Below are 101,354 nucleotides of genomic sequence, written 5' to 3' on the forward strand. Positions count from 1 at the left end.
GACCAAAAACACTAATACTCTTAAAAGGAGCAAGCTCGTGTAAAAGAAAAACAAAAGAAGGAAATTCTAGCCAAAAAAAAAAAGAGAGAGAGAAGTAGCTAAATTGTTTTTTCATGTCTGCATTCAGTACAAACTGCAGAACAGCTGGGGCACAAGAGTAAGTCGAGGAAGACCGTTAACATGAGAACAAGGCACAAATCCAGTAATTATGTTCATGCTGGAAACCACTTTCTACACATGCAGGTTTGTTTTTGGCATTTAATCTGTTAGATTAGCCAAACTGTCTCAGCCAAACAGTGAAACAGTGAAACCAGGCTGCATTCCTAGACCCAAAAACACTACAAAGTGACTAATAGGAAGGAGTGCAAAGGTCAAAGCAACAGGAACAAGTCACTGGACGTGACATGAATTTGTATAAAGGCGGTTCAGATTTTCACGTACATAGAGTCCAGCGTACCATTTAAAAGGGAAACAGGAAAAAATAATTGACCTTAATGTTCCCAAAAAGTGATTTCCTCATTACTGAGGAATCCTGAAAGATGCCAGGAACATGTCAGAAATATAAAGGAGGTTTTGAATAACCCTGCCTGACTTAAGGTCTGGCAGAAAGTATGCGCTAATGTGTTTACAGTGTTGCTGTACTACTAATGTATCAATCATCGCTGACAATCATGAGTATAAGCTAGGATACGTCTAACTGATTTTAAGCGTTCTCCTGGTTCTTAGTACGACATGAAGCTTGTATCGGTTTAAATCTCTCGGTTCAGGACCCAAGCTGACCCTCAGAGTTAGTCTTTGTTTGGCAGACGCCTTGGCCTCCTTTAATCTCGTGAAGAGATAAATCCTTTGATGGACCTGGCCTGACTCGGTTGAAAGTGCTGCCCAGCCATCTCCATAGATCAACGTAATACGGCATGTTTGATGTTGGGGGTGGGGGTTGTGTCACATGGGTGGGCCTTCTATGACAGAGACATCAATCCTGGGACACCACTGCACATCCAACTACCTCGTCACACCTTCTGCCAAATATATCCACCACCCCCCTTCCTAAACCCACCTTCTCCTCATTTGGTGTATCCAACCACAACCGACCCTGCCCTCTTGACCACAGAGCATTAACACTCAACCAGGATAAGCATATCTGCCTGTGTCAGGCACAGCTGTGCAGGCTGGGAGGCTGTAAGCTTTTGACACACAGACACACATTCCTAAATCAAAATGCACAGTGGCAACAAGATTTCAGGAAGTCACTGTCGGTGGAATTTCAAATAAGTAGTGTGGCACACAGCCCTCCTGATGAAACACAAGTTTCTGAGTGTTAGGTGTGTTGGTAAGAGAGAGGCACGCTAGCAGTTTACTCTTGTTTTCTAAGCTGACAGCTGGTTTCATATTTTCTATATGAGGTGTTGTATCTGTTCTAAGTGTTGGCAAAAACTTCCCAAAAGTCCAATATTCCTAATATTTATTTTCTTATAATCTTCAGTTTCTAGTCACTGAATCCTCAGGGATTTAATGAATATTAATTTAATGTTTTCCCCCCTTCTCTGTGTCACAAACTTATTTCCCATGATGCTCACTCTGGTGAAAGTGAATGGTCCCCGTGCCAGAGTACATCACTGAGCCGTATAAGTGTCATTCAAAAGCACGTGGTTAAACAGAGGTGAACTTCAGGGAGCTCTTTAGATTCCTCTGATAAGACCCCAGCCCATTAAGACCGGCCATCCCCGTTTGAGAGCTCTGTGCTGGCCTCACACACTTGCTCTTATCTAAATCCTTCATCAGCACACACCTAATCTGATCACAGTTGTTAATGTTGATAGATTTCTCTCTCGGGAATAACTCAGTGTCAGAAAAATCAAAACCTTTTTTTTGTAAATCCCTGAATAAAGACTTAATGCTCTGCTTTTTTTTCTTCTTTCTGTCATGCATTCCTCTGTGTGTGTGTGTGTGTGTGTGTGTGTGTGTGTGTGTGTCTGTGTGTGTGTGTGTTTGAATGAGTGTTTGTGTGATGTATCAATGTCAAATGTGTGTTCCAGCAAGGCCAGCTAAGGCAAGCAGTGACATTAGCACCCCTGAAATAGCTTGACAGGCATTTTAATTGCTTTACCCTGCAATGGCTCAATATTTTGCTGGCATAGAAATAAAACAAAAACCAAAAAGGCTAACCTTTCCCTGGTGTAAATTACCAGGAACTCAAGTGCACGTCATGGCAACAACTTTCTCCCACTGAGAGCGAAATTCCATGATTTTAATAGTACAGTAAATTTATGGACGATTCAACTTTATTTTCCCATTGTTGTGGCTGATCTTTACCCATTTCCTTCCACATTCTGCCCTCTCACCTTCATCTCATTTTTCTTTCAGACCTCTCCTTTCTCCTAATTATTGCTGTGCTGCACAGTAATATATCCATTACGAGTTGACTGTATTGTGTTTATACCTCTTTGGGCAAGGAAAATGTATGATGCATGCTTGCATGTTTTTCTTTAATCATTGTGCAAGTAATAGCAGAGTCATGTGCGCAAAGCCTCACAATGAGGTGCTGAAGTACTTCATGGGTAGGAAATTTCACACAAACACAGGAAGCTCACTGTTTCTCACCAAGGGCAGGAGTCTTTGCTGTGGCGCTGCAGGGACTGATGGACTGCTCAGATTAACAGGGGGCCAAAGAACCTGCAGTTCCTACTCTTCATTGTTGCCAGACTGTCTACAGAAAGACATCGCTGCATAGATCTATAGGGTATAGTGTTCTAAAAAAAGAGCTTAATGTTAAATTTAGATAGTATGTATACATATATATGGATCTCAATGTTGGGAACCCGGTCAAAAAGTAAAATTAGTAATATCTATATAACTATAATATATTATGGCCCTCTCTGAGCCTGGTTCTACCAGAGGTTTCATCCTGTTAAAAGGGAGTTTTTCCTTCCCACCATCACCAAGTGCTTGCTAACAGGAAGCTGTCTGATTGTTGGGTTTCACTGTATTACTGGGTCTTTACCTTACAGTATGAAGGATCTTAATGCAGCTGTTCTTGTGGTTTGGTGCTGTATAAATAAAATGAAACTTAACTGAATTGAATCAGTCTTTAAATCTGTATAGTTTTAAATATCATTAACATAACCTTAAGGATAAGTTCAAAATCGTCACTGCCATTATTATATTAACCTAGTTATGATATATCTAAAATAAAAAAAAAACACTGCCAGGATTTTATTACTAATGTCATTATATACATGTGGCGACAAGTGTCATAAACATCAGTTAGTACAAGTTAATATAAACTCTTGGCATTGCAGAGCATTCAGTCGAAAACATGCAACACAGTGCAACAGAGACCTCTAGTGGTAACAAAACGTTATGCTACTTGCAATCTTTTAAAAGCAGAACGACCAGTAGGCCCATTTTGTCTTTTTTATAACATCTGCTCTAAGTTGATTTAACAGGTTTTCTTCTGTAGGACAGACAGTATTATTTTCTTGTTTTCTTTTCATTACCATAATGATAATTTAACATTTTGGCTTCAAGTGTGCATTTTCTCACAAGTTGCACACATTGTTAAACAGACGTCACAGAGGTCACAGTGTAGGAACAGGTGCAAATATACGAGTAAATAAAGGGATTGATGGCTAAACGAAAGTCGGTTGTTTTGGCTTTAGTGAGATGATATGGCTTGTTGTCACACTGTCAAGCCTTTCAGAGGTTCTTGAGTCTTTGTTAAAGTTATCGGTTACACCTATGTTTACCTACTGTGTAAAAAAAAAAAAATCATGTTAATTGCTTCTTTGACATCAGGTAGTCAAGTATGGTTTAAACTCCTGAACTGACCTAAATGAAAGCTTTCATTCGCCAAGAATGACAATTATAAAACTAGATAGATGCAGATATAATTTATTATACTGTTTTTCAAATTCTTTTGAATACGTTTACCAAAATAAACTAAACTATGGTTACTTTCTTTTGTTCTGTTTCCTGTTAAGATGATCCTCAGTAATGTTGATATCCAGGCTGTGGGGAGCCCAGTCCATGATTGATAGTGTTGCACTGCATGGTCTTCTATCCAGGTATGCATTTACCACACTGGCTGTGTGTTTGGGATTATTGCCATGTTAGAAGAAAATTAACCATTTGCCTTCCAGATGATATTGCAAGGTGGTTCAAAATCTGATGGCACTTTTCTGTGTTCATGATTTTATCAATTTTGGCAAGATCCCCAACAGCGCTGCCTGAATCATGGCAGAGCCTCCACATTGATTTACAGCTGGCAGTAGACACTCACCTCTGCACCTCTCTGCCGACGTCCTCCATACACACTGATGACAATTTGGGTTTAAATTGAATTCATGACTCTATAAGACCAGTTGCCAATGATTTTCACTCCAGCTATTGTGTAATCTGACATAGTTCAGCTTTTTTCCCTGTTCCCCTTAAGAATGGCTTCTTGACAGCAATCCTTCCTTTGAGACCATTTCTGATGAGGCTTCAGCAAACAGCTGAAGGGTAAGATATATTTATCCGGTCCTGTGTCAGGACTTTACAAATTTTTTCCTGTTTCTTAAGAACATGATGTTCAGGTACTGTTCATTTGTTTCTGTCCTCACTTGTCCAGTTTCCTCAGTTTTTAAGGACACAGTGAGCACTATGATGAGATATGCAAAGTTTTTGCCAATAGTTCTTTGTGAGTACTGTTTTTTTTTTCCTGTCAAGTTGTGCTACCTTTGTCCAGTCAATAACATTCATTTTGGATCCTTGAGGTAGTTCTTCATCAGGAATGATGTATCTTTTGAGTCACTGTCGCATTGAAAGACAAAGCGATTGTCTTTCAAGCCAGTCTTACTGCTGACTGCTCAAGGTTTTCTTTCAAAATCTTCACTTCCCTCTTTCTTCATGACTCCTTCTGCCTTGACAAGATTTTGGTGCATACTCTGTTCATCGTTTTCAGTGGGAGAAACGTTTCATCACTCATCCAAGTGAATTCTTCAGTCTCAGCTGACTGCAGGTTTCCCCAATCGTATAAACAGTACATTTGCATAATGACTGAAACTAGCACCACTGAAGGAACAATGGGCTGGAAGGTCAGTTCCTTGATCATTAATATGCAGATTTTCATGACCATGGATCAACAACCACTGATCAATGGCCATGGGTACCATTCACAGAGAGTTGGGGAAAGCCTGCAATCACAGCATTGTAAAATGGCAAAAGATGTACCCTTAGGCTCCCTCCTCAATTCAGAGATGATCTTTCCCTTTTCATGTAAATGTCCTCCTTGACTCCGCGCTCAAACCAGCTTTTCTCCCTGTTTATAAGATTGGGGAAACCTGCAGTCAGCTGAGACTGAAGAAGTCACTTGGATGAGTGACAAAACGTTTCTCCCACTGACAACGCTACGTCCACATGAACAGAATCAACTTGATTGACAATATTCCCAGTTCCAGACACACTGAAGCATTCCCACAGCATAATGGTGTTGTTTGGGTTGTGCTCCTCTCCCTTCTTTCTCTAAACATAGGTAGCACACTCAAAAAAATAACTACTTGAATGAACATAAAAAAAATAATGGAAAGGATTTCCACGTGATTAAATTCCTTTATCTTAGTATTATTCAATTCTCTTCCAATTTATTTACCGCAGTTGAGTCCAACTTAATTTAAGTGAGTTGACCCAACCCATGCAAATTACATCCAACAAAAATGCATAATGTTAATAATAAGACATTTATTAATGCAGAAATCCTTTCCATGATTATTTTAAGTTCCTTTAAAGACAGTTTTTTTGGGGGGGGGCAGCGTTCAACAAAGTCTAGAGTCTGGTTAACATAAAGCTTGAATGGATTTATAACAACGTTCACATAGTTGTCACTCTATCCATCTTCATCACGGTTGCGAGGGGGGGGGGGGCTGGACTCTCTCCCAGATGTCATAGGGTGAGAGGTGTGAACACCCTGGACAGGTTCCCAGTCTATTGCAGGGCTAGCACAGAGAGACAGACAACCATTTGCACTCATATTTACACTTATGGGTAATTTAGAGTTACCAATTAACCTAACCTCACTAACTGCATGTCTCTGGACTGTGGGAGGAAGCCGTAGTACCAGGAGAGAACCCAGGCAGACATGCAGAGAACATGCAAACTCCACACAGAAAGTGCACCACCAAGCTGTCAATCCATACTTTAAAAAAAGTAGGAAAGCTATGATGACAAAGCTTGTTACAGAATTTTCTTTATATTTTTGTCTTTGACAGGTTAAACCACAATAAATACTAATAGCATACATGTGTGCGTGTGCTTTTCTGCCTCTTATAACCCCATTGATTTTCCTGTGGTTTGAAATCTCATCTTGTGAAGGCAACTAACCACTATTGCATCATGTCATTTCCACAAGAATAAATTAAGTTGTTAAATTTCATGCAGATCATAAAAGATTTAATTACGTTCACCATAGAAACATTAAAATATTTTGTTCAAATTACAAGTTAGAGTCTTGTAAATGTAACAACCACTCAATGTCTTTTTTTCTCAGTGCATCTCTGTGGCCAGAGACAACCAAAGCGCTGACCAAAGAACGAGCTTCCAGTGTGAGTAATCTTTCCTCAGGTTGTTTTTAGCGTACCTCAGTTTTCTTTCCAGAGTCTTTGAAATCTTTCGCTTCCTGCCTCTGACAGGCTCGTTCTGCACTGTGTTGCTCTCTTTGAATTTCTTGATGATGCTTCTCACTCCAGTTCATGACACAGGAAATGCTGTGATAACTTTGTATATCAATTACTCTACTCAAGTCTAAACTAATTTCTTTTGTTTTTGGCATGATACTTTCTCAAGCTCAAATCCTTCTATATTATGTGCAAACTTTTAACTGGATTTTACAAGCTTTGACCATTACAGTCTTAAAGCACACCGTTTCACAACAGTGGTTTATGCTATGGCTCCATAAAGAGGTCAGTTTTTTAGGTGGCTAATGACCCTGGTAATTTTTCATTGTTCTGAAATAATTCTGTTATTGTGTGCAAATACAAAGAATTTACACTTTCTAATGAAAACTAATATGTTTAGAAATGCTTTGTTGATAGGGGAACATATTTTCACTACTTCTAGGAGTGTAAATTGATTTCCAGGTTCTGAACATTTATTTCTAAGGAATTTAATTGAGTACAAATAATAATAAAAAAAAAAAAAAAGATCTTGGTGTTTTACTCTTAGGCCTGCCCTCTAGAGAGTTGCATCTACCCACAGCACATTACAGACATCCGGAGAAGCTTCTTTTAATTGGCAGAAAGTTGGTTTTACACAACTGAATCAAAGCTTCTCTGCCAAGTGCTAGCATTTGGTACCGGGGAATTTTTAATTTATCCACATGAAAAACTACATGCAACTATAAAAGGAAATGATGAGCTGTTTTTCAGGGTCTAGTCACTTTTTATAGTATCTACCTTCAGGCCTGAGAAATTGCTTCTAGAAGAGAAGAACTATGGTGAATAATACCAGAGGTATTTTCTCGTCTGCCTTCACAAACATATGAACTTAACTGATATCCCATTCCTTATCCATAGAGTTTAATATGATGCCAGCCCACTCTGAAGCTGTAACAGCTTCTAGGACATCTTTCCGAAAGCTTTACGAGTGTGTTTAAGCGAGTTTTGGACCATTCTTTCAGAAGCACATTTGTAAGGTGAGACACTGATGTTGGATGGGAAGGCCTGGCTTGCAGTGTCCGCTCTAATTTATCCCAAAGGTGTTCTGATGGGTGGAGGTCAGGACTCTGTGCAGGCCAGTTAAGTTCTGGCCACATCTTTATGGACCTTGCTTTGTGCACTGGTGTGTGGTCATGCTGGAACAGGAAGGGGTCATCCCCAAACTGTTTCCTACAATGTTGGGATCATGAAATTATCCAAAATGTGAAAAGTTCCCTTCACTGGAACTAAGGGGCAGAGACCAGCTACTGAAAAACATAGAAATTTCACAAATGTTTGTAGAAGCAGTCTGCACACCTAGGTGCTTGGTTTTATGACTGAACATGCTCCAAATTTCCCTTTTTAGCTCTAGACTAAAATATGCTGGTTGCTGCGAGCACCCGTCAAAAAACTCCACTAGATGGCATATTTAATTGGGTTATGGCCAAAAAAAGCATACCCAGTACATGACAAGCGGACAGATGGCGCTATCGCTTCAGATATGCTGACTCATACGGTGCACGAAACCGATGGATTTTATCAAAACAAACAGAGCCAGGCCCCCACTCTATCAGCGCACACCGATCCCCGCACATAACACATATCTGCACTAAATGTGCAGACATTTAGAAAGCCCAAACAGGGCTTTCTAAATGTCTGCGTAAAATTACAAATGCACAAAGAAGGATAAAAAAAAAAAAGGTTTTCACCCTGCAGGAGTGTGAAGGCTGCAAAAACAAAACAGCAGGAAGAAAAAGTTTATTGAAGATGTTACGAACATCTCGGAGTTTATGTAATTTTGGCACGCACTATCAGAGAAGTGGAGGCTTCAGCAGTCAGGAAAAAGAAAAAAAAACACACATGTATTCCCGACAGCTCATTGGTCCAAATTTTCCCTGTGCTGCCACAATACTGCGCACACGTGACCTCGCTGTTTTCACCCAGTTTAACGCGTGTACTTAAAAAGACGGGCACCACCGTTCACCAACACAAGCACGACCATCCCTTCAGCACTCATGCCCGCGAGGTGAGACCGCTGCTGAGGGTGGGACTCGGACACCTGGAAGTGGACCATGGCGGCTGCCACGAGCAGCAACACATCCACAGCCACGCTTCAGATAAAGCACTCCAGTCTCGAGCATACGCGGAAACGCATCGACCCGAGGAGGAGGCAAGCGGCGCTGTCCTTTCTCAGCAACATTTCTCTGGATGGACGGCCCGTGCAGGACGATGCGGGCAGTCAGAGCGAAGGGGAAACCCCGCTGGAAGCTCGGACTAGACAGAGCCTGGTTTCTACGGAGCCCTCGGCGTACGGAGCCGCTGCTGCTGCGGCGGCCGCGGCGGCTGCAGCGGCGGCGGCCACCACCACAGCCACCCAGGCGCTCGCTTTAGCAAACCAGGCTCTCCACGCCAGCAGCAGGGCCAGTTTTGGGACGGGTCCCACTGCTCCCCCCGCCGGTACAGACGCGGAGGGCGACGCTTTTGTGCCCTCGACGTTCAGCTCGCCTTTCTCCGCGGTCCCAGCCTCGACTAGAGGGAGGCTGCAGACGTACACTCAGGGAATCCTACCTGCGACCTACTCCAGGCAAGTCTCCCAGAACTACTGCCCGGAGGGCGGACAGATAGAGCAGCAGAGGTCAAGGTAACTGTGTACACAACGGTTTTACTTCACTGTCTGAGCGCACAACGACCAAAGTTCACTTCTGCACTGCAGGATCTCCATAGTCCTCTCATTAAACTGCACACGAAGGGCATCTTGCAGGCAAACCTTTCTTTTTCACTTCTCTCACCAGCAGAATAGAATAGCCCTTTATTGGCATTGTACATGTACAATGTGGGTGCTCCACAGCAACTGTGCAGGAATGAAATATTAATAGTAGACAGCAGGAATATATACACAATCAAGAGACATATATACAAAAATAGGAGAAAGGCACACATTAGAGAACGAGTTGCAAAGTGCTTGCACACTCACTGTGTGTTGCATATCTGTTAGTATTTCTACAGCACCATGGCACTTTCCAAAATCAGTTTTATTGGATATGTTGTTCCAGCAAGTTCTTAAGGAAATGTTAAGGATGATTAGCTTTCCAGACTTCAGACTTTCCTACATCAGTTGTTATTTATTATGTTATGATTTAGAAATGGGGTGTCAAACATAAGGCCCCAGGGGCCATATTCAGCCAGGCAAGGACTCCAATTCGGTGTTGTAAATGACTTGTTGGCCCATGATCTTTGAAACATTTGTCAAACTTATCTCTCGTCAATGATATTGAGCAATTTTAGGCCAGAAAGAACATTTCTGTTAGGGGGTTGAAGCTGCAGTCACTTTCTTGCGAAGTTACTTTTATACATCCTTTTATTTATGAATGGAAAACAATCAGCGACACTAAGAATGTCTTTTTCAAAAGAGATGCAGTAGAAGTTGCAACAAATATCATGTAACAGTTATATAAAGATATTTTAAGTCACCAAAAAAGGACTGGATTCATCATAAGGTACAACACAGGTTATGTTCAATAACGCAGAGTCATAAAGATGCTTGCAAAACAGGTCAGTTCTTTATCTCATATATAACCCCTTCAGAAATCCTGTTGACTGCAGACTGATTATCAATATAAACAGAGGTGTTAGACATGAGAACACATAGAAACATTGGAAATCACTTTTTGGGGCACCGGCCCCACTGCATGGGTCTTGAAAATATGAAGGAGGTTTTTTCTTAAGTTAAGCATCCCTGATTTAGTAGTTTCTCATTGTTGTGTGACAAAAACGGGGGGGGGGCATCCAAATAAATCAACTCTTGGCAATTTTCTTGCAGGTTTCTTATCATCAGCTGTTTTCAAAAGATACTTGCAGGTCTGAGAAATCAGTCTTTCTTGGCCGTAACACCAACACAGCGTGAGGAAAAAGTTCAGCTGTATGCTTTACTCCATGCAGGTGCCTGCAGGCTTATGACTCACTGATATGCACAGGGGATGGGGGTGGGGGGCAGATAGTTTTGATCACAAGTCCAACAAACCGTGGAGCTGTGCACCCTTGTTTTCCCCCCGAGGAGAAAATCCAGCATCGCATCTTATTCAGTCTGTTTGTCTTTCTTATATAAATGTTCTCCGGCTCTTTGTCAAATTGTCCTCAGCTTATTTTTAGTGAGTGTCTTGACAAAACTTGGCACACACCTGCTGACTACTTCATTTCTGTGTGACGTAAACATCCTGTAACTCTACACCGCTGTCCAGCTCCGCATGCAACAGGGGCTTGTTGTTTCACATGAGTGTCTTTTTATTTGCCTTCTTTGTCTACTTTATTTTCACACAAGGGGGAGAGTTTGGAGGTCTCCACCTCGAAGAGGGACGACTGTCGGTGCGGGTCATCTTGTGGTTCTCTCACTGTCAGAACCTGCCATCGGATCTTCTCCGTTCAGAGCCCCCTCGTCTTTTATCCAAATCCTCGCCTCCTTCTGAAGGCCGTGCCAGACTTCTCAGGAAGTTCTGCTTCACAGTGAAACGCTCATGAGCCTAGTTCCCTTTCTTGACCTCACTGAAATTGATTTGTCAAATCAGGTTGTTTGGAATGTCCTAATCTGTACTAATCTTTTTTTCTTTTTTTTTTGCTATATATTTACATAGAGGGGGAAAAAATGCACGACTGACATCATTACATCACTAACACGTTTTAACTGGCTTACAAGAGGCAGCATTATTGAACCAAACAAAATATCTACTAATCAGAGTTGCTGTAATAAAAAATGAAGTGATATTGGTTCATATGTTGTGCAGTATTCACTAGTACGAAAACTTCATTTACCTATAGAACATGCAGATCTCGGTTAAGTTGATCAGGGTGTCATCACATAGTTTGTCCAGCAGAGGGCTTCAGCTCCTGTTTACTCTATGCTGTCTGTAGCACAGGTAGCAGAGTAGCATTAGAGCTCATCAATCAGTAGAAAGGGGAATCATCCCCCATGCCACGATATGATATTATCACAGTATTTCACTCTCAATACGATATTATTGCGATTTTTAACTTTTTCCAATAAGCTAGCCGATTTAATGTATTGCAGGAGATTAGCCTTCTTCTTAAAGTATAGTAGCATCACCAGAGTATTTACACACACAATATCGCTATGCAAAATAGCGCCATACTATGCTGTATTGTTGCCCCATCCCAGTAGAGAAGCAGCGTCTTCACAGTAAGCTGCAGATTAATTTGTGAAATTCATTGCTGATATCATATTTTTATTTTTTCACCTTTAAAACATTGGTATCCAGTATTGGTCGGGCTCCAGATCATTAGAAGCCAAACTTTTCAAATGTTAATCATTACACATCTCAAAGATTACGATAAGCTTTTGCTTTTAAATGCTGGTTTTAAATACTTGGAAGTCAGCTTGTACAAACCTGCCAGCTTTTCATATTTTGTGCTAATAAGCTCAGTACCAGAGAAATACTGAGTTTCAGCCACAGTGTTGCACATGTTGGATCCAGTTTGTGCTTTGCCATGTGATGTACCAGCGACCAGTCTGTGTTTTTTACCCCGCCTCTGCTGGGAGAGACTCCATCCCCCAAAGATCCTCAGCTGAATAAGCGGTTAAGAAAATGGATTTGATGCTTCTTATTCTGCTTAGCAAATACAGTCAGAATTTGTAAAGCCTGACTTTACCCCCTGTTTTTGATATCCGCTCGAAGGACGCCCACATAAAATGAATTCTGATGTCGAGATATATGCAACCTGCTGATTGAGCACGGCCATATTCCACCAGCGTGCGGACAGACGAGCACTCTGCACAGTGCCTGGTCTGTTTTCTGAGGGCAGCTGGTGGAAACGTGTACAGAGGTCCCTCGCCGGGAGAGGCAGGATGCCCAAGCTTTCTGAGAAGCAGCTCTGGCTCTCAGCTCTGTATTTTCTGTCCTCCACTTCCTCTCCCAGGGGAATCGGAGACACACTCTCCCCTCAGACTTTTTGGCCTTCAATCCTGCTTTCGTTGAGGAAGCCGAAGAGTCTCTGATGTGCCGCCAAAATAGACTTTCTGAGCCCAAAGCTGCTTTAGACAATATCATCATCAGAATCTAATGCGTGGAAACGATAGCTAATTTCATATTCCACTCCTCAGCGTTCATCCATCAAGAATCAGCCAAGAGCTGTGCTTTAAATATATAATAGCGAGTACCATCTGGTGCTGTCGGCCTGAGGTGTAGAGCAATGTTCATTATATTGTTTCCCCTGTAAAACACGGGCAGGTTGAGTCTTATCACGTCCTGCGTGGGTTATATTCCCATCACTATTAGATTACCCAGAAACATGTACTTTAAAGTATTTTAACAGGACCTTTTTTTTTTTTTTTTTTTTTTTGCATGTGGAAACAAAACTGTGGCTGGAAAACAAGCAGCACAAGCCACCGTAATGGCTCTCTGGAGTCTTGTGTGTTCGGGTCACATACTTCTGGTTATGGGGCTGATTGTTGTTCGCTGAGGTCATGGTTGGCATAATCTCAGGATTATATAAGAATGCCTCATTTTCCTTCCCTGAATCTTTCGGCGTCTGAGTCGTGGATAAAAGGAAAGCTAATAAAAGCCCCCAAAATTAACCAGGATCAGCCTGTGTGTGAAACGTGTTTTGAAAGTTATTTTGATGTAATTATTGTATTATTATTATAATTTTTTTTTCTTATTTCCTTTTTGCCTGTTCATTCCTCGCGTTTGTTGGTACATCCCGTTTGTACTCATTGTACTTTTGAACCTTTCCGGACCAGACAGGCTGAACTCCCCAGACTGCTATTTTTTTTTTTTATCACCGTAATCACATTTCCCCTTTTCCTGACTATATTTGTGTGAATAAGCCCACAACATTACATGTATTTTTCACTCAACGACTCAGCAGGAAAATGGAAGACTGTGTCCTATGGCAAGCTGCCAACAGGTCGTACGTGTGAAACCGTTTAATCTCCACATCTAAACAGTCCACTTGAGTTTTATGGCTTCATTGCTTAGCAGGATTATCAATAGCATTCAAAAACATTTTTTTTATTATATTGCAGCAGCATGGTGTGCATTTGTAGTGAAAATAATTTAACAGTGTGCCTGACTTCATTCATGAAAAGGTGCTTAAATAAAATCACTTCCCAGGCAACAGTGGCAGGAGTTGTTTTCAGGGACTCTGCTGTTGATTTACACAGACGCTTGTCTGAACCTTCTCACTGGGCCTAGTTAATGCCAGACTGGATGGAAACGGATTGCTCTAACCCTCCTTGGCAGGGTCTGAAGTGAATGAGCGGCCTGTCCCGTGTTATTGTTTCCAGGATTTGCACCAGCCTGGAAAACATCTTTTGCATTAAAAGCACGTCCTGCTGCTGATGTTCATGGAGAGCGGCTCAGTCGAAGTTCAGTTCAGTCGTGAAGTTATGAACTGGCAATGTGCCCTTCAGCTAACAAAATTACTTCTTTTTTTCCTGGTATCAATTCAGAGATTTAGACCGGAAAATGATAAAATTCCATGAAGAATGGAGCAAAAAGACTGCAGTAGACATTATTTTTCATTTAGCACACTCTTTGCAGAGTTTTAAGGGGGGAGGGGGGGTTCTTCCTGTTATAGTCCTACATGCATATGGAGCAGTTGGTAACTTGATTGATAAAATTTGGAAAGAAATGTAGCTCAGAAACTTTCAAGATAATGAAATGAAGCCGGTAACTTGCAGAGTTGTAGGCTTCTAATGCAATTCATTCACTGCAGCACCACATGGTCATAAAGAGAGACTACCAAGACTGTGAGTTTGAAAGCTTGCCTGATTTATCTAACAAAGAAACAAACTCTATCCGTCCCAGTATTATATTAGCTTCAGCTCAAATTTACATTGTCTTGGTGGAATGTGGATTCTATCTTCTCTCTTTTCATGCACGTGGAAGAACAGTTACAGTAAAGAATAACTTTTTCAGTGGATACATTAGCAATACATGAGGTTAAATTTGAAAAGTGAGTAAAACCTGTTTAAATATTCATTTTGTGACCTTTTTTAAATTTTTTCCTTCATGCGGGCTGTTCTGCAGGCGTTAAAAACAACATGGAAATACCCTTAACACGGGTCTTATTGCTGGAAAACACTGGTTTATTTACACAACCAGGATACACTAGTAGTAGTGGAGGGCTTTTGGAGTCTGGTGTGCGGTTTCTGAGTTGCTAAAATGCTGCAGCTGCAAACAAAGCGGATAAAAGTGGTGAGCAAACCAAAATGGTAATTTGCCGGCCATAATGTCAAAACAAGGAGCTGGAAAAGCCTAAAGTGCTCTGCAACGCTGAAGAGGACTGTACTGTTAATTGATAATTCTCCATTAAAACTATCAACCTGTTTTGAATCGCTAAGAGCTTCATGCAGCATAAAGTAGTTTAATGAATGAAGCGATGCTCAGTAGAGAAGCCTTTACTTTCCTGGGCATCTGCACTCATAGATCCCAAATCACCAAGCCAGTCCATCCCTCAGGGTTATCACTGAAGGAGGATGATGTAAGACTGGCCATAAATCACATGTCACCACTCGTTTGACCCTCACGAAGAGGTCAGGCCAGACCCTTTTATTATGGCCCTTTCAACTCACGCAAACAGGAGACAGAGTTTGTGTCAGCTGCCCACAGGTCTGATCGTTCTTATCATTTAGACTCCGATTTTACTGCTCATGCCTTGTATGAAGGCTTGATGTTTTCCCCTTCAGTTTATGATCATTAGGCCCATTATATTGCGTGCAGAAGGTTAGTCAGTACAAAGGCCTTAAGCTTTTTTTGTCTGCTCCAGTGGCCTGGCTTCTCATGTAAACACTCAGCTCACCCAATCTCCTCTAGTATACACTGTTCACTCAGCCCGTGTTGGATCCTCGAGGACGGAGTCATTTTTTGTTCATTTGTCTGCACGCTCTGTCACTTATTAACCAGCCGCTTTACTTTACACTCTACCGTCTCTCCCTTTGGCCAGCTGAAACGCTCGGTGAGGGGCAAGTGTGTCCGGTTGGACGTATTCGGTTTGTCTTGATGCTGCAGCGCCTTGCAGCACTACAGCACGTCTTGATTTATGAGGAGAATTGGATGCTGCACGATTACAGGCTTTTTCCTGGCTCAGAATGGGCATTTGGGGGGGCCGTGCCTATGCACATAACCATTATCTGTCCTTGTACAGTAAAGTCAAAGTGTGTGCAAGCTCTGTTTGACAGAAATGTTTGCATTTTTATGCTAATTAAGACAGTTTGCTCAAGCGATCCAAACCCCAATTAGACGGACAGCTTGCAAATTTCTCTCTGCAGGAAAAAGCCTGCGTTGTATACAGTAGTATGTATATTTACCCTCTTTCTTGATAATGCGAAAGCGGCACTGTTACAGATTTGTCTCCTACGTCATGACAGATAACTCGCTGGGAAAATATGAGCTTTTTCTTATCTGACCTCTAATACGTTAATTTCCACTACTTTAAATGTAGACACTTTTTTTTTTTTGTTTTTTTTTTGAAGGACGACTAATTGGAGCCGGATCGTGTTGTTATTGTGGTGCTAAACGTGCAATTATAACCTAATTTTGGCACGGCTCAGACCTTCTTAGCTGTCACATGTGGGTTTGTTCTGAAACTGGCAGTTGATCATATAAAAGCGGTCCAGCAGAATTAGACTGTTGAGTCGAGCAACTTAAGTGTGAAATAAAGGCCATCTGTGACAAAATGTGTTACACAAAGTGCTCGCAGAGCCAGCTCGTTATCCTCTTAGCAGCTCTGATCCTGGAAAATTCGCTGTGATCCACGCAAGCCTGAGTGGGGGGCGATCGTTGACCACACAGGGGGCACAGTGGCGTTCGCTGACGACAGTTATAAGTCAGCCGTCCAAAACCGGTGTTTGCAAATTAATCTCAGAATTTATAGAAAGGGGTTATAATTGGAAACCACAGTTTAACCTTTGTTCCAGGCCACTGCTGACCACACATATTGTTTTTAAACCTGGGTGTTAAACATTCAACCTTTTTGAGTACAGACTAAAAATATAACATTGACACAGTGGAAAGAGTTATTCAAAGCAAAAGGTAGTTCCTCTTAAAGCTGACTGTTGAACTTGTAAAGTGTTGGTGTGATGTTGATATTTCTTCATATCCCGTAACATGTAACTTCCCCTCTATGTTCCCCCCCAGACGAAGGCTCATCTCTCAGCGCTCGTCGCTTGAAACTCTAGAGGACATTGAAGAAAATGCTCCTCTACGCAGGTAAACGCTTTACATGTTCACACTGCTACTACAGTCATGTGGAAAGGGGGGAAAAAAACACCTTCTTTCATTAAGGTTTTACATATCTGAACCTGTTTAAAAACAAAATCGTCACACATTCATTTAATGAAAACAAATTCAAAATACAGAAGCATAGTGTGAAAAACTACGTGCACGGCAGCTTCAGGTAGAAACTTTAGCAGCAATATCTTGATGTAATATTTTTCTGTATGACTTTATCAGTCTCTACAAAATTGTAGAGGAAGTTTAGTCGATTTCAACGCTGACTCAGTTCATTGTTGTTTGCAGGCATTCATTTATGCGCAGGTCCCTCCACCGCATTTTAATCAGGTTGAGGTCTGGTCTTTGACTGGGCCATTGCAACGTCTTTATTCTTTTCTTTTTTTTACCTCAGTGGTTGCAAGTTATCCAGATCCTCTAATTGCAAAAACCACTCAAATCATCACCCCTCTGCCAAACAGCTCAGCTTTGGTCTCGTCTGTCCAAAGGACATTGTTCCAGAAGTCTTCAGCTTTGCAAGAAGGCATTGAGTTAACACACACCCGAGTGCCCCAGACATGCAAATTGCCAAAATGCCTGCTTTTATAGAGGTCCTCACATTTACTCATGATTAATAAAACAAGTATATTTGATTATAACACAACCTGGATGCTGCTTTCCCTCTTAATTCTTATGGCACTTAGGTTTTCCCACACTGCTTCTGCATATTGGTTAGATTTCCTTAACTAAACAAGGACATGATGTGTTTCTGAGGCTGTGTGTAGCCATTTTTAAGGCCTGGTATGTAGAGGTAGGCAGATCAATCTAAATATCGATTGGTATCAGTATCAATGCTGGTATTGGCTTGATGCTAGCACGATAAGATTGATACTTTGTTTCTATCCTCTAAGTTTAGTATGTAGCTCACTGAATTTTGTTCAATAATTTGCTTTTTTGGAAATGGAAAAAATGCAGAAACTTCTGAACTTTTTGTGTTGATCAGATTGTTTGGAGACACACTTTTACATCCCTGGTCTCCAAAAACCTCGCTTCAAATACATGAAAAACTGAAGTTAATAAAAAGTAAAAATCACAGAGATTTAGGCATCCATTAAAATATGTTCAGAATTTGCAAATTGATGGTGATCATCTCAGAAATCATGACACGCTGCTATCGCCTACATAAGGTACTTTTGTAGGTAAAAAGTATCTATATCGGTGTTGGTATCGGCAGTACTGGCTCTGTATTTACCTGGTATGAGTTCGATACCAACATTTATGCGGTAGTATTACTGGTAAGGATTATATGATTTCTTTTTAAAAAATATGTAAAACCTTAAAACTAAGGTTTGAAAGGTTTGCTTTCTTTTTACCATTCCTGTGTATTTCTGTCTCAACGCGAGTTGCTTAGCACAGTGTAGTGCGCCCCACTTTGGGAACTGTCTGTTTCTAAGTTTTTTGTTTGTTTTGCATTTCAGATGTCGAACCCTATCGGGTTCACCCCGACCAAAGAGCTTCAAGAAGGTCCACTTCGTAAAGAACATGAGGCAACACGATATGCGCAATGGAAGGTATGAAGCCAAACATCGCCTCCCCGCAGTCGATACAAGTCCTCACTGAATAATGGAGGCTGCCCCAGTCAATGAACTGCAGTTTGGATGTTTCTCACATTACAAGCCACATCGCAGACGAGCAGGCCAGGCCCCGGCCACAGTTTCAGCTTATAGATGGATGCAACTGCCAATCCTGCATGTGCAGAAGAATCTGATGAATTTTGATGTCAATCTTTATTTGATCACTGTCACAAATTCTGTAATCGCGCCACAGATCACTCGCTACTAAATTGTAAGATGCTGTAGCATGAATGCAGCACGCAAATCTTTAAATGCAAACAAATTTTGGCAGAAATGTTCTGATGTTGAAGTCGAGGTCAACGTATCTAGGGAGCGTTTCTGTGTAACACTGACGGGGTGACTCTTATTATCACTGCCACTTCGTTTGGATTTAGACGATAGTTCAGTTAGCTTTTATTTATCGGTGATTTGTGTGGCACAATCGTGCTCTGGTGATTTTCAATTGTCTCAAAGTGCAGCTCTATGAGTTAGTCTTCACTTCTTTTATCCAACATTTGGTTGATATGGAGATGGTAGTACAGCATCTTATGTTTAGGCATCAGTGTACCATCTCTGAAATGATTATCCAGTTTTCAGCTGATGTTTAAAGACCCAGCTTTTTGAGACCCTCGTGTGGAGTTTGTTTCCTGATGCTGATTTTTAGTAGTAAGGTTCACCACGTGTCTGCGAGCCCGAGTTAGGAAGCTGGAATTATGAGGTTGTTGTAGTTAATGTCAGATCCGTTCTGCCCACTGTGCTGTTGACCTCAGGTCATCAGGAAGTGGACTCTGATTGGATGCCTTAGTCATTAAAAATAAGGTCTTGTAACAAATGCATCACTGTTACACACAAACTTAGTGTATGTGCCAAACTGCAAGAAAGACAAAATAACACATAAGAATGTTCAGTTCATCCTGTTACTGCAAACCCTTACCAAGTGTAACCTGTGGATCTTGTCCGATAGATGTTGATTAGCTTGTTTGCCATTTTTGTTTTCGTAGGATAGTCCTTATCAGTGGCAGAAGATCCTTCTATAGTGTATTTTCTGTCCTGCCCTATCGAGATTGTAGCCAAGCGGGGTATGTATCCTACGGCATGCCGAACGTCGTAACGTCCTCCAACCTGTGCTTCCTCTTTCCCTTTGTTTTCCTCATCCCTCTTGTTTTGGTGGATGCATTTTTATCTTAACATGTTAATAAAAATGTACAAAAAAAGTAGCCTAACCAAGGACTTTAAGGCTTAGATTGTCGCCTAATGCTTGTTGCTTGTGATACTTTTCCCGTGGTGGCTCTTGGCACTCATCCTTTGTTCAAGTCGACCCATTCTTGTCTGTTGCAGCTGTTGCTGGCTTCGCTATTCAGCATTTAATATTAACCTCTCCTGGTTATTAGAAATAGACGTTTTCGGTGTGTAGTCAACTGATTTTAATTATCCACTGTGCTGACAGACTAGGATTTCTATTGTCTGCACACTCACAGCATGTTATTAACCACTTCTTTTTTAACTGCCAGGGTTTACATGTCTTAGCACCATATATCTTATGTATAGATAATTTTTCCTGCTTTTCTTTTAAAGCAACATAAGCTCTGTGTTGGGGGGTTTAGCTGTTGTATGGCCTTGCTTCTGACGTGCCCCCCCCCCCCAAAAAAACGGTGTTTTATAGAGGAAGTGAAAGCGAAAGGGCGACAGATAAACACCAGAGAAAACAATGCACAGAAAGAAAAGCAACACACCACTGCTTAGTGAAGAGCGGGGAATTTCCTAAGCCAGCCAATCAGTGCAAGGTCAAGGGTTAATAAACCTCCCGGGGCTCTCTGATAAGCACGTTTCACTGCTTCTTCACGCTAATTGCCCGTTTCCAGCTCGACTTTGGCTGGGTCAGCCAAAACTGAAAAATATTTTATTAGACAACTTGTTACTTAAATTATTTATTTATTTTTAGAGTACATTCAGCAGACTGGTATGCCTTGCATCTTGAGTAATTTTGCAAATGTTAAATACATGGTTAAATCTGCAGCTCAAAGTCCAGCTCAGACTTTTGTAAACTAAGAAGGTGGAGTGCAGTAGGCTTCAGGTGGTTAAACCTCTGGCTGTGGGTCGTCACTGTCTTTTCATGGTCTAATTCTTTGAGTTCAAACACTTCCGTGCAGACTTTGCATGTTTCCTCTTTAGCAGCGCTGGATTCCGATGTTTCTCTGGCACGTTAAGGAACACTTCTGGCATCGGAGTGGAAAAAATTACATGGATCGAATGCGGGATGAATTTCCTCACAGGGATATTTGAAGTTTAAAAAAAAAAAAAGACTTTGGAATATAATTGGAAGCAGTCACCCTCAACTGTTCCTGTGAACTATAAAGTATTTGTAATGGGGTCAAAGTTGTTTAAGCTGTGGCTATTTTTACTTTCTTGACGCTGAATTTCGAAGCATGGGTGACAAGCACTTTGCAAGAATTTCACCAATACTAACATACAGATGTTTGGAGCCAGTGGTTCCTATTCGTGCATGCTACTGAGCAGCTTTTCCTATTGTTTCCTTTCATTTCTCTGTATTCTCAACCAAATGAAGCAAAACCTTTTTATTTTGTGGATGGCTTCATAGAAAAGCTCTCTCCCTAGAAAGCTTTCCATCTCTTCTTTTTTCCTCTTTCTTCTTTGATTTTCACTGTTCTGTAAGAGGTCCACTGCCTGGGGATCTCCGTGTCTACGATGCATCTGTCATCATCGTGTCCTGCCGTGCCTGTCTGCCAGATAACGCTGTTTTCATTAAAACAGATTGGCCCCACATGTCAACAAAACACTGGCATAGTCATGTGAGGACCCGCCGTGTGTTAATGCTTTGTGTATGAACGACATTTTAAAGAGAACGCAAGACAAAGCAAAGGAAAGATAAGGCAGCCGCAGAAAAACAAGACGGTGTTCAACCTCTACTTTCTGCCGCCGCTGTGAAATGTTGCAACAGTACAAATATTGAGATAAGGCTGAAGTTAATGTAACACAAATACAGGTGGAAATTTATCTGTCAGCAAACAGGCCACATTTTAATAGCTGTGGACTTTATTTCAACCCAAGGAAAAATGGGAAAACATGAATATCAGCTCCTGCTTAGAGCTTTTTAATTTTCTACCAATCTTTTAATCACAAATCACTGGGAAGAGTTAGCCTTCAGCTTACCGTCAGTGTTATCAGTTATTCTTTGTGGCAGACTGTAAATGAAGTGGACTGCAGGCATGTAATCTTCTCTGCCACTGTACACAATCTAAATTAGCTTTTACTGACAGCGACCTAAAAATATCGCATCAAGTTAAATCTTAGCAGTAAACAGTGTTTACTTTAATTATTGTATATTTGATTTGGGCCATGTGTCGGTCAAGCTCCACCGACACACTTCCCTCTTTGGCCATCTGTTTTCTGCTTCAGGAGAGCTTTTGACCTCCTACAAATCTCCCACAGCAGTATGGCATTTCAGGCAGCAGCTGAGTTTGAAGAGGCTTGCCTGCTAGAACGAAACCGTACTCTCCTCCGTCCTGCCTCCCAAGGGCGCACTTTATTACTGATTGCCCCGAGATGCACCCAAAGACACGAACGGTTACAGAAACTAGGCCAGCTGATGAGCTCAGATCGATGCAGGACCCAAATCTGTGAAATGGAGAGTGTGTAAGTGAAGAGGTGAGCTAGAACAGGCCTCTGAAAGATTGCTAAGGAAAAGGCGTTTAAAGAAGCTGCAGGAAAACTTTGTATCGTGAAAGATCTGTTTTAAAAAAAAAAGTCTTGTGCTCGTTAGGGATGCAAAGCTGGAAGGAGGGCGTCAGCGGCATCCTTCGGGAGGCGCCAGGGAGATGGTGATTGGGCTGGAGGGAGTGGAGTTGGGAGCAGATGGAAAGGTGAGAAACCAGCAAATATGTATATGTGTGGTGGATCAATATAGTTTACTGGGATAATTCACTGGATACAAAAAATATCTTTTAACAGGAAAGTAGATATCAAAACACATATCTATTTACTTTAGGAAATTAGACCCATCCACTGTGTTGCAAAACAATTTACTGCATACGACTGTTCAGAAGTCTTAAACCACCACTCATTTCTTTGTATCTTGTTTCCAAAAGTCAGACTTTGGTATAACTTTTAAAGCGGTCTTCATCAAAAGTTGGACAGGCTTCTGAAGGTCTTTTAAAGTTTGTCTTTAAAAGGTGGCTGTAGCTCAGGAGGTAGAGCTGGTCACCTACTGATTGGAAGGTCGGTGGTTCGATCCCTGGCTCCTCCAGTCTGCATGTCAAGTATCCTTGGGCAAGATACTAACCCCAACTTGCTCTCCGATGCATCCATCGGAGTATGAATGTGTATGAATGTCGTTAGAAAGCACTAAGTGTAGATAAAGTGCTTGTGAGAATGGGTGTGATTGGGTGAATGAGGCATGTTGTATAGAGCGCTTTGAGTACTCCGTGAGAGTAGAAAAGCGCTATATAAGAATCAGTCCATTTACCATTTACCATAAAAAGGCACCTAACTCGAGGGTGTCGTCGACAAATACCCAACAACTTTGCAAAGTCTCTTTAGGAACTTTGTTATGAGCGCCTTACTTTTTACAAAACATATAAATTGTTCTCATTTCTTTATTTGGATCTACAAGAAAGCCAAAGATAACACAGCTTGAAAGGTATAAAATAGTATTTTTACACCAACAAGGGGATTTCAAAAGAGCTACTAGCCAGAAACTCAAAGACAAGGCCTGAAGAAATGAGTAAAAATGCAATCTAGAGCTGCATCGGTCCCTTCAGTTGATCCATATACTATTTGCTAAAATTGTGTCAGTGAAAGTCTTTGCATCAAGCCATTTTTAGGGAAAGGAAACTGGGAGAAAGGGCCAAAATACACAGGAACAGGACTGAAGTCATCTGCAACAGGTCTTATGGTAATTAATCCATTTTTTGTTTGGTTGTTTGTTCAAATCATCGTCTTTATGTACAAAGGTCAGGACAGAGGTATAACAGTGAGTGTCTACAGCTGTCTGTAAAACATGGTGGAGGCTCTGTCATGGTTTGAGTCTGCATTTCAGCCAGTGGTGTTGGAGATCTTATCAAAACTGATGGAATTATGAATGCATGAAGTGCAGTCAGATGTTGATCCTGGCCTTCACAGAGTCAGAACCTCAACATTTTTGAAGCGGTGTGTGATCGTCTCAACAGAGATTGGTAGCCAACATCCAAAGAAGAGCTTTGAATGTCCTTCAAGAGGCCTGGAGAACTGTATATATGTTTTAGCAAACATTTCTCATTTTTCCAGCAAAATGTAAAGAAATGAGGGGTGGATCGAGACTTGTGCACATCATTGTACATACAGAAAGGCCAAAAATGGTTAAGGTTGGCTAAAAATGGCACATTAGCATCGTAATAGTTCAGAAGTGTTGTACTGTTGGTGGAACATTAGCTAGCAAACTAGCTTGTTAGTTGCTACAGAAGCTAGAATTTTATAAAGGTTTCTCCTCACACAAATTACTTCCATTTAAATATTAATGTTGGTTATAAACATTGTTTAGTTTTCATAAATGAGGAAAATGAAGTGAAAGGCTTTTATTTTTTGATGCTTAGCGAGCTGATTTTTTTGTAGAACCCTGTGCAATGAGCCTTTTTCTGGGCACTATTTTGCTGTCAGGGGAGTCCAAACGCCCCATGTGCAATTAAGCACATTAATAACAACTGCATTCCTTTTAGCCAAGTCAGTTCCAGTCTCTTGTTATTGTGTGTGATGTCTCATGGGTACGTTATACTGGGACACTGTTACTGCTAATAGTTATTTGTGGTCCTCTTGTGCTGGAAAACGGATCTGATAACATTAATAGGTCGAACGGGTTTAACATCAGAGCGAGCAAGTCTTTTTTTGGCTCTACTGAATAGACATAATAATTTGTATCTGTGTTTGCAGACTGTGTCGTACACCCAGTTCCTGTATCCTACTTATGTGCTGGGTGGCCGAAGAAACACAATCGACTCCACATCGTCCTTCTCTCAGTCTCGCAACGCAAGCCACCGCAGCCTCAGCTTGGCCCGAGCCAACAGCAACCAGAGCAGCTTAGACACAGGTTGGTTCATCCTGAATGTTTGCAGGCCTCACCTTTTCATCATTTACTACAGTTGGGTCCACATGTTTGGACAATGAGGGCTTGTTTTTTTGGGGGAGCAATTTTGTCTCTGTACACCACATCAGTTTATTTTAAATCAAGATGTGATTGAAGTACAAACATTAAGCTTTAATTCAAAGGGTTTAACAAAAGCCTTGCACATCTTTCAGAGGCACAAAATTAATTGGACAGCTCACTGACGAGCATTTCTTGGCCAGGTGAGACCCTGTTATTCACGACAAACTGATTAGATAAAACGTTTGGAGCTGAATCAAAGTACTGAACTTGCATTTGGTAGCTGTTCACTTTCAATATGCAACTCTCAATATAAGGTCCAAAGATATGTCAGTCAAAGAGAGAGAGAGGCCATAATTAGGCTAAAAAGAGAGAGAGAGCAAAAATCTGGCTCATTGTTAAAAAGAAGCGTTTCACCGGCCAGATCAGCAACAGCTACACATAAAAACAGGAAGCATCTAAACAAACCTAAAAGAGCTTGCACAGTTCAAAAGAAAAATCTTGAACGCAAGATTTCCTCATATCAGAATAATGTACAGAATAATAATAATATTTGAATAAAGTGAAAAGAAACGGTCTGTGATTCAACGCATAACACATTACCTGCTAAATGTGCTACAGGAGGTGTTGTGTTGTGGGCTTGTATGGTTGCCAGTGCAACTGGACCACTAGTGTTTGTTTATGATGTGAGCGCTGATAGCAGCAGCAGCAGCAGCAGCAGCAGGCTGGATTGTGACGTGGCCTGGGCTATACTCTCTGCTCAGATTCAGCCAAACGCTGCAGAACTGATGAGACGACGCTTCTCACTACAAGTGGATAAGGATCAGTCAGCCACCTGATTGTTTGAGCCTCTGAAAGTGGAGGACTACGAATAAAAATGGCTGTTAATTCCTAAACAGTTATAACTTTATTTTATTTGCTTTGTTTATATGTAGAAAAACAATCAGTTGGAGCAAATTTGCCTCTTTTAATAATTTAAGTTACTTTAATTCAAGTCATTTCTTCACTTTGTATGGCAACTATTTCTCCCAGTCTTGTATTCTTCTTCCATTTTCAGTCTGTATGTGAGTTTTTCAACCATAATCACCCGCTGTCTATAGCTCAGTGTAATTCCTAAACATTTAAAGCCAATTTTTTTGGTAAACTCCTTGAATTAAAGTCCACATTTCAGTCACATCATGATTATTTGATCTTAAAATGCTCTGTGTTGGTGTACAAATACAAAAATAGTCTCACCGTCCGAGCACTTTTGGCCCTAACTGTATATTTTTATTGAAAAAAGAAATGCATGAAATTCTAAATCTGGCTCAACCTTCATTGTTGTCTGTGTGGAAATTGCAGGGAATGATTTCGGGGACTTTCGCGAGTACGACCCTAATCTGCTGGACGACCCACAGTGGCCTTGTGGTAAACACAAGAGAGTCCTCATCTTCCCCTCCTACATGGTGAGAAAATACTAATCTAATACATCACAATCACAACAGCAGCAGAAACTGCTGCCTCATAGCCTCTTGAGAGCAGAAAGGAATGGTTGTTTTTATCCGCAGCTTCATTTGCTTTGAGATGTTTTGTTAAAATGTTCAGAAATATCTCACTGGTATTTTTTATTTAATTTTTTTTTATCATTCTGGGCTTCTGTGCTCAGTTTTCCCACCACAACAGAGAACAATAAAACCGGAAATATTTGTCTAAGGGTTCCTTCACCAAAAATAAAAATAAAAAAATCCTCAGTTTTATCTGCTTATTAAGTCTTTATCAGCAAGGTCACTGGATGAGACGCTCTCCCAGTATTTTGGGCCTGAAAGGATGCAGATACTTTATCTCTGTGTAGTTGGCAGTAGCTATTAAAGAGCTACTGTGGCTCTCCCTCAACACTAATCATTCTTTTTACTTTTCCGGAAAAGCGCGGATGTTTTATTGTGGTTTGAAAAGGGGGGAAAAAAACAAAACAGCCGGATTCCCTCCTCATTCTTTCCGGGGTTCAGTTTTCTCTGTGGAGACTGGCAGAATGCACAACGAGTACTGACATAGTTGAAATGTTAGTCAAGGCCAGGCTTTTTTTTGTCCTCTCTTCCTCCAATTACTCTTGACAACAATAGCTATTGTGTTTACTACCGCAATGGAAGCAGTGAATTCTCAGCACTTCAGGAATTGGACACAGGCTGCTTGGGAGACCTGACTCTCTAGCTTTCAGGTTCAAACAGGGGATAAAATTATCTGTTGAAAGTCTTCTTTGTATTTCTGGCGACGTTGCATAGTAAATGGGTTACACCCAAGGAAGGTTCCCTTTTGTTACACTTAACATTGCTTCAATCAGCTCTAAAACCACAAATTCACCATCCCAGAGCAACAAAAAACAATTTTTTTTATGGACCTTTAATCCTGGGATTAATAGACAGGCCTCGACAGGGATCGAACTCCTAGCCCAAACTCGCACCCACACATTAAGCTCTCCCAGTGTGACTCAGTGCTTGTTATGGCATGCTTTGAGTATGATCTGCTTAAGGATTGTTTAACAGACATTAGAAAGACAATAGAAAGGCAAATAAGAAAATCTATAAACTATATAAAACTGAAAACTAAGATTTAATGCTAAAATAAAGATGCAGAGAAACTGAAAATCCTGCTTTTAGCAGCAGAACCATCTGTGTGGGATTGACTGCTAAATAGTTTGTGGTCGTCATGATGAATTAAGATTTGGCCAAAGACATCAGTTTATCTTGTTACTGTCTTTTAATGCTACTTTTTGTGACACGGAGCAATTTTTAAAAAAAATTTACAGTCTTGGTTTTTTAAAAAAACAAAAAAAAAACAACCCAAACAAACCACACGCTCTTTCACGGTTTCTATGGTTTTATGTGTCAGGACGTAATAAAATAATTAATCTGGTCTCTACTAGATTCTAAAATCATTTCATATGCAACCTCAGACGAACAACATATTATATAATGTCATTATTTATTTAACGAAGGCAAAGTCAAAATGCAGAAGCAGTGTGTGAAAAATTAAATACACCCTCACTGCTTCCATAGGAATTAAGAGGGAAAGCAGCAGCCAGGTGCTGCTACTCTAATGCACTTGACGGCTGATTCTCAGCAGGTGTAAACACCTACAAAAGCTAAAGTTTTGGCAGTTTGCTGGCCTGGAGCATTTAGGTGTGTGCTAACACAATGCTGATGAGGAAAGTCGCCAGCAATGGTCTTAGAGAAGCCTTTCCAAATAATTTGAAGTGCTACAGTGAGAAAGATTACTCATTAAGTGTAAAACGTTCAGGACAGCTGCCAATCTTCCAGCGAGTGGATGTCCCAGCAAATTCACCCCAAGGTCAGAGCGTGCGTTGCTCAGAAAAACTGCAAAAAATCCAAAAGCTACAGCTCAGACTCTACAGGCGTTGGTTAAGGTGTTAAATGTTAAAGTTACTGACAGTACAATTAGAAAAAGATTGAACAAGTTTAGCTTGTTTAGAAGACTTACCAGTCATGCCAGGAGAGGACGGACGAGACATCATTGGAAATTCTTGTGGTTGTTGTTTTCTTTATTTGTTATACTGTGGTGCTGTGCATTGTGGCCATACTGCCAACTGTCTGGCACAGTGGTGGCGGGGTGATGATTTGGGCTGTAGGACAAATTGGGTCATGCAACAGGACAGTGATGCCAAGCACAGCAGCAAATCTACAACAGCATGAGTAAAACTGAAAACAAAGTATTGCAACCACTCAAAGTCCAGACCTCAATCCAACCGAAATACTGCCGCAGGACCTTGAGAGAGCTGCGCATAAACGAAAGGCCACAATCCTCAATGAACTGCAGCAACACCATAAAGACGAGTGGGCCAAAGGTCCTTCACAACTTTCCAGAGAGACTGAAAGCAGTTACTTCAAGTTATTGCTGCTCTGCAACTACACCTTTTCTTCAAATAAATATTGACACAGTATAATGTATCATGTGTGGTTGTTTTTCTGAGGTTGTATTTATCTAATTGTAAGGATGGAATTATTTTTTTTATTATGTCCTGATACATGAAACGTTGGAATTGAAAGAATGTGGACTGTAGACTGAAATACAGTCAGACTTCATCTTTCAAAGGAATTTGTTCACATTAGAAAAGATAAAATATCACCAGTGATAGAGGTGACAGCAGTGATGTGTTAGAAATAGTTACTCGATTGAAAGTGTGGTCATTTTGACACCACCTCTGGTTTTCCTCTCCAGACTACGGTCATTGAATACGTGAAACCCTCTGACCTCAAAAAGGACATGAATGAAACCTTCAAGGAAAAATTCCCACACATAAAGCTGACACTCAGCAAAATAAGGAGGTAAAAAAAAACACGACACAAAATATATTCACCTTAACAGAAGCTCTTTTGTTTTCTTTACCAACTTCTTTCTCTTCATTTTTCCTTCCTTGTTCTTTTTTTTAACTCTCTGCAGCTTGAAAAGGGAGATAAGAAAACTGGCTCAGGATGAGTGTGGCTTTGAGGAACCGACGGTGGCCATGGCTTTCGTCTACTTTGAAAAACTCGTTCTTCAAGGCAAACTAAACAAGCAGAACCGTAAACTCTGCGCTGGAGCTTGTGTCCTGCTGGCAGCCAAGATCGGGGGTGATCTGAAGAAACAGGAGGTCAAACTTCTTATAGATGTAAGCTTCCTCATGCACACGTCCAACCCCAATGTTTAATTACAGTACAAGAGATTAAAGGGTCAGTTCACTCAAATCAAAAGCTGAGGGATTTCTTTCCGAACATTTGAGCATCATTTTTCACTGCTCTCAGTGACAGAGTCCACTGGGCTGGGTGTGGGTAGCAGATGAGGCAAAATCGATCCCTCAGGGTTCAAGTATAACTTTAAACAGGCTACACAACATAACATAATGAAATAAAATCATCTGTAATAAGCGGTCTACAAGAAAGTGTTTCCAAAACTTACTAATGTTTAATTGACCTGAAAAAAATAGTGAGAACAGGGCCTGAAGCTCGAATCTCATAAATAGGAGAGCTTTTTGTTTTTCCCCCCCTACAGAGTAACACATTGCTAGTCTCAATGCTTTAACAACTGCTTTGTTTAACTGGGAATCCAAGGGAATTAGTGTTGAACCCTTAACCTCTGGTTGGGTGTGGTAAGATATGTGCTGAGTTGCACCTGGCAACCTGGTACCTGGATGCACACCCCACCCAGTTTCCCAGGGTCCTAAAGTCCACCTCACATTACCACATCGGCATAGTAAAAACAAACCTTTTAAATGTTTTTAGTTTTCAATGTGTTTAAGCTCAAAAAAAGTGCAGTTTCAGGTTTTCAATTTCAAGTGAATAAAAGAAGTGGATCGTATGATTATGAGTGAAGGAAATATTTAATATATAAAGTAGAGATGGACCGATCCGATATTACGTATCGGTATCGGTCCGATACTGACCTAAATTACTGGATCGGATATCGGCGAGAAATAAAAAAATGTAATCCGATCCATTAAATATCAAAAAAACACCTCACAAAACTTGCGACATGGTGTAACTCGGCTCATAACCGTAGCACTTCGGAGCAGTATGTGTCACGTGATAGAGCGGCTGTGTGTATTTGTAGCCTCCCTACCAAACCAGCATTTCATCTCGAGGAAGTTATCCCAGAGAGAAGTAAAGCAAGTGTGTAAGTTCATCTCTGAATGTTTGTAAAGCGTTCCCATGTTAAGCTTAACAACCGATATATGGAGCGACTGACTCTCTCTCTCCCTCACCTTCCTGCTGCTACTTCAATCGTGAAACTGCTTAATGATCAGCTGATCGGCTTTTCTGTCGCGAGTCTGTCTCTCTTCTTTGTTTTTGGTCCACTTTGCACCAGAAAGAGGAAACCAGCGGCGGAACAACAGCAGCACGTTTAAGCTTGATAAGCTGTTGTTAGAATTTATTTAATATTACTTTCTACACCAGGGCGTTTTCACGCAGCTGACGGCTGGTAACTGTGCAGGGGCGGATCTAGCAAAGTTTAGCCAGGGGGCTGATAGGGCATTAACAGGAAAAAGGGGCACAAAGACATACTTTTCTTTCTTATTCTCATTTAAAATGCCTAGCTTTTAATAAATAATTATCTGAATCTTACACCCAAAGTTTTAATCTGATGTAAAATGTATAGAAGTCCATTACTGTATATAGTAACTGTTAAGTCTAATATACCCTAGTAAGCTATAGTACTTTTTTCTTTGAGAAGGTACCATCTGTGAATTCTGCAATTCTGTTGAAGAAAGATGTTGAATCTATTTAATTATTCTTGAAAAATAATTTATTTCTGTGCATTTTTTTTTCGCCCTGCATCAAATTAAAGTTGATTACATCGATTAAGCATCATGACGTGGAGGGTGGTTCCCTATTTTTTTTTTGCTGGGAGTTTGCAACCCTATTAGTTAGGTTGCTTAATATTTCTGCTAAGTACTCTTTAAAATACCAGAATAGGGAGGATTAAGTTTATTAGATTGATCAGTGTTCCTGAACTATGAAATATTTTGGGTGCAGTGTATTTTTTACATACAGGTATAACAGAATAGCTTTAGTGTTATTGTTTATTTAAACTTGAGTATGAACTTATACAAAATGCAGCAAGATATTAAAAAAACAGTTTTATTGATTAAAAAACACACTATATCGGATTCATATCGGTATCGGCAGATATCCAAATTTATGATATCGGTATCGGTATCGGACATAAAAAAGTGGTATCGTGCCATCTCTAATATAAAGCCCTGTTAGAGTAGCAAATGCTCCTCTTTTGTGACCATTTGTTGGCTTCTTGCACACGGTGACTAAATATAAAGCCGTCACTTTCACACTTCTGAGCCAAGTGTGCTGTGAGCAGTGCAGGGCCAGGTGTTACGACATCCAGGGTTAAAAATAAATAAATAAAAATGAGAAGGTGCAGATTATGAGTCGAGAAACTTTTCTTTTTTTTTTCCTTTCACACTGACTTGCTTTATTTTTCTGCCAGAAACTGGAGGAAAGGTTCCGGGTGAACCGCAGAGAGCTGATAGCCTTCGAGTTCCCCGTGTTGGTGGCGCTGGAGTTTAATCTGCACCTGCCAGAGCACGAGATCATGCCCCACTACAGACGCCTCCTGCAGACCTCCTAGCATTGGTGATCCATCAGGAGGACGACCGCCAGGTTCTCCTTCTGATCTCCCGGCTCTCCACAGTTACCACAGTATCCATCCTCTATCTTCTCTCCTCGTCTTTGTTTGATCACTTCAAGGTACCTCTGGCTGTTGGCGAGCCGCAGCCACTGATCACTACAGACAGTCCGCTTCTTCCCCTCGTTGGACCAACATCAGCCAAAGGGACACGTGTTTTTAAGCAAACTTTCCTCCACTGTTTGACTTCTGCATTCGGCATCACTACATGGACTGAAAGAAAGGGGTTCAACCGTCTGCAAGCAAGCTGGTTTTTCTAGTTTGCATCTCTCACATCGCATCCTTCATCATTTTGTATTCTTAGTCCTCATGTTGACACGAGGCTCTTTTTAAAAAAACAACTGAATCTGATAGTGATCTTTGTCAGTTAAAACAATCAGTGATTGTAACAATTTGATCCTTTCTTTAATCTTTTTGTAACCTTTTTATGATTGGTTGCCTCATGAGCTGCATACAGTTTAAACAGAAGCCTTTTTAAGAGGCTGGTTTTGTGGCTGGACTGTTATTCCTCAGCGTGAATCATCTTTTCATTAAAAGTGCACTTTTTTTTAAAAAAAGACACTGGGCTTGAGAACTAACCCTGAAGTTGCCCCTGCTGAAAAGTATGCGGTCTTCGTAAGCACCGTACAGAAGCTGGAACGGACCGTTCAATTTTTATTTTCTCTCTTATGGTTTATTCACAATTTTCCAACCACAGTCTGCATGAAAAGTAGTGATTCTTTGTACGCAGGTACCTGCAGAGAAGTTTTGACTTCCTATTTTTCACTGAAGTGTTCCATTCATTTTTCTACCAGTCAGACGCTTGCTACAGACCGTCTTTTATCAGAGTTGAATTTTCTGTGCTCTATGTTAGAGTGTATCGCTAGCACGTTTACAGTGCTTTAACAGATGCTTGTTCCGAGGACACGCCATTGACCAGTGATCAGGATCAGCAGGATGCTCGGGTGCCGAGAGGACATGCCAGTAACTATAAGTGTGTTTGAGCCCGTACAGGCTGCAGAGATGCATCTCTTTAGCTGACCCTGACCTCTGACCTCTCTCTGATCTCTGCAGAGGGGGAAAAAAAATCCAGGCAAAATCTCACGTGGGATCTAGTCATAGATCAAACATTTAACTTGAATCATCATTTGATTTGAAATCTACGATGTTTTTTATTAAAAAACAAAAAAGTACTGAACATCTCGACCGGTGCGACCACTTAAAGGTGATTCATTCCATTTTTCTGGCATGTCACTTTCACACCTTAATCTTTTTGTTTCCTACCTTGCACTTGTCTCGCACACTACCACAGAGTGTTCCACTGAATCAGAAGCTGAGGCGACAGAGAAAGATAGTATTTGATGCTGCTCAGAGCATTATGAGCTGAAATGATCACGAGACTAAACCAAACCACATTTGATTGTCTTGATTCAAAGTTGGGTGAAAATGCTGAGCTTATTTTTGTTTGCAAGCCCAAAGACGTTGCTGTAAGATGCACACTAAATGCTCCGCGAGGAAAGGCTCACGGGTGACTCGTGTTACCTGTGTGTGTTTGTAAATAAATTGCTTTGCTTGTCAATCAAAGATTTAGTTAGTGGTGTGTCTCTCTTTGTTTTCCAGTAAGATTAAAATTCTTTAGTCATCAAACCTAAGATTGTTCAGACATCTGATAACAGGTCTTTTTTTTAATTATAGAAAATTAATGCTTTATGAACAAATAACCTTATGAATGTTTCCAGCTAGAAATATTACATTCAACCATGCTAATAATTACACCTACTTAGCATGTTAGCATAGTGACCATAGTTGCAGCACCCCATTAGACCCCATTCATGTCTCGCCCTCTCTTTCCATTTGCCCCGTTTCGTAACTACTGCTTTAATTTAAAAATAAATAAATAAATCAAACAAAAACAAAACATCTAGCCACCTTATTGTAAATTTTTTTTACCATCATATAAACCTGATAAACCAGGTCCTCCCATGGTTTTCAGGCTCAGTGTACAATAATTTCATGCTTAACCAGTGCAAACCGTCCATTTGAAACCGACCTGAAAGCTTTCCCTTAGTGTTGCACTGATGCAGGATATAGTCTACAATAGGCCTGCATGCCAAGATACATTAATCATGTTGTGATGCAAGCTACACTTATTGCATACTTGACCTGAGCTCATGTCATAATACAGAAAGGGAAGAAAGTCGAACTGTAAGTATTGTTTTTATAACTGTACAGCACAATTGAGCTGGCAGGTAGCTCATCTTTTAGACTATGCATATTATTTTATTGATAAATAGTCTTGCTGCATACTTAAAGTTGGGTAATGTCAGTTTGACGTTCCGATATTATGGATTTATTTTGGCCACGTGTAATATTGCACAAAATCCAAAATAGCTCTGGAACAATCTGAGCTACTTGCACAGTGCCTGAACCAGTATCTCTCTTAAGTGCATGAAACCATGCTTCCCTTCAGTTGCTTTCACTGAAAATCTCTGCACTTGCTGCTCTGATGCAATCTGAGAGGTCGGTTTCTTATCAAGTGGGAACTGTCCTCTTCCTGACACGTCCAACGTAAACAAGGCCTGCAGTCACGCCAGTCTCGTGCTGCCATCAAAACAAACAGGTCAGGCCTGAGTGTGGGCACATGTCCTACATGGCTTAGTCCCCTCCATTGAGGGCCTAATTCCCCCCTCACCACCTCATAAAGGGATCTATTGACAGCCCTTCCTGAGCCCTGCTCACACATAAGTGACCCTCATTGTGAAAATATGTGTACCATCGTTTGGGGCAAGCTGCAGCCTATTGCCCTTCCCTTTAAAATAACAACATTTGGCTGAAACGGCATTTTGCCCCCTTTCCTGTCATGATACAGTGACTCAGGGCTTTTCCATCATGTACAGTTTGTAAACAAGGAAACGGTGGAAGCTAAGGATTGAGGCAAATTACTGTTGAGCAGCGGGTTCGGTGCTCTCTTTGTTCACATCTGCTTCATCTTTCAGTAACCACTGTGCTAGTTTTCTGAAGCTGCTGCATGGTCAGGAGGGGAAAACTCTGCAGGCAGACCTAAAAATCTGATCCTCTCCTCATGTTTGACGAGGCTACCTAATCTCTTTTGTTCCACCCCAAGAGTCTATTTCAGGGACAACTGAGCCCACTGTAACAAAAAACCAGTGACGCAAAGCAGGTCATTAAACGCTTCTTCCACTTATTTATTGATGGATCTTTAAGAGGACACACAGATCAACTTTTTAAGTAGGTTGAGTGGACGCTCCAGTGCGAGTTCAAGGACGAGGCTTTACGTTTGATCTTTGAAAGCAGATGCGATGGTGATAGATGACATTTCAGAATTTAAAATCTACCAGGATACACTGCAACTGACTTGTGTTAAAAACAGTCAGTATTAGCTAACAGATTATTTTCTAGAATAGTCCTGTTACCTAAGAAAAAAATAATATAGTTTCCAGCTGTTGATAATCCAGAGTCACCTTCATCCAGACAGCAGTCAGTGTCACAGTACAAATTATACAATGAGATTTTTTTTTTAATAATAAAATCATCCCCAGTGACTTTGTATGTGGGGGATTTACACAACATACTGTAACCTTTTCACAGAAATGAAATCTACCTCGACTGGATTTGCGATTAGGTGAGCCGGCACACGATGCACAACTCCAAGTCTACACTTTGCACAAAAAGTAGACTGTATTGTAAAGATGAAATATAACTGGTTATTAGAAAATATACACAACTAGAGCCATTTTTTTAAACCAACAATCATTGTTTAGCATGTTAAAAAGCTGACTGACTCGAAGAAACATCTTAAGATGCGACAAATTTCGATGTCCAAAATCTATCCAGGAAAAACAAAAAAAATGAACAAACAAAAAGACAAAAACAGAAGAAATTTCTTCAGAAACATGTTTATTGTAAGAGATGAAGAGAATTTCATGAGAACGGCTAAAAACACTTGAGACCTTTGAGGAAACAGTGCACACTGGCTCCAGACAGAGCAGAGCAGTCAAAGAACTCCTTTTGTTCAGATGTTTATCAGGATCCCCGACTCTCTAGTCTGACAAACAGACACCTCAAGGGTTAACTTAATGAAAAGTTATCAGAGCCAAGCTGTGCTGGTTTGTGCAGGGAATAGTAAATATGGAAGCTTTGGCTTTTATTGACAGTTTCCTGCATGCAACCTTCATCTGTTAGAAGCTTAAAAATGCTGATGAGTTGCAGAAAAACACCACCCTTTTTTATTGCTTCTTTAATCAGTAAAACAGCTTTAGTTGTGCCAACACAATAAGCTTACATTACAAATTATAAACAATGTGTCATGAATGACACTGTTAATCAATGATCAATTTAATGTAGCTAGATAAAAACAAATGTGCTTCTCTTTTTGAAAAAAAAACAACACAAAAACATGGGTAACCCAAACTTTTCAGCAGTAATAATAACTAGAATTTTATTGGGCTGCCGGTAAATTATGGATTACAATCACACTAGTAAATCAACTAATCTTTAGTTTCAATTCCAGACCACAATTTTCGATTTTCACTTTAGTTTCAGGTTTCGGGTTTCAGGAATAATCATGAGTCATCATCTATTTTGGGCGTTACTACCAAGCAAAATTTGTCTGTCTAGTATTTAAGAGATATTCTTGTATAGGAGTGCAGAGGAAATAATTTCACACCAACTGATTTTAGCCACACACAAAGGGTTGCAGCGAAATGTTTGCCATGCTTCCCGTTTTCTAAAATATCCTTACTGTGCACATCTGTCTCTGTCATAATGAAAGATGAGGACAGGTCAGAGTCCAGTGAGAGGCAAGCCTTGCACATCTTACATAATAGTACTCCGACAACCTGTCTGCCTGATTCAAAGAACACTCCCTGCTCTCACGGGGCAGTGGATAAATAAGTCATGAGCTGGAGGATTGTGTGACAACAGCGCTCGACAGACAGTCACAACAACACATGCTGGCAGGAAGAAGACAGCTCTAGGTTTGGCAACTGCTTTCAAATGGGATGCGACTGTGACTGATGGCCCCAAAGTGTTTGTGTTGATTTCCAAAAAGCTGCAAAACTTAGATGCCAAACAACCAGCTCCATTAAGACGTCTGTGTAGCTGTGAAATAGTGACATGCTGCAGAAAACTAATTCACTGACTAATTAAAAGCACTGCAGGACCGCTTCTCTGCAAACCATAAAAATTAGGTCACTTCCACTACATTACTGAGAGCGTGATGCAGACAGAGCTCAGTGCATGGATTCAGGCGCCACACAGTGGTCAGTCTGAGCAGCCTCGGCTACATTTACTGAGTGGGTTATGCTACATTAGTGTCTGCTACAGTTACAGTTCACAGCACTGAAAATAATGAAAAACAACAACAACAACAACAACAAAAAGCTACATCAGCAAGATTTATAGCATATACTTGGAAAACAACATGAAGTAGGCTCTGCAGTATTTTTAAAAGTACTATTTATTTTATTTTTAAAATATTTCAAAACTTAAAATTCCCAAAGGTTTGTTAAATTCAGTTTTCACAACAAAATTCATCATTATTAGATGCGATTAACTCTGTGTTAAAGCACAGCTCTATTAAAAGAAAACAAAAACACCATAAATTCATTATTAATGATTACATCAGCTGTGCAAAAGCATTCTTCACATCCAGTTTAAATTCCAAACAATATCACTGCATCACTAAAAAACAAACACAGAACAATAAATGGAAAGCAATGGGAGGTATCAATGTGTCAGCAGAGTATACCGTGGGTAAAAAAAAAAAAAAAAAAAGTTCACCTCCTCTGATGGAGAGACGCCGTCACCCGTATCAGACGTGCTGTGACCTGGGTGAAGCGAGCGAACAAGGTCCTGGAATGTAGTTATGATTTCAGAGTGCCCACAAATTAGTTGTTTTTGTTTTTAAAAGGACACCAGAAGGAATTCTAAGACAGTAATGCATAGTAACAAAACATTAATAGTTAAAATCAACTAAATAATAAAAGTAAAAGGTGAAGGGATGACTCTAGATGAGCACGAATAATAACTGTATTCTAATTCAGTCCCGCTTTTTCATGGCTGAATGTGAAGCCGCATCTCACCACCTTCTTGATGCAACACGTTGCACTGTAACTGTAAAATGTATCTAAACACTTCAATATAAAACCGTTCTAAGCACCATGGCTCCCTTTGCACCTGGCATCAACATGCATTCTGGCTGCATTTAAGTCCAACAATCCACATCTGCAGTCGCTTGAGGCACTAAAGATAAATAAGCAGGTTTGAAAGTAAAAAGCGATAACTACCAATGTGGAAGCAAACAATGCGGAATGCACATATATGGAATGTTTTGGTTGGGCTTTGTGTCACAGTGTTTCAACACTGATGGCGTTTACATCCACCAGATGCAGAAAATGTCATCTTTTTTTAACGCTGCTGCTAAGCATAGTGTGAGCTGCAGTTTCTGTATTGCTCTGTTAAACCCGATTAACCTTAGATAATGTTTACACGTAGCCCACTGGGGTTAAATCGCTGGATTTGGAAAATGTGATGGATCATTATTTGCTTGATGTGTTGTTTTGTGTGATGTGAAGCTGAAGTTATGATTCATGCTAATGCCAGATATCATAAGAGCCTGTGATGCCATTATCATCATTAGCTCTAATGTTGTATAATATCAAATAGTTATATAAAAGTCCTGCTTTCACAAAATCCATTTACATGTTTTCCTGCTATATACATTTATAATAAAAGTAACCAGTATCACCCTTTTTAGTTTTCTCAAATCAGAACCACACGCACCATTTGGAACTGACTGAGGGTTTGTCTGTAAAATGATGCCGGGGGCGGTGAATCTCCCACATTCAGACTGGCAAAGTGTCTGTTCTGTGGTATGTTGCTCAAGCTTCAAACTCTGAAGTCATACTTATCCTGTAGTGTGAGTAGGCGGAAGAGGAAGGAGCAGGATTGGTGGGATCCAAAGTCTTCTGAGGAAGTTCGGTAAGTATGTATTCGGGCAAGGCCTCTGGCGCTCCCATTCCCAAAGTGTATTCCTGAGTTAAATCCATGCATAGTAGTGGCAATGACGATGAGTGCGTCAGTGATCACAGAAATTGCTCGCGCTCACACCCACACACGTCGCTCACAGACAAATAGTTAGTTCATTGTTCAGTGGCTCAAGCAAGCTGCTAGTAGTTGAGTAGGCACTCCCTTTCTGTGCCAGACCAGCGCTTCTTAGCGGCAAACACCTTTGCTTTGTTCACTGATGGACCTGTGAAGAGTCAAACATGTCAGTATAAACAGTCTCTATATTGGTGCATTTGTTTCTTATATTTACCGCATTACTGACCTATATAGCTGAGCAGTACAGGGAGGAAGATGAGGCCGTGCGCCGCTCCCAGCAGCACTATGGCCAAGTACATCCTAAAATAGAAGACCTGGAAGATCTGCGACTTGGAAAGTGCCAGAATTAAGATGCCTCCAAATTTTGTTAATGTGATCCCACTGAAAACCTGCAGAAAGAGGAAAAAGTTACATGAGGCAGTGATAATTAAAAGTACACGTGACCCTTTCATCTAGCAGTTTTTATGCACTGCATTACCAAAGTGCCAAAATTATTCTTTAAACCAGGGGTAGGGAACTCCAGGCCTCGAGAGCCGGTGTTCGGCAGGTTTTAGACGTGTCCTTGAGCCAACACAGCTGATTTAAATGGCTAAATTAGCTCCTCAACATGTCTTAAAGTTCTCCAGAGGCCTTGTAATGAACTAATCATTTGATTCAGGTGTGGTGACCCAGGGTGAGATCTAAAACCTGCAGGACACCGGCTCTCGAGGACTAATGTTCCCTACCCCTGCTTTAAACCAAAAGAGATCATAATATGACGCCCTCTTGTGGATTTAATGAGAGGTGAAAAACTTACTGAGCTGCCCATGTGAGCTAGGGCCTCCTCAGCACGCTCCACTCTGTTGTTCTTCACGCTGATGGTGAAGGCTCGCACGATGTGACTGCAGAACTCCACCGAGATCCCACAGCTCTGCAACAGAGGACAGGAAACACCTCAGCACCACCAACATGAAAATTCTGTGTGAGGTTTTTATGTTGTTTATTTATTTATTTTTTTTAAACATATGAATACAACATATTAATTTGTGCAAACTTTAAGGGACACTGTTACATTGCAAAGACAAAATCCCTGACTGGAGGGCTGAATAATGTAAACACAGGCACAGTTCAAAGGGTACAGCGTGTGACCCAGATGCAAACAGGAACAGAACTTGACTACACCTAAATTTTGTTCTGTTATGAATCATATCAAGATTTCACCTATTCTACAGTAACAATTGGGGAAACAGTGGCTGGACGCAGCAGCACAATCAAGCAATAGGACAAAGTCAGTCTGCTATAAGTTTTTGATCGAGCGGGGTCAAGTTGGCAATTACATGCCAGCTCTGATAAATCAACAGAAATCTGTCAGATGCTGCAAATCTTTTGTCATGCACATACAGCACATTCCAGTCCAGCCAGAACATAATTCAGAAATTCCTCCACAAATCGTGATGGCAGTTCAACTGGAAAATGACATCACCCTTGGCTACCTTGCTTTTATATACACAACTATAACCAGAACACAGTCAAGCTGGCAGCCACCGGGATCACTGATTGCAAAAGATGTGTTGCCAATCTGTAGGCGTTTAACAATGAGAGAATTCTTTGCAAATCTGTCTCAGTGATTGCAGTCAGACTGCGATTGTTTGAAGACAGGTTGCCTCCCACCAGGCAATCTGTGCAAGTGACTCGAGTAGCTGCTGGAACTGCTTACAATGAGTTGCTGGATGTTAAAGATAAATAATAATAATAATAAAAACAGTGCAATCACTGGGCAACCACAGATTTTACTCCTATTTGAAAAGAAATTGGCATTTTTCTCCTACTGTGACTGAGCAATTAAAGGTTATCTTTAATAATATCACCAAAAAATGACACTTATATAAAACACTTAGCGCTCAATGAACCAGTATATTAGGATTACTTGTTACTGTAGTGTGAAAAGCATGCAATAGAAAAGAAAATCAACAAAATACAAAGCTTTTTGGTTTTCCACTGTATTAAAGGATATTTTGGTTAAATGATAGACTTTCACATGATTACAGTGTAAAACAGGCTCACTCTATCAAACCTAACCTGCGAGTCCAGTGAATTCAAGGTGCTCTTACCATAACCAGGTTCACAAGTGACACTGCATTGAGGCTGATGCCCCACAGCCACATGACACCGAACATGTTGACCAGAATCATCGCGATGGTAATGCTGACCAGGACGCCTGCCCACAGCTCGAAGCCCAGCAGCACTGTTGTCACCACAAATATGGCTGCCAGCGAGACGCACAGGTTCAGAATAGTGTCATTCATGATGGTGAGGTACTGCTCGTAAAACACGTAGAAGACGCTGCAAAGGAGGACAATACACATTAGTTAGCAATAAACTGTTATCTCAATAGATAAAGCAGTATCTGTTTAAAATCAACAAGGAACTGTCGCTTTATTACATTGCATTTTTAAACTAGTTACCAATCATCCTGTTCTGACAAACAGCAAATGTAATTTCATAATCATGAACAATTTTTCTGTTGATGCTTTTAAAAAAATAAAGTGAAATTGGCAGAGAACAGGAAACACTTCAACGTCAAACATCATCTGCATTTCCATGAATGTTAACCTTTTACTGCATTATTCCTGATTCTCCTAGATAATATTTTTATATTTTGAATTGACCCACTCTCTGAACTGAGGTGCGGTATCAGTTTTATTTAGCCCCCACTCCTGGTTTAATTAGTGCTTCCCATCTGTTAGTATTAGTACTGGTGCTGGTTTTTGTACTTTGTTAATGATATATACAATGACTTATTGCATTATTGTGAAGCACTTTGGTCTACCTTTGGTTTTAAATGTGCTATATAAATAAAATTGTATTGTATTGTAATGTTGTTTTCTTTGCCATGTGCTTATCTATGACCTACTTCCCCACCTCTGATAACCCTAAAGTTTCAGTTCAAAAAATTCAGCATACACCACCATAAACCATAAAACAGTGGCTGAAACTGAAAACTTCATTTGGAACAAACTTTAATATAGAACTATAAAATGATTTATATATGCGCAGCAAGTTGATACAATAGGTCTTACCTGTAGGCGAAAACTTTGTGGTCCACGGACTGACTGATATTTTTGGCCAGGATTCGAGCCATTTTCAGAGCCTCTGTATAATCTGAGGACTCCTTTAGGATGGTGTGGTAAGTCATGAAGTACGTGGCTCCTACCCCTGTGTTGTTGGGATACAGGTCAACTGCTGTGGCATAGGCTGCATGGCCACTAGAGGAATATGGGAAGAAGTGAAACATCATAATCCACAACAAAAGTGGTACACAGTGCTTTCAATAGAAGGAGGAGATGTTGACAGAGCTTTAAAATTACCCTTTTCCGCATTTGGGGTTGGGGTTGTCAGACAGAAACATGGGTAAAAAGTGCATGAAGTCTTCTCCTTCAGGCCTCTGTTTTCCACTGGGAGTCATCGGCCGACAGGATACACAGGACGAGTTTACCACTGGAAAAATACATTAATCAGTACATATACTTCTGCACATTTATTCTGACAAAAAACACAAGAACTGAAAACTACTAAAATAACAAGTGAATGTTTTGGAAAGTCTGATATACAACATAGAGGTGATTAACATACAATATATACAGATCACACTATCAGCATTATTACTAAGATTACCATTATCATCACCATGGATACAGATTCCTGCACCTGTTTTTTTTTTTTTTTTTGTTCTGAAAAATGTAATGCACCTTACTTTAACCGTTTGAGTTCCTATATTGCCTTGTTGCTTTGGCATGAATTTTATGTTTTAAAGCCATTGTTTCGTATGAAGAACTAAAAATAAAAACCTTTGGCCAGATTGGCCCATTGTAACAGCAGGGTTATGGGGTTATGAAACAAGAGTTCAAAGCACTGAATAAAACTTTACCGGAGGCATTGCAGAAGGCCCCGGTGGTGTTGTAGTACCGACAGCAGGTGGACTGAGGCTTCACCCAATCAAAGTAGTCATCGAGCCAGGAGGATGGTGTGCTGGCAATGCTTGTGCTACAAGCAGAGGAAAAAAATAAATAAATAGCTCTGGCATCACAACATCAGAGCAGACAGGTTTCATAACCTTTGCAGGATCTAGAGTTTTTAGCTATTGATATATTACTTTACACAATCACTTAAACAGTTTGATCAGGAGCTCATGTCAGCCTCATAGCTCAGACTTACTAGTTGCTAAGAAGTGAAGCTGTGTAGACCTGCTGCACCAGGGAGTTGTTGTTACACCCCACCCCTCCACAAACAGCATTCTGACCCTCTGGGCTACTGTAGTTGAGACCTTCCTCTACCACAAAGTAAACAGGTGCTCCGGTGTGGAGATACTCGCTCATGTTCTTGAAGTAGTCCAACACATACGAGTCCTAGAGAGAAAGAAACTGTCAGAGCTGCCCGCAGGAAAAAGGATGTGAGAGAAGATATCGTGCTTGTTCCATTACCACACACACACACACACACAAATAGCTGTGAGAAATTATGGCACATTACATGCATGATTTCCTGAATGACTAAGCAGCAAACTAACCCGAATACAAATTTCAACGTCACTGCTGAGTGTTGCTACAATCAACCTGTAGACAAACTTTTCCAAAAGTATCAAAATGGCTTAAATGGTGTACATAAAACTTACATCTGGCATGGATAATTTCTGGTCCAGTCCGATCTCAACTTTATTCACCACAGCAATACTGAAGGAGAGCATTCCCACAAACACTGCCACCTATAAATAACAATATGATCATGAATGCATGCTCATGACAAACAATTCTTCAAATCAAACCCAAAAACCTGTTTTTTAGCTTATTATCAAAAGGCAGGCGTGCATGACTGCATTGAGGTACTCACTATGACTGGTCGCACCCACTCCGTGAGGATGAATGGGGCGAAGACTTTCTTGAAAAACCGGAACAGGAAGCCATCTGTTTTGATTTCCTGGCCTTCTGGCAGCGTCATGCAGCAGAAGACATCAAGTCGATTCCTCTATTAGACACAGGCAACAAAGCATTTGATAAGTGCACGTTACCACTACTGACCTAGTCTGAAACTATGAAGAATATGCACTCAAACATTTGTTATTGAGATTCAAATACACTCCAAACTCCACTAGGAAATTTGAATAATAAGAAGAGACATCACTGCACCAAATTCATTTTAAATCTCCTCAAAATTAGATTAGAGTTTGCTGGGACTGAAACTTCCAGCTTAAATATTTGGCAAAACATCTCCATAAACCCTCAGTCTGTAAATCTGTAACTCTGTTCATATGATCGTCTCACCTCTTGCCTTTTAGCGTCCAGACCGAGCAAGCTGACAAAGCAACTGATCTGCAAAAGGAAATCAATAAAAACAGCCAAGCCAGCAAACATGGAGAACGTCCTGACTGCTGGCATGCTGGACAGCGCTCCTGGAAAAGAAAAAGAACAAGATTATTTTATCAGTATGTGACTCACCAGGGCACTATGACACATTTTGTGGCCATGGCAACAATTTGGACCAAAAAAAGCAAAACAAAAAAAAAAAAAAAATTATTCTAGCTTTTAATGGCTTTAATAAGTGTAATGGAAACAAGCACTATTAGAATCAAGATTCAGACAATCAGCATTACACAGCCTTGGCATACAGTCAGAAGAGAGAAATAAATAACACAGTTACTGCCAAGTGACTCAGTTGTTAGAGATCTGAAATAGTCCCATCAGTACAAACAGTGTTACAGAGCATTTATCATAAAATCACTGTTGTATGAACACTCAATGTCAGGGTAGTTATTAATGATAAAAAGAGCAGTTTGATCTGAGAGCCGTCTGTGTACTTGATGTGGTAATAAAGGAAAATTTAATAACCGATCTATTTTACCCAGGAAGAAGGCGACGGTCTCAGAGAAGGAGGACAGAAACAAGCTCGGGGCGATGTCTCCAAGAATACGACCGATCTGCTGGTGGAGTTCTTCCTGTGGCATCCGCTCATCCCTCTGTTCGAAAATACAAATGAAGAACCAATTTAGCACATGGAGCTGGTTTTATTTACAGCTCCATATTTCTATTCTTGGACTCACTAGAGTAGCTTAACATGACTCACCGTCTGAAATAATCCTTATTAATCTTACACTGGGCTTGAGCGCAGGCCCTCAGATCATCATCTGTCTAAAACATACCACCTTAGCTCCCCTTGTATTCAGACCACCCCATCTTTATTCTGATTGGTTGTCAGCCTGACTTTATGCATTTAAAAAAAAAAAAAAAAAAAAAATCTGTATAAACTATCTTAGTTTCAAAGCCTAGAAAGAAAATAAACAAAACCATAATAGAGAGACAGAAAAACTGGACAATAAAGCATAATTAATATTAATAAAAGGTCTAGATTAGCAACCACATTATATGGCGAACCACTTGTTAATTATGTGTCAGTTTAATCGACTGGATTGGAAGAGCTTACCTGGTATGTCTGTACTATGATAAAGATGTTGTCCACTCCAACAGCCAGCACAAGGAAGGGAATGACCTCAATCACAATGAGCGTGAGCGGGACACCACAGTAGCTGAAGATCCCCAGTGAGCAGGCCACAGAGCTCAGCACAATCAGGATACCTGCTATACCCAGGGAAATCTTAGAGTCCACCTGTAGGGGCAAAAATATAAAAGGCCCATCATGTGCACGCTTTATGCACGACTAGAAAGAAAGTTGCCAATCACGTTGATCCAGTTTAGCTAAATTAAAGTCATGTGTTAAATTCTAAGGTCACAAACAGGAAGGAGGAGTTACAAAGCATAATGTGTCAAACTACATCAGGCATGGATTATGTTCACTGATCATTAAAAGCACATGCACAGTGAAGAAAAAGAATTTAATTTTTACCAGCACTCTTCTAAAGCTGTGGATGTGACCCAGGGCCAGGGAGATGTAGATGAACATAATGCCATAGCTGAGGACCACAGTGCTGATGTCGCTGTTGCTCTCTCTGTTGATTTCATCTTCAATGCTCCTCTCTGCACTGAAAGCGATGGTCAGGTTGGGGTTGCTGAAGTTCTTCATAAATTTGATGAACCTGAAATGGAAGCGAAAAACCCAGATGTTAACGTACGAGCAGCATCTTGAGCTATTGTGAGCTTATTGATCATTTGTTGTCTCACTCGTTTTCCCAGGCCAGAGCTTTCTCCAATCTGACGGTGTCATTCAAATAGTTGTTGATGGGAAAGGTGATCACGAGCGCAGTGGCATTGTTGTAGTTTGTGTCTGTAGTGGGGAAAGAAGGAAAACAAAAAACAAGATGCATGAGCCACTTAAAATGCCTCTCATTTATCAATCAATCATAAGAATTACAATTATTGAACTGACAGTTATTGCTTAATGTTCCTTTTGCTGGGGGAAAAAAATGGCTTCTAAATTAGATCGTCACAGTTGGCTGAAGACAAAAATGGGAAGTTGTTCTTACTTTTGGTTTAGGCTTTATTTGGATGCAACATTTCAGATCTAGTAATGCGCCATATTCTTGCTACAAGTACTTAGTCATTTGTTTTTCAATTCCTAATTGTAGTGCAAGGTCAGTTCTAATCATGTTGCATTACATTATAATAAATGCCAGGGTTTATTCTGAATCAACACTACTGCAACTGCAACACAGCCCAACACGCCAAAATAAAACACAGACATCAATGCATATCTAATACGCCACTGATACAATCTTCTTCTTCGGCTTGCCACAGTGAATCATTTGCCTTCATCTCATCCTTTCTACCATCCTGCATACATGAATTTGTGTTCCTCCTCTTTTCCTCCTGCCTGGTAACTTCATCTCCACCATCTCTGCACATTTCAAAATCATCTAAACCTCGCCCTGATAACTTTGTCTCCAACCTGAGCTGTCCCTCTGAAGTTATTACAAATCCTATCCTTCCCTGGCAACTCCAACAAAATATTACAACATAAAATGAATAAAATTAAATAAACATAGGTATTAATGAATTATATAATCAATTGGAAGAGCAGACATACGTTCCTATTTTTGTCTTCATTTTCTTCGACAACAATCATGCACTCTAGTATTATTATTATGATTATTTTTTAATTTACCTATTTATAGAAATAACTTAATAACACTGAAATTTAGACACGTGTTATTTCCCCTGTTGAATTTTTCCTGCTTTTAACTTGCACAGAATTATTTTTCTTCTTTTTTCATTGTTTTTGATTTGTATGCATTTAATGGCACAAAAAAAAAAAAAAAAAAAAAAATCTATTCCATTATTTTTATTTCTAATTAAATTTTTGGCACTTTAGGCCCTCCATACACTGCTACAAATGGAAAGTTTATATGCAGAGTACAGCGAGTGATCAAAGACCAAAGTGTTTCTTTCAGTGTAGTAAAACTCAATAAAGGAATAATACGAGAAGCTGTAAACCAATTAACTACTGTAGGGAAGAAAAAACAACAATTCCCACAGTTCTGGGACAAACAGCAAGTGATTTGCACTTGAAATTGCTTTTCTATGAAACGTGTTGCATGCAAGTTAAATGTATAATTTCATTAAAAGAAAATTCAGAATTGGTGAATATGCAAGTTTTTTTTCCCCCAATGCAAGAGTTTAACTGCCAGCATGGCATTCAAACAACTTTTAACATACAAAGCTGTGTCAGTATAACCCCCATTTTCTGATTGAAGTTGTAAATGCTCCCAACTCACCAAATTAATTTAAAAAAAAAAAAAAAAAAAAAAAAAAAAAAGGGTTGTCTAGTGTCAAACCGAAGTCATGTGAATATACTTCACAACTCACCATCGTATCCCCCCAGTGCAAGCCAAGGGAAGACAGGGCCACCAAAGGTGCCTAAACAAGGGTCATGTAGCATAGTGGTGTCGTTGAGGGAAGCTGGGGCACTGCACAAGCAAAAAGTAAACAATTAGGTTAAAGACAACCGTCAGTAAGGGATTGCAGAAATCTGCATCAGATAAACATCGATTGCACATGACAGCGAATGAGGAAGTTGAGTGTACTATTTTAAGAAGACACTTTTTTCAGTGACCTCAGCTGCACAAAGGAGATTCTTGTTAACAGCAGGTGTCATTTTTAAACCATTTGTTTGCTTTTTTTAACTTTTAAAAACATTTCTTAGACATTTGACACAAATGTGACAGCAATTAAAACAAGCTGATAAGAGAAGTAAAGGCTAAATCTATCAATAAAACAGATACAAATACTTTTACCTGACACAGTAGAGGAAGTGGTCATGATAGTCAGCCCAGATATAAAATTCATCTCCCATATAGTGATCCAGTGCAGCGTGGCTGTTCTGGAAGTAGTTTAGGACACTAAGGATTGTACAGTTGTCATTGTACGGGGCCAGAGGAGCCAAGCAGATGTCCTTCAGGGTAACGGATTCTTGATTATATGAGGCTACGAGGCCTTCAATTTCAAGCTGCAGATCCAGGACCTGGTAAGTTGAAAGAAAATGGAAAAAGAAAGGAGAACCTTTTAACCACCGTATGAAAAATTTGCTTGCTTTTCACATGCAAAGCTTCTATTTTATCTAACAAAGGAAACAGTGACGTTGTTACAGAATTTACACACTGACAGCATTGTGACTCGGTGGTTAGCAATGTTGCTCAACAGCACAACAGTCTCTGGTTGAAAACCTGCGTGAGTCTGGATGTTCCGCCTGTGCCATTAATGTGGAATATGTTAGCCAAGGATACGCTCAAAACAGAGACACCATGGTGCTGTATTTATTTATTTCTTGATGATAAGAAAGTGACTTGTGTACATTGGGAGAGCATTAAATCATATTTAACCTCATTGAAATATCTGGATGGTTCGTTAATACCTTTTGTTTAAACTTCTATGTAGTTTATGTGTCAAAAATAGTCAAAGTAGACTGAACAGGCTTCCGAAATAAACCAGTCTGACTTCAACTCACCTGATGCAGGAGCTCTTTGTTCAGAACCGAACCGAATGGGATAGATGCTCCTCCTATATACGGATCGTAGGTCTCATTGAGCTTGAGTGGAGTAGTTATGATGAGCTGCACAGTTCTAAAGAAAGGTCCAAAGTGTTTGTCAAAGTAATCCTTCTCTTGACGAGCTTGGCTCTTGGGAGATGACCAGAGCTCAACAGGGTCAGTGGTGATGTGCATGTAAGCCAGGCCCCCAGCTGAGGCTCCCACCAGTACCAGGCAGCAGAAGAGAATGAGAAATGGATGCCTCACGCAGAAGGAACCCCAGGAGCTGAAGAGCATCCGCAGGCCATTCTCAAAACGCTCACCCAGCGTTTCACAGCATGATGCATTTACTGAAAGGTAGGAAATACCTAGAACTTAGTTTGGGCTGTGTGGTAATTACATCAAGACACATTTAGAGAAATAATGCAGTCTCAATGACATTTCATGGCTGTACCTTGATCAGGATCATCACCGTTAAGCGACAGTGGGTTATTACTGTCCAAAATGGGGCCATACTCAGATGTGATAGCTCTTTTCCTGCAAAGAAGGACAAACATACGATATCATCCAAATCTGTTTTCCACTCTGAAATATATTCAGCTACAGTATGTACTGTTTGACACAGGACCCAAAAGTATACAGTCAGAAAGATTTGTTATTTTAACTATTCAGTGAATTATAAGTTGCAGTTACAATTTCAATGTAAAGCACAGACTTATTAAATGCATTAATTTAAGGATATTCCAACCCTTTTTCCCAGGAGATCATGGGTTTGGTGCAAGCCCCCCCCCCTTTTTCTTTTTAAATTCGCTTGAACAATTAGTTTATGACCTTTTACCTGCTGAACTTCAGAGAGTGGCATTTGCATTTGGAAGTTCCGACTAAATGAATAAATAAATATGTAAATAAATATGAGAGAGAATATCAGGAGTGGGCTGAACGGTCTGGTAAACTTGTGGGAAAAATAAAAAAATGAATCACAAAACTTGGCAACATGAAAAGGCTCGAGTTCCAACACAAGGCAAAAGTGGTAGATGGTTGCAAGATCCTTTGAACAGTACTGATAATTTAAAAGAATCACGTCAACTCTTTAGACAGACAAACCCCAAATCAGCATGAGTGATGATGCATTTTCCCAGATGAAAACCAAACCACAAGCAGAAAAAACCAAAACAAAACAAAACTGACAACTGAAATCAGCTGGCAAAGCATCACAAACCTCTTCACACAGTCATCGCCTTTACCCATCATGCGTGTGCAGTCAACCCTCAAGGCCTATCTAGTACCAGAAAAACCCTGCTTAACCTCGAAGTGTGTCATCATACAAATCTCTCCACATCCAACTATACAGTGTGTGTTAGAAGCTAAAAAAGTCCATTACCTGTAACACCAAACTCCCAGAAGAACTCCAAAAAAGATGAGCAGGAAGGCCATGTAGGAGAGCCACATGATGACGGCCATGGCATCAATACCAAGGATGGTCCATGGAGGCGGGAGCGGTGGAGGTACGGGTTTCGGGCCGCAGGACTTGGTGCAGTCCTGACAGGAGCACGGACCTGAACCATCGTCCAGGCTTTCGTTACAGGCGTATGTATTGTTGTTCATGGGAGTGTAACCAGCCAACGGGACATCTAGAGTAAAGACATTGCACATCACAGGACAAAGAGGGACCAGACACTTAAAAATACTCAAGCTCAGAAAACTACTGCTTTAAAAACAAATTTTTAAAAAAAAGTACTTGAAAAATACTGACCTGTGAATACTGGCTCGATGGGAAAAGGGGCCTGTCCATTCTTGGTACTGAACATGTACTGGATCCAGTTAGTAGCATTACATTCTTTTGCAGTCTTGCCACACAGAAGAGATAAGGCCTTCACATTGCTAGATGGTGCCTGGACATCCTTGCATGCGTTGTACATGGCTGGCAGAAGTCAAATGACAGAATTTTAAAAACAAGGCAAAAAACCCAAAAAGGTGGCATATAAATAATTAAGTCAACTCCAAATTTAAATGTTATAATTATCAGTCACCAAAAATTAAACAATTACACAAGACTTTATATAGAACTGATAAAGCTCCCTACTGTTACAATACTGGGAATTCTGGCTAAAAACTCACCGTTAGAAAATGTTTGTCCAATATAGTATTGCACTGCCCTTACGTCTACGCCAGTAATATTGGTGACATTCATAAACTGACTCTGGTGGGGACTGCAAGTCAGCTCACAGAAGAGGTTCATGAGATTGTAGAAACACGCCGGGCACCTGCAGGCAGACGCACAGTCAGACAGAAACAAGGAAACAGATTTGCTGCTATAACTCAAAATAATAAAACAAGTTAAAGTGTAAAAGTCTGTAAAAGTTTCTTGGAGAAAACAAAAGTGTGCTGACATAAAATGAAATTCCTTTGGCCTTTGAGCGAGTCCACATCTAAACCAATTAACTGGAAAATGCAATGTTGACACTTGCAACATGTAAGACTGTCAGTATGCTGTGTGTGCCACTGCAGAGTTTATCATCAGAAATTCAAAAAGAAAAAGGGAACAACGATGCCAAGCAGGTCATGTGTTCTGGCAGTTTATTATATAACATCTCTGCATACCGAGACAGGAACTGAAGTGGCAGCTGGAGACTGCCTTTGAGGGTTCGCAACTGGTCAACGTTGCAGCAGAGACTTTTGTTTCCATAGTCGTACCCAGGACAGAGCTCCTTCATATACAAACACAAAGAGAATGATGACACTTTATAAGAGTATTTCTGTAAGAGGAAACCTGTGGGATGCTTTAGGTGTCAACAATTTGAGCAATAAGAGAAAACAAAACAAAACAAAACATTGAAGGGCTGTACGTACGGTGAGAAGCTGATAACCATCAGGTTGTAGTGGCATAGGTGGACCAGTGTAGTTGCAGTTGTACTTTTTTCCACCCACCGTCGACTCACCGCACTCACCGTACCACACACAGTGATGGGCCACAACATGATACTTGTAAAACAAGAAAATCAGAGGTCATTTATTTAGTGATTGTAGAGAAAGCAGCAGTGCAAGTTTATGGTCGTTTCAGCTGCACAGTCCAGTAAACAACATGTTTTTTGTTTTTTTTGTTTTTTGTTTTTTTAACTCATGTGACTCAGCTTCAATTTTCACCAAGTGAGGATATGGTCAAAACCAAGAGGGCAAAGAGAAAGCCCAGACACATTTAGTTTCTCTAAAGGCTGCAGCAGACCATATGACTTTGTAGACCGATGACCTGACTTCCTTTAGATACATTTCCGTCTCAAAGACTTTCAGAGTGAGTCTGCTTTGAGGGCTGCAGAGATTTATGAAAAGAAAAAAAGCGTGATTAAATGTAATTGCGAAAAGTTTTCAAGATTAAATATCAGCTCAGGATGTTGGAATGAGACTTAAAACAGTGCCAGCAGTTAGAAATGCTAGCACTTACACAGTGATTTTTTTATGATGCGTCTCACTCACTCTCAATCTCTTTTTTCTATAATGTCTAATATTCGCACACACTAACTTAAACTTGGGTTCAGCATTGTGCCCAGGCTGGGGCTAACTGGGGAATCGATCTACCTCCTGAGCCACAGCAGAAGTGGGTGGCCCTTACGAGCATTCAAATATGTGTGAAAAGAGACCACCGCTTAACAGAGTCACATTTATGTATTCTTGTATTTGTGTTTGAGAGTAATAAGAGTTCATCGGTACGTCACTGCAGATTCTCACTTCCCTTGCACAAACGCAAAGAGTGGCCACATTTCTCTCTCTCCGTTCCTCTCCTGTCATCCCTCCAAGAGGGTGAAGAACTGAAGTGAATAGAGGGAGGTTCCCTTGCTTTCACTCCTCCAACTTTTCCTCCAACAGACTGTGTGACTTTGATTGAAACTGCTTAAGGGGATTTAACAAATTTGGATGCAGACGACATTTAACAGAGTTAAATATCAGACCCGTCTCATTTCCTGTGTTTCTAGTATCTTGTGCTTTGTATGTCTGAAAATAGTCCCCTCACTTCTGCAAACATGTTTCCTTTTCATCTGGTATTTTAAAGAATACCCTTTGAAAAGCAGACAGACACATTTCTCAGTTTTTGTTTTCCAATCAGTCAACCATGGAGAGATACTCTTACATAAAGATTTAAAACTAAACATTTTTTTTCTGTTTATTCAGCATCAGTGCGCTCTCACATGCTTTTTTCGTTCCGATGAGTAACTTAGGGAAGTTGATTCACTTACTCCACAAACTTTTATGGGAAAGCCTGTCACACTTTGTCCTACTCGTGTCTTGTGGTGCAAAGATGACACTTGGCATTAGATTATCACTAAAAATTGAAAGTGCAGCCAGGGCTAGTGACCAAACTCTGCATCTATCGAAATTAAGTCTTGTTAATTCAGGGTAAAAAGCAAAACTCCGACTGGGAATATTCAGAGAAATTCACCTCAACTCAGGAGCCATGCACACTCAGAGGCTTTGCTAAAATACTTTCAGCTTCATCCACAGCAGCCACAAATCAATACTCTTTTACTGATTTTGACATTCCTGCTGCTTCTGTCAGGACATCTTATCCTAAAGAGGTAATGATTAATCATTCTGGTGTTTTAGCAGGATTTCAAAAAAAGTGCAGACAGTGGACTGACCCAATTACATCACGAGGAGGAGAGCAAACAATGCAGTGATAAGCATTATCTACATCTGATTAAATCACAGACAAGATTTTTTTTGTCTGCTTTGATCAAAAATCTCCTAAACTGATCTTAAATAATTTTATGGGTATTTCTTAAGGAGATGTAGTAATTTAAAAGTTTATCAATACATGCTGAAGTTGAAGCTGGCACACAAAACTGTGCTTTTTTTTATGTGAATTGATGTTAATCTCAAAATTAACCCCAGTAGTTTCAAGTCTCATGAGCTTCTGTATTCTCTCTTTGCACCATTTTCTTTTAACCAGCTCCGCGGTTACTACATCAGCTACATTACGTGTAGTTCAAATACCTGATACATCCAAATAGAAAGTGAATTTTTCACCACAGCTATTCTTTCCTACTACCTAGCTTTTAACTCGCAGGTTTTGATCACCGTTGACAGGCTTGAGATTTTAGCGACATTTATCATAGCTATGATGACACTTCGGGAGACATTAGTCAGCACACGAATCTGGTTTCGACATTCGCTGAACCTAGAACCTAGAACCTGTACACGCACCGCCAGTCTCATGTTTCTCCGCCACAAAGCAGCAGTATCAACCCCAGCTATATGCTCAAACCGACATTAAGCCAATTATCGGCTAATGCTGTCTTCAATATATACAAAATAGGGTGAGCACTTTTAATAGCTCGACTCAGCCTAAACCTGAGTTTCCCTCGACAACTGATAAACAAACACTAGCTACGCCTGAGCTGAGTCATTAAACAGTCACGAGAGCAGTGACGTTAAATCAAACTTACCGATCTAAAATAACCCTCGGCCAGGAATATAACGAGGAAGAGCAGACTTAAGAAGCTTCTCCCTGCCATGAGCCCCATCTCGGTGCCTGAAACGATCAAATTGAACTGAACGCTCAGGTAAACTTTGACATATCCTCACAACCGTCTTCTTCGTCTTCTTCCTCCCACTATTTATTTGGGGCGGAGATAAATATTTATCCGAGCGCTGCCCCCTAGCGACGAAGATGGCCCACTGCACCACGAAAAGGAACTTCCCCATTTAATTTAATAATCCCCATTACCTTTTTTTTTTATTGTCTTCACGTGAATTCACATGATTAAACTAGGGATTAGAGTGTGCTTGAGTCAGATAAATTTGGGTTGCAGTGATAGACATCTGCTTGCTACAGCTTACACCATAAAATATTTACCTTGTTTTAAGACAATAGAGAAATTTACCTTATTTAAATTATTTAACCTTAGCTTATAAGGGGAAACCATAAATACCATATAATATAATATAACATTTTTTTTTACATCTATGGAACATATCATACAGTAGTCAATCATCCGTATCAGTTTACCACTCACAGCCCTACCCTGACCTATGTCATAAATACAACCATTAAAAAAGTGACTGTACTTTATGTGAATATGTGTGCCAAGAGTTTGTTTGTTCCAAGATTTGTCCCAGGGTTGATGTGGCATTCCTTGGCCTTCCTTTTCCCAACTATTTTTAAACACTGCCAACCAGGAAGTGAGCATTTCTAGTATATTCTGATACCACAAACCACACGTGTTTTCAGCATTCCTTTGAAACACACAAGTTTGAATATTTTACCAAAACAGGGCAGAGTTCTGGCTCATGTGTCACCTGAACAGCTTTACTGTTATAATTATACATTCTGGAAATGTCCAAAGACAGGACAGAAACTTCAAGAAAGCAGAGGACATTTCCGCATTTCTCCTGAAGCCAAACGATTTAATTTACCTTTGATCCTGCTGTGATGTTACTGGCTCTCTGCAGTCACAAATCTAATTTAAATAATTCTTTCCTGCAGGCCGACATTTTAATTTCAAGTTTTTCTGCCCACAACCCAGCAGCCATTACCTTATCTCATGTCCTGGTACTGCAAGAAACCTTTTGTGTTTTTTGTAATGACTCTGTTTCCCTTCACATTCCTAGTTTTTGAGGTCCACCAAAAGTCGTCTGCTAGGACAGAAAAAAGTGCATAAGCGACATATAAACCTGTCATTTGTTCTGCCGAATAAATTGAATGTTTTAGTCTATGCACACAGCTAAAATTCAATCAAGAGCATATCTTGACATCCAGATCTCTTTAAAGCTGTGAGTGGAACACCTTAATGCATCGTTGTTTCACTAAAACAGAAACAGGAAAGCATTCAGGCTGTGCTGAAATAACAACAAACAGGAGACATGTCCATAGAAAATAAGATTTACTCATTTACACTTTTGAATGAAATAATCACAATTCAGGAATAAGTGCATATTCACATATGATATGACAAAACTGTGTACTGAGTATAAATTATAGGCGACTATGCCGGGTTATATTACAGCATACACACTGTTACCTGTACATGTACCTGTGTAAAATCTGCAAAGGTAGGTTTACAGGCTGCTACAAAACTATATTCCCTTAAAACTAGGAACAGATATTTGCAAGGTTTAATGCTGCTGCAGGACTAAAAAAGGCTTTAAAGCTAGGAACAGATTCATAGATGCATTGTCAACACTTTGTGCGAAACAACAAGGAACCAGCCAAAGGGGTTCTGGTGATAATAACAGACCACGGGCGTCAGAAACATTCATTTCTAAAATATGTCCCAGGGAAGTGCAACTACTGCTACAGTTCAAACAATTTACTCAAACGGCCTAAGACAGGTCAACCAGCATTTTAAACATGGTACAAACAAGACAAAAGTACTATATATCTAGATCACAACTGGTGCTGCTGAGTTTTTTCCCCAACTTGTCTATCTATGACGCCGTTTTTGCTTGTCAAAAAAAAACAAAAAAAACAGCTCTTGCTGAAAAGTACTCAGTCATGAGGGCTACAAATGACTTCCTTAATACTCAGACTTTAGTATGACACACTGATAAAAAACCTCAGACTATCTCGCTTTGTGGGTCTCCACAAATATGCTTCATGTTACAAGAACGCTGCCGATTCTGAGCTACAAAACACAGCAGGACGAATGGGAACATTTGCTGTATTTACCATCACAATCTCCACATAGTTATGACAGGGAAAAACAAGAAGCTCAGCTCTCTTGTTCTATGCCAGGTGATGCAACAGTCTTTTTTAATACATACAGAATTAATTTAGAACATAAAGATCACACATTAAAATGACAATTCACCAGAATTCCCCTTTATGCCGACTGTACATCCCCTACATTCCAAGGTATCTGACTCATCCTCCAGGAGGGGTGCCAAAGGAATTCAGGGGAATCTTTAAAAGAAACTCCCTTTAATCTTTTTGACTTCACCACAGAGACATGGCCTCTAACTAGCGAGTCTACAACGTATGTACCTCAAGTTGTGTTTTTGGGTTGACCTGCCCGCTTCGGCGTTCTTGAAATGTTACCGGAGGTGTTTACACGCTTTTAATAGCATTCCTCCACCAACACATTTGGATCACAAAATCTTTTGTGCATAGTATCTACACATTTCTACTTCTCACATTTTCAGAAGAGAGTTTCCCTTCCTGTCAGGAGGTACGTCACAAAGGTGGAGTCTATCTGTTCTCTTAAGGTCAGCTGAGACATGCGAAACAACTTTTGTCATTCTCATTGGTAGTTTGGAGGTGGTGTGAAAAATAAAAGTCTTTGGAATGAGACTGGTTTAACTTGAAGGCATGCCAACAATGCTGCTCAAACTGTCAGCTGACTCCATACGATAGGACAGAGTAGGGTGGTACCACTCAGCAATCCAGCCAAGATACTGAAGATAACGCCTTTCATTAAAGGAACAGAAAGTAGTCTCTTATTTCTTGTCACATTCCACCAAGTCAGTCCGGGCCCAGGTACTCTGCATTCTCCGCTGCCGGTATGTGTCCATTGGTGTGGGTCTTGAAGGTGGGAGTGAAATCCTGTTGGTAGTCGGGGTTGTCTATGCTTTGCTGAGGCAGGTATTTCTCAGTGCTGTGGACCGTGCCGTTTGACGTGAGCGGGAGGACGGCCGGGGACAGAATCTCATTGAGATATTCTGGTCCGGCGGCCCCGTTCTTAAAGTAGTTCAGGTACTCTGTCTCCGTATGGTCCGAGGAGATGGTGGGAAGAAGGGTGCGAGGTGGACCGGGATGCTGGTAGATAGGATTCACCACATCTGAGATGGGAGTCTGGTTTATGTAGCCTGCAAGAAAGACATTTACATTAACGAGGGCACCAGACAATTTCTCTTTCCATAGGAAAAAAGTAATGATCATAACAGGAGAGCCGCATGTTTTAGGGTATTTATTTATTTAGACCAACTGACTATTTAGACATGGCATGAGTGAAGGCTAAAAGATGAGTCATGACATGCAGTAGAGAGACCCCCGGTTTGATGCGCCATGAGCTGAAACCATCAGTGCAGATCTTTTCCCAAAGCTCCCAAATAATGCTGTAATCTTGACGTTGAGCTATTTGCATATATTAGAGCTATTTCTTATATTTTGTAACTTTATTGTATTATTTAATTTAGTTCAGTCTGTTACTGTCCTTATTATCTTGGAGCCACTGTAACCACATAATTTTCTTAGGGATTAATAAAGTATTCTGATTCTGAAGATGAAATGGTACAAATCTACAAATCTATGCAGAAAGGCTTTAATAAGACGCATTCTATCCAACAAAGAAAGTCTTCTTTTTCTTGTTTTTCTTCTTCTGCCTCTATCTCACCTTGTCACTATCATCCTCATCATCACTAACCCTCTCTCATTACATCCATGGCAGCTCCATCGCTCACATCCTTTGTCCAGTATATCCACTATCCCTCCTCTGCACATGTCCAAACCATCTCAGCCCTGCCTCTCTAGCTTTGTCTCCAACCCTGAGCCGTCCCCCTGATGCATTCGTTTCTAATCCTGTCCATTCTTTTCACTCCTGATGAAAACTCTGCATCAACTCTGCCACCTCCAGCACCAACTCCCTTTTTTTTTTTTGTCAGTGCCACCGTCTTAAGACCGTACATCATAGCAGGTCTCACCACCATCCTGTAAACCTTCTCTTTCACACTTCTATCCTTATCTCACAAATCACCCCTGACACTTGTCTCCACCCACTCCACCCTGCCAGTACTCTCTTGTGCACTGTCTGATCTGTGGATGGTCGACCCCAGGTATTTCAGCCCCCTTCGCTACTCTTCTTCTCACATCATCCCTGCTTCACCTGCCTCCCTCTCATCTCCAAAGAAACTGGTTTGGATAATCCGATTTGCTTTCATATTTTCAGGTGTTTCCTTAAATTTGATTATTTTACTGCATCTCTTTGAGTATTTTACACTCTTATTGCATCATTATATGCTAGATGGTTTTACAGGCTGAAGGATAATGAAAGTCACAAGTAGCCAAAAAGACAAGGGGACATGAAGAGGTGTGGCACGTCAAGGTTGATTAGCATTAAAGACACATATGAAAAAGCCTTACAACGTCTGACAAAAAGAAGGGGTCAAATCACAGTGCAGATGGTAATAATAGTTGCTCATAAATTCTAATGCCTGATTGCTAAGCATTTCTCATTTTAAGTCCCCCACTAGAGGTTCTTAGGCTAAAGATCTGAGTGGTAACGCTAATGTAACTAGTAAACAATAGATGGGTTACTGCATGTTCTGCTAACAGCATTACAAGAAGAGGGGAGCAGTACACTTGTTGGCCACTAGATGTCCCCGTTCCTCACTTAATCACACAAAGGACGCAGAGGCAAGCCATGCTGAGATTTCTCTTGAACTAAATTAAAAAGTAATGGCATTAAGTCGAAGGTGACTAACCTGGAGCGGGCTGGAAGGCCTCATCGAGAAATTTGTCTGTGGGGTCTGGAATATATCGCAGGGCCATGCTTCCATCTCTGCTCGGAAATCCGTTCTGTAACAAAGAGCGGAGGTTTTCAGGGTTGTGACACTCCCTGTGAAAATATTACAAAGAGGCCAGCACAAAGAGAAAAATCCTTTTCTTTACAGGTATAATAAGGGTTTAATGCATTCTCACCAGTAAGCCAGTTCTGCTGTGGCACGTCCCGATGCTGCTGTTGAGGCTCTGAAAAATAGGTACGGCAAACGTTTTGTTAATCATCAAATGATGATGCCACATCAAATGCGACACAGGAAATTGTGTTTTATGAAGCCATAACATAATTAGATAATCCTCTATAAACCATAAAGCATCCACTGAGTGAAGAGGAAGGTTTAACATTTTATTAAGCAGGCATAATGCACCGTACAAAGACAGCCTGCTTTGTTTAGTTTCTGGAAAATCATTTTTTTAATCTCTTGGTTTGGTTTATTTTAATTTTATTCTTATTTTTTTTTACTGCATGTTTCTTTTGGACACAGGGATGGCAAGTTCTCTCTGAACTGTGACATGAAAGTGTTTTTATGGTCCCCGAGAAGTTATAGCTGCCATTCTTAGTACAAGCTGATAGGGATCAAAATAAACGTTCGCCATGCAGGTTCATATGCATTCAGACAATCTGACAAGCTTTGCTGTGTCTAAGTCAAAGGGCTGTGAGCAGCATAAAACCATGAAAAATGGGAAAACAGGGAAAACAGGGTGACAGCTGTGGCAATGCAATTACTTTCAACAAGAAAAGGAAATTAAATACGCTGAAGCACTGACCATGTGGGAAAAAAAACGAAAGAAGGCCTTACTGGGCCATGTCCCAACAGTAATATTACAAAAACAGACCTATTCTGAAGTTTTATTGGAGAGAAATAAAAAACAACAAAGGAAAAAAAAAAAGGCGCCTGTAAAGGTAATCAAACCTGAAACCTCATATGGACTAACCAGGCTGTCAGTGGCCGGCAATAATCCCAGGTAAAAGAGCCAGACCTACGCATGGCCTTCACTGAACCTGCAGTAAAAGAGTTCTCCTTATTCCACCTTCATCAATCACAGGACAACTGGGAGGAAACGTGGGAGAGGCACTGATTAAGGAGGGCGAGTGGGTGGTAGTCACGACAGGCCAGGTAAACAGAAGCAGGGCCGCTGGGGTCAAAAACAGCCTTTTCCCACTTCAAGTCAGTAAAATTAGTTAAATTCTGTCTAAACAGCTCTGGTAGGCTGAGTTTAGCAGCTGCAACTCTGTTTCTCCTGACTGAAGGCAGGAGCAATTGTTTTCAACACAGTAAAAGAAAAAAATGACTGTTTATTTCCATCCAGACTCACAGGGTAATGATTTATGCGAAATCTCATTTCCCCAAAACACAGTTAACACAGCACAATTACATTTTCAAACAGTTGACTGCCTGTTGGTAAAGTGTTCACAGCTAAAGCTGTGTGAACCAAGAAGGTCAGTGTGAGTGAATCTGGTGTGGGTGTGTGTCTGTGGTAAATGCACCATTACATGGCTCATTAGGAGCCTTACAGCTCACAGCACAAAATACAGTGACAATATTTTGCATGTGGATCCCGTATTTGTGTAAAAATCTTTTAAAATTAGAAGTGAACGTGCTGAAACAGGTCAGCAGTTCAGCATTTGGCTTCAGCCTTGTGCTGATAGAGGGACAGCAAAATATTTATATAAGGAGAGGATAAATTGTAAGTATATAACGGCTCTTTCTGTGTCTATAGTCATAATTGCATCAATTTTGACAAGATCCATAACACCACTGCCTGAAATTCAGCCCCAAACATGACAGAGCCTCCAGAGTTTACTGAGGCTCACTCACTTTTCCTATTTCCCTTCATAAAAAATGGCAGTAGACACTGAAAAGCCAGATGCATCTCTCAGATCCTGGATTTTTCAGACACTGTTCATCTGCTGTAGACAAAATGTTTGAAGACACAATTTAAAATAAGTTTTCCTAAGTTGTCTGTTATGTGTAGACACCACTGCCTCATCCCCTGAGTTAGGTGCCTTTTTATGCTTGAATGACACATTATTAAGTATTAAGTGGCTTAAAAAACCAAAAAAACATTCCTTAGAAATGGATTAAAAATGAGTGAAAGAGCAGCAAATGAAAAACTTACTAAACCTTTCAGAAAGTCTGGAGAACTATTGCTCAAGATCACTTACAAAAGTACAAGACAGTCTGGCTCCTTGGAAGGAAAATGTGATGAAATGAAGGATTGCTCAAGACTTTTGCACAGTACTTTATTTCCTAGGATTCACAGCAGCTGTGACTTCAGGCGTTTGATTACTAGGCGCACACAGCACAGTCAGTTTGTGTGATGTTCACAAGAACAATAGAGTGGGTTTCTGGTGAACCGCGTCACCTTGTGGGTGTAACAAGGAGTAGTCAGTACTCAGTGTGACACCAACGCAAGTCCCCTCTCGTAATTACATCATTTTTGATTTCACTTTCACTTGAGCTGCACTAGTTAAGCAGGAGCACGGTCTCCAAGACTCAAACGTTTTGCATAATTTCTAATGATTTTTAGTTTTACTCTTACACGCCTGGCCTGACAAAGCAGAAAAGCTTCACGCCATTTCTTTTTTTTATTTCTAAAGTGTAATGATTGCATGATTTATGAGATTTGTCTAAAATCTAAATTACTGTAAACCACATGGACAGATTTGATTTTACATTTCCATAAAGGGGCTTACTGTTGAGTGAATCAGTGGGGTGCGGGAGGTACTCGGGCTGCTGAAGAAGCCACGCTGTGGCACCAGATATTCATCAGCGTCCACAGCATCCTCCATGTCCTCCCCGCTGATCAGGCTGCGGTAGAACTTAGTGTCTGAAGGACTCGGTAGGTGCATGCGGTCATCCCCCTAAAATCAAAGAGTTTACCCTTTTTGTTGTACGTAACAAATCACTGCAGCTCATCATCAGATATTCTGTATATTTAAGCAATTTTAAAGAAAGAAGTGTCTTAAAATTATACCTGGATGACAAGATAACGCGGTGGATCCCGAGCCATCTTTGTAAACTCAGCTATGAGTTCTCGGAAACGAGGCCGGCTGTCTGCATCAATCATCCAACCTGCGCACATGCATCAGCAGAGATCATCAGGGTGGGTCGACTCAGTGACATGAAACTTTAAATTTGTGAGTACATTAGCAGACATAATCTGTAAAATCAGCGGGTCAGCAGGAAGCAGAACTGGGAAAGACGGATGATAAAGACAAAACTAAACTCTTTAGAGCCTGAACTATGAAACAACTGCCATAAAATTTGAGTGTTTGTTGAACATTCTGACAAAAAAACAAACAAAAAAGAAATTAATTTGTATCATATTTGCTACATCACATCGATGATGTAGGAGTATATGATGGGTAGGGGAGCTCCAGGCCTAAAGGGCCGGTGTCCTGCAGGTTTAAGATATCACCCTGGGTCAACACACCGGAATCAAATTATTAGTTCATTACCAGGCCTCTGGAATTTCAAGACATGTTGAGGAGGTAATTTAGCAATTTAAATCAGCTGTGATGGATCAAGGATACGTCTAAAACCTGCAGGACACTGGCCCTTGAGGCCTGGAGTTCCCCACCCCTGCTGTAGGCTGTACAGGGATAACATAAAAAAACAACTGTTTGCTAAAGTGCATTATGTCTTAAAAACAATAAAACAAATGGTGATGTAACTAATTATTACTTTTTCCTTCCTGATTCATTTGCTGTTAACTGTCATGTGTAACTGTTTGTTCTATAAAACTGGAGGAAACAGAGAAAAAACACCCCTCAAAATAGACGACTAATTACTGCAGTTCTTACATAAAATAATAAATGTACACGGGTTTTGTACACGAGCTTACATTTCACCATGATCATGTAGACATCTATGGTGCAGATTGGTGGCTGAGGCAGGCGTTCTCCCTTCTCCAGTATCCCAGCTATTTCACTGGCTGGAATCCCATCGTATGGTTTGGTCCCAAATGTCATCAGCTCCCAAACTGTTACACCTACAGCACAGAGAGGAGGACAGATGGTAAATGTCAGTTTGATGAGCTGTCACTGACTTTGTTTTGCTCCCAATAAAAAAAAAAGGGAAGAAATGAGAGTGACAGGATGTACGCTTCTCAAGTATTGCACAGTATCAAAATAGCTATGTTGACAAATTGGCTCTGTATGCAGGAGTGGGAGTGAGCAGGATGCCTCTCTGTGTTGGAGGAACTGAAAAAGGGAAAAGGAGGAAAGGAAGCCCGTCACTTCTGCTAGGGCCTGCTGATGCTTTTGCCATACTGAGCGGAAGGCATGATCAAACCCTCGGGGAAAGAAGATTTGGAAGCTGGCCCACAAAAAAAAAGAGCTGTATTTGGTTTCTGTGTGTGTGTGTGTGTGTGTGTGTGTGTGTGTGTGTGTAAGCATCTGTGCATGCTCCTCTGTGTGTGTGTGTGTGTGTGTGTGTGTGTGTGTGTGTGTGTGTGTGTGTGTGTGTGTAAGCATCTGTGCATGCTCCTCTGTGTGTGTGTGTGTATGTGTGTGTGTGTAAGCATCTGTGCATGCTCCTCTGTGTGTGTGTGTGTGTGTGTGTGTAAGCATCTGTGCATGCTCCTCTGTGTGTGTGTGAGTGTGTGTGTGTGTAAGCATCTGTGCATGCTCCTCTGTGTGTGTGTGTGTGTGTGTGTGTGTGTGTGTGTGTGTGTGTGTGTGTGTGTGTGTGTGTGTGTAAGCATCTGTGCATGCTCCTCTGTGTGTGTGTGTGTGTGTGTGTGTGTGTGTGTGTGTGTGTATGTGTGTAAGCATCTGTGCATGCTCCTCTGTGTGTGTGTGTGTGTGTGTGTGTGTGTGTGTGTGTGTGTGTGTGTGTGTGTGTGTGTGTGTGTGCGCGCGTTCCTGGGCTGGTAGAACTGTTTATGTGGGTTGAGGCAGCAATCTCTTCTGATGTGAAATTGTCCATCCGAGACTGCCAGCATGTAGGTGTGTGCTACCTGTGTCCTAAAATCACAGATGCTAACAAGATGTTCTCCCTTTTCACTCCCTGTTTGATGAGCTTTATTGGCTCCAAAAACAACACGCTATCCGAAGTTTCAAAATGACTGCCCGCTCCCTGCCTCGCTTTCTGTTAAAACGCTTTATTTAGCGATGAATAAATATTGCTCCAGTGAGAATGTCACCAATGCTCAGGAGCACGGAGGGCCAGCTGTTTTACTTATCGGAAGTTACACAAGGATTCGGGCTCAATCTGGGACAGTGCAAGCGAGGTTTTCTTTTCTTGTGACTCACCATAACTCCATACGTCGCTCTGGTGCGTGTAAGTTCTGTTAAGGATCGACTCAAGAGCCATCCATTTTATTGGCACCTGTGGGAATAAACATTGTAGCGTGATTAAAAAGAATGCAAAACACTTGAAATAATGACAAGTTACCCACTAACATGTTTATAATGTATGGTGTGTATATCATTTTGCATATGCATGTATGGGATAAATTAAATGTGATACTACTGATAACAGTGAGTTTATTTTGTGGCATCATTTTGCATCAAGTATTTGCAGGGATGTTTTCAAAGACACCTTAAAACGCTGCAGCTCTTTATAATTCTCAAATTGATTAATGTCTCTGGCCAATTCATTAGAGTTTATGATGCAATTTTACTGCCACCTAATGGTGAGATATACAAAAGTCTCTTTATATTACTAAGGCAGACTTAAGGCATGCAAAGACTATCACACAAACCAGTTTTTCTGGCAGTTTTTCTGCATAAGTCAATGATATTTTTTTTATTGCACTACACAAAAGAGTGTCTGAAGTTCACTGATTCATCTGGATTTGTCCAGATGTTTTTTTTTAAAGACCTGTTTTTTTCCACACCTACACATTTGGTGTTGACAGGCAATACAGAGAGATATCTGGGTTGAATTTGTATTATATTATTTCTCCTAATTACACCTGATATAACATGCACTGCTCACCCTGTAGTTACAGGCACAAAAAACAAACAACACAGCATGTTTTTGAGTAAGGAATCCTTCAGTTTCCAAAGGAAACAAAAGACAAGAAACCCTTTGGATTTGTCATTTCTCTCTGAATGTAATTCACTGACAGAAGCTATTTATATACAGCACCACTTGCATGAGATACGATCTAGAACAAAACAAAGTACAAAAATATATCTTTTATGCAGTCGAGCTGAGTGATCTACAGGAAATGGTCTGTCAGTTGTCAACTGGCTATAAATTCATTAAACAAGATCATGTTCATATTTAGGCCCATTTGTGTGCAGCAACAACTCTATCCATCAGTTTTCTTCCACTTATCCAATTCAGGGTTGTGAGGGGGCTGGAGCGTACACTCTAGACAGGCCACCAGTCTAATGCAGGGCTAACACAGAGAAACAGGAAACCATTCACGCTCACATTCACTCTAAGGTCAATTTAGCATTGCCAATTAGCCCAAAGCCATCAGTGTCTTTGGACTGTGGGAGGAAGCCGAGTGGATTCTAAACCAGGGATCTCCTGCTGTGATGCAACAGTGGTCACAACAACTGACTACTAAATAAAAAAACAAAAACAAACCCCAACCAACCTTTCCTCCATCTGCATGGTACTCTTTCTCATCTGCCTTTAGCAGCTTGGCCAAACCAAAGTCAGTGATCTTGACATGTTGAGGAGTCTTCACCAGGACGTTTCTGGCTGCCAAGTCACGATGCACTAAGTGGCGCTCTTCCAGGTAGTTCATACCCTTTTATCAAACAAATAATCAAATACAGATTACATAAGAGCCGTGCTTTCACTGGCTCGCTGATATTGTTGGAAACGTGAAACGCTTGCTCAGACAAAGTGAAAAATGACATCTGTCACGACAGACTTGTCATGATAATCTGATTACTCAGATAAAAGAAACGGTATTTCTTGTCCGCCGCTCTGCAAATCTAAGTTTAAGCTTATGTTTTTAAATTGCACACCCACTAAGACTTAAACCCACAAAAGCATGCGGTTAATAATATTGTTATTGAAAATAAAAACAATAAAACCCCTAGATTTATATCTTCATTGGCTAATACAGAGCTATATGCATGTAAAACAACTCATGCAACAACAGGTCCAGCCTAATCAACAGATTACTCAACTGTAACGTGATACCTTTATGAACTTTCCCTCTTACCTTGGCTATCTGCACACACCAGTTGAGCAGGTACTGGGAGCCAATATTGTCCTTGTTCTCTTTGACATAATCCAACAGGCAGCCGTAAGGCATGAGCTGCGTTATGAGCTGCACCGTGGAGGTGAGACAGATGCCCAACAGACGACACACGTGGGGGTGCTCCACACTGGCCATCACATAAGCTTCCTGTAAGGTGATATAAATGATTTACATGATTTACAATTCAAAATTATATTTATTTCTCTTCTTTATGTATTAGCTATTTATGCAGCCCCTGAGCTCGTGTTTGCTTAGCGCCCTCTTCCTTTTAATGGACTTCTGCGAGGAAACCCGGTGATGGAAGCCATTTAGGAAATCCATGCCATGCTAGCATCGAATTTATGTAAGATAATTAAAAGAAAAAAATTAAAAAGAAAACACAAGATAAACCCATAGCCAAGTGTTTAGGACAGCCTGTCACCTGAGCTTTTAGATCACACACATACTTTTATGTGTGTTTACTTTCATTTTTTGCAAACTTTTTCTGTCATTTTGTAAGTAAGTAAGGGAAAGGTTCCCTTCAAGGTGCAAAAGCAAGAAAATACATTTTTAATTATTCAAAGGTCCTGTGACTTATTGGCTGGTAGAGATATCCTTGTGAATGATAAACAAGACATTTTTTGAGATACCCGGTATCAGGCAATAAGTTTCTCAGGAGCAGTAATACAGAACCAACAGCTGTGTATTTTATTGCTCGACAGTGGAAATTATCAAAAGAGACAAACTACTTTAAGAATTTAAAAAATGGGGATAAGGAAATCACTGCAAGCGGTAATTCAAACTGAACCTTATCTAGTTTCCTGTCATAAAAGCATAAATGCATGCAAAATATTTTCTACATGCCTAATACAATATCAGTACTCCTCAATAAATTCTCGGATTGGGGCTACGCAATTCAAGCAGCCTGATGAAAACAAGGTTTCCAAACACGTTCTACCTTACAATGAAAGACTGCCCTTAAGTCAAGAAGCTGAGAGGACATTTGTGTTCACCACAGCGAGTGGACGTGCAGTGACTGAGCAGCAGAACCACAAAATCACAGGATCTGAGATGCACATTTGTCTATGTGCATAATGCATTTAACACAGGCTGCTTTCTCGGCACTGCATCAGCACTGCATTCCTTTCCAGAACACCTCAGCCTTGGATTACACCAACGCCCACACGCTGCCTTCCCATGAATTAATCCCATTTCCAGCAGTCCCATAAGATGAATGCCATGTAAACAGACACGTTCTCCATTACAAGGAAAACAAGTGGCCATTAGCTAGATTACAGGACACATTAGTGGAAATTTGACAACCAGCAGCCAACAACTGTCCCTCCTTAAGGCCGATGTAGTTTTCAGTCAAAATATTGTGATAATTCCTTAAAAAATGTGCGTAACATTTGTAACTTTGAAAATGTATACTTTCATTTCCAGCCCTTAACAGAAGCAGGCAGGGAGGGAGTATTTCAAATGAGCTGTTGTGTTCAGCTCCAATTTAGTATTACAGTAAGCACAGAGGCCAAAAATGACCACATAAAATGAGTGAACCTACATCCAAGATCTCCTTGTTTGCTTTTGGGGACGTGGCCTCTCTCAAAACCTTGATGGCGACCGGGATTTTCACGTCCTCTCCCTCCGGGACCCACAGACCCTGCATGGACACAAGCATTTTATTTTATGTGCTGCAATTAGACCTGAATCATCAAGTGAGCGCACAAGCATATGCGTAAATGTTAGCATACACTGTGCAGTACAAGTACAAATATTGACATGCATGTGCAAGCCAAAGCTACACCTGCTCTCAAACATACAGTAAACAGTTCATTTGTATTCTGTTTGCAGTCCATTCTTTGCAAAACTGTCCACACTACGAAGGTCAAGCGTAAAACAGGCAGAAATACAAAGAAGAACATCGAGCTGACCTACAGTCTCTCCCTCTCTCTCTGGAGAGTTACGCTAACCTAAAACCGAACCCTAAAATAAATGGTTAACCTTGAGGAGACCAGTGTTTTGTCCCCACAGGGAAGGATAGTTTCCAGAATGTCACTGCATAAATGCATAAACCCAAATTAACACACAAGCACCGAAAGTGAGAGTGAAGTCACCCGTGCATGATCTGGCTTGTTAAAAATGTGGTTTTATAACAGAAAAATTGACAACAGATGTAGCAGATGAGTGAAAACGCTGACGGTGTGTTGGTTCTGGCTCTGAGAGAGACCCAGATTCAGTAAAGCTCAGCACTGGGGTTCAATTATAAGAAAAAAGAAACAACTCCAGGGTGCAGCCTTTTGTTTTGTTTTTTACCTTGTAAACAGTACCAAAAGCTCCTGATCCCAGCACCTTGATTTTCTTAAACTCGGGTTCCTTCAGGATCCGCAGCAGAGCCTGGTTCGGTGCCTCTCCACTTGGAGTGAGGGGTTCGACCAGCTAGAGAGAAGAAATCACAGTCTTGCATATTGTCTCAGCTGTAAATGAATGCTGACATTTCCTTTATCATCTTAATGTACTCCTCCAAGCGCGGTGACTCAGCTTACCTCTCTCTCTTGGAGCAGTCTACGCATGGTCCTCTTCCTCTTGATGTGGCGTCGGCGGAGCAACACAAAAACAGACAGGCCTGCGATGAGAGCGGCCAGCAGCCCACCAACAACACCAGCCGCGACCATGGAAAGACCAGGGGGCCTGAAAAACAGGAAGGGGGGGAGGTTGTCAAACAGAGTGCGTTTGTGAGTTTCAGCAGAAAGCAGAAATGTGATTACCACATTTACCTCAGGCAAAGTTAACTTATCCCTAAGAAGCGGTGATCTGTGTTGCTGTGTTTACTCACCCTTTACTGTGACAGCCTTCAAGACCAGGTCCAATGCACCTGTAAACAAATGAGTGCGAAGAGTCTAATGTAACTGACAAAATCAGCACAGAGGCATTGTTTTCCTATGAAAAACACAAAGCAACCAATCAAAAACCAATACTGTTGCCACGCTTACACTTTCCAGCGTACTTGATTTCATTTCTGCCACATAAAGCACCAAAATCGTCTGTAAAATGCCTACAAGACTAAATACTTTCAATCAATGCATCAGTCTCTGGGGTCAACCAGGGACTGTTTATTTCCACGCAGTCCAGTGGTTTATTTATGAAACTACTAAACCCAGTTGTGGAAACACATATCCTATTCTTCTTCGTAACAGTCACTGAGGCTCATTTACACAGCAGCTTTCGGTGGTTTAAAGGTATCTTAGACGACTTCCCAAGTTACTCATCGGGCTTAACACTGATCCTCTATCATTGTGAAAACTGCGTCTGCTTTTAGTTCTGCTGTTGCTATTATTTCTTTGTTCTCAAAAGCACTACAGACTTGCAAAAACAACGTACAGTCATCTAAAAAGGAAAGTTTTTCACAGGAATCTAATCCAGTCCTCTCAAGGAATTCAGCTAATCAAAAGCACTTTAACTGATCACCAGTAAGTGTGGGAATCTCTGGAGCATTCAGGTGTGTGTTAACAAAATGCCACAATCTTCCCAGGATTGTACACCAGCAAACTCACCCCAAGGTCAGAGAAACTGGAAAAAAATTCCACGAGCTACATCTCAGACTCCGTAGGCTTCAGTAAGCACATTAAATGAAAGTGAAGTTTATGATAGTACAATCAGAAAAAGACTAAGTATGGCTTGTTAGGAAAATACTTCTTCCTCTAAAAAAACTCCCCAAAAGACCTGCTGCGGGGCTCTCGAGGGGAGTCGACCTAGCTCACCCAATCGGTGAATTCTCCTCCTTGGTCTACTCTCAGGTATTCAGAAAATCTGGTACCGTATTTCTTTAGTTTTCTCCTTGTTTACCTTCTCATACTGTCTCTGATGGGTCTCCTATGAGGTTCAGAGGACTTGTGTACCTCACTCCCTACCAATTAGCCCATCTCTTTGCCATGAGGGCTCTGAAGCAATCAGGTGGTCTTCATCTTCCACCAGAATACGCTCAAAGACAGAAAAACCTTTATATAAAAAACTCATATGAGGCCTCTATTCTTGTGTTTAATAAGATTTACTATAAGACATGAGATAATTTTCCTTTGGTATAGCTGAGGTGTTATATATACTTATATATATAATGATTAACTGATGATTGTGGCATAAATGTGAATAATGCTTCTAGCTGAAGAAGGTCAAAGGTTAACGTGAATATACTCGTAAAATACTCAACACCTGGGGACCTTGCAGTTTTTTAGCTGACGATGAACTCCTCTGCATGTCAAAGTATTTTAGAGTCAAATGTGAGGACATCTGTCTGACAACTAAAGCTTGGCTGAAGCTCCAGTAGGACCCCAAGATCCCAAGCCCAGCAAACAAACAAAGAATCAAAGTGCTGCAATGACCCAGTCAAAGTCAAACTGAATAAAATGCTGGAACCTTAAGAGAAAATCTCAATGAACAATGAAAAGAAATATGAGTGACTGATAAAGTCAGACAGAAAACGGTTACTTCAAGTTATTGCTGCTTAAGGTGCCTATACAAGCCACAGCATCACAAGGTGTCCTTAGTTTTTCACAGAGAGCCTCCTCACATGACTGTAAACCTTCTAGGTCCAAAAAGCATTTAAAAGAAGAAGAAATGATGTCAAGCATAATCGGTTTGTTTTACATGGAAAAACACGCAAAACCACTCAAAAGTCCTACAGTCTTGAACAACAACACGTCTCTTGGGGTGTCTGATTTTAATCAGAAGTCTAAGAACCGCCTCAGCGGACGCTTCAAGCTCGGGGCACATTTCTACATCAGTGTTACAACAGACAAATGTTTCCAAAACAGAGAAAATGCTGTGCCTGTTCTCAGGTCAGCTGAGCAGTGCTTTTTACCCCTGAGTGCAGTTTTTGTGGCATAGCTGGCACACTTTCTGCTCATCTGCGTATTTCCACACTAGCGCGTCGTCCTCCCCCAGCACGCCTTGGGGACAGCGGGACACGCAGAACAGTCCATCTTTGAAGTTAGCACATTTAGTGCAGTTAGCAGACCCCTGAAAGTGGAAAAAAAAGAAGATAAAGATTCATTATGTTTACGACTCTACTGAGAGCAGTTATAAATATTTGGTAAACTACACTGTCTCATAGTAATAATTCCTCAAAGCAAATGTTTGGCAAATACGACCCGTGCAGTCAAGTTAGACGTTTCTTTTCTTTTCTTCTTTTTTTTTTAGTTCAGACTAGTGAAAAGACAATTCAATGCACTGATCACGCCTGAATAAAATAGCAGTAATTAAATACGTTCCCTAAATCTGCCTCCCACTCTCTCTTTGTCAGGTTGTGCTTCTGTTTTTGATAATTGGAGGGTGTATTTCCCAGTTATCAAAGTAAAATAAAAAGAAAACAACCAGATTGCACATTTTGTGGCTGCGCTGCATTACAGCCGATCAAAGCTGCTGCTGACTGACAAATCCGCAGAACTAAAGCGCCTGGATTGGATTTCATGCTGCACAAATGTTAATCTCTTCTAAGCAACGCTCACAGAACTGTTTAACACAACTGCAAAGTGTTTTGTTTTGTAATATTAGTTTAGCTGCTGATGGCAAACATACAGGCGCACTGCAGGTTGCGGTCCCGTTCATGGGCTGACACTCGGGGTGGCACTTGATGCAGGTTTTATTCACAGCTGTCTCACGTGGCTCTCTGCAAAAACAAGAAAGAAAAAAAAACAATAACAAAGCATGATATGCCTAGTTTGAAACTATTACATGTGTTTTATTTTTAATTTTTTTTTGAAGACAGGAGTTAAACTGTGAGCATATCGAGATTCTTTGTTTGACAGAGGTCTCCGAAGATAAACAGATGTGAGCGACTGTGTTGTTTCACCTCCAGTGTTTGTCTTAAATCCACTGGAGACTGAACTTCAAAATACTTCGGATCATATCTGCTTTTCTTTTTCTGTCAATTAATCCTCAGGCTCAACTAGCGTCAAAGTCTTGGAAATACAAAAATAGCCTCCAAAGGAGTGAACTGTACAGCATGGAGACCTGTTGTGTTTTTAGCTTGTTTGTTTTTCAAAGCTTATTAAAGGCAGTCAGAGAGATGCCTCCCTCACCCCTCCAGGATGTTGCAGGAGTCGACGCAGCTCCCGTCGCGCTTGTAGTCGCGGCACGAAATGCACATACTGGGGCCCGGACCCCAGCAGCCGTCCGCCGTGCACTTCCTGTCGCAAGTGTCGTTCCTCAGAGCTGAAACCCAAACACACAATCTCAGCGAGAACTCTTTCCCGCATAATTATCCAATTTTGAAATTAGACTCCTGTAATTAAATCTTGCTCGTGCAGCGCATAATCAAAAGTAACAACAACAGCAGAGATGGGACTGAAGCCAGTGTAAGACAAACAGAATTTACCGCAGGTGGCAGCATTGGCATTGCCCTCTATATTAACAGTTTGGTGTGGTGATTTGAAAAGCTTCTGCCAGTGCTTTGCATCGGTGTAACAGAGTTCAGAGTTCTTAGAGACAAACACATCTCCATCACTGATTTCTCTGAGGGACCTCAGGCCCAGGTGGGTGATATGGAGCCCAGACACAACCAAACTGCGGCTTCCGCTACCAAATGGGAAACGAGAACAAAATGAGAAGAAGAAAAAAAAAGAAAACATTTTGTGACAGGGTTGAATAACACTCATGTTGTGTAAAACTAATTTCTTCCTGGTGACACTGCGGTTCGAATCAACAGGGGGTCTTTACAATCAACATACCGTTTAGTTCTCCCCCGAACGATCTCCAGATTCTCAAAAGGACTCAGTGAGCTCATGGTATCTGGCCACGTTTGAATCCACAGGTACCCTGAAGCAACAAGGTTTGTTGACTGTAAAACTGTTTAGATGCACGCATTTCGATGCATGACTCAGCCCTTACGCAGTCTTACCAGTAATTTCTTTAACCGTCTTGAACACATTAAGCTGCTCAGGATCCATCTTTGGTGTTTTGGTGAATTTATCCCTAAAAATAAGAAATATAAACCGTACTGACTGCTGGTAAAGGTGATCGAGCACAAAGGTGCCAATGCTAGTCATACCCCAGACTTACCCATAAATCGATGTGTGGATGATGTCGATGTTTCCATTGATTTTGGTGCAGTTTTCAAAGGAGCCGATGTTTGTGGCATTAATAGACAGAGTGTGAACCAAGTCTCCTGTTCCAAGTCCATTACACACTAAAAAAATATAAAAAAAATACTAGTTAATAATAATAAAGTTAATCATAATAGTTTAATAATAGTTTCTCATAGATTTCAGTCCATATTAATGTGATAGCATCACACAGTTATTGCAGATTTGTCATTTCAGTACAGCGAACTCACGTTCAAGAAGCCAATTTCAGATAATTTGAGTTTTGTGATGTGAAATATTATCTTGCTAGATGCAACCATCAGAAGATGGGAACACTGTGGTCAAGGGGAATACATGGTCAGCGGCAGCATTAATTGCCTAGAGATCTGCAGCTAACTGGATATTTTCTCTGGAAATCCTGGAAAATCTCAGTGGATCAGCAGTTTCTGAAATACTCAGAGCAGCCCGTCTGGCACAATCAAAGTCACTAAAATCTTTCCCATTCTGATGCTCACTTCAGCAGGTCATCTTGAACATTTTAATAAGCCACACCTAATATACATAGGATGCATGACATGTCTTTGAAATCGAAATCTAATGCATGTGTCTAATATGCATTCATTATAAAGATTCAGGAATTATATACATCAGCACTTACAGTGTGGTAAACATGCTGCTGTCCCAACTTTTTGAAGTTGTTTGCATCAAGTTAAAAACAATAAAACATTTGTTTTCCTGCACTATTTTCAGTTAAAAAGGGTTAAATTATTTACAAATTACTGCATTCTGTCGTATTTACATTTTACAGCTTAACCTCTGTGGAAACAACGTGGTAAGAAACTGTTCTTAGCGTAGCTACAAACACAGTTTGTTTGTTGTACATGGTGAGGAATATTTGTCCAGATTGCACAGTAACAGCTTATCTTCCTACCTTTTGGACACAGCCCATCACACTTGGCGCACTTCCTGATTCCTCCTACCTCCACCTCATATGTGTTACCGTTGCACGTCCGCACACATGCACCGTAATCAGAAATAATATAATTACCTGGAAAAATATGGAAAATACAAGCTGATGATGATGATAATCTCATATTCATGTGCACTAGATGGATCTTCAATCATCTTAAAATCATATTAAAATATCTGGGGAAAAAACTTTTTTGCAGCAAATAATCTTTTATTAGTTATACAGCAGTTTAACTAGCAATGCTGCTGAAATGTTGCTGAACTGCAGAGCTCCTTCAGTGACAGACTGCTGCATCCTAGATGCATGAAGGAGCGTTTCCGCAGGTCCTTCCTCCCTGCAGCTCTCAGACTGTACAATCAAAACTGCTCCCAACAAACATAGATGTTTACATCAGCACTGTAACTTGCACTAACTTATCACCCGATTCACACTATATCCTGGGTTTGCCTCTTATCTGTATTTAATTTTATTTAATTTTAATAACTGTACAGTACTCTGCTTTTGGTAACTATTGTCCTTGATGTAAATATGTAAAAAAAACTGTGTATGTTTCTGTTCTGTGTCCTGTTTGTATATGTGTTTTTCTTGCTGTTAAAACCAAATTTCCCCTTGTGGGACAATTAATAATAATAATGATAATGGATTGGATTTATATAGCGCTTTTCAAGGCACCCAAAGCGCTTTACAATGCCATTATTCATTCACGCTCACATTCATACATAATTAACATAATTAACATAATTAAAAGATTATTCTATTCTATTCTCTATTCTAATGCATAATGATGACAGAATATAAACCCAGAAATACAGGGACAGACCTGTGCAAGTTAAAATTATAAAAAGCAGTTGTTGCATTAACACACTCTCAATCATTTGCTTTTCTTGTTTATACAGTTTAAAATTAAACTTGGACAAACTGTAACGACTGAATGTCTAACAACCCTGAAGGACAACCTGGGCAACTGTTCAGCATACCGCAATGTGGAACAAAAGTGTAATCATGCATGATGAGCTTCATACTGGCGATTGGGACCCATTATTTTACTTTTATTTATCTTGACTGTCGAGTCATAGCTACAATGCACGCATCAGTGTAGGCTAACGTAATATATCTGTCTAGCAGGATTAAAAGTTTAACTGAAATTGGCAAAAAAACTAAAACAAAAAAACAAAAAAATGATCCGGTTAAAGCCGGCCTTACGTGGGCAGCTTTTGACACAGGTGGCCCCGAAGCTGTACTTTCCATGCGGATTAGGAACCAGCTGGTGCAGGTTGGGGTCGTAACGATGAAGGCCTGGGCAGGAGTCCTTACACACCCCATTATCCTGGAAGTCCCGACAGGCCTGCAGCACAAACAAGCGTCATCTAGCACACGGGGACCAAAACAGAGCCCCGCACTAATGATAACACTGCATTCCTTTATCACAGCCTTGGCTTACTACTCATAGCTGCACAGAGAGGCAGAACAGACGCTGTTATTCAAGGCACTGCCAAGTGAAAGATCTAATCAGACGCTCCACATCTCATCTCTACTGAAACCAATAACAAACTTCTGATGATAAAAACAGATGTCTGAGAGTGAGAGCTTTATTCTGCTGGAAGGTCTTCTTCAAGAACTTACAGAGTAGCAGAATTATGTAGTGTACTGCTGCATTTAGGAACAGTTTTTTATTAGTTTTGGTGACTTTGTGTTTGTTTCGCTTTGACTGGGAGTCTTACACTCACCAGGTACACCTGTTCAGTTGCTCGTTAATGCAAATATCTAATCAACCAATCACGTGGCACTAATGGCTGCTCCTCTTAGCTAAAAACAGGAAAATTAGGGTACAGTTCAAACAGGTTCACCAAAATTGGACAAAAGAAGATTGGAAAAATGTTGCCTCAGAAAAAGTCTTGATTTCTGCGCCAACATTCAGATGGTAGAGTCAGAATTTGGGCATAAACCACATGTAAATATGGATCATTGTCATCGGTTAACAATGACAATGAGTTCACTGTACTGAGATGACAAATCCACAGTAACTGTGTGATGCTATCATGTCAGCATGAACCAAAATCTCTGAAGAAAGTTTCTAGTACCTTGTAAAATCAATGCCATGAATAATTAAGGTTTTCTGAAGGCAAAAGGGGATCCCACCTATATTAGCAAGGCATAACTAAAAAATTGGCTGGTGAACACAGGCCTTGGTCACATGTTTATACCATATCACACGGTAACATTAAGTGTCTTTGTCTCACCAGACAGTCTTCAGCTCTGGGTCCCGTGCACCCCGCGGCACAATGCTCATTGCAACAGTCGCTCGGTGAAGGTCCTTTGCACCTTCTAGAGCACTGCTGGGCACAGTTCAGCTTTGTCACTGGAGATGAGAGCAGCAGAAGTTGAGTGGAGTGTCCAAGCCCAGGAATGAATTTGTTCTGCTTTTGATTTTGATACCCAATGCACAGTGGTGATACACTGTGCATTACGGTACTTTTAACATGTTCAAATTATGAAAAATTGGAGGATTGTTTTACTTTGCTCTTGTTTGCAGTGAATAAGCAAACAATTGATAAAACAGAGCTTACAAGTCTGACAGTTTTGAGGACCAGGTGCCCAACATGAGCCATTGAAGCAGCTTGAGTCACATTTTCCACCTGTTGAAAAAGAAACATTGCAAAGCACCAACTTAAAAACCTTTTAACTCGAGACAAATTATATCTTTGTCTTCTGGTGTAAAGTAATACTTACAATTTTTGTTTTTGCTAGGAGTTGGATCAATGCTGATGTTTCCAACATTAACAATATCGGACCACTGGATTGTTTCCACATTGCACAGCTGGTTGTTCAAAAATTTTACTCCTCCTTTAAGAATTTCTGCAAAAAGAAAACTTCATATGAACTACTACGCACACGTTGGAGTATTTACATATTTTGTATAACACTGGCTGAGTGTCATATAAAACCTGATTATTTAGGGGTCAACCTACCTGTCAGGCTGGTCAGAAGAATCTGATCGGTGCCCTTATTTGTAGATTTGTCATAATTGGAAATCACAGAAAGAGCAAAACTTCCATCATAGAGAGAATGGCCTCGAATGATGCGCAGGTTCTCCAGAGGAATCCTGGATACTGTATTGAGGGCGATCAGGACATAGCCACCAACTTCTTTGATAGACTGGAAGAAAAAAAAAAAGAAACTTGGTTTTGAATTAAAAAAAGAAAAACCTTTGTATTTTCTGAACGACCTGCATTTATATACATTTACATTAATGTTTTGGTAAATGGTAAATGGCCTGTATTTGTATAGCGCTTTACTAGTCCCTAAGGACCCCAAAGCGCTTTACACGTCCAGTCATTCACCCACTCACACACACATTCACACACTGGTGATGGCAAGCTACATTGTAGCCACAGCCACCCTGGGGCGCACTGACAGAGGCGAGGCTGCCGGACACTGGCGCCACCGTGCCCTCTGACCACCACCAGTAGGCAACGGGTGAAGTGTCTTGCCCAAGGACACAACGACCGAGACTGTCCAAGCCGGGGCTCGAACCGGCAACCTTCCGATTATAAGGCTACTCCCAACTCTTGAGCCACGATCGCCCCCACCAGTTTCACAGTTTTTAAGAGAAAACTGTGACACTGGCAGACAAAGCCCTATTTTTATTGTGCTAGAGTCACATTCAGTTTGACTGATAGAGGTGTGTAAATTAATGTTCAGAAGCATGGGCACACCTACACATTTTACCTAAAGGACCTGCTTAGCCATCGAAAAATACCATGAAGCTCCCAGCACACAGGTTTTGTGCTGATGTTAATACCAGAGGATTTTTAAAGCTCAGCAGTTTTAAACCTCGTCTGGCAGAGTGTCGGTGACTTTTGCACACCGTGCTCCTCAGGTACCGGCGACCCCGGCCTCTAACTTGCCACTTTCAGGCTGAGTTTCACTTTCCAAAAACAGCACATAGAGTTGATGGTGGAATAAATTTCACAAACTGACTTGTTGCAATAGTGTAATCCTAAAATAGTACTAAAGTCAAATTTAGTCTTTCTTTCCCCATTCTTTCACAAATGTTTGTAAATGCAGACTGCATTGCTAGGCGTTCGATTTTATACACCTGTTGCAATGGGACTGAAAACACTTGGGTTCAAAGATTAAGAGGTGTGGCCCAAATACTTTTGTTCATACAGTGTATGTGATGGATGCTAAAAATAAGAAAATATAAATAAAAGCTATGAGATGTATGGTTAACTCCACATTGTCAACTCTAAATCTTATGAATTAAATCGGGTTTTCTGTCTAACTAGAATAAGACTCACAGTTGTTTGTATTTGCTAACCAGTCAAGTTTCAGTTTACATGTCCATGTCATCCCTTTATCATTGTAATTCTATTCTGTACTATTCTGGTGAAAAGCGGTCATCAATAGCATATGAATGCTTAAGTTATATAATGTGTTTCATGAAGTCAGGGTGACCTTTATTTTTGACATCTTTCTTGAGATATTTTATGTAAGTGATTCCTTCAATGCATACTTCACATATCGAATAGATAAGAAACAGACAGATGTGCTCACAAACCAAAAACATTGAATTGAATTGTAAAACTTTCAGCCAGACTACATTGCCTCAGGTCTACCTCGAAGGCTACAGACGGCCCACCAGTTCTACTAATAAAATGGATAGCACAGTATATACAGTATGTTGCTCAAGAGGTGATACACAGAGCCACAGTAACTCCTGGTGATCTTAATTAGCATACTGGGTCGGCTCAGAGATGGGCTTATCTGGACTGTGGACGCTGGGCAGGTGTAAAGTGATGAGAGAGAAAAGTAAGGATGAAAAAATAGGACTTTAAAAAGTGACATCATTTAAAACTCTTCCTTTTAATATCATGGAAACAAAGCCCTAAAACCACTGAATAATATCTGCTGACTGTATGCTTTTCTGTCTTTGTGTGTACAAGCCTGCATGAGAGTGTGTGTGCCCAGTGCTCAAAACACTACAAAACTTTAAGCAAAGCTCCATCCAGAGCATTATAAATACACTGAATCATCATACCTATTCACTCTCCACTGATTTTAATTATCTGAACTGAAGCGATGCAAGCGGCTACACATCCAGTACAAGAGGGTTGGACAACTTTTAATCACACTCTTTCTCTAATCTGCTATGTGCATGCTTATCCTCAACTCCTAACAAAGTGCAGCTTTTACCCGGAGGAAGGACAGGTCACGGTGATCCTCCATGTATGTGATCTCCAGGTTCTCCAACACTACGGTGCAGTTGCTGTAGGTCTTCACCATGTTCCTGTAGTGGTCCTCTTTAGTTCCCAGAAGGTTTAAACGATTGGTTACACCTTGGCACACTGCAGGAAAGGAGAATTCATCATTGTTTCATTTAAATGTTAAAAGATTCAGATTGTAAATACTGTGGAATTGCAGTGAAGAGTCACAAAAGTATTAAAACCAAGGCCCACAGTGCAATCAGTCAGAAACAGAAACATCCCCTGCTTACGCAACACCCTGGCTCCGTTTATGACTTTCTATGTGTGTGTGTGTGTGTGTGTGTGTGTGTGTGTGTGTGCGCGTGCGCGTGTGTGTGTGTGCGTGTGTGTCTGTGTTGGAGAATTTAGTCTGTGCAGTCATAACTTGGCATGCTTTCATGTGAAAATAACAGATCTGGGCTGCATCTACAACAAAATCAAATCTCAGTGACGAGTTAAGTTCTGGCCCGCGAGTCAAAGTCAGCTGCGTGTTTTTATGCTGGCAAAGGTCTCAATCTTTCCACTTGTATGAAGGCTGGTTAAAACAATCCCTGTGACCGGTACGTCCAGCTCATTGTGGTGTTCTCCAGAAAAGCTCTGATGCGTCACAAATTCCATGAGTGTTGTACGTTTTGGGGTTTTTTTATAGACGAGATTCACATGTCTACATCTCAAAATTAAAAGTCTAATTTCTAGTTTAACCATATTTGACTTAAGCGCAGGATTCGTGACATGACAAAATGATAATTTAGTGCTTAAACAATGTTGATAAATTAATGTTCTCTGAGTTTTCAGCGAACCAGAGAACAACAATGGGCTGATAAGTTTGCTTATTTAGTGTTACGTAATACAATGCGTGAATAAGGAAGGTAGTGCAACAAACAGGGAGGCTCTTTTTTTTGTTTTAATGAATGAATGAATGAATGAATGGATTTTATAATGAAAAAGGTATGTCTTTAAAGAACAGCTCATCTTCTCTTATGCGTGTTTAGGCCCCAAGCTGGTCAAACAGGTTCCGACTGGCAATGAAGAGAGAGCCAGCAGAGTTAATCACTGCAACAGCTATTTAGCACGCGTGCACACACACACACACACACACACACACACGCGCACGCGCACGCACGCACGCACGCACGCACGCACGCACACACACACACGCACACATACACGCACACACACACACACACACACACGCACACACACACACACACACACACATACACGCACACACACACAGTGTCTGCACGCATAATAAGCAAGTAATTGATTGAGATTTAAATTATGGGTTCACTTGAGCAATTAACTCTGAAAAACAAAATATTCCTCCTCTTGGTTATTAGAAATTGTGGTGCTGGCGTAATCCCTAAAGCACATTCCCAAACATGCCTGCTCTTGACTGCAAAAGAAAGCCAAGCAACTTGGTCCGATTTCTCAGACACACCTCACAACACATAACAGCTCATGCAGTTGTGCTAACCGAGGCACATGTGATTCACATCTCTGAGGGAAAAGAACAGGGTTTCTCAACTGGTATCAAAGGATAAAACTGCGTTTTTCAGTCGCACTGTGTGTTTTACTTATGATGTCGTGCTGGGTTCATACACACTAAGCGCAAAAGGAAGCTAATCAGTGAGAATTAGGCACAAACAGCTGTCAACCGCCCTCCCTCTTCTTCCTCCTCATTAGCTAGTCCCTGAGGGTTCTCCATGACATGAACCCTGCAGTCCAGCAGCCCAACACCCGAGTAACAGAGGCAGATGAGCAAAAGCAAGCTGACGGTTTTAATTAGACGAGCCATGTGAGTTATAATTAGCCCTCTAATTATTACTCAGATTGCGAAAACCAAACTGTAATAAACAAAAGGTTGTCGGGTTTTTGCAGCTGTGAATATTAATAAACTTGATTTGAACATCCTGAACGCCATTTTACAAACAGAGACAATCACTTAGAGTATATATACATGCATATCGCCCAGTTATATATATACAGCCTGCTCCCTATTTGAGTTATAATGAGCAGTGAAGGTGGAAAAAGACAGGTGAGGCTGATGGTTCAACAAACTTCCTCCAAGGGAAGATCAGACCTAGAGTGCCAAACAAGGAAGTAAAGCCAACAGCCAAATGGTCGAGAAAGCAGGCACACAGCCACAGTAAAAGTTCTCCTTGTCCACTTGGTGATTTCACAACTTTCTTGCAGGTGGTAAATGATCTGATATTCCATGACCATAAAAGAACTTCCAGGAGCAACAAAAGAAAAACAAATGAGGTCGGGCTGTGGGGACATAATTGTTAAGATTGCTCCATAATTGTGCTGGGAATAATGTGTGTTAGACTTTAACCTGGGAACCTTCTCCAAGTGAAAATGACTCATGTTGAATCACATTTACAATAAAAGTTTGCAGACGTGGTAAGCTACCTTCGCTCTGAAAGAGACAAACTGTAGCTAGTGAGGAAATGAACATGCAGACTGGAAATGACAGGAACCTGTTTAGTTGGTTTTTTTTGTCCATAAAAATTGATTCTGAAATGTAACCTACTGTCTGCAGCCTGCTATAATGCAAGGTTAAGGGTGGGGTTTCTTATGATGTAACTGATACTGTGACAAAGACTAATTGCAGATTGCTTCACTCGTTCCAGCTGTACTGTCGTCACAAAATGTCCAGGAGGTAGGTGCAGGGAGTGGCAGGTCTGCCTCTGTACGGCATGAGTGTGTGTGGGTGTGTGCACTAGCATATATGCAAGTGTGCAAAACTCTAAGCGGCACAAAACATTCCCTGGATTGAGCTGCGTTGATCAGCATCCAGTCAGAGAATGACAAAGGACCCGATAAACCCGATCATGAGTCATCTAAACTTGCAGAAACGTCGAGTCGCATGTTTTGATGTTTACTTGTGAACTAGTGCTGGAAGTCAAGGGTGTGCGGGCACATATCTGTTTCTCGAGGCTATGGCATCTGCACCACTACATAAAAAAGAAACCATTGTTTATTATTTGAGATAATTATCTTTTTATCTCATCAATAAACATTTACAAAGAGAATATAGAATAGAATAGAATAACTTTATTATCCCGATCAATGGAAAATTGTCTTTGGTTCACCATTCATACATACACACATACAAAACAACAATAAATAAACAGTATCGGTAATGACCAAAGTCCTTCCCCCAAAGGGGGGTGGGGGAGTAATCGGTTGTCTGTCTGTCTGTTTGTTCGCAGGTTAGCATCTACATTCTTTTAAGAGATGTTCAAATATCTTGTTCAAATTTATGTGTCTGTAGACACCAATAACAGCACAGGCTGATTTAATTTTGGTGAAAATTAGGTCAAGATCACGCCAAATGTGAAAGACTTTATATTACACACACTTTTTTATGTATTGGCTTCAAACTTCACAACGATGCTAGGTCTTTTGTACTTCTTCAATATAATGCCCTATGATGTCACAGCAACGCCATAAAGATTCACAAAAATCACACACAACATGAATATATCTTAAAATCTCACATTTTTCCAACTTCTGGAAGCCAAAAAATTTCTGCCAATTCTGCTTCAATCATATTGGTAAAGATAATAAAATACACCATTTTAATATGTAATACTTCAAGGTCATGGTCAAAGCTCAGACATCAGCGTGTTGTATACAAAAGGCCGATGTCAGCATGTTGTAATAAAAACATCATAAAACACCAGAGTTTTAGTAGGCTATGGCCCTTGCCCTTTAGGGGAAGTTGCGCTCTCTGGTTGCTCTTGTTTGCTGTGTTGCTGTAATAAATCAGTGTGCGCAAGCCGTCTTTAATCAAAATGCTATGCTAAAGTGCAATTATTGTTGTTATGCATGAATCTTTAACTTTACTGTTTTGGAAAAAAGCTGAAAATACAGCACACAAGTGATGGATTCCTGAACGTATATTTGTAGTTGAATGTTCTGTTCATTTATGACTTCTCAGAGGAGTCCTGTGTGCCAGCTCAAATATAGGTGACTTTGGTTTGTTATTTGCCTAATCAAGAACAACATCTTTTATATTTTTTCAACATTTTTTGATGACAGATTTAGAAAAGATTTCTGTTTTTTTTTTGTTTTTACGACAGGTGGTCTATTAAATTAGCCAAATGCGCTCCTCTTGAGATTTCAAGTCAATGTTCGAGGAGGCAAACTAGTAATCCTGGAAATTGGGCTGGAAATTGAGACTGAATTTTGTCTGTAAAGCATAAATATGAGCTAAATAAAAATGAAGTCAAGGCAGAGGTGCCAAAAACTGCAATTCCTCCCTTGGCCTCTTGAGGCTGGCTTCAGAAATGAGTCCATCTTCACAGGCCCAAGCATTAAAATGCCCAACTTTAAAGCACAAATAAACATGTTTTCTGCCTAGTGAAAACAAAGAAAAACATTTTGGGTTTTTATAACTAATTCCTGTCTCTATAAAAACTATAGTGGTGCTAGTTTTTATGACTCACCTGTCAAGTTAAAACTGAAAAGGAAAAATGTGTGTGTGTTGCTTCAAGTTTTACTATGAAGGCGAACGTCTCAGGTTTTGGATTGTGTCACACTTTTTCAAGTTCCACTAAGGCTCAATGACTAGTTCGCATGAGCAGATTGCTTGAAAACTACAGGCAACCTGCTAACAACCAAAGCAATCACAAGGAGGCTTTTCCTGCAACACCTTCAACCTCCAGCTACCATTAGCCAACCATTCGGGGAATACACATATTTCATTAGCAGCCGGTGGTTGCCGATTGGTTTCTAGGCCTCTATGACTAAGGACTCAAAGGAATGGGTCAATGTTTTGGCGAATGCACATTTGTTTTCTGATGTAGGGGTTACATTAGAACGTCAACACTCTCTATCCTGGTAAATACCGTTTGCTGAGCTCCAAGTCTTGGACTTTTCCTTTAAAAATCTTTAAAATGACACATGAACTAAAGGGCTGTTGGATGTTTGTGTTAGCATAAATATTCTTAGATTATATTCTTAGACTGACGTATATAATGTAAACCTTTTCTTTGATGGTTAGCAAAATCATAATTATTTATTCAGAAAATGGGTACAAATTGCAATGGGCCACAATACCACAGTCAAAACAGACAATATAGAGTAAACATTTGAGAGACACTAACCAAACAAGATGGGATTGAATGTACAATCTTACTCACCAAACCCAGACAAAAGGAAAAGTCAGTTGCACAAATTTACATTTGAGGTCTTATTTGCATGTTTGGATGAAACTTAGCTCCCCCCTTCCCTTTTAAGGTAATAACGAGTCCTCACGAAAATAAACCAAACTTCCCTGATATCCCTCTAATGGTTTCCTCCAACAAAGTTAGCCGCCATCTACAAAATTAAATCATAATGCTTTATACCTTTCTGCAGACAACAGAAATGGTCTTGCCGCTTTCTCTTCCTCTCACTCACTACCTGCGATTCAATTATGCTCTGTCCAGAGTCTCATAATTACATTACCTGAAAACGTATACATGATTAAAGGGAGGTAACGATGCTAAGTGACAGGACTCTCTCAAGTCAACAGCACGGTAAAATATCTTGCACAATTCAATCTCCAGTGTTCCGCCACTTTTATAACAAATCGATTCCAGGATTAATTCACCTATTTAGAAGTACATGTGTATTGTAAGAGGATGGTGATGGGAAGAGGAGAAGAAACCATACAATCTGCTTTAGTTGGCTTCAGTTTCAAAGTTGATTACTGGTGTTGTGGTGACTTGAGTTCCCAAAACCTTCAGATTTAAGGCAATTGTAATTTTCCCAAAGGCAAGTAAGTTAATGATGCAAAAAAGTCACTGAAGTACATTCAGTGACATTCAGAAGACACTACAAGTGTTCATATGTGCATTCAGTGGTGTTGCGCTTCATTCATATAAACATACTTTGTAGTTAGGACTTAAAAATTCCTGATATCCTGCTCTTTGCTGAGGGGAAATGCACTCTTCCTTTGCGTGGGAGTCACATCAATCCCTAAGAGAAAACATCTTTGGGCCTCAGAAAAAGGGGTCAGTGTGGACTCAGAGGATTCCCCCCCCTCCACACACACGCACACGGAGACACTCTCCCTCCCTATCCCCAGTGAATGCAAAAACACAAGGCCCTCTGACATCTCAGGAAGTTGCTTTTGCATGGGGTTAGTTGGCTACCCCGCAACGCTGAACCAGATGGTAGTTGATAGTCGTCTTTAGGGAGAGGAGGACACGAGGAATGATTTAAACTGAACTTCATGTACTATTTGAGAATAAGAAGTGACTGAAAGGAAATGACAGGGGAAAAAACTGAAACCAAAAAGAACAAAAAAAAAATGTCAGGACTGGTTTGTGGTTTAGCCAACAGAGAAGTAGATGTGGGACACCCGGCTGTGGGGTCAAACTGTGGAAAGAGGGTGTAAAGCCGAACACTTGACGTATGAGCATGGATGACCTTTCCCTTAAGACCAACAAAGGGGACAAAACATAGGGGTGGACAGCTGTAGAAGACCAGCAAATGAAGGGTCTTACTCAATACATCACATGTCCTCATAACAGTTCAGTCCCAGTGACTGCATTTGTTGGCCCCACTGCAGATGGAGCGCAGTCAGTGAAGTTTAGCCTGTTAAAAGCTCAGCAAAGTGACCAAATAAAGACCAAAAAGGCTCATGTTTACTCTCTGCTCCTGATGAGTCCTCTCTACCAGTCACTGAGACACTCCAGATACCTGTGGCTGGACCCATCATAATGTTTACTCTCCACCTCAGTGTGAGGAAACTGTGGATTTAGGTTCTGCACAAACACAGGAAAAAAGTATGTATACTCACTGCTGCATACTGTGATCAGCATTTTCAAGGCCTTGAGGCAGTACACAGTGCTGGAAAGGCTACATTACTTGGATAATCAACTGACCTTTGGCAGAAAGCAGTGAGCTCGATTTATAAACAAAAAGAAAAAACTACTACTTTTCCTTAATTTAGGCAACAGTAATCAATATTTCATATTAACAACAGGTCAGCTCACAGTATGTGAAAGGACAAACCTCGACAAAGAAATAACACCTGATTATGAAGTTACCTTGAGCTCCATGAAACTATCAGCTCATTGTTTTGGTTTTTCATCCCACAGCTTTACCGTTTTGGTCCAGCAGTTTATGTTATTGCACAATAATTCCACTGCACCAAACATGATTTCCCTTAGAAGTTAATAGAAACCAAAACAGAATGAAAGGGACAGTGGATGCCAAAGTTATGTTTGCCTAGTTGCTTGGAAAAAGAAAATCCTTAAAAAGCTTTGTTTGCTATCTACTGCTTGTGTTTGTTAAATACTCATCGTGTGATTATATGTGTCAGTTTTGTGTTTATAGCCTGCTGTGTTGCTGCTGAATGAAATGATGGGTTTCGGGGGGCACCATGGGCAGAAGTCTCAGACAAAGAGAAGGAGAAACTAGAGAAATAAAAGCAACTGTTTGCTGGAGGCAAGAGAGAACAAAACGTGTGTTGGTTTTCTTTAACTTTCAGTGAATCAAGTTCACCCAATCCTTAAAAAATAAATATGTTATTGTATGTGCCTATTGACTTACAAGAGGCCCATCTCACTGTCTTTTATCCTAGTTATTGTTTGAGCTCCCCCTGTGAATAATCAACATTTCTCTTCATAGTTAACAGAAGAGATAAACCTTCAGAAGGAAATTTGTGGGAAGAAAGTCGATTTTTCCAGAGTGAACTAAACAAAACTGTGCTCCTTCTACTCCGGAGCTGAAACACTTCCTGTATAAATGATGAGTATAAAAGGACAGCTGAAATAATTGAGGAATAGTTTTAATTAGGCAAGTCTCCTTCATAGCCTGTTGGAAAGTCCATTAGTGCTCAGTAAAGGCACCCATCAACTCCGCTGCTGTAACTCAAAACTCACCACTCCAGCCCCATTTACATTCCAATAATGCACCAACCATTCCCCTGAAATGTTCCAACATTTAACCCACTTCCTCTTTAACATCCAGACATTCTCCCCATTGAAGACCGTTCTAGCCAAGACAACTCCCAGCCCCCCACTTTTTCTCCATCTCTTTCTCCTTCCCTGTTAAAACCATACTACTCTTCAATCCCACAGGAAGCTGGAGAGGAAGACTGAGCGAGTGGGCGTCCAGGCCCCCCCCCCAAAAAAAAATCTTCCTTTCCAACAACCATCATTGAGCCATGCCTGGAAAAGAAGAAATGAGGGTGAGTGAGAGCGAGAAAGAAAACCAACAACCACTAGCAAAGTAGCCCACACACTTCACACATCGTTCCAGCAAGACAAAGCAGATGTGGATCGGGAAATCCCTGTTGGTTTAAGCATTCCCGGCCCAGTTCAACTGCCCCCAGGTTGGAGCACCTCAACACAGAGGACAGACAGATAACTCTCATCGACTGAAGTCCTCAGTTCATCCAAACAAAAGAGATAAACGCTCTTTGAGACACCCTTTCTGCTTAAGGACTTCTTATTTTTAGCCTGATAGCTGACAGGCTCATTTCTGTGTAGCTTTATCCACCGCTTCACAGCGCTGCCTGCCAACAACTCTGTTAGAGCCTTAGTCATGTCTCCAGCAATTCTGCCCCAGTGGAGTCTTCACAGAGAGTGACCCCATAAAAGGAATATTCTGTAAAAGCCCTGGGGTTTGTGTTAGTAAGCTTTGCTCTGTGGCTCATCCCTTACTCACAAATTCATCCTGCGTTTTACACATCAGCAGGCCCCAAGTCCACCGATGAGTAGTTTCTTCCTCATCCACACTGGCAGAGGGCAAGTGTCAGGGACAAACGGAGCTCAGGGAACAAGTTTGTACAGCTGAGGAACTCTCATAATTTTTCAGCGCTGTGAAAGGGTATTTAGTTGCGTGTTGTGCTGTACTTGCCAAAAGCATGACCGATTTAATTTGCACAGAAATGCTTTACAGTTTAGCTACGTCTTCCTGATGACACATCAAGCTAAAAATGCTTGAGATGCTATGGTGGGCCGCTGCCAAGCACATGGAGCCAGGGAGTGCTCTGTTAAAACCTTTGGAGTATTTTCATCTCCACAGTAGAAGCATGAATAGCAGGGACTGACAGAAAGTGTTGGTAGTTTTTCATCAAACACCTCTCCCCAAAGCCCACAGCTCAGCTTTCTTCCATTGTTAACGTGTGGGGCGTTCTCCTTTTCCTGACAAAAAAACAAAAAGCACCTCACACATGCAGCTCCAAAACAATGTCCAAAGCTTACTTGCTTAAGTTGATTATGACTGAGGAGGCCACCCCCTCACTAGAGACAGAGAAGGGCGTTTGCACAACCTCAGGGTTGGCTGCGTTGCGTCAGTCATCAAAGGCATGAGACTTGGCAGACTAGACTCTTTTCTCGCTATCAGCTACACTGCTGAACACAAGGACCCTGGCTCGGATGCACCGTGTATAAAACACACACTACAAACTCTAATGACTACACCAGAGGATGGACGATAAGTGTGCACACCGGGATAAAAACAAAAAAACAAAACAAAAAAACAGGCATGCGGCCTAAGCATGTCTTTTATACTGGCTAAAAATAAGTCAAAACTCAGTTCTGGCTATGCACAAGCCTAAATCCCCACTCTCCCAGGTGGAATTCCTTTAAAATAAACAAATAAAATTAGGGAAATTTCCTTTAGTGCAAATTTCTAGAGCAGGCATTGATAATTTGACATGACTGAAAGCTCAAGAGCGGCTACTAAATGGACCCTGAGGTTAAACTGACCTAACCTTTAAGCGAGAAGGTCTCTGAAGTGGCGGAAAAGGGAAATCTGAACGTCTCATCTACCATAATCAAAAGCCTCAGTCCAGTTCCTCAGTGAACCATGTAGTGAGATTGCTTTGTTCATTATATAAGCGTGATTTAAACAGCTCAGCAGATGTAATGATGCTTCCAACTCCAAATACATAATCCCATTTCAGATTTGTAATTTTCTTTTTAAAATTGACCAACAGTTGCCAAACATTTATTACTTTGATCATTTTATAGCTCAGAAGCATAAGGAATCAGTGGATTAAACAGTAACCAAAGTGGAAGCGCACCAAGCCTCAATAACAAAAAAAGGAAGAAAGGAAGAAAGAAAGAAAGACGACTTTCTAACATCAATACTGTCAGAAACTCAAGTGTTTAAAAGGAATCAAACTCCGGTGCTTGCTTACGTGTCCTCTGACCTGAAAACCCAATTTGGTTTTAAGTATTTTTAATCTTGTGTAAATCTTGGTGACTGATAATAAGAATAATACTAAAACAAGTGGATTGATATGACAAAAAAATAATAATCTCAGACTCCGACCTAATCAGCTCAGGAAGAGGTTGTTGATGAAGTGGATACAGTGCCAGTTCAGCGGACTAATCCTACTTCCTGGCACTGGTCCAGATTTGCACTCTCCATGGTGTATCAGCCCTACCCATCCTCCACCCAGCTGAAGTGGTTTGTTATGAAAATGAAAGTGGAGGTGTATATATTGACCATTTATCAGTAATGCTTTAAGAGTTATACGACTTGTGGGTATATACTTAAAATATGTGGGCTTGGCTAATGGTTTAGTTGGAAGTCTCGCAATGACAGGGTTGGGTTCAATCTTTTTTTTATTGAAGGAAACACTGCCAGTGAAGGAGTCCTTGTATTTTTTTTTTTTTTTTTTACAAGCCTCCAGCTTCAATTATGAAAACATGCAGTAATGAAGATGTTCCGCTCAAAGTCCCACCAGGAAATTAATTCTGAGCTCAACGAAACATTGGTGTTGTTGAAACCTACCAGGCAATTAGAAAAGGTACCTCACGAGGGGCGTCGAGTATATTACAGTTTAGTGCTGCTGGAGTAAAACAAATCAAGGCTCAACTCTGCAGAAGAGCACTGCCACAGCTACAATATCATGAACAATGCTGTCAGCTCATCTATAAATGGCTGCGATGAAATACGTTTTACGATGGTGATGAAATCGGCGAGAGGTGATGCTGGCTCGTAAAATGCTGGAACCAAAGCAAGAGAAGAGCTGAGCTGACATCTTCTTTTCCTCCTCTAACACACCCTGCCACAAAACTCTGCCAACAGCGTTATAACTGCTCGTAATTCAGGCAGAGGTTTGTCATAAGGAAAGACGGTTATTCACTTGTCAGAATTGTACTTTACTTGCTATCAGGAGATAACCTGGTGCTAATCACAGAGCTCTTTCAGTTTTAGAGACAACCCTGTAGGCATAAACATAAGCCTCATTTCTTTATATTTTGCTTCCAATGAGACGGCTTTACTTGTAGTTTTTTAAAGTGATTTTGGAAATACATAATTTGTTCTTTCAACACATCTCCCAAAAAAATGCCAACGATAGCGCAATTTGAGTTTGATACGCATAAAAATAATCTTTTAGCACCAACAAGTTGAATCCCAATTTCTCACCATGGTCAGCAGTGTGTCCTGAAAAGAATTTGAAGAAACTGGACAAGAACTAAACGATTAGTCCTAATGCATTCGGTGTCCAGTGGTTCTTCTTTTGATACGAATGATTAGCTGAAATTTGTGGTGCAGTGGTCCCTCATTTTTCACAGGAGTTACGTTCTGAAAATAACCCGTGAAAGGTGAAAACTGAAAAAAAAGCAAAAAGCATGCAAAATTGCACACAAAAAAATCCGCGAAACAGCGAGGCCACGAAACATGAACCGCGTTATGGCAAGGGACCACTGTATTCAACTATTGGATGTGCTGCTTTACAATCTATTACATTCAGTTATATCAGTACACCTGTCCCAGCTTTATTTGTATATGAATCTGAATGATTAGCTGTACTGATCATTAACACAGTAAAAACTATACTTAAACATCTGCGTGTTAGCATTGTAATATGTAATCATGTTCTCAGAAGCATCCTATTAAACACTGTGTGCCTTAGTGGAGCTTTTCATTTCTAAAAAAAACTCTTCTATCTAATTTGGATTTGGTGTCCTGATTCAATATCAGCTCAACTGATTCGGCTATCCACGTAGCAGCCTCATGAATTTGAGCTAACAGGCATGCCTTTCTTCTCCCTGTTGACACAGGGTTGTAAAGTCATGTCCACATGGCAAGTTAAGGTCAAGGAAGACAGATAAAGCAGTGTCAAAGAAGACAACAAAGTCTTGAATAAGGAGCCCTTTGTCCAGAGACTTGGGGTTTCTGAGGCTGACGTATTCATGTTTCCTTTTCTTTGGGTTTCTCAGTCAAGCGCGCGCTCCCATTACCTTATTTAGAAGGCAGCCACAAACAGACTACGAATGTTGTTTCATTTCGAGCTTTAAAATTTGCTTTAGGAGAGAATCCTTCCTGTTAGGGAAGCTCACCACAGCTGGCACCCAGTAAACTCAGATCAAGTCTTCAATGACAGGAAAAGGAGGTCTAGACTGGAATAAAAGAAATAAGTTAAGAGATTCTGAATGTCTGTAGATGTGAACATCACACATGACCACACAGTTTTCCTGTGTATATAGAATTTAAACTAAATTCATGAAGTCAACAAGCCTATTTTCTCTTAATACCGAAGTGTAAGCCGAGCTGAAAGACAGAGAAAAGGTTGAAACATCACTGAACCTGTTTTTCTTTTCCACACTGAAGACACAGTACATGCCAAATTCTTTGGACAAAACAAGACAAATCCCTTTTGTTTTCTATTTGACTAGAAATTACTCAACAGCACTACCTTTTCAGTCAATAAAAGGGAGTTGTATACTGTAAGTCTGTCTTGATTGACATGACATGCAAACTTGTAATGGAGCATGTAATGCCTTAATAACAGAGGAAACACTCTTTTTCATAGGTAATAAAAACTATGGACCAGACAAGCCTGATCAGGACTCCTTTGAAAGGCATCAGGATTTATGTTTGCTGAAAATTAAGCTGATAAAGTTTGATGTTCACTCTCAAACCAAGCTTTACACAGTCAGCTGCATGAAGTCAATTTAAATCAGTTGAAGCAGAACAATTTCACAGCAGTATCTGTCAGCACTGTTAGGAGTGAGCATGGAAAAAACAAAACCTTTCAGCAAAAAAATGGACCAAAGCCAATGCACGCCAATAAAAAAAAAATAGCATAATGCTTCTGGTTAAATGCTTTTGGGGACCTCTAACATCCTTTTTTAATCAGGAAGGGAAGCAGGAAAGCCCCTCTCTTTACAATCCGAAGGGGTGAACAATTAAACATCCTGGACCTTTAAAGCAATAGTTTTTTGACAAACACTGGGACTCATATACATAACCTGGACTAATTAACCATATTGTGCCACAAGCTCCAAACCTCTAACACAGTCTCACATTAGTGAGTCACACTCAGACCGCACAGGAAGAGGGTAAATGCTATTAGGGAAGCAAGTTTCTGAGATCGGTCACCACCCCTCACAAACAATGCTTTCTTCTGAAATATTCTGAGATGGACATTTATTTGTGAAGCTATTGTTCTCGACCCTGTAGGGGATTCCTCTTCTGGCCGGGATGCAGTTTGAAGCATCGCGCCTCATAATGACGTGGAGGTCAACAGAGGTGACGACACACCTGCAGGAGGTCTGCAGGATAATGCTGAGAGACTCTCATCTGCAATTTGGATGCTAAACTGAAGCGGCAGCAAACTAAAAAAAGAAGACGAGGCCTCTTTGATGAACAATTAAACGAGGACACGGATAACAAAGTCAAAGATCGGACTCCATCCTTCTGATGTTTGTTTGCATATCCAGACTTTCCTGCTTGTCTCTGCTGCTGCGATTCTTCCTTTGATCTGTGCACCACCCCTGTCCGTCCCATTGACATCTCAATGACATGAAGAACTATAGAGCTCCACACTGAATACAAATACACCAACCTATTTCTTTCTAAGGAAAAACATGTTTCAGAACAGGCTATGCAGCGTGGCAGAACCATGGCTTTCATTCAGGCTAAAAGCCTGCAGGATGGAAATATGTTCAGCGCCACTTTCCAGCTAAAGTCAGCTAACTGTTTCAGCAGTTTCACTGCAGCTTAACCCAAGTTTCATATTTACACATGAGGCACTCCTAGAAAAACATGATTATCAACACACTGTGAATTTCTAGTACATTATGAATCAGATGTGAGCTGCTGTATGGCATGTTTACCAAAGATAAAGTCATTTTTCAGCCAAACAAGGGCTTGAAGCATTACTCCAAAAGGAAAAAAAATGAAATCCGACACAAGTGTGACAATCCCACAACGCCCCCTTCCCCACCTACCTCCACAAAGCATTCTTTAAGACATACAAACGCAGTCATAAGAAAACTATTGGAGCTTTGGCCTCCTTTCCCTTTTGACACGACACTGCACTTGATGAGATGAGAGATAGCAGAAAGCCTTTTTTTCCAGCCCAACTCTGGGTCTCTTTCCACTGAATACTCCATGCACAGCCAGCGGATCATGGAAAGGCCATAAAGTGCTGCGGATGGCTTTGTTACCATGTTCGAACAACGGCCTCAGATCCGTTCAATAAGTAACCCACATATCTAGCCCCTTACTCCATGCTGGTTTCTCACTTAATGTATATAAACTACAGAATGGGTAGTATCTTTAGTTATTACTTACTGACTGAGAAAACAAAGTTTTTAAAGACTGCAATCCAGGCCACTTGAGGCTGGCTCCAAAAGCCAGACAACCACCATTGCCACTATAAACACATATCTCAATATGAACATTAATCTGCAGCCATGGTTGCAGGTTTTTTTGTTTTGTTTTTTTAGTATTGAAGCTGTCCTCCTTTTGTAGTCTGAATTCTTTTGACCAGTCATGTTTGAGCAAGCCTCGGTTGCCTTGAGGTAAACAGTCCATATGGTAAGGAGGGATGGCATTTGCACAAATGCTGTGAATATCCATTGGTTACTGTCTATAAACTATCGAGTCTTCAATGAACAAGATTCTGTTTGTGGTGTTGGTGGCTTTTGGAACATTTAATAGATAATATTGCCTAAAGTCTGCACGCTACACCCCAGAAAGTTGATTCTGCTCATCCAAGAAACTTCTTCTTTAGGCTTTCGAGGATTTCTGGGTTTATGCTTCACGGTAGTGGAACCAAATGCATAACATTTACAGATGTGCAATACTACTTGACTTGTAGGTCGACACAATAGATTTATTGTACTCAACTGTGTCTTTGCAGAATAAAAAATGAGGTAAAAAGAACAAAAGCTGCTTCACTTCTGGGCTTCCTCTTGATGACATGGATGTCTAGCCTCGGGTGCGTCTGCTACACAGCACAGATCTCAGTTGCTCGACAAAAGTATCAGTGCTGCCGGATAACCTGCTTTCTACAGAGGCACTATTGTCCCAGGGTGAAACCAAAATCCTGCACCTCTGCAGCAGTCTATGGCACTCAGACCTGGTGCAGTTCATCAAAGCAAGTAGAGAAGGCGGAAGAAGGAGGAAGAAATTATATTCCTGCTCCCATGGCCCAAACATTAAGAAAAAAAAAAAACATGATTTCTGTCAATGACTGCAGCAGATGTAAATCTGGGAAGGTCATCAGTGGACCTGCAAGAGATAGCAGCAGCCACAGCAGTACTAGGATCACTCACAACCCTAAAATGCATGCAAGATGTTCTAGGATTACACAAGATCATAAACTATATTTCACTACTAACATTCATCCAATCCCAGAAAAGAAATGGGTTTCTTAAAGTGATGAAAAAAAGAAAAGAAAAAAAACAGATGACTGATGGGGGAAGCTGGCTTGTTACACAGGGAAAAGCACTTACTCAGGATGCTGAAACGCACTGCAGGACTGAAATTTTGTCATGATTCAGCTTAACTTTTGCAGGTGTGCAAGCAGATGTAAATGCAGTCATTGAGGCAGACTTCCTCCAATCTTTCTATCGCTTTCTGTCAAGAACTTGATTAACTCGGGGGGGGGGGGAAAGCATATTGATATAAGCGGGTTACATTGTGCCAAAAGCAAGTAAGGGAGCCTCGCATTAGGGATTAAGGATTTAGCTCTTGACATGCTCCTGTGATTAGTTTCATCTTTCACTGGTTAACTCATGTGTCAGTAAGAGTGGCTCTTAGGAAGGTTTTACTGCATATTTCCGGCTTGGCATCATTCTACAACAAAAAGTAGAAGTGCTTAGAAATTTTTGAGTGCACAATAAAAGAAAATATATAATCATCGCCTCTGCAGTACAAAGCCGGTCACAAACAGTCACAAAGGAGTAATCATTCTAAAACCATTTAGCAACTGGGAAATAAATCATCCGTTATTACTTGTGGTCGGCTGCTGGGCGAAGCTGTGGGCATTACTCGCAATAACAAACTGATTATGCCAGTGTAAGGAACGAGGGGCTTTTCTATTATGCAGCAGGAACACAAGAGTGACAGGCGGGCGTCCTGAGGGAAAAGCTTCTGCATTATCAAATCTCAAATTAATTTCCAAAAGCCTTAATGGCCTGTCTATAGCACCCCTAGAACCAGGTGGGCTAAAAGGGCGAGCAAAGTGTAGAAATGTAATAAGCTAAATCATCACAGATGGCAACTTTGGCTGATTTAATTGCTTCTTTGGATTACCGGAGCTATGCCTCCAAAGTAAATATGAAGTTATAATTATAATAAATACAAAGTTAATCTGTAATGCTGCTTGAATCTTGCCAGCAACCACAAGTTTGATCTCAACTGTAACGCTGCTAAATCTGATTTAACAGAACTGAAACACGGCAGTTCTGCGTGTATTTTAGCTCTACCAGGTGGCCTCTTCAGTGAAACCTTTAAAAAAATGCAGCTGATTGTGTTTCCATGACAGAAACTCAGTCCCAGCTCAGAGACCTCCAGGGTGAAATAGGTCAAGTGATCTGTAAACTTAGATCAAATTTAAAAAAAAAGAAAAAAAGAGTCCAAACACAGAACAATATGCGAAAAAGTTTCCATGATCTCAAACAATTTCAAATTTTTCTAAACTTACATTTTTCTTTCTTTCTCTTTTTGCGTCTTCTAAGTGTAAACCACTGGCCAGATGTTCATTTGCTTCCCAGCAACACAAACACATTTTAATAGGTCAAACAGACACTGCTAAGTTAGACTGACTAGTCGAGCATCCCTGGAAAATGTGCATCTGCCGATCTTGTTTTTTTAAAGTCCAAGGATTACACTCTCCTTTATGTCCTAAGAAAACGACCCTACTTTTTCTTAAAGCTAATATAAACCTTCAAGCCCCTTTGGCTTATCTCACAAATGCAAATGTGAAAAATGTGTCTATGTCTGTCCAGGATGTACCCCACCTCTTGCCCTGTGACAGCCGGTATAGTCTCCAGAACAAGTGTGACCTTGGAGAAGAAAATGTACGAATATGACATCTCCATAAATATCACAATAAAAATATTGAGAGGGTGTGCCCGTCAAAATCTAAAACATCAGGAAAAGTAATTAAATACTAGAAGGTGTAACACAGAACTACCCGCCACCCCATTACTACTATAGTAATATCGTGTATATCCAGTCCTATTACAGTAAGTGTACTGGTATCAGCATGTCTTTATACATACACATGTAAATCTCCCCAGGCCAAGACTATAATCCAAGCATCCAATTCTTCATCCAATTCTTCTCGAGTTACTGGATAAACCTGCAGCACAGCGATGGCACGACCCCCCCAGCAACTCTTTCTTTAATCAATAACATGATTTCATTTACATGTTACTTGAGTTTATTATGATTGCACAACAGCCCAAATATCCAATAGTTTGTTATTTGGACTTTTGATTCCAAAGGAGCGTCATGGAGATTTATTTGCCATCTTGTTCAAATCAATTTGACTGCTATGGACACTGTGTGCTAGTTAAAACACAGCGTGGCACATAGAAACATCTGTCTCAGCCCCTGGCCAAAAACACACGAATCAACAACAACAACTTGAACTGTCAAAAACATATGTTGCAGCTCACATTTCACTGGAAATTCAAATGGGATCAGTTGTAAAAAATTAAAAAAAACCTAACAAAACGAAGAGTAATTAAACCTAATAGTACTGCACAGCGTATCTGTCATCACAGCTGCTCATCACTAATCTTCTCTGGTCTTAATAAAATTCCAAAATCCTTATTTACTGTGGGAGACTTGCTGCTGCATCAAATGTCCAGTTTGTTTAGAAGCCCAGAAATATTTAGGGACTCTGTCTTTTTGGCTCGCAAACACTTTTGATTTGTTATGGTTCTCTTGAAAGCGGCACTGGTCTCCACCCGTGGAAGCAGACAGGAGAGATGGGGCTTGCACGTGGGCCGGTGGCACTAGGAGTACATGCTTATCTGCTTAAAAAGGGGAACAACACTGTAATGAGTAATGATACATGATTCATGAGAATAGGAATTTAAATCCATTAGGGAGTAAAGTGATATGTTTGGTCACTTTCTCTCCTAACATCTGGCCTCTGTGGGTCCCGAGTAACTCAAACCAATGCGGAGTAAATAAAAAAAAAAATTAATATAATTTGTAAGTTTTTGAAAGTAGGCTGACAACTAATTTACTACTGATTTTCTAAATAACCCAAGGATACCGAAAATAAGGGGAGAAAAGTGAAGGAACAGTCATAACACTGCTATCTTAAAAATAATAAGACTACTTTGACCTTATTTTCAGGGCCAAAAGAACACTTAAACAAAACCCTACTTGATATCGTTTGCGCAAGTCGACTAAAGAGAATGTTCGAGCTGATCTAGGATCAGAAGTTTATCACGTCTGAAAGATGCTTAAAATACTAACAAACAAATGTGACCGCTGGTGTGAGATCTGGTGTGAGAAAGGATAAGAAATCCACATTCATGAAGTGTACTTCAGCATATGCCAGTAAGAGTTGGAAAGCTCACACAGTGCTGACACATTTCATGAACAGAAGAGATTAAAAGGCTGAAAATTCCCAAATCCACATCCGTTGCCTGCCTGCATGATCGTCAGAGTGGTGTAGATTTTCACGGTACGGTCAATGCCAGATTTTTTTGGGTGGGGAAAGATTTGCAAAATTAACTAAAAGGAAAAAATCACCTTTTTTCTCTCTTCTTTCTTTCTGTCCTTTAAAAAAAAAAAAAAACCCCAGTGTGTTCGTTTTCAGTGACTAACCTCTTCTGAGCCCCTCTGTAGCTTTAACCAGGTTACAGCCGGAGCAGCGAGACTGTGAGAAACTTTCTCCCCCCTCCTCCTATTCTGGATCAAGTTTCTCTGCGGCTTCGTGACCGGCCTGAGATTTCTCTGAGATTTTAAGTAAACGCTGGATACACAGACAGAGAAGAAAGCGAAAGCCTGCTTACCATTAAGACCCAGCCACGTACACCTCACATACCTTTATTTTCCGCCAGACCGCAGAAGCTCAGCCAAAGCAGAGAGGTGAGACTGATCCACTTGAGAAAACGGGCTGCCATCGTGTTATTTTGAAGCTCCCGGTGAGAAGGTGTCATTCCATGCCAACAAGCTGAGATATTCCGCTTTCCCAAAACTTAAAAACGTCGCCTTTCCCCTCTCTCTCTCCTCGTTGAGTAAAAAAGACTTTTCCTTCTGTGGGCAACTCAAACTTTGACAGCTCCACCTCCTCTCAGATATCTTCAGCAGTCCCAGCTCAGGCGGCGAGTGAGGACAAACTACTGGCTTGGTCTGACGTCACAACGAGGTAGGACAGATGCGCCTCTCGCGCAGGTACACGCCGGATGTACAAAGAACTGCACAAACCAAACAGGAAAAAACGAAAAAAAGGGGGGCAGCGGAGCGGGGGGGCAAGAAAGGAAGCATTTTCGGGAAAATGGACTGCGCTGTAGAAAAGTGGCCATAATGTGAGTTACAGCGTGCATTAACACAGGTACAAATAAAAAAATAGCTCAATAAACTTCCTTGAGCAAACAAAGGCAATAACAGTAGCTGAACAGAACAGAAACACCGGCTTTTATGGTCTGTTTCCTTAGTTTGGTGAAGAAAAAGACAAACAAGCAAAAGAGGAAGATGTCCCTCATAAAGCCACTAACAACCTGAAAGAGCCTCGCCGATACTCAATGAATGAAATATTAGCTATATTCTTTCATCAGCATGTTATTATTGCTATTTTTGAATTTTGTCGTAAATACGCAGATAAATAAATAAATAAACAAAAAGAAAAAAAAAATCCTTGTTAATTTTGTGCCAAAAACGATTGCCGATATTTAAATTGTGGTAAATGAGTTGTGAACCATATTTAGCCAGAGCATAGAAGCTGCAATCAGGTTTTTTTTGTTTTTGTTTGTTTGTTTGAAAGTGACTTTTATATATCCTTTATTTATCTGGGTAAAAAAAAGTGTAATTGACATTAAAAATGTCTTTATCAACAGACGAGACCAGTGGAAATTGAAGCAAATAAAACATCAGAGTACAATAATGCAGAGTCACGAAGACACTTGGAAAAGAGGTTATTTTTTAATTTTATATATAAGTCCCTAATAAATCTTCTTGACTATCTTCAACATTTTCCCTTACAAACAGAAAATAGAAACACTGGAAATCACTTTTTGGCACAACACAGCGTGCTGGACCGCATTTGCCTTCATAACCACCTTAATTGTTTGTGGCATAGATACAACAATCCACTGGAAACATTCCCCAAAGATTTTTGTCCATATTAAGCATCACACAATCACTGCAGATTTGTCGGCTGCATATCCGAATTTCCTGTTCTATCACATTCCAAAAGTCCTCTATTGGACTGGAATCTGGTAACTGGAGGCTGTATAAGTACAGAGAACTTATTGTTATGTTCAAGCAATCAGTTTGAAAAAATCTGAGCTGTCTGATGGTTGTAAGAAGCCATAAGAAGATGGACTTGGTCATCAGCAATCTTCAGGTAGGCTGTGGCTTTTGAAGGATGCTCAGTTGTGATAAGCCTCAGTTTCCTGTTCTTAGCTGACAGGTATGGCACCTGGTGTGGTCTTCTGCTGCTGTGTCGTGCATTCAGACATGCTCTTCTGCACACCTTGGTTGTAATAAGTGGTCATTTCAATTTTGCCTTCCACTCAGCTTGAAGCAGTCTGACCATTCTCCTCTGACCTGTGGCGTGAACAAGGCATATTTGTACAGAAAACTGCTGCTCAGACCAGCTCGGCTGATCTCAACACCTAAATCACATTTCTGCCTCAGTCTGACGCTCAGTTTGTACTTCAGCATGTTGTCTTGATCACGTGTTGCTGAGTTGCTGCCATGTGATTAGCAGATTAGATATTTGGATCAACAATCAGTTGAGCAGATTTATCTGATAAGGTGCCCAGTGAGTGCAATCATACTGAAAACTACAAAAATGTATAGCTGCACTAAAATCAGGCTGATATTTATTAGTTTATATAGTAATTTATGATATCTAATCAAAATCAAATACATATTCACTTTAAAAAACAAATAAATATTTTCTGCAATTGCAAATAAGGATAGTACAAAATGGTTAAACATTGACTGGTTTTCCTGTACTTCCTGCTGGTTAAGCCAATATTTACTGAAAGGTGGCGACATTCCTTGGCACGGTTTTCTAATGCGGCTTTAAAAGAGACTAGTTCTGTCTGTTTTTGGTGTGATTTAAATCCTTTGGTGTTTTTTTATGTAATAACACTGACCCAAG

General features: G+C 40.6%; 3 protein-coding genes across 5 annotated transcripts; 1 reads left to right on the forward strand and 2 right to left on the reverse strand.

Moving 5' to 3' along the window:
• The first annotated feature begins 8,478 nt into the window (after positions 1–8,478).
• Positions 8,479–33,370, forward strand: cables1 (Cdk5 and Abl enzyme substrate 1). Of its 3 annotated transcripts, none has more exons than XM_031734730.2 (10): positions 8,479–9,309; positions 16,820–16,891; positions 18,370–18,462; positions 19,506–19,583; positions 22,286–22,385; positions 24,427–24,583; positions 25,979–26,082; positions 28,850–28,956; positions 29,072–29,279; positions 31,610–33,370. In XM_031734730.2, the coding sequence occupies exons 1-10, from the start codon at positions 8,741–8,743 to the stop codon at positions 31,748–31,750; spliced, it is 1,629 nt and encodes a 542-aa protein (XP_031590590.2). In that variant the 5' UTR covers positions 8,479–8,740; the 3' UTR covers positions 31,751–33,370. The 3 variants fall into 3 exon arrangements, with proteins under 3 accessions (XP_031590590.2, XP_039458105.1, XP_031590591.2); XM_039602171.1 differs by having other exon boundaries at positions 8,507–9,252; XM_031734731.2 differs by lacking the exon at positions 19,506–19,583 and having other exon boundaries at positions 8,511–9,309.
• Positions 33,371–35,684: 2,314 nt separating this feature from the next.
• On the reverse strand, positions 35,685–54,457 carry npc1 (Niemann-Pick disease, type C1). The gene is made up of 25 exons (XM_031734732.2): positions 54,298–54,457; positions 51,710–51,841; positions 51,461–51,567; positions 50,978–51,123; positions 50,613–50,780; positions 50,241–50,490; positions 49,314–49,396; positions 48,839–49,209; positions 48,129–48,355; positions 47,701–47,801; positions 46,060–46,162; positions 45,785–45,974; positions 45,365–45,547; positions 44,786–44,900; positions 44,209–44,336; positions 43,778–43,912; positions 43,563–43,652; positions 43,106–43,296; positions 42,819–42,934; positions 42,259–42,388; positions 41,971–42,156; positions 41,002–41,233; positions 39,708–39,821; positions 39,138–39,300; positions 35,685–39,059 (listed from the first exon to the last, which is right to left on the reverse strand). Exons 1-25 carry the CDS (start codon positions 54,373–54,375, stop codon positions 38,977–38,979), a joined length of 3,822 nt encoding a protein of 1,273 aa, XP_031590592.2. The 5' UTR covers positions 54,376–54,457; the 3' UTR covers positions 35,685–38,976.
• A 1,260-nt stretch (positions 54,458–55,717) lies between these two features.
• On the reverse strand, positions 55,718–99,367 carry egfra (epidermal growth factor receptor a (erythroblastic leukemia viral (v-erb-b) oncogene homolog, avian)). Its single transcript, XM_039602295.1, has 28 exons — positions 99,069–99,367; positions 79,746–79,897; positions 77,519–77,705; positions 77,280–77,405; positions 77,117–77,185; positions 76,790–76,908; positions 75,753–75,894; positions 74,511–74,627; positions 73,557–73,683; positions 73,396–73,469; positions 73,226–73,313; positions 72,874–73,073; positions 72,578–72,710; positions 72,075–72,165; positions 71,359–71,516; positions 69,337–69,375; positions 69,047–69,191; positions 68,817–68,939; positions 68,065–68,163; positions 66,486–66,671; positions 65,907–66,062; positions 64,606–64,681; positions 63,195–63,341; positions 62,325–62,422; positions 62,044–62,211; positions 59,487–59,534; positions 59,270–59,363; positions 55,718–57,655 (listed from the first exon to the last, which is right to left on the reverse strand). Exons 1-28 carry the CDS (start codon positions 99,181–99,183, stop codon positions 57,312–57,314), a joined length of 3,621 nt encoding a protein of 1,206 aa, XP_039458229.1. The 5' UTR covers positions 99,184–99,367; the 3' UTR covers positions 55,718–57,311.
• Positions 99,368–101,354: the final 1,987 nt, after the last annotated feature.

This window comes from Oreochromis aureus, linkage group 18 (assembly GCF_013358895.1).
Source record: "Oreochromis aureus strain Israel breed Guangdong linkage group 18, ZZ_aureus, whole genome shotgun sequence".
Taxonomy (NCBI): domain Eukaryota; kingdom Metazoa; phylum Chordata; class Actinopteri; order Cichliformes; family Cichlidae; genus Oreochromis; species Oreochromis aureus.

What these genes read in the sequence shown, in the direction of transcription:
- cables1 (XM_031734730.2), top strand. Translation starts at nt 8,741, where the DNA reads ATGGCGGCTGCCACGAGCAGCAACACATCCACAGCCACGCTTCAGATA. An exon ending in AGTTGGGAGCAGATGGAAAG is followed by an intron (nt 22,386 to 24,426) that starts GTGAGAAACCAG and finishes CTGTGTTTGCAG; the next exon opens with ACTGTGTCGTACACCCAGTT. An exon ending in CCAGAGCAGCTTAGACACAG is followed by an intron (nt 24,584 to 25,978) that starts GTTGGTTCATCC and finishes TGGAAATTGCAG; the next exon opens with GGAATGATTTCGGGGACTTT.
- npc1 (XM_031734732.2), bottom strand. Translation starts at nt 54,375, where the DNA reads ATGGGGCTCATGGCAGGGAGAAGCTTCTTAAGTCTGCTCTTCCTCGTT. An exon ending in CATCGAGCCAGTATTCACAG is followed by an intron (nt 50,491 to 50,612) that starts GTCAGTATTTTT and finishes TCTTTACTCTAG; the next exon opens with ATGTCCCGTTGGCTGGTTAC. An exon ending in CACAAAGTTTTCGCCTACAG is followed by an intron (nt 41,234 to 41,970) that starts GTAAGACCTATT and finishes CCTCCTTTGCAG; the next exon opens with CGTCTTCTACGTGTTTTACG.
- egfra (XM_039602295.1), bottom strand. Translation starts at nt 99,183, where the DNA reads ATGACACCTTCTCACCGGGAGCTTCAAAATAACACGATGGCAGCCCGT. An exon ending in GTGACCTGTCCTTCCTCCGG is followed by an intron (nt 77,706 to 79,745) that starts GTAAAAGCTGCA and finishes TTTTTCTTCCAG; the next exon opens with TCTATCAAAGAAGTTGGTGG. An exon ending in GTTCGGGGGAGAACTAAACG is followed by an intron (nt 73,074 to 73,225) that starts GTATGTTGATTG and finishes CCCATTTGGTAG; the next exon opens with CGGAAGCCGCAGTTTGGTTG.